This window comes from Bacillus rossius, chromosome 16 (assembly GCF_032445375.1).
Source record: "Bacillus rossius redtenbacheri isolate Brsri chromosome 16, Brsri_v3, whole genome shotgun sequence".
In the NCBI taxonomy this organism is placed as follows: Eukaryota; Metazoa; Arthropoda; class Insecta; order Phasmatodea; family Bacillidae; genus Bacillus; species Bacillus rossius.
The window spans coordinates 27,830,833-27,960,908 of NC_086343.1; the positions used below are offsets into that span (position 1 = coordinate 27,830,833).

The 130,076-nt window shown below is 39.0% G+C and overlaps 3 protein-coding genes across 7 annotated transcripts in view; 1 reads left to right on the top strand and 2 right to left on the bottom strand.

Moving 5' to 3' along the window:
- LOC134540051 (vitellogenin-like) overlaps positions 1-10,993 on the bottom strand; it is a 76,802-nt gene extending 65,809 nt beyond the window's left edge. Inside the window, exon 1 of the mRNA XM_063382503.1 lies at positions 10,865-10,993. Within this exon, the coding sequence (XP_063238573.1) occupies positions 10,865-10,913 (49 nt within the window). The 5' untranslated portion in view covers positions 10,914-10,993. The remainder of the gene's footprint in view (positions 1-10,864) is intronic.
- Positions 10,994-47,305: 36,312 nt separating this feature from the next.
- LOC134539928 (zinc finger protein OZF-like) lies at positions 47,306-52,089 on the top strand. 5 transcript variants are annotated; one of them, XM_063382286.1, is made up of 2 exons: positions 47,306-47,392; positions 49,483-52,089. In XM_063382286.1, the coding sequence occupies exon 2, from the start codon at positions 49,507-49,509 to the stop codon at positions 50,806-50,808; it is 1,302 nt and encodes a 433-aa protein (XP_063238356.1). In that variant the 5' UTR covers positions 47,306-47,392; positions 49,483-49,506; the 3' UTR covers positions 50,809-52,089. The 5 variants fall into 5 exon arrangements, with proteins under 5 accessions (XP_063238356.1, XP_063238360.1, XP_063238358.1 ...); XM_063382290.1 differs by having other exon boundaries at positions 47,332-47,392; positions 49,502-52,089; XM_063382288.1 differs by having other exon boundaries at positions 47,332-47,388.
- Positions 52,090-57,186: 5,097 nt separating this feature from the next.
- On the bottom strand, positions 57,187-120,271 carry LOC134539929 (aldo-keto reductase family 1 member B1-like). The gene is made up of 7 exons (XM_063382292.1): positions 119,972-120,271; positions 97,451-97,618; positions 81,702-81,818; positions 62,257-62,448; positions 61,423-61,629; positions 59,754-59,902; positions 57,187-57,476 (listed from the first exon to the last, which is right to left on the bottom strand). Exons 1-7 carry the CDS (start codon positions 120,161-120,163, stop codon positions 57,434-57,436), a joined length of 1,068 nt encoding a protein of 355 aa, XP_063238362.1. The 5' UTR covers positions 120,164-120,271; the 3' UTR covers positions 57,187-57,433.
- Between the last annotated feature and the right edge of the window lie 9,805 nt (positions 120,272-130,076).

Genomic DNA, 130,076 nt, shown 5'->3' on the forward strand with positions numbered 1-130,076 from the left:
CCTGACAGCTGCGGAGTTACGCGAGCTGCCGACACGTGTTTCGAGAGATTTCTGCCGTCGTGTCGCGCGGAATTACGCGAATGGCCCCGGCCGCGCTCGGGAGTTCTGGAAGGTGTATTGCCTATATATACGTGCCCGGGACGCCGAGCTGGGGTCGAGAGTCAGTCAGAGTTCAGTCGGTAGTTCTCCCGCGGCGGAGTTTCCGGGGCGATAGTGCCGCGGGTGAGGCAGAGTGGCGAAGTCCTTGGACGAAGGTTCCAGGGCAGGGAGTGAGTCAGTTTAGTGGAGTCGGGAGTTCTCCCGCGGCGGAGTTTCCGGGCGATAGAGCGGTGAAGTCCCTGGACGAAGGTCCCAGGGTGAAGAGTTCAGTTCCTGGCGATAGAGTCGCGGGCGCGGCGGAGTTCCGAGCGAAGTTCCAAGCGAGGCGTCGAGTGGGTCCTCGGCGAAGGCAAGTGCGTCGGCGGCGGTGGAGTACGGCGACGGAGTCCCGCGGCGGAGACCCACGAGGGGTGCTGCGGCGAGAGTTGCGCCAGAGGTGCGGCCCAGCGAGGTGTGTGGATTGTGCAGAAACGAGTGACTGGGGAAGCAACATTATTTTCAAGTGCAATTGAATACTTGCCATTTTAGAAGATTATTTGTAAGTGACATAAGTAGTGGCCATTAATAAAATTGTGTAGTGTAATAAAATCTTTAATTGGGCTATCCTTTACGAACCCGCGGTACCTATATCGCAACATTATTTAATTTAACACCATATATATTCACTGTAACTATTTTACACTATTTTTTTATATATGCAATGGATAGATTTTCACGAGAGCTGACGATTGAAACCCAAACGAACGTCGTAGCTTCTCCGAGTCAAAAGTTATACTTAAATGGAAATCTATTAACGCAGCAAAATGACCTCAAAATGGCGGCGCTTACCCCTCCACCGCGCGCGATGCGTCACAGTCCTCACTTAACGTGACGAATTCTTTGATCCTTTAGCTATCCAGTGGTGTAATTAAATTTTTGATGGAAATGATAGATATGTAGCTGCAACATCAAAATGTATCCCCCGATTTTGTTATCATTAGTTTTTTTTAATTGCCTCCCACTATGGAAGCAATTTTAAGGTCGTATTTACGTTTATAAAAACAACAACAGTAGTATAAGTTGGCCGGTCCGGAAACTGGCTTCTGGCTGTGGAGCCGGGAGCCGATCCACATCTCTGTCGTCACGGCGGCCATCTTGGAGGAGCGTAACGGGACACAGCGTAACGGAACAATGTGCGTAACGGGACAAGTAGATCACGGCGGCCATCTTGGATCCGCCATTTTGGATGACGTCATTGTGTTCTCGAAAATTCCGGCATTGTGTTTTCCGCCATTTTGAATGATGACGTCACCGTTGCAATCTCCGTTACGGTCGCCATATTTAAAATCTTTATTTATAATCCGATTTTAATGAATTTTTTTTAAATTATAAAAAAATTCACTTAATAAAATTTTAATAAATTTTTTTATAAAAAATATACTTTTACGACACGGAGTTCGGAGTCATCGGTTCGAACCCGACGAGTGCAAAAAAAATTAAAAATGACGGCCGATCCTTCCCTCACAGTGGACGCAGGCAGACTGACCCCCACCACATGTTTCATAGCATATATATCATCCGGTAGTATGACGTCATGTACCCCATCTTGAAATTTGGACTCCATCTTGAAAATCTTTATTTATTATCCGATTTTAATGAAAAAAATTCCAAAATTCATCAAAAAATTAACTTATTTGAATTCTGTTTGATTATATCGATGTACGTCCTTGGTTAGATTCCCGACGAGAGTAAACGGTCGATCCTTCCTCCATGAAAGCTACCTAGACTGATCTACAAACAACAATACCAAGGTATATATCGTCAACTGGTATGAAGTCATGTCCGACATCTTATCTTCATCCGCTGGAGAATATCATCTTGTTTTCGTCTGCTACAGTGTGCCGATACCATGTTAGTATAATTATCTGGTCACCATACTTTTGTCCTCAACTGTTGACATTGAACATTGACCTTGGCCTTCACCTTGACCTTGAAATTTGACCTTGACCTTGAAATTTGAATTTGACCTTGAAATTTGACTTTGTCCTTGAAATTTGACTTTGTCCTTGTCGACCATCATGGATCCGACATTTTATGTTCAGTACATGCTACCAGGAGCTACCACCTGCTGGAGTACGTCATCTTGTGTGTGTACTTGTACTATAGAGTACATTTCCATCTGGATAATTTTATTCTAACCCGCTAGAGTGCAGTAATCATTTATTAATAAGGTGCCCGCCATCTTGAAATTTGGCCGCCATCTTGAAAATCCGTAATTTTAATGCTAGAGATTCGGGAAAAAGCTCAAAATTCATTAAATAAATTTGTAATCTATATACTGATTGATTAGATCGAATAAGGTCCTTGGTTCGATCCCTGGTCGATACAAATCAACTTTAATTTTAAAAAATACCACAAAAGCGACAGGTTTGAGAAATAAAAACACCGCAAGTTCTTTTAAAAAAATTTATTACATAAATTCAATACACTACTACAAGTACAAAAAAACACTGACAAATTACTAAAGCCTTTTTGGATTCCTCGATTCAAACAGTCTTCTTATTGTACGGACTAAGCCTTTTACATGACTTTAAATGTCTATCCGATCCGTTCATCACCGCAGCCAGAGACGGACTGAAGTTCATATCACTTATATAGTCTCATTAGTCGGTACAACACATGATCAATAACCATGTTCATTATATGTCTCGGAGCATTTTTTATAATGTCGATGTAAGCTATCGAGACGTGAAATTAGTTTATTGCACTTATTGCACTGAAATTGTATTCTTTGAACATTATTAGAACAACCGCTTCTTTCATGTCTGCGAGCATTTGAGGTGATAGTAAATGATGCACCACAGTATTTGCACTGATGCGAAGTACGCTCTTCATTAATTGAAGTATTCAATGCTGATGGAACTTCAGCTGATGGTGGAATAGCACATATCGAAGTCTCCTCCAGTGCTGTCAGAGGCGTTGCCAACGGGATCTGCTCCAACATCGTCGGCGCTGACGTCATGGTTCCCGTAGTCGATGGTACATCCTCCATCGAGTTCGACGTTAAAGTCGGTAAAGATGCCATCGAAGTCTCAAGAACAGGCAATTACACGACTTATGCACCAGAAGAAACAAACTAGGTGATCCGTACTCCGTCGACGGCAGTAACAAACTGAGCGTCCTGCTGTCTAGGACTCGTTTATATACATGCACCGGTTGGAATAATACGCTAGTCAAATCAAGAACAATTTACATGACGTCATACTACCGGATGATATATATGCTATGAAACATGTGGTGGGGGTCAGTCTGCCTGCGTCCACTGTGAGGGAAGGATCGGCCGTCATTTTTAATTTTTTTTGCACTCGTCGGGTTCGAACCGATGACTCCGAACTCCGTGTCGTAAAAGTATATTTTTATAAAAAATTTATTAAAATTTTATTAAGTGAATTTTTTTATAATTTAAAAAAAATTCATTAAAATCGGATTATAAATAAAGATTTTAAAGATGGCGACCGTAACGGAGATTGCAACGGTGACGTCATCATTCAAAATGGCGGAAAACACAATGCCGGAATTTTCGAGAACACAATGACGTCATCCAAAATGGCGGATCCAAGATGGCCGCCGTGATCTACTTGTCCCGTTACGTTATGTCGCGTTACGCTGTGTCCCGTTACGCTCATCCAAGATGGCCGCCGTGACGACAGAGATGGACGTGACGATAGAAATGTGGATCGGCTCCCGGCTCGGCTTCCGGACCGGCCAACCTATACTACTAACAACTGTCAGTGACTTAACTATACATTTAAATTTTAAAAATTTCTTTTTTCAACTTCTATAACGAGCCGTGTTCAACCAGCAAGCAGGAATATGAGTCTGACCTGTTATTATATTATTGCCACCTAGGACTATATATATATATATATATATATATATATATATATAACATTATACAGATAACAAAATCAACTTCATTATGTCCAAAAAAGAATGTCCGAGTTATAAAATTTATTAGTACAACTGTAAGGGTTCTAGTGTGTTGATTCAATGTCCCAGTTTAAGAGTTACTCAAATAGTTTTAGATAAGCGCATGCGCAAATACTGCTTTGTTGTTTTCTCACTTGCAGCGCGAAAAAAAATAGCTCTTTCCCCAATTAGCAGAAGGTGAACCTGTTAACTTTATTTGGCATCAGGATAGAGCCCCTCCCCATTTGAATTCTTTGCACGAGAGTGGTTGAACGTCGAAGTCCCTGACCGTTGGATTGGTAGAGACCGCAAAAATTCGCGGGTTCAATGACCTCCAGGATAGACTCCAATATCCTCTACACATTTGGGCAAATGCCAACTGTTCATTGGCTGCTGACTTGTGAGTCGTCTCGACTGGGTGGTCTGTGATTCGACACTTCTATGAGTGAGGGTCTCTAATTGGCCCTCAGTCCTCCAGGTTAACAGTGAACCAATGACAGAAGCAGCACTAAGGTATAATTATTTGAATTTTAAAATAACACGAAATGAACCCGCGAATTTTTCAGGTCTCTATGGATTGGTCTTAATGGTCGAGACGACAGAGCTTTTTTCGCTGGACTCCGCTTCACCTGACATAACGCCATGCAATTTTTTTTCCTTTGGGGGCTTTTTAAAATATCGTGTCTACGTTCCGACGCTACCTAATGATTTGCCATAGTTGAAGCACAGAATTACTCCGGACTAAAGACCGGAAAAATTCGCGAATTCATTTCGCGATAGGTTGAAATACAAATCGTTATACCTCAGTGCTGCCTCTGTTATTGTTTCACAACTCACCTGGATGACTCTGGGCCAATGAGAAACACCCAACCAAAGCTTTATCGAATCGCAGGCTGCTACGCTGGAACGTCTCACAAGACAGCAGCCAATGAGTGGGTGGCATTTGACCGAGTGTATTGAACCAGCGAATTTTTCCGGTCCCTACTCCGGACGTGTTAACCAAAGTGCGGGAAGAATCGTACTATGCGTTGGATGTGTGCCGTACAACTCAAAGTGCACTCATTTAACATTTGTAAAAAAATACTATGTTAGTTTGCCTACAATTGGTGTATCATTTGTTGTGAATAGTCTAAATTAAACTGTTACATTTTACCACTAGCTAATAACCGAGGCTTCACTCGCACTGTTTATGAGTATTGATAAATAAATAAAATAAAGTGTCAGATGCATAACTTATTTATTTCATAACATAACTGTTTATATATTTTACCTTGATGAAATCACACTTAACTCCTTTCATTTCATGAGATACACAATTAAGAAAAAAAATTCTTAAACACGGACCTAAATTATTTTAACAAAGTTTATGCCATCGTTTACACTTAAAATTTCATTTAATATGGTTAGAGATATTTTTACGACGAATATAGAAAAAATGGTAAAGGAAAAAACTAATATCAAATCATAATTTTTACCTTATTCTGGCTCAATTTTTTACCTTCATCTTAATTAACTTGGATATATTATTTACTACTATAAATCTAACGTGACCCAGTAATAATGGCTTTAGGGTTCAATATCGAGGGAAAAAAAGAGTGAAAGAACTCTACATAATTTTTTATTTACGTTATATATGCTAAATTTCTTACATTCAGACTTATTTGTTATGGAGCTATGACATTTTTATGATAAAACACAGCTGACTCCCTTTTCTCACCCTTAAAAAACGAAATATGGAAACACTGAAAAAATACTATTCGTAACTCTATATGCTTGGTGTTTATTCTTAATATCTAACCCTTAGTTCTAGTAAATTCTGAAATTTGCATTTTTTTTTACTCCTAACCCTTAGGGGATGAATCTTGCAATTAAGTTAAATAATAATTTTTAGTTTATTATTTTTACCATTTAATTTACATAAAAATTAATTGTCTTTAAAAGATTTGTGCAATGGGAGTGCATGACTTGATGTAAGTTTTTGGACATACGCCATTGCTAAGCATTTCTTAGCAATGGCGTATGTCCAAAAACTTACATCAAGTCAAAAATTAATTAGTTTCCAATATAAGATTTTATTAAATAAATGAACACTTACCCCGTTATAAACCCCATGAAATGAATTTTTATAAACGCAAAAAAATAACCAACACACAACTTTAGATAAGTTTTTTTTTTTAAATATAGTTCTAGTTCTAACTAAAATTGAAGTTTTTTTTAAAACACACCTACCTCTTTTACCGAACTTAGAATTTGAATAAAGCAAAATGGTAGAAAGTGGTTGTTAGTTGTCTTATGGATATTAGTGCCCAATTTTTTTTATTGTGTTTGATTAAATTCAAAGTTTAAATCATTTATCTTAAAACCATATTCACCCCTTTTTCACACCTTATGGCTGGAATTTCGCAAAATGGTAAAATTTTAGTTGGTAGTTTTCATATGTTTATTATTGGTAGAAAAAATATTTTACTGTGCTTAACAATTTAATTCGGAGATATTATTATTAATCAAAATAAACTTACCATTTTTTTTTCATTTATTGCGGTTTGAATTTCGCAAAATATAACAATTGTGGTTGGTGGTTGTATGTTTATTATTGTACCCAATATCACTTACTACAATTTATTAAATTTGGAGACATAATTATTAATGTTACAAACATACTCCTTTTTCACACCTTAAGGGTTGAATTTTGCAAAATATATACATTGTGGTTAGTAGTTTTTGTATGTTTATTATTGTACCCAAAATCATTTATTATGCTTAATTAAGTTATGATATATTAATAATAATCTTAAAAACATACTTCTTTTTCATCTCTTAGGGGTTGAAATTCGCAAAATATAACAATTGTGGTGAGTAGTTTTATTTTATGTTAGTTATTGTTACCCATTATTTCTTTCTTAAGCTTGATTAGTTTAAAAGATATAATTAATCATTGTTAAACCATATTTACCCCATTTTCACCCCCTTAAATGTGTCATTCTATATTTTGACATAGCATAGTTCCTAAGTTAGCCATAGAGCTTACCATAAAAAAATTCATCAAAATTCGTTCAGTAGTTTTTGATTGATGCTCGAATAAACAGAAAAACAGACAGACAAGAATTTTAAAAACTTTATTTTTGAGTTCTCTATAATGTAAATAGCCATTTCTAGTATTTTTTTCCTTCAAAGTTTCATCCTGTGTACGGACTTTTTGACTCGAACAGTTTTATTATTAGTAAAGATTGAAGCTGGGATATTTTTTTTGTACACACTGTATTATGGAGAGTAAAGTATTTTCATTCAATTAAAAATATCACGAATCATCATGAAGAATATCAAGAATATCAAGATTCATAAAAAATATTAAATATATGTATATAACTACCAAAGAAAAAAAATGAAATTGAAATAAATATACATTGGCTCTCTTAAAAAAAAATATTTTGACCTGGTTTTCTTTACCTATTTAAAATATTTTATTAAAACCTGATAAAACACGATTAGTCTATATGATCCATTTTCTTGCAACGATTGAAATATAATAAGACAGTTTCTGAAACACCATATAAAACCCTTATAAAATATTACCCATAGTTAAGATACGATTTGTCTTAAATTTTGGGCAAAAACACTATGGAAGCACGTTAAGGGATGCCATCCCCTTAAGGGGCCCGCTTGGTCAGGGGTAGATATGTGCTTGTGAGGCGGGATGGTTAAGTGCTACTCTCTATGGTGCATCTAAGCGCAATTCTCTGGACTGGCGAGTTAGTCTTCCCATCGTGCCATAGGACTACAAACTGTAATATTTAAGCAGTAACCATAACATAAGATGGTAAAGAAACGAAGATAAAGATGTCATGCAAGACACTTGAGTCTAAAAAATATATATATATATTCTGAAAACACGCGTTTTAGCAATTCTCAGTCTTCTAGAAATTCAGTTGAAAAACGATATGCGGGAACAGAACAACATATCCGCCCTCAGCGTATTATTATTATTATTATTTATTTTTGACGTGACAACGTCTAATAAATCGATGAACAACGAAAAAGGATGACTCCTTGTCCCGTTACGCTTTGTCCCGTTACACTTTGTCCCGTTACGCTTTGTCCTGTTACGCTCATTGTACGCTTGCGCCGCATCTATCTCTCTTCCACTCGATTGGAACAACCATCGATTTGACTTTTTCGAGGCACATTCAACTTGAAACACTCCCATTCGTTTCCTATTTTTTCCTATCATCGTCCTATCCTTAACAGAATAACACAGATTGGAAGAAGTTAAATAGCAAACATGTATAAAAGTTATAGTTAAAATAATCTCTTCGTTAAAGTATTAAACATATTTGAATTAATGAGTGCAAATAAAAGTAAATTTATCAATTAAATTGTAGATTTCATTTCATTCCTTCTTTGTATCCATACAAAATAGTGATAATTCAATAAAAATGATTCAATTTTATTCATAAAAGTATGCAATCATATCTTCAATGTTTTGTTATGACGTTGTCACGTTAAACTATCGTCCGTAAACCGACTTTACAGACAACCAATTTTTTTTTGTCGCAAGCAGACACCCCTCTGAAAACCTGAGCAGTTTTTTCAAATCACGTGGTTTCTTCCGAATCTCAAGCACGCTTACTAGCCTCTGATGCTCGCCAACACGCGCAGTTGGCCGATCTAACTGATAGTTGGGAGCTTCCCTCCCCCGCCGACGAAAGGCGCACGTGACTTTCCTCTGGCGTTGCACAACCAACCAGCGCACGCACAGGCCCGTGTGCCGAACCTATCCCACAAGACACGAGCCCCTCCCGTGGTGGGGAAGCCTTCTGTTCACAGACGAGAGACCCAAAACCCCGAAGTTCCCCGAAGTTCATTTTTTTTTTCCGTATCTTTAATGTAGCTATCCTAACCAAATCAACCGTCCACAATGTTTTTAAAGTATTTGTAATGTAGCTAACCTAACCTAATTGACCATTAGCATCCTTTTATCAACGCCGCCATATTTATTTACAATGAACAAAAAAAAAAAAACCGAAGATGCACGATCGGGTGTTTGGCTATCTCGTCTGTGAAAAGAAGGCTTCCCCCCGTGGTGAGTCTTGGTTTAATATATGTCCACTGAGCGAGTCATAGAAACCTCGGTTTCTGGCGTCGCACGCACTAAATGCCTCGGATGGCAGTGTGAAGGGTCGGCGGCGTTTCGAATCTCTGCTGGAAGGCACAAGAGCTATACTCGTGTAACGTCTCAGCTGGAAGGAGCCTCGCGGGAAACCTAACAATAGTTTTCAGTCAACTGGATGGAATTCATTGCTGAGATCATGTCCGTTTCTTTGACGTGGTTTCGTTTAGAAAACCATGGTCCAACCTGCAATGGTTTTATTAATCAAGCAGTTATTTTTCAGTTGACTAAAAATCAAGCTTGAATTTGGGTGCTTCATCATTAAAGTATCAGCCTAATTTTAATAAATATTATAATTGATATACAGCTCAAAGAACACTAGCCTTTACTTGTAAAAAAAAATCGCATCACCACATATAACATAGTATTCGAGTGATTGTATACCATAGTCCACAGAGCATTTTGGCTTACGGTAGGCTTGCATAGTAATACGTAGTTGAATACGACTTGCTTTTTGAACTGGCAAAAAAAAATTGGGCTTGATTCGAGCTTGTTTCAAGCTTAAATTTGACAAATGTAACACAGACGCATTCGCTGGCTTCGCAGTATACCTGGCCGAGGTTAGCCAGGAACGCAAAGTCATGGCAGCTGCTATCCAAGCTTGATTTGAGATTGAATCAAACTTGATGCTTGGAGACCAAAGTAGCCTACGTCTCACTCTTAGATTGCCGTAAAGAGCAAATGGCACCCTCTGTTGCCAGATTTATATGACCCGACTTTGATAGTATTAAAATTCTTATTTCGTATACTAATCTGAAATTATGAGTTTAGCATACAATTAATCCTGCTCAGACCGACCATAAGTGCTACCTTCCGAAGTACACCTTGCTGTACAGCACCAAGATATTCGTACTTTACCTTCGCAGTCGTTTATATACATAAGAGGAACTCTGACAAAGGCAGATGGTATGCATAATGCATCCAACAACAAATATTAACATCAAGTAATGGTATTCTTCACCTAATCGAGCGCATTACATATGGTATTCAATGGCGTCGAGGCAGATAGACCAGATGAGAGATGTAGACATGACATCTGCGACGAAAAAAAAAAAAGCGTTTCGCTGACGCCGAATGAACTGTCTGCTGCAAAGATGGCAGACTAGGGGGGCCCTTGAGGATGAATACAATCTAACTGTTCAAGCTGAAGGAAAATTCGAAGTTTGTATTCCTCTGCCCGTGCTTCTTGGATTCTCTGAAGACTACAAGCATAATGATAACAGGAGAAGCTATTTGTAGCACAATCTGCATCATAAAAAAAATATTTTAAATTTAAAACCAATCACACCGATACTTTACTTAAAAAAAAGAAAGAGGTTGGGTAACAAACTAAAGCCACGGTGGCAGGGGCTAACCAGGAAGGGGGGGGGGGGGGGTTAGTGGTTCAAACATCCCCCCCCCTTAGCACCAAATCATTAATTAATTTCTTATTCATCACTCAAACAAATTTCATATTAAAATTAATAAAATTTTTAACATTACAATATTTAAATTTAAGTACCAAAAACTGCTAAAATAGCACAATTTTACACCTTAAAATCCAAATTTTCCCGGGGGAGAAGCCCCGGACCCCCCGCTTCAATACGGGGGTAACACCCCCCATACACAAATCCTGGCTACGCCACTGCACGGCGGTGACGTGTAACTCACTCGCGGCGACGCAGGCCGAGGCTGCCGCCAGCAGCAGGAACAGCTTCATGTCCGCAGGCTGCGCGTCATGGGGCGAGGCGGGAGTCCGCCCGGATGAGCCTCTTCTCTCGTCGGGTCTCCCTCGCGAGCGACTGTGGTCGCGGCACCCTCCTCTCCCTCTGGCAGGCCTCCCTCTCCCCCCCCCCCCCCCACCAGCACCCCAACCCTTCCTCGGCATCCTGGGTCCTCCCCTTCCACCCCTCATCCACTCCCCGTGGACCCGACGTGCCAAGATAACTGGCGGTCAGAGGTCGTCTATCGGCCGACGTCATCGCCAGCTCCCCCCCCCCCCTCCCTTTGGCCAGGGGACGTGTATGATCAGCATGACGAGAATGATCGGATAACTAACTAATCGATTCACGAAACTTTCGAGCTGAAACTTCTTTAAAGTGCCCCGCACAGTCGGAAGTGGGTTAAGGGCAATTAAATATTAAAACTTTCGGCTGGCGGATTATTTAAATCGGTTTAAATTCAAGCTCTCAATCGCAGGAGGCTAATGTGGATTCCGGATCGTTGCCTGAAGCGGGTATCCTCGAAAAGTCACCGCATTTTGGCTTCTTTTTGTAGTCAGGCTTACAAACGGAGTCGGGGCAAGCGAGGCATGTTGCAATTCAGGCATTTGACCAAAGCCGAGCGCTAGACTAAACGAGCACTAAGTCAGCTGGGCACGAGGTTAGTAGTGCACGTGGCAAGCACGGTACATGCAGGCCGGGCACGTGGTCCAAGTCAAACAAGAAGCAAGCTAAGCACTTGGGGAATGTATGAGCAAACGTGCGTCCTTTTTGATTAATTTGCGTCCAAATGAGCATCCTATTCGTTGAATGTGCGTCCTTTTTTATTAATGTGGTTCAAATGTGCATTTTATTCGTTGGAATGTGCGTCCTTTTCGATGAATATGCATAAAATTGTGCGTCCTTTTCTTTGAATGAGCATCCAAATGTGCGTTCATTTCTTTTAATGTGCCTCCTTCTACGTGAATATGCGTCCAAACAGGGTCGGATTTAGGGGAGGGCAACCGGGGCGAAAGCCCCGGGGCCTCCACAAACGGAGGGCCCCCACAAACGGAGGGCCCCCACAAACGGAGGGGCCCCCACAATAGACACTTCGGGAAAAAAAAAATCTTTCAAATTCCGACAAGTAAACACTAGTAAACATATTTTCCTTTGATATTCTTTTTTCGCTGTTTTACCTTTACCTACAGTACTTTGTACATACATGATTATATTATTGTTAAATATTAACAGAAATATTCATTAACACTAAAATTTAATTTCATATAATTCTTGTCTCCGATTATATTTATGTATGTTTTTTAAATACTAAGAGAATCTACTTGATTTTACAATAAATTATTTATTGGAAAACTCGACTTAAAAAAATTGTTCATTTTATTTGGAAAATAATTTGGGGCCAGGGGGCCTCCACTCCTCTGTTGCCCCGAGGCCTCCAGACCTCTAAATCCGGCCCTGCGTCCAAATGTGCCACTTCTTCTTTTATGTGCGTTCTTTTTGATGAATGAGTGTTCGATTGTGCGTTATTTTCTTTGAATGTGCGTCCTTTTCGTTTAATGAGCGCCCTTTTTGATGCATTTTCGTTTAAATGATCGTTCTTTCCGTTTAATGTGTGTCCTTTATATTGAATGTGCGTCCCAATGTGCATCCAAATGTGTGATCTATATGACGAATATGTCTTTTTTATTGAAAGTGCTTCCAAATGTGTGTCCAAGATGAATGTGCGTAGTCAAGTCTTTAGTCAGGACTGAATATTAAATGGTTCAGAACCTCTTGGTCTTGTAGTAAGCATAAAACATATTTCAGAGATGTTTGGTCCTACAACTATAATAAGCGTAGAATATGATTTGTTAGTTCAACTATATGCACGTAATAGGTAGATGCAGCTAATATTATTCGTAATGCACGTCAGGTTATATCCATACTGTAGGTCTGGCAGTTTGGAGACTCTTGTCTTGTCTGCTTGAAAAACATCATAACTAGAGACCTGCAAAATTCGCGGATTCATTCGGTGATAGGCTAGAATTCAAACTCATATACCTCTTAGATAATTTTGCTATTGGCTTACTGTTCATCTGGACGAATCTCAACCAGTTATAAACCCTCAACCAAAGAAGGATCGAATCACAGACAAACCAGCTGAGACAACTTACAAGTCGGCAGCCAATGAACTTGCATTATTTGCCCGAGTGTACAGGGGTATGTGCAGTCTATTCTGAAGGCCATTGAAATACGAATTTTGCAGGTCTCTAATCATAACGTAAGCGTAAAGCATGTTTAGTAATTGCACAGAAAGGCCTTGTGGTTAGGAGATGCTCAATCTATATGCTTGTCATTAATTTTTACTTGGATACGTCACAAACTTAGTATTGACAAAGAAAAAGAAGACTTCGGGTTCGGTGACGCTTGGCATATATGCCTGACATTGGTCATGACTTGGTTGAAAAGCATGCTAAGTATAGACGAATACCTCGTGGTTCAAGGACACTTGGCCCTATATGCTTGTAGTTGGCACTCTATAGGGAGCGCCAAAATTGCCTCCATTGTAGGCATAGTGATGTTATGTAAAACAATTATTCAGCCAGGCAGGTATATTGTATAGAGTCCTTATTCTTAGTAATGACGATTAATAAATTCGTTGAAAAGTAATTGGAAAATAGAAACTAAGCAATGTTTTTAAGTTTTAATTACTTGTAGCACTCGCAAAGGATTGAATCAAGGACAGGAATCAATCAAATTATTAATATTATAATAGGTATTTTTTTAATATTCAGATTTTTTTCTATTTTTTTATGATAATAATTACAGGTTTTCAAGATGCTGGTTAATATGACATCAGCGGCTTACTGGAGGCTGGTAGATACGGAATGTAAGCCTCTTTGGGGAAATTTCACCATTTATTTAATTAAATAAATATTTTTGAGTATAAATTTATTATTTGCATCGACCAAGAATCGAACCCAGCACAGGAATCGATCGAATAAATCAATGCATTAATAGGTAATATTTTTAATGATTTCGGGAATATTTTCGAATTTTCTGTTGATAATTACAGATTTTCAATATGGCGGCTAGGATTTCCCACAAAATGGCGAACTCTATTATAGCTGACAGTCTGTTGGTTGACACTACTACGCTCTATCGACTAAAAAACTAACCAATTTGGCGGTAGTACATTCAAGAGAAAATGTTAAATGTGTCACTAGTGTTCCTAGTAGCGAGTATTTAAAACAAAGATGGCGGTAGCAGTCTAGCAGAAGACGAGTGCATTATGCAACACTAGTTCTCATAGTAGCAAGTATTTTAAACCAAATATGGTGGTTTGGCCTCCAACAGGTGCTGCTATAAATCCTCCATATTAAAATATTACAAGTCCTTATATGTGTTATTTATATACATAGTAACTTATTTAATTCTTAGTCTGGCGTATGTCTCGATGGCGGTGTGACCAAAGGCGTCAGATTATTCATACCAGAAGACTGGCAGGTCATGGTTCGAATCACCTAGCTTTCGATGTATTTTGTGTAAAAAATAATTATTATTATAAATGGGTCTATAAGGGTCGTAACAATACTGGTAGGTAATGGAACATTTACCTTACATGCATGAGACGCTGGCATACTCTTGCAACAAACAGCAGAAACAAAGATACCGACATCTAGCAGAAAAATAATATACCGGTAGCAGATATTGCGTAAATCCAAGATGGTAACCTCCAGCAGACAAAAGCAATCTGAAGGAAAGTTCTAAAATCCAAGAAGGCATAAAGGTTGATGTCGTACCGACCGGAGGCCATTAAGCCCGGCCTCTACCCGCCAGTATTGGCTCCCACTGGTGGAACGCACCCCTCGCAAACTCAACCCGGGTCAAACGCGGAGTAGATACGCAAGTACTCCCGGTGTATAAATTTTGTCACGGAACTACACCTGATGCATACAACCGATAATAATTCATGGAGTAAGCTGATCAAGCCATCCCCTTAAATAAACACGTGATAAGAAATGTGCGTCGTAGAGCACGAGTGTTAGCCCCCTCCGGGCACAGTGTTTAATAAACGCCCTTAATTCTCATTGTGGCCTAGAGCCTTAATTTAAGTAAGAAACAATGTGCTGAAGCAATATCCAGAACAAACCCACAAACATAAATATAACCAGTGGTTTTTACCAACTAGTCATGAGTCTTTAAGTTGACTCATCTTTTTGAATTATATTAGTTCAATTTTTTAAACTAAAGCTTTAATTAGTATTTCATAATACATAAATATAATGTCAGCATTAATATTCAAACAAGAGTCATGTACAAATAACAAGTAAGTTTTCAATTAAAAACCGAATAACGGTAACTTCTTTTCTTCACTCGTGGTTACGCACACGATGGAACTGCCCCCCCCCCCCCCCCCGCCCCCCTCGAGAAAGCTTCCTCCGGCAGTCCAGATCAGCTCGCGGCCTGGGGTGGATGTGTTCGTGTGTTCGTTCCGTGGGGAATCTTCAATAGTAACTCACCGATTCTTCACTCTGGTAAATATAGTCATGAACCAAATCCTTTGTAACGTCAATTCCCCACGCGACCCCGGGTCAGTTTTTACGGTGCAGGGCTTATCCCGGCCGTCGTAATTCCTGCCTTAAGGCCATGGGCCACAGGGCCTCCTTAGGGTCAGTCACTTTACGGACCTGGCCGACTCCAGACAACCAACGAACTCCCCCCTCTAACGGACTGCCTTAGGGAGAGACAATCATAATGAATCAAGAGTAGTGTCGTGTAATATCGTGTACCCATATATGTCCGTTAATAAATAAGTGTAGGGGAGACCGGGGCACGATGAGTCGCAAAAATTCGAACTATCAAATTTATGTCTAAATATGAAATTATTGGTTCACTATTGTGTACATAAATAAAGAAAGGTATATATTTCAACACACACTTATGTTAGTTAGCCTACTTCGATTAGTATTTCATACAAAAATTTTAATATGGTTTTTTAGAAGTGACCCATAGTGCCCCATACTTGGGGCACTATGGGTCAGTATCTGGGGCACTATGGGTCATTCTTATGAAACAGAGTTTTGGTCTAAAATATGAAGTTGAATTGTTTTTAAAATAGGTTTAATTAAATAAACATGCTTAAAATATTAAATGAACACAAAAAATCAATTAGTTACAGCAAAAATATGAAAACCCACCATAAAAATTACACTTTATCCATAGCAAACGATTTAGAAATAGCCACTTGTTGTCTGTAAGTAGTCTTTTTAGCGCATGTTGAATAAATCAAATGACACAGCAAATTTTAAAAATGATCTTTGGTGATCAGTTTTGTTATACATGTTTCAGGCCTTGGCAAGACAAACAAGATATCGGAGCGTCCCTCTATCGAAATATCATCTTCTTGTGGAAAAATAAACTTATCAAGGGTTTTCTTTGAATTTCTCATAAATTTCACCTCGTATTCTTTTCCTTCATTTGATTCATTTGTAATCGTCAACACTTGTCCAACATAGTGCATTTTACTTTTCTTATCCTGAAACTCCACAAGTACAAAGTCACCTTCATTTGGCTCTGTATTGCGTGAAAGAAATGATTTATGAGTTTGCTGAGTTTGGATTTGGGATTCCATACAGTTATCACAATCACTGTCTGGTGGGCTAATCACCTTGTCTTCACCTTCGGATTCTGAATAATCTTTCTCATTACGGTAACAAAAAGGTGACGTTTCACTACTGCTGATTTTATTTTCTTTGTTTTTTTTTCTTCTTGTTTTTTTTCTTTTCCCCAACAGAATTTCTCTCTGTGGTGTAGCAGTCAAAATATTGCTGCTTCCCAACTGTCTGCGTTTCCTAGTGCCTGTTCGATGTTCTGCTTTTGGGTATCCTCGAAATTCTGTAGGACTTTTGAAATGCCGTGGAGCACTATCACCTATTTCTTCATCATTCATAAAACTTGGCACAATGCATGATGTATCATTACTCGCCACATATTGCACAGATTGTAGGCAAGCTTGTGATGGACCCGGAATGTCTGTTTCCTTTATGTCAAATTTGATGACTGGGACCGTTCCGAAACTGAGCTAGGGAGGAAGTCATCATCACTAAAAACATGTGGATCATGAGGGAAAATTCCAGTATTTTTAAAAGCACTGATGTTATTTGGCGTCATAGCACGTGAGAGGGATGTGCCAACAAATCCACCTACATCGTAAATTGATACTGTTTTTCCTGGGTGAGTCAACATCCAAGAGTCAATAGCAGAACTATAAAACTTCTGAAAGGGACCATACAAACCAACATCCAGGGGCTGCATCCGGTGCGATGAATGTGGAGGAAGTGTCAAAATATGAACACCATTTGCTTTTGCTAATTCGAAGACTTCTAAATTAATGTGGCTCTCATGGTCATCGTATATCAGCAGACTAGGATTATCTTTCGTGCTGTAGGAATATTTTATGAAATGTTTAATTGATCTTACAAAGAGTTCCCCAGTCATCCATCCTGATCAGTGGCGAGGCGTGAGGTTTACATGAGGGGAAGCAACAACTCCGTTCACCCCAAAACACAGGGGGGGGGGGGCAGGTGTCCGGGGGCCCTCCCCCGGGAAAATATGGATTTCAAGGTACAAAAGGATGCTATTTAAGTAGTTTTCTTAACTGAACATTGACTATTCCACAAGTAGAAAAATTGACATTTTTTTTTTAAATTATAAATAAATTTTGAAAAATAATAAATTTTACTTACATTATTCTGATAATAAAATACCTACTCTACATAATTTACATACTAAGTGGAAGTGTAGTATCATAGATATCTGGTACAAAATATAAAACACAGACAACACATGGCAAAGTAAGTACTTAAAATAAAGAGAAGGACCTCATAAAAATGTACTAGAATAGTAAAAATTAAATCTTGGTATTTATCGTACCAACACAAAATAAATTATTTTCATACGTGATCAGAAAGGGAAGCCTACAACTCACATAGCTTCGTTTCCCTGCAAGAATTTCCGAAGATTTCCGAAGTTTTGCGTTTTGGTATTAACGCCAATTCAGCCGCCAAATCAGAAGTTTCCAATGAAAACAAGCATGTTGTGACTGAATTTCAATTTTTGAGAGAAATCCGAAGTTGCACGAACGTGGTAGGGAACCGAAACTACGTGAGTTGTAGGCTACCGGATCAGAAACTCTGTTAACTGGTACGTGTACCAAGAAACTGGCACACCTCGCCACCTGCCGTGCCGAAATGTAGCGGACATAGCCGAAGCAGTCGGCGGAATAATTCCACCGTCTGCTTCGGCCATGTTCGCTTCAGTTCGGCAAGAAAGCGTTACCTTCGTAGCTTCTACCACGTGTTTTTACAGCCAGGTTCGCTTCGAGCCTTGGCCGAGGACGGACGCGTCAAGCGGAGCTGCGAGATTCCAGGAACAGCCTGTTTACTCGCACACAGGCCAGGTGGTATTCCCAGGTTTTTCTAAGAAGTGTAAGCGTACAATACAACCCGGGTTGTAGCTAACCCTACAGCCTAGCCACAACCCGGCTTAATACCGGGTGCGTTGTCAGTGGGTGTTAGTACGTTGTAGGGTGTAACTAGCGACATGACTGAACAGTTAAGCGACGAGCAGGTGATGCAGGAGTGCATCGATGTGCCCCTGCCGAGCGACGACGAAACTGAAATGTCTAGCGACGACGGCTTTACAACAGTCGTCTCAAAAAAACAAAAAACGGGAGGAAAGGACGAAAGACTGCGCCCCCCACTGACGAACCCCGCGATCGCCAGGCAGCAGGCTGAGCGACTTCGCAAGCAGCCCGTCAGAAGGGCAAACAACTCGGCCAGTCAAACGGCCGCCAACACGTCCGCAGGTTCGAGCCCTGCCCCGCCAAACCCTGCCCCTCAGGCAAAGAAAATGCAGGTGAAACCCCTGTACATTCGTAGATTCTGGCCACAGCTACCCGGCCATTAAAACAGTGCTGGATGCAGCACTGCAGGAGCGCTGGTCGTGCGTCAGTCGTGGCCATGACCAGCTCATGATTCACACTGCCACTGTGGAGGAGTACCACAGGGCAGTGCGTGCACTGGAGCAGGCCGGAGTGCAACACTCTGTGCTGCTGCAACGGGACGAGATCCCGAACAAGTTTGTGTTTTGTCGAGTGCATAGCAGCACCGACAAACAATTCATTCAGGCCGAGTTCGCCGCAATGGGTCTTCCAGTGCAGAACTTCTGGTTTCTGTACAACAGGCAGACCAGGCAGCCTATAAATAAGTTAGTCGTAGAGCTCCCGAAGGCCGTAAATACAGAAAGGATTTACGACCTGAAGTCATTCGGAGGCCTCAGCATTCGTGTTGAGGATTATCGACACCCCAAAGGCCCCCTCCAGTGGGCAACTGTCAGAGGTTTGGCCATCCCACAAAAGGCTGCAGAGCCTCCTCTGTGTGCCTATGGTGCAGTCAAGGGCACAAAACCGAGGTTTGCTCCCAGGGAGGTGACAGGACTAAGGCAAAGTGCGCGCGATGTGAAGGCCCGCATTGCACCAATTACAGAGGCTGCATGGCCTACAAGAGGGAGAACTGGCGTCACCTCCCGCAACAGGAGCGGAAAGACAGAGAGCTGCAGTCCAAACGCGCAGTGCGCGAAAACAAGCGAGCCGCAGCCATGGCTCAAGTCCGCCCGCCCCCACAACAAGCCGGCCCCTCAGGCTACTGCCCCCAGCCCCCAAGGCAGCCATGGCGAGCCCCGAGCTACCCCGCCCCCCCACAATGGCAGAGCCCTAACCAATATTCAGTGTTAAGCGATAGGCATGAACTGGAGTATCCTGTCTTGGCAAACCCACCCAGGCCTAGAGGCCAGCCCCTGCCCCAGAGGCCCCCGAAGAAACACCATTCGGGGCACAAAAACGGTAAAGGCCGGGCGCAAGGTCAGGTGACGGATCAGCTAGGTACTAAGGCGCCACCCAACTCCATCCCTCCCCCCAGTAATTCTAAGAAAGTCGCGCCTGGGAAACAACAAGCCAGCCCGTTGCAGACTGACTCACCAACAGTATTGCCAACTGCTTCACCGCAGCAAAAACCCGCGGAGAATCCAGCGATGGGCACGAGTGACTTTCTGAAGCTCGTAGGCCAATCGGATGCCATTGCACAGGATCCTAACCTGGCACACGTCATGGAACCAATGTGCATTTTAATGGCTATTTGGTGTAATCCGTCCAAGTCAATAGAGGACAAAATAAAAGCCACCACGGGCTTCGTGACAGCATTAGCAGCCAGCTTTAATGCCACACACCCTTAATTTAGGTTCTGCCATATATACTACCCCCGTAGACAGTAGATTAAGTACCATCCTTTACTGGAATCAGTGGCGAGGCGTAAGGTTTACATGAGGGGAAGCAACAACTCCGTTCACATCAAAACATATGGATTTCAAGGTACAAAATGGCGCTATTTAAGTAGTTTTCTTAACTGAACATTGACTATTCCACAGGTAGAAAAATTGACATTTTTTTTTAGTAAATTACTTTTAAAAAATAATGTTTGACTTACATTATTCTGATAGTAAAATACCTACTCTACATTACTTATATACTAAGTGGGAGTGTAGTATCATCGATATCTGGTACAAAATATATAAACAGACAACACATGGGAAAGTAAGTACTTAAAATAAAGAGAAGAACCTCATAAAAATGTACTAGAATAGTAAAAATTAAATCTTGGTATTTTTCGTACCAACATAAAAGAAATTATGTTCATACGTGATCAGAAACTCTGTTAACTGGTACGTGTAACAAGAAACTGGCACGTCGATCATTCCTGAAACGCCACGATTTTTTTCCTAGCCTAAATTATTCTAAGTGTGTAAGGGGAGGGTCCAGGTTAGGGGAGGACCTAAGTGTGTCTCAGGCCGAAGCTTATACACTCTACCATGCGGGTTTTTAACCATGCGGGACAAGGGCGCGTGCATCGTGTGCTATTGGGGTTTACTGGCCAGCCATGGCTGCGATTGGCGCCATGACTGACGCCCCATTGGTCGCCTAGCTTAAAAGCTAGCTAATGTGACCCAGGTAAAACCTGCATAGACACAGGGAAAACCCTGGGCCGGGTCATGCGGGGATCAATTAACATGCATTATGCAAGCAGGTAACTACTGGACAAGAGGGAAGATGGGTCCAGGTAAGAAGAGTTGGAGGGGCTGAAAAATCAACCATGCTGGAGTTGGGTGCTTGGGCCTTACGGCCCGCATTTAAATGTTGGGTACTCCTGGGTTATTATTAACCAGGGGCGCATGCGCCCCCAGGGGCGGGCGACTTCACTCGTCAGCCCAGCCCAGCTGCCCAGGCAGCCACAGTTAAACCAGATGTGGGCAGACGAGCCAGTAAACCGGCTCGAACTGCGGGTGTACGGGGCGAAAGGCAGCCTGACATTGCGCCATCTTCATCTTCCTTCTTCCAGTCAACAGCCAACAACCTTTCAAGCCAGGGTGGGGGTAAGTCGTTCAGGCGAATTAAGTATCTTGCGAGTCGGACCAAAATCCCGGGACGGTTGAAGGTCGCGCCGCCCAGGCTACCACTGGCTCCAACAGGGCCCCAACTTAAAGGCGCCGCCATCTCTTCCTTCAGAGTTCCGATGCTGTTTAGTTCCGTTGCGCGCGCGGCAGTTCACAGCTCCGCAATTTCCAGCCCGCAGTTCGTCTACACTTCGCATCCAGGGCACATCGAGCTCCCCTGCGGTGCCTCGCCGACGAAGCTGCTTCCTGCCACGCGCCGAGCTACATTCAGGCTACCTTTCACCCCGATAGCCGTAATAACGACTCCACAGGCCGGCCATTGGTCCGCGGACTGCTATTGGTTATTCACAGTCACCCCAGCGAGATTGCAACTCTCGAGCTGGGATCCCGTATCCGCCACCCGCGGGACGCGTACGCCCACAAATCCCCCACGCACTGCCAGCTAACAGCCCGCGGGAGAGATGCGCGTGCCCTGAGAGACGACCGCCGACTGAAACGCGATCTCGCCACCTGCCCTGCCGAACTGTGGCGGACATAGCCGATGCAGTCAGCGGAAGAATTCCACCGTCTGCTTCGGCCATGTTCGCTTCAATTCGGCAAGAAAGCGCTACCTTCGTAGCTTCTACCACGTGTTTTTATACACCAAACGGCACGAGCCAAAGTAAAATACTATTCTGAATAAAATATTTATTTAAAAAATACAATGTCTGGAAACTGCCTGGGCAAGCACTGCTTGCCTTGCTTGCCCTGACGAGACGCCACTGATCCTGATGGGTTGGCTAGCCCCAGTGTGTTTGGTGGTGCCCCAATCAGTATGTGATCACGAAAATTCACTCGAGGAAATATTAAAATGGGCGGCAGATAATTGCCATCTGCACGGACAATACAACATGTTGTAACCAAAGTGCCTTTTTCCAAACTTTTGACTTTACACACAGCTTTGCAAACTTTCTCAGCAATTACTCTTCCACTATTTTGAACAGCCATTGTTTTGGTTTCATCTAAATTAAAAATTCGTGAAGGGTTTCCAAGCTGTGGTTCTTGCAACAATAATGCCTGGTAATTGTTTAAAAAATGCCTCTACATTATGACGATTAAAAGCAGTAGCGCGAGCAAGACTACAGCCCTCTGGAGACCGAAGTGACAGATCTTTGTGTCTTTTAAAAAATCCTGCTAACCAATCTTCACCTGCCATTTGTTTTGCATGCCATGACTCAGGACATTTTACACCATTAACAACAGCAGTTTCATATGCCAGTTTGCGACAGTCTTTTGTTGTCAGTCTATAGAACATTTTGCAGCACTTTTTTAAATATTCAACAATTAAAAGTTCTTCATCATCACTAAAAACTTTTCGATGGCTGTAGTTTGGTTTAAGTTCAAATTCTACTGGAGTTTGTGAGTTCATTAACTTACTCTTGCATCTTAGAGTCTCTCTTTTGACACCACACTCGTCAGCTGCACTTCGAATGCTCCTTCCATCTGCGCCCAAATTAAGTGCTTTTTGAAGATCATTTTCGCTGAATAAGCCCTTTGTAGTCTTACGTTTGTATGTTCGAACCATGATCTAAAACAAAAAAAATTAATTAGGCCTAACTGTTTTGTATTTGATCCTTTCTAGTATAGCTAACCTAAACATTTAGTGGCGACCCATGGTGCCCCAAGGTTGCCTGACCCATCGTGCCCCAAAGTGCTTGTAACAAATAAAATTGTTGAAACATAACCTAAAATAAATGAATTGAAATTACCTGCAATTTATGTAGATGCGATAAGATACATATACATTTGTTCTGCTCAGTCAGTATTTGTATCTTATAATGCAAACAGATTAATAAAACAATAAAATGGTTAGCAAAATAGTTTATCATCATGTAGATAATAAACACAAAACACACACTAAGAAAATAGAGACTGATCACAGATATATAGATACAATATGTGGGCCACTAAATGGAAAATATTTTATGCAAGTTTCGCCAACCTAAACATTCTGGATTGCTCTAAACAATTGCTGACCCATGGTACCCCATGACTCATGGTGCCCCAGTCTCCCCTACCATACGTTTTCAGTTCCAGTGCGTGTAATGTTGGCTTTGATGCCATAATTTAAGATGGTGGTGTCCAAGATGCTAAAAAATCCTAGAAAAATATCGCAGCTGTGATGTCATAACCTCAGATAGCATAATCCAATATGGCCGCCGGGGTTAAGGATACCTACCCAATTTAGTGGCCATGGTTAAGGTACCTGCTGTGATGTCACAATCCAAGATGGCGGACACCGGCTCCAGCTCCTCGCTCCTACTCCTAGGTCAGTACGTACTATTATATACTATTATATACTACTCAGAGAGTAACGAAAAAGGGAAAGTGCAATGCTCATGAGTGGGGCACTCGATGTTGGAGAGGACAAGGGGTGGGTGGATAAAAATAATTAATTAAGTAGAAAAAATAATCTGTCAACCTCTTTTCAGGGCTTCTGTCACCATTTTATTTCAATTGTGGACCTCATGGGTTGACTTCCATTGTGTACTTTATAGTTTAGTTTGATGGTTCAAGTGAATTATTGAATATATATTGTTTGTGTCGTTTAAAGGTATTAATTAAGTGCTAAGTTTCATTTCAAACGCTCGTGGCAGTCACTCAATAATAATTATTTTTTCCTAGTTTTGGCTTGAATTTTATAAATTATATTATCTATGCTTCTATAAATTCGTGAATTCTGGATTTTGATAAATCATAAATATTAATATCTGTGATTGTTTATTAATAGTTCTTAATAATTTAATCAGAGTATATTTTAATGATTTTGAGGGGGAAAAGCCGATTTAATTTTCAATCCATTTCAGTCCTTCTATGAACAAAGAAAATGTACTTCTATACAGTTTTAAATTAAATATTTGTATGTGACTTTTGTACAAAAACCCTTTAATAGTAAAATACCATTCTTAAATCGGTATAAATTCGAATTTACAAAAATACTAGAAACCTGATGTTTGGGGATATAAGGAACCAATTTTTTTTTTCATGAATGACATCCTGCAAATAAAGAGTTTGAGGACAATTCATCATGTAAAAAAATTATAGGTAATTTTTATTAAAGAGAAAATTTTTTATAGTTTTTCCCTAAAATGAACACATTTCGAACATTTACCATAATCAACAATTTTTTAAAGAATTCTACATTAAATTTGGTGTCCGATTTCGAACTATAAGTTTATTTGCAACATGTAAACACATGAATTTGCTTGTTACTAAGGTTATATGTTAACACGTCACTGGTGACTACTGAAATACTCACTCACGGTAGTATATAACAGTTTCTCCTGCACCAAGCTGCAGGCTGAGGAGCCAGAAGCAGGCTACCATCTTGGATTGTGATTCACGACAGCCATTTTGGATTTTGATGTCACGACAGCTGTCTTGGATGTTCTTGACATTTGACCTTGATCTTGACATTTGACCCTTTAAATTAATTTGAGCTGATGACTTCCGGGATCCACGTTTTGTTCTGCCAATGTGTCATCACATTGTTATGCATACTCTTTAACGATCACCCATGTGTCAAGTGGCTTTTAATGTCTTGTTAGTGTGTGTGTGTTAGGGTATTCGTATTTGTTGGTAGCATGACCATTTGGGGATGGTCACCGTACTTGATTAATAGTTAACTGTAATCGTTCCATCTGCATGTAATCATCAATGCTGAAGAACTTTGAATCAAGGGAGGATGCCAAGGACACCTGCGCACTGCATACCTAGCAGCCAGACGGCCTGCTAATGAATAATAGCCACGTAAATGTAAGTAAATAACCTCACTTCGCATTGCTAAATCAGCGAACGTAAGGATGTGCCGCTTCAGCTTAGGCTCCAGATAGGATAACGGCCATGTCAACCGGCAGCGCTGTCTATGAGCGTTTTGTGTTCAATTAAACTGTATGATCGAATCTCGCATTTATATTTCAACATAGTCTTCAACATACTGCTTTCTTAATCAGAATCCCTGGCAGCTGTAACAGTGAGGGAGTTTCGTGCGCCGATCATTAAGGCGATGCCATATCCCAAGACAGAGTCCCGTGTTCAACTGTATACTATCACACAGCCGAATTGCTAGTTGGCGCCCAATACATTATCATCAGCATCCCCTTCAACATGGCAGAAAGCGACAGGACGACAGTATCTACTTATAAAATATAGTTTCTGTTTAACTGTCATTCTTTTATATGTTTATTTACAGTTACAAAAGTAATTATATCCAAAGATTTTTTAATAACAATATTTTGCTGGTTGTAAAAACAAGAAAATAACTGTGATAGAAATTATATTGAAACCAATTATACATAAAGGACAACAGAATACCTATACGTATTCTAATTGTGTTCGCTGAGGTTATGTTCTATGCTCGTTATTAATGTAGTTGTGTGTTTATACCAGCATGAGACGCTTCAGGACGCGGTTACACGGGAGTCTGAACTACTTCAGGTGAACATATTCAGCTGTTGAGTGCGGTTAACGTCGTCCGACCGAAGGCCACCCTAAAGCCCGACCTGCAACCGCTAGTATTCAACCCCGCTAACGGAACGCGCCCCTAGCCATGGCCCACCCGAGACAGGCGAGCCACCGCCAGACAAGGTAGAATCCGGCCCCATAATAACCAGACCGACACTACAGTCAATCCCTCTGATAAATCACACGCAGAATAAAAACAACATTGCGTATAGGTTAAACGTTCTCTCAATGAAAATGCGACGTAGGAGTGCCCGGGCACTCACGTGTGAAAATGTGTCAGTACGTGTGCGAGTGTCTCCCTGGCGGCCTTCTACCTGTATTAATTAAGTGTTTTAGGTGACATAATTGTCACCTCCCTATGTTGGGTTTTTACTCCCCACCAGAGCGGTCCGGCAAAAGACGAACAGTCTCTGGTGTGACTTACAGTTCAAAAACATAATCCGTAAACATGCTAAATCTAAATCGTAGAAGGGATGTGTAATTTAAATTTAGTTTGAATAATTAATGTAAGAATTTAGCGCTCTTAAAATCTCTTGTTAATTTGTTAATTTGTAAAATAACTTAATGAGGTCAACCCCGGCACGAGAGGACACCGAGCCTCGGCCGGACGCCATGACACCACGGCAGTACAGCGCGACTCGTGGACCGGGGCGGACGCACGTCCCACGGAGAGGCAGCATCCTTTGTCTATACTGAAGTAACTCCTGGTAAATAAAGTCAAGCCACCTTAACTTTTTTTTATTAAGCTCTCCGTGCGTACCTGGTCCAACCTTTCGGTCTAGGACTTAATCCGGCCGCGTAAATTCAAAACTCCCTGCACCACAATTGGTCCACGGCGCAGTTTGCCAGCATACAGCACGGGCCGCCTCCCGAAACCCCGAACTTTTGTTAAAGCTACGCGCCCCGGCGCTGACCTCACCAACGTAGGACTTGGACTAAGTTAGCTGCGGTCCGCACTCCACCACAGTGGGCGCGAACACCGCCTTGAAGCAAAGACATACGGTATTGGCCGCTTCCAATCACACTCAACGCCTTATTCACGTAACATTTTTAGTAATTTTGTGCAACGCCTTATTCACGTAACATATTTAGTAAATTTGTGCAACGTCTTATTCACGTAACATTTTAGAGTGACTCTGTGTAATGTGTAACTTGTGTATTGCGTGACGTCAGCTTCTGTACGACGTGGTGTGTAATCCACTGTATTACGTCAAACCCACAGTCGCACGAATAAACGGCGCACGTCATTTGCCGCATTAATTCAGCGCATAATTAATCAGTCATACAAACCCCCAACCACCACCAAGTAGGGAATCCTTCATATCCCACGCAACACCGCCGACAGTCCTAGTGGGCCACGCAGGGGCAACCGCCCCCACGACCCACCTCTCGACTAGGAACAGAGCTAGTCTGGCGCCCACCCGGAAACATTCCATTGATAACAGCCTTTCCCGCTAGGAACCACACCGGGTCTCGAACCCGAGTCCCTGGACAACGGCACGGTTACACACAGTCTGAAAATGTTTCGTTCGAGGCCATTTCCCATTTAACTTAAACAGGTTGGAAAAGTAGTTCAGATCGACATATCTTCTACATTAGCCTCTGATTGGCTGTTTAGAATATAAACAGTCCTTTGCAGTTTAAAGATGGAAAGTGTTCCTGACACAAGTTCGAGTAATATTTTACCGAATGCAACAAAAAAAATCAACAGGTAATCATATATATATATATATATATATATATAAATTGATCCTGACCTTCATTTTCTTAAAACTGAGATAGGCACTCTCGCTCAAAAAATAATAAAATATAAGTTTATAAAATTTTACTGTGCATGTTGTATGAATTACCGATTTGTAAAAAAATATTGAGTAATATGAGTAGTATAGGAATGTATGTCCGGCGGCTGGCTTCTGGCTGTGGTGCTGTGTGTCCTTTCCGCCATCTTGGATTTTGACGTCACGGTGGCCATCTTGGACGAGCGTAACGGGACACCGCGTAACGGGACATAACGTAACGGGACAAGTAGATCACGGCGGCCATTTTGGATCCGCCATCTTGGATCCGCCATTTTGGATCCGCCATCTTGGATGACGTCATTTTGTTTTCTCGAACTTTCCGCCATTTTGTTTTCCGCCATTTTGGATGATGACGTCACCGTTGCAATTTCCGTTACGTCCGCCATCTTTAACTTTTTTATTTAGTATCCGATTTTAATGAAATTTTTTTAAAAATTTATAAAAAAAATCAATTAATAAAATTTTAATAAAATATTTATAAAAATTGAACTTTTTAGACACGGAGTTCGGAGTCCTCGGTTCGAACCCGACGAGGTCAAAAAAATTAAAAATGGCGACCGATCCTTCCCCCTGTGGTGGCTGCTGGCAGACTGACTGGCCCCCACCACTTTTTTCAAAGCATATATATCGACAGTGAGCATGACGTCATGTCCGCCATCTTGTCTTCGATGTTGGAAACCATCATCATTGTATCGGCGGCGAGAGTGCGCTGACGCCTAGTTAGTTTGATTCTTACCCGCTAGAGTGCAGTAATCATTTATTACTGTGACACCCGCCATCTTGAAAATCCGTAATTTTAATGCTAGAGATTCGGGGAAAAGTTCAAAATCCATGAAATAAATTTGTAATCTATATACTGATTGATTAGATCGACTAAGGTCCTTGGTTTGATCCCTGGCCGATACAAAACAACTTTAATTTAAAAAAATACCACAAAAGTGACAGGATTGAGAAAATAAAAAACACCGCAAGTACTTTTAAAAAATACTTTTATTACATAAATTCAATACACTACTACAAGTACAAAAAATAATACACAGACATAGAACTAAAGTCTTGTGGATTTCTCGATGTCTGCATCTGCCACCCACGAATTAAAGCGAGGTGGAAAGCCCCACCACTTGACGTAGGACAGTCCGTTTCTTCGTTTTATAATCTTCTCCACCAAGTACATATCAGGATACAACGTAGGCTGAATCTCTTCGGCATAGAAGCCGCCACGGATAGGTTTGTGGTCCAAATCTTCGAGGTAGTAGGTCCTAGGCTCTGATTCACGAACATGTGTCACACGGAAAAGTTCGGGACTCCAGTTCGCAGTGAAACCTTTCTCGAAGATACCTTTCTGCTTGGAGATTCGCACAATGTCACCGACGTTAGCTTTACGCTTTCATGGATCTTTCTTCTTCATGTTGGAAAACACTGTTCGAAGCAGGCGATTGTCCCTTACGTCCTTTGGCTTCATTTTCGTGGTAGAATGCACCGCGGAATTATACTCGTTTATTAGTTTCGGCAAGATGTCAAGCCACTTGTAATTTCCGTTAGCCGTGAACTGCCGCCACATCTTGGAACGCAAAGTTCTGTTAAACCTTTCGACAACGGAGGCTTTGACGTTACTAAATGTAGAGTAGTGTTTGATGCCATACTTCTTCATCAAAGCCTTGAAGGTTGCATTGTAGAATTCTTTCCCGAGGTCCGTTTGCAGGTGCGACGGTACACGCCCATCACGCAAAATATTGTTCATGGCCTTGGCTACTTCAGTTGCAGTCTTTGATTTGACAGGTCTAGCCCAAGCGAACTTGCTATAAACATCGATGACTGTCAACATGTACTTGAAACCTTTATTCAATCGGGAATACGGTATCATCTCAACAAGGTCCGCCTGGAATAAATCATCAATTCCACGAACTATGACTTTGCGGCGAAGGTATTTTCGTCTAGCAGGAGCATGAAGTTCGTGAGCGATTCCGGTTCGACTCATTGTATGTAGCCGGCTTCCCTCAGTTCTTCAAGTATGGAGACTATTTCGTTGATGTGCGAATAGTTTCCTACGCTAAGCGAAGCATGTAGAATTCTAAGGCGATCAACTAATTCATTAGGATCGTCCCAATATACATAGTCAAATATCTGACCACTTTCTAGCTTTTTTAAACCTTCGCCATGTATTGTTAGTTCACTGAAGAGATTAGCGAGAATGTCGATTTTTTCATGATCTACGTCTTTATATACTCCACTATCTGGATCGTTATCGCGAAAATGTGCATTGGTTAGCTCTAGCAGTTTTTTGTACTCTTGTAAGTCTTTGTGAGAATATCCTTTAGGCTCCCTGCGAAACAGCAATTCGTACAGACCAGGAGTCCCGCGCGTTTTGAACTCTTCTACGCGAACGATATTTCCTGGTAGAAAGTCTATTTCTTTAGCACCGAGGAACCACTTATTATGTTTTCTGTACACTCCGTAGGTCGTGTCATTATTCCGACTCGTAAACGATATCAGGTATGGTCGGACCATTGCATTCACTTGATGTCCCTTTTTCGGTATTTTTTTCTTGTGCATGGTCTCTGTACTTGTTAAGTCTTCTTCTTCTCGATCTGGTTCATACTTTCTCTTCTTTACAGTTGGCATTTCATCTTCAACTTCTGTCTTCACAATGATAGCTGGTTCTTCCATGTTTTTAAGTTCGTCGAGACGACTAGTGATTGGTTTAAATATCTCCTCATTTTCCATCTCACGTGCAAGTCTGGTTCGTCTAGCAAGTAAATATTTTTCACGAACAGACTGTATAGCTCGATGAAGGTCACTGGCCAGGTCTGACATTGTACTGGCTGAAAACTTATTGCAAGTCCTCTTTATATACTTTTTTATTCATTCGCAGAAACTTCTTTCTTGTGTGTGGCAAAATCTTAATTAGTTGTCAAGTGAGATAGTGATGCTTTCAGACTACTTTGAAAAGTCCTCAAATCGTCACGTCTTTGAGCATTCGATACTTCGATCATGTCGCGAATGCGAGAATCCGAGGCTTCCACACGCAGGTCGATGGCAACGAGATACTCTATTATTTCGTTTTTCACACTTTCTACTTTTTGAGACAGTAGTATAATGTATTTGCGGATATCAGAGTCGGGGCATACAGTATGTCTGCTGCTACGACCGAATTTCGAAATGCTATGACTCATGTTTGACGATAAACTGATCGAAACCTCGTCTGTACCTGCCCTTATATAGAGGCCAGTCCTTTACGATGACTATGAATCCGTGCTCGTCTTTCCAACACAAGGAACACATGTCTTTGAATTCCTGAAACGACATGTCGGTGTTTACGTGGTCGTCGTAGGCGTGACGTAAATTAAGTTCGTCCATGCGAAAAAGCACTATAACATTCGCATTATCTCGTAGGAGATGTTTGGGTATTCTACTGTACGTCTGACACAGGTATACGCAGTCTACCTTGACGTGCCTGCCCATGGAAAAGTACTCTTGTATAATACCCTGCTTCTCGCACATTACATCGTCGAACACAAACACGGAATTAGGCTTTGCTTCGTCGGTAGACACCACATCGGTATTATCGCTAAACGGAAAATACTCCAGTCCTTCCACCGAGCGTAGAACAGTTGCTAGGCGCTGGTACTTTGGCTGTTGCAACGACTTGGAATACAAGTAAACGTTCTCGAACCGAAGACCGTTTGGCTCCTCCAGTAAACTCAGTATAACGCACGTCTTGCCACAGTTTGACGGTCCCGCCATTATGCATCGTACAGCAGAAGGCAACAGTAAGCCATGTCGCGATTCGCGACCGCTAGTTTCATCGTTTTGCGTAATGCGCACGGGCAAACAAACATCTTGCTTGACGACCTGCATTGTACTAAATAAATTGTATAAAATCAAACACATTTATACTTTCTGGTCAGTTGCGCGTAATGACTCGAAGAGGTAAGAACAAAAAACACAGTGGTGCAGGACTCGTGAACTCGCTGATAAACAATCTGCCATTCGAGCTACACATTCCCGGATACAGATTTTGCGGCCCCGGCACTAAACTAGCGAAAAGGTTAGCTCGCGGTGACGTGGGCATTAATTCTCTCGACGATCAGTGCAAGCAGCACGATATCGCATATTCATTAAGCAAGGATCTGGAATCCAGGCACCGGGCCGACGAGATATTGGCACAGGAAGCTGAAGAAATAAGTAAATCGACGCACGCGGGTCTAGGAGAAAAAATCGCGGCCTGGGGCGTATCTAAAATCATGAAGGCAAAGACGAAATTTGGACTGGGTGCTCGTCAAGCCAGCTCTATCAAGTCAAAGACTAACTCACGCAAGACCAAACGCAAGACTGGAGCAGGCATACAAAAAGCCAAGCAAAAATTACAGACTCTCGACAAGAAGATTATAGGAGGATTTCTTCCTTTGCTTTTGCCTGCATTGGGTGCTCTCGGCGGCCTCATCGGTGCAACGAGCGGTATAGTGCGGGCAGTCAACACTTCGAAGAATGAGCGAAAGCAGTTAAAAGAAGCACAGCGACATAATGCAAGCATGGAAGCCATTGCCATGGGTAAAAAAAACGGCGCAGGACTGTACTTACGTCCTCACAAATCAGGTCGAGGCATGAAAAAGAAACGAAAATCCTAAGTTCTCTGCCGAAACGACCGCTCACCAACGTAGATTTAATAAAGTACGCTCGCAAATTGAAAATACCAAATTTCCGCGACGTGTTTATGCGAGACACTTTACCCAGCAAACCAAAAACCAACGAACGCGCCATAATTAATTTAGACACGACTGCAGGTCGCGGCACGCACTGGGTAGCGTATATAAAGTCTGGAAAAAAAGCTACTTCCTACGACAGTTTCGGTAATTTGAGACCTCCGCCTGAACTTAGGCGGTACCTGGGCCGGACCACTACACTGTTCTACAATTACGAAACGGAACAGAGGCCTAATCAAACAAACTGCGGACACTTGTGTCTTCGCTTTTTAACTAAAAAAATAATTTAGCTGACAAATAAAAATTGCTACTTAAAGGTTGTGCAGTGATGATAATTTATTAGTCATGTCGATAACACTTACCTTGACAGGTCACGCATCTGAGCTGCGGGCGGTTCATTTCCCGCCTCTGGATTTAGACGGAGAATGGTGTATCGGACTCGTAGATTTTCAAACGTATAATGCCATACCGAATATCGACGAAGAAAACTGCAAGATCTGCTTCCTGAAAAGTGATGGGACCGCTCATGAAATACAGTTACCTGTTGGATCTTACGAAATTGACGACATTGCAAATTACATCAGGGATATGTTACCACAGGATGTAGACTTTCAACTGCGTGGAAATCCAAACACTCAAAAAAGCATTCTAACATGCAGTGAAATTGTCGACTTTACGAAACCTGAGACCATAGGTTCGATGTTAGGATTCGAATCAAAGGTGTATGATGCAGGAAGAACGTACGAATCTACGCGCACAGTAAACATTTTGCCTGTGAATGTCATAAGAATAAACTGTAATTTGGCAAGTGGAACGTATCTCAACGGAAGACTAAGCAACATGCTGCACGAATTTTCGCCGATGGTCCCGCCAGGATATAAACTGGTCGAAGTACCGCAAAGTATAATTTACGTTCCAGTCGTCGTGAAGTGCGCACACGAAGTCGTCGTCAGAATCGTTGACCAGCGAGGACGATTGGTGAATTTTCAAGACGAAGAAATTACATTACGGTTGCACTTGAAGCGATGGGCATAAAGTTCGTAACACCGAACAGTTATAAAAGAAGTCGTATTGACGTGAATAAGAACAGTTCTCTACCAGACATCGGTGCATTAACACCTGACAACATAAAGTATCTTCTTAGTATTGGTCAAGTGCCGAATAAATATGGAAGACGAAATCCTCAACGTGGAAGATCCGGTCATTTTTGATGACAGCATTACGAAAATGGAATTGCACGAGTACCAGCCTTTCCTGCTCGGACCGTACGCATTTCCATCGGAAGTACGCATTGCTGTACAGCACCAAGATATTTGTACTTTACCTTCACAGTCATTTCTACGTATAAGAGGCATGCTTACAAAGGCGGATGGTACGCATCCGACAACGACGTCAATATCCTGCAATGGTATTCTTCACCTCATCGAGCGCATTACTTATGTACTCAATGGCGTCGAGGTAGACCAGACAAGAGATGTAGGCATAACATCTGCTATGAAAAATTACCTTTCGCTCACGCCAAATGAACTGACTGCTGCAAAGATGGCCGGTTGGGCTCTCGAGGATGAATATAAGCTTCCGGTTTATGCCGAAGGAAAGTTCGAAGTTTGTGTTCCTCTGTCCATGCTTCTCGGATTCGCTGAGGACTACAAGCATATAATCATTAATTCGAAACAAGAGCTCGTACTGCTTCTAGCCAACACGCACATTAATGCAATTGTCGCCGCTGCAGAAAACCCTCAAGATGTCTCGCTAACACTACAGTCTATCGAGTGGATGCTGCCCCACATCCAAGTGAGCACCGTTGAACGAGTCAAGATGTTGAAGAACATAGAAAATGGCAAGAACTTCGATGTGCCATTCCGATCCTGGAGCCTGGAAACTTATCCTGGCTTGCCTCATAGTCAGCGTATCAATTGGATAGTAAAGTCCAGCTTCGCTACGGAAAAACCAAGATACATCATCGTTGGGCTTCAGACCGGAAGACAGCTCAATGCAGGAGTAAGTCGCTCCTTATTCGATTACTGTCAATTACGTAATGTAAAAATATTTTTAAACAGCGAAAGTTATCCGTACGTTGATATGAACATGGACTTTGAAAGTGGAAGATTTCTTCTCGCATATCAAATGTATGCCAAGTTTCAGCAAGCTTACTATGGGCGGAGACAGTCACCGATACTGAGTCCCGACAGTTTCAAGAACAAGGCTCCGTTAATGGTGTTTGACGTTTCCAAACAGGATGATCGATTAAATTCAAACATCATCGACTGTAGGATCGAGATATCGACTAGCGGAAATATTCCACCAAACACCTATGCTTTTTGTCTGATACTTCACGATCGGCTTGCATCATACAATTGTCGAGACAAACTTGTGAAAATTCTGACTTAAATACTGTTTCGTTTGCGATAATAATTCAGTTACGATCGAGCATTGCTAGCGACAAGATGTACTGCAACCTGCAAGGTTTCCAGAGTCAAAACGGCTTTGTACTCAAAGAAATTGCCGTCACCTCCGGAGACAAGACTCGAACCCGCAGCTTCCGACCTCCGTATCCTTGGAAACTACTAGACGAAAAAAGTAAACGTTCGAACGAATGGCTATGCAAATATTATCACGGACTAGAGTGGGACGAAGGAAAAATCCCATACCACCAAGTGAAAAACACACTTCAAGATTTACTAGTTCAAAACGAAACAATATACGTTGCCGGACCTGAACAGAAAAAATGGCTGAGCAAGTTGTGTGACGACGGAGCAGCTGAAATTGTAGACTTACAGACCGACTACGGCTGTCCTTCCCTGCGCAAGCTTAGTGCAATATACGACGTGCAGCCACGTGACAAGTTTGAACGTGTCTGTGCCTGTACAAACTCGCAGTTAATGCAGAAATGGCACACACAGTGTTAGTAGGAGTCTGCATATATAAATGTCGTACCTACGTACGTGTCTTCAGTTGATGTTCGACCTGCAAGAAGATGTTTACGTTTCATCCTGCTAACGTGTACGTGAGCGCAAGACCTAGCTTCAGCAGTGTCGAGTACAGCTACTGGGATTCCGGGTATCTACGTACATATACAGAAACCTGTGATGGAGGTGCTCAGCATTGGCGGTTTGCGCACTTTCCTGTGTCCTACGAACCGACCCAGCAGCTATTAGACTGTTGCGAACCTGGAAACTGTGCCGTCTATCACATGAGACCGCACACAATCCTTCCTGCTAGCATCGATGAGGTAGTCGCCTCGTCTGCACGTGCAACACCAAACATGAGCGTGTTGCAACCTGTTGCTACCTGTGATGCTTCTACGCAGACGTCCAAACGGCGTGCGTCACGTCGTCGAAGTTCAGGCAGTGAATCTGTCCCAACTAGCACTGCAGTAGAGCCAAGGCGCAGACGTGGTCACAGACGCCATCGACCATGTCTCGCTCGAGATGACGACATCGCAGAAGATGACCAGCTGGAAACCTGTGTTCCTGATCCCGTGACCTGCGAACCAGTTGGAACCGGAGTCGAAGAGGCAGTTCGTGCGGCATTAAAGACTTTGCTTGCGAAAATGCTTAATTCCTTAACCTAACATGCATTTGTGTAATTTTTATAAATAAATGTGTAAAACCTGAACTTGTGTTTGTTTTTTATTTCTACAATTTTTAGGTACCCAATAAAAATTAATTTTAAATACAGACAATATTTTGACTAATGTAGTATTCCAGTAGACTGCGGGTATATAAGCGAAGTTCAGACGAGTGGAGCCTCAGTATACCTCTGGCCGCGGTGCAGTACGGACCTGCTCTCTTCAGTAAATTTCGTAGTTACTGCTCCAATGACGACCGGGATAGACTGTTTACCGTCAGCAGCAGGGACCTCGATGACAGCAATGATGATGGAGTCGGAGATTCCGATACCGGATGCAGAGGAGACCACGACAGCGGAGAACTCAATGCCTGCGTTGTCGACAGCTGCGGAGATCTCGATACCGACTGCAGAGGAGACTTCAATTAATGAAGAGCGTACTTCGAATCAGTGCAAATACTGTGTCGCATCATTTACTAGAACTTCAAGTGCTCGCAGACATGAAAGAAGCAGTTGTCCGAATAATTTACTGAAACGAATACAATTTCAGTGCAATAAGTGTAATAAACTAATTTCACGCCTCGACAGCTTACATCGTCATTATATAAAATGCTCCGAGACAGTTAAGTGCAAGTATAATGAACATGGTTATTGTTTTGACTCATGTGTTGTACCAGCTGATGAGAATATATATAAGTGAGACCCTGGTGATATGAACATTTAGTCCGTCTCTGGCTGCGGTGACGAACGCATCGGGTAGTCAGCCTTGAATAATAGACCAGTATCTAGCTGTTCTTGAGACCTCGATGGCGTCTTTACCAGTATCAACACCGACCTGGATCGAAGGTCTACCATCATCAGTGCAGACCACGATGACTACGTCGTCTACAGCTACACCTGCTCACTCCGCACAGCAGGAGATTTCGTCGCGTGCAACATCTTCTGCAGAGCAGATCTCAACGGCTTCAGAAGTTAACATGACAGAAGTGTTACAATGGTTGTCAACAGTTCCAGTGTCATTGATAAAGGAAGGAGCATCCAACAGTGTTCCATCGCCCAACTGTACGTACTGTGACAAGATCAAAAACTTGAAATTACGTGATTATGTAATACACAATTGTAATAATAACTCTGAACGCATTAAATATCAGTGCAACAGGTGTTTAAGCAAGTTTAAACGTTATGGAAGATTAAAACGTCACCTCAGGAATTGTGATAGACTGTCTGTACATTCTTCAGAATCAAGCTGTATATTTTGTAACAAAACATTAGCAAATATTCAAATTGCAAAACGACACGAAATATATCACTGTCCTTTTAATGAAGTCGATAATTCGGTTTTATGTGAAAATTGTGGTGTACCATTATGTCGACCTGATAGACTGAATAGACATTTACGAACATGTAAAGGACTTAGTCCATACAATAAGAAGACTGTTTGAATCGAGAAATCCACAAGACTTTAGTTCTATGTCTGTGTATTATTTTTTGTACTTGTAGTAGTGTATTGAATTTATGTAATAAAAGTATTTTTTAAAAGTACTTGCGGTGTTTTTTATTTTCTCAATCCTGTCACTTTTGTGGTATTTTTTTAAATTAAAGTTGTTTTGTATCGGCCAGGGATCAAACCAAGGACCTTAGTCGATCTAATCAATCAGTATATAGATTACAAATTTATTTCATGGATTTTGAACTTTTCCCCGAATCTCTAGCATTAAAATTACGGATTTTCAAGATGGCGGGTGTCACAGTAATAAATGATTACTGCACTCTAGCGGGTAAGAATCAAACTAACTAGGCGTCAGCGCACTCTCGCCGCCGATACAATGATGATGGTTTCCAACATCGAAGACAAGATGGCGGACATGACGTCATGCTCACTGTCGATATATATGCTTTGAAAAAAGTGGTGGGGGCCAGTCAGTCTGCCAGCAGCCACCACAGGGGGAAGGATCGGTCGCCATTTTTAATTTTTTTGACCTCGTCGGGTTCGAACCGAGGACTCCGAACTCCGTGTCTAAAAAGTTCAATTTTTATAAATATTTTATTAAAATTTTATTAATTGATTTTTTTTATAAATTTTTAAAAAAATTTCATTAAAATCGGATAATAAATAAAAAAGTTAAAGATGGCGGACGTAACGGAAATTGCAACGGTGACGTCATCATCCAAAATGGCGGAAAACAAAATGGCGGAAAGTTCGAGAAAACAAAATGACGTCATCCAAGATGGCGGATCCAAAATGGCGGATCCAAAATGGCCGCCGTGATCTACTTGTCCCGTTACGTTATGTCCCGTTACGCGGTGTCCCGTTACGCTCGTCCAAGATGGCCACCGTGACATAAAAATCCAAGATGGCGGAAAGGACACACAGCACCACAGCCAGAAGCCAGCCGCCGGACATACATTCCTATACTACTAATATGAAAACACATTCCATTTCTGCTGATAATACTTTATAAACAAGTGAGAAAATCCCGCGATTTCTGGATACAAATTAGAGACGATCAATAACACAGTCATTTGTTGACAGTAGACAATCGGTTTTAGAGCTGAACACACTTTTCAGCAACTAAGGGCGCGGTTACACGGGACCCTGAACTACTTCAGGTGAACATGTTTAAGTAAACACGTTTACAAACGCGAAAGTGTACGGTTAGGCTGGGTTCACATTTAAAAAAATTAAGCGAGTGCATAGCAAGCCATGCACACGACCTGTGCACACGACTTCTGCGAACTGCGAAATCGTTTCACAATTGAATTCTTACTGTTAATTTCAGCCAATGAAATTTCGCGTACGATGCAACATCTGTTAGCAGTGTTAGTAAATAAACATTAACTTTCAAAATAACGATAATACTTTTATTATCTCGACATTTTCTTACCACAATATGGTTAATAAATATAAACATATTTCTAGTCCCACCAAAAAAAAAACACCCTGCTCTTCTCTCATTGGCTGTTGTGCCATGCGTACGCGACCGAAATAAAATATATTCATTTCACTCGTATGCGCACGACCTCGCTCCCATGCACACGACCAACTTTCTGCTATTGTGAATCGTTAGGTTAGGAAACATGGCGTTCATATCCTATGCACACGACCTACTGTTACTGTTACTGTTATTTTTTCAATTGTGAACCCAGCCTTCACAATTAAAAAAATTAAGCGAGTGCATAGCAAGCTATGCACACTACCTGTGCACACGACCTGTGCGAACTGCGAAATTGGTTCACAATTGAATTCTTACTGTTCATTTCAGCCAATGAAATTTCGCGAACTATGCGACATCTGTTGGCAGTGTTAGTAAATAAACATATTAACTTTCAAAATAACGATAATACTATTTTTATCTTGACATTTTATTACCACAATATGGTTAATAAATATAAACATATTTCTAGTCCCGCCAAAAAAACACCCTGCTGTTCTCTCATTGGCTGTTGTGCCATGCGTACGCGACCGAAATAAAATATATGCATTTCACTCCTATGCGCACGACCTCGCTCCCATGCACACGACCAACTTTCTGCTATTGTGAATCGTTAGGTTAGGAAACATGGCGTTCATATCCTATGCACACGACCTACTGTTACTGTTACTGTTATTTTTTCAATTGTGAACCCAGCCTTCACAATTAAAAAAATTAAGCGAGTGCATAGCAAGCCATGCACACTACCTGTGCACACGACCTGTGCGAACTGCGAAATTGGTTCACAATTGAATTCTTACTGTTCATTTCAGCCAATGAAATTTCGCGAACTATGCGACATCTGTTAGCAGTGTTAGTAAATAAACATATTAACTTTCAAAATAACGATAATACTATTTTTATCTTGACATTTTATTACCACAATATGGTTAATAAATATAAACATATTTCTAGTCCCGCCAAAAAAACACCCTGCTGTTCTCTCATTGGCTGTTGTGCCATGCGTACGCGACCGAAATAAAATATATTCATTTCACTCCTATGCGCACGACCTCGCTCCCATGCACACGACCAACTTTCTGCTATTGTGAATCGTTAGGTTAGGAAACATGGCGTTCATATCCTATGCACACGACCTACTGTTACTGTTACTGTTATTTTTTCAATTGTGAACCCAGCCTTAGGCTGGGTTCACAATTAAAAAAAATTAAGCGAGTGCATAGCAAGCCATGCACACGACCTGTGCACACGACCTGTGCGAACTGCGAAATCGGTTCACAATTGAATTCTTACTGTTAATTTCAGCCAATGAAATTTCGTGAACTATGCGACATCTGTTAGCAGTGTTAGTAAATAAACATATTAACTTTCAAAATAACGATAAAACTATTATTATCTCGACATTTTCTTACCACAATCTGGTTAATAAATATAAACATAATTCTAGTCCCGCCAAAAAACACCCTGCTCTTCTCTCATTGGCTGTTGTGCCATGCGTACGCGACCGAAATAAAATATATTCATTTCACTCCTATGCGCACGACCTCGCTCCCATGCACACGACCAACTTTCTGCTATTGTGAATCGTTAGGTTACGAAACATGGCGTTTGTTCACAAAACTGAATTGAAACTAATAGTTTAGCTGCATGACGCCCAGCATCGCGGAGAAACGGTAAAAGACTGACGAAACTATTTACAGATGGCACTGCTGAACAAGATGGCCGCCACAGTGGCGCACTCACGATCGATGGCGCCAAATTCAAATATCCAAACCACCACACATTCTAGGACTATGCCCAAACATACCGCCCACCAAAAATAACATTTTTTTATGTTTCACTACACTGGTTCTTAGTTGACTGGCAACCGACACAATTTTATCACTGGCCGCTTCACCACTCGATGCTGCTGTTTGATGGTAGCTACTCTTGACACACCATCCTGACCAGGATGTAGGGTTGCGACGCGGCCGAGTTGCCACTGCAGGGGTGGAAGGTGGTCTTCTTTGATGAGGACAAGGTCACCAACCTGCAGGTCACCTTCGCTTTTGGTCCACTTGCCACGTGGTTGTAGAGTGTGCAAATATTCCTTGTGCCACCGCTGCCAGAAGTGCTGTGATGCACTCTGTACCAGCTGCCATCTGTCTAATCTGTTGGTCTGTATTTCCGTGAGGTCTGCAGCTGGAGGAGATGTCAGAGAAGTGCCAACAAGGAAATGTGCTGGCGTAAGGGCCTCCACGTCATTTGGATCTGATGAAATGGCACAGAGTGGACGTGAATTGAGGACAGCTTCAATTTGAGTGAACAAAGTCGACAGCTCTTCAAACGTGAGTATCTGCTGGCCAACGACTCTCTTGAGATGGTACTTCGCAGACTTGATGCTTGCCTCCCACAGGCCTCCAAAATGTGGCGCAGATGGAGGATTGAGGTTCCACTGAATCCCACGAGTAGCCAGAGTGTCTGCTACACAATGCCAGTTAGAGGTGTTCCTCAGGTACCTTTGAAGGTCATTGAAGTAGCGACGTGCCCCTATGAAGTTGGTTCCACAATCTGAAAAAACAACCTTACAGAGTCCACGCCTAGCCACGAATCTGAAAAAGGCATTTAAGTAGGCAGTGGTACTCAATGATGAAACAACTTCCAAGTGTACTGCCTTAGTTGCTAAGCATATGAATAAACACAGGTAGGCCTTGGATGAACGACTGTTTCGACCATTCGAAAGCCTGACTTGGAAAGGGCCCCCATAGTCAACACCCACATTCAGAAATGGTCTTGTTTGTTGCACTCGACTTGGTGGAAGATTTCCCATGGATGGCTGCACATTGGTGGCTCTGAATCTGTAACATTTTACACAGGCGTGTATCCTAGTCTTGACAGCTCCTCTACCTGCCACTATCCAGTACTCACACCGAATTGCAGCATGTGTGGCACTGGGGCCAGCATGAAGGTGTAAGACATGATAGTAGTCAATAATCATTTCTGTCACAAAACTCCTTTTGGGAAGCAGAACTTGATGTTTCATTTCATAGGCTACATGTGAATTCTGCAGGCGTCCACCTACACGGATGATCCCATCAGCGTCAATGAATGGCTGTAGTCTTTTAATTCCAGAAGAACATTCGCGAGCTGCAGCCAAACAATCAAACTCTAATTTGAAATTCTCTTGCTGAAGCTGCTTCAAACACACCTTCTTGGCAGCGTCAATTTCTGCTACAGTGAGAGGACCTGTGTGTCGCAACTCCCTTGAAACCTTCAAATTTAATGCAAATCTCAACACGTACGCAAGTACTCTTTGCAGTCGTGACCAGGACGAAAACCTACAAAGGATGTTAAGAATGTTCGGTATACACTGACCAACCAATGAGACTAGCGTGATTGCCTTCAACTCCTCTTTACCTTCCTCTGAACTGGTATATCCTTGACTGGGCCATAAATCCACCTCTGCTGTCAACCAACCTGGCCCAGTCCACCAAAGTGGGTGTGTTAGAAGCTCCTTGGGTGAGAGTCCTCTTGATGCACAGTCTGCAGCATTTTCAGCAGAGGAAACATGTCTCCAGTGGACCGGAACCTTGCTCTCCTGAATACGAGAAACTCTGTTCGCCACAAATGTTTTCAGCCGATGTGGCGGAATCTTAATCCAAGCAAGCACTACGGTCGAGTCACACCATGCATAAATGCAACTTATATGGATTCGCTCGGACAGTGTTGTGATCAGTGATTCAATCAATTTGATAAGCAAGAGTGCAGCCTGCAATTCAAGTCGCGGAAGTGTGACGGTCTTCAGTGGTGCAACACGTGACTTGGCGAGAAGCAAATGTGATTTTGTTTCACCGTGGCTAGAAGTCCGCAAATACACAACAGCTGCGTAACCTTCATTGGATGCATCACTAAAACCATGGAGCTGGTATTCAGACTGTGGTGCAGAAACAAGACGAGGTACGGACAGCTTGCTTAGGACATCCAACTGGCCAATGAAAACCTGCCAATCAGCAACTAAGTCTAGTGGTGGGGTGTCGTCCCAAGAAACTCCCAGTAACCAAAGCTTTTGGAGAAAGATTTTGGCTCGAATGATGACTGGAGTAATCCACCCTAGCGGATCATATAACCTAGCAATTTCTGAAAGGATGGTTCTCTTGGTGACTGTTGCACTGGCATGCTGAACATGATATGAGAAAACATCTGCCTTCCAATCCCATTGAAGACCAAGTACCTTAATAACTTCATTGCTACCATGAAAACTAAGTGGACTCTCCCGGTGATCTTCTGGAACTGCATCCAAAACTGCCTTACTATTACTGGACCATTTTCTTAGTTCAAAACCACCTTGTTTCAGGAGATTTATTAATTCTTGCTGTAACGCGAGAGCTTCCGTGACTGATGCTGCACCAGTCACAATGTCATCTACAAACACGTCATCCATCACAACCCTTGCTGCCATCGGATACCGAGGACCCTCTTCCATTGCAAGTTGCTGTAAGGCTCTCATCGCCATAAATGGAGCAGCTGAGACTCCGTAAGTGACAGTGTCAAGTTGGAATTCACGTATTGGTTGGTCAGGGTTCTCCCTCCACAGAATTACCTGGTATGGTGCATCGTCTGGATGCACGAGAACCTGACGATACATTTTGCAGATGTCTGTAGTTAATACCACACGGTGAAGACGGAAGTGAGTGATTATGTCCACAATGTCATTTTGAAGCTTGGGTCCAGTCATCAAAACATCATTGAGTGACTTCCCTGAAGTGGAGCGAGTTGAGGCATCAAACACAACTCGTAACTTTGTTGTTGAGCTGGATTCCTTGCACACATAGTGATGAGGGATGTAGTAACGACGTTCCTGACCAGTTGCATTATCTAGACAATGCATGTGCCCCAGTTGCTCATATTCACGGGGGAACTTGCAATATTCGATATAGGCTTCCGGTTGGTGATGTAGTCTGGATTCCAACTGACGTAACCTCTTAACTGCATGACTACGTGTATCTCCTAAATCTGGGTCTCTCTCCTTAAATGGTAGTCTCAGTACAAATCTTCCTTCGAGGTTTCGTGAGTGAGTCTCAACAAAATGATTCTCACATTTTGTGTCTTCTAGGCTGGAATGCTGGACAGATGGTAACTCCTCGGTCTCCCAGAACTTGCGGATGGTATCTGTTAGGGCTGTATCCGATGACGCATACATTGAGACAACACCACTACTGGAAGTATCTGCAACCTGAGTCACCTTACCCATAATAACCCAACCAAATATACTGTGCAACGCTACGGGAACACCCTTCGAAGGCTGGTACTGCCCACCATCAAACACGTCTGGATATACATCAGCACCAAGAAGGATATCAATTGCTCCTGGAGTATCAAAAGATGGGTCCGCTAGTTCCAGATGTCGATACATGTCTCTCACATGGTGGGGAAGGGGAATGGTGGGTAAATTGGCAGCTATGTTCTTCAACACTTAAGCATCAGTAACAACGCCAGTTCCTACGCCCTTACATGATGTTAGAAAACAAGTAACTGCACCACTGTTAGCAACAACAACAGAGTGAGCCAGACCCACAACAGGAACCTTAGCCCTTCGACACTTTAGCCCCAACCTATGAACACATTCTTCGGTAATAAATGAGCTCTGCGATCCTGAATCGAGTAGTACTCTAACATTTTGCAGCATTCCACTTGCATCCTGGACTCGTACCATAGCAGTACCTAGAACGACAGTGGTTGAAACTGCAGTTGAAGAAGTTAGTGATACCACTGTCGCAGCATCCTCCTTGTGACTTGCTTGTGGCATAGAAATCTCTTGGATGGATTCACCTGCAGGTAGTTTCACTTCTTGATTGGGAACCGCAGTGTGAAGGAGAGAATGGTGTCTCCTGCCGCAGTGATAACAGTTTCTTCTTGACCTACAATCCTTCACTCTGTGACCTTGTAGGCAGTTAAAACACAGCATCTTCCTACGTACAAACTCTATCCTGTCATCGCTTGACTGACCCGTAAAAACAGGGCACTTGTGAAGTCCATGCATGTCTCCACAGGCACTACAGGGCTCTGCTTCTGCTGTCACTAGAAATGAGGATTTAAAATTTGGGTTTTGAGGCAGTGACCTCTTTGGAAAAGGGCGTGCGGCAGGCACTACAGCTGGAGTGTGATTTGACATCATCAGGGCCTTAGACTGCAGCTCCACGAACTCTAACAATTGATTAAATGTGGGCATTTGAACATTTTTGTGTGCTATTTCAAACTGATTTCTTGTATCTGGATCAAGCTTTGGTAACATTAGATTCAGCAACACAAAGCTCCATTCAGTAACAGGCAACTTCAGAACTTTCAAGGCACCCAGATTCTCCTTTAGAACATCTACCATATTTCTCAGTTTGTCAGGCGCAACAATTGACAGTCGAGGAAGTTGCACAATCTTGTCCCAATGCATGTTTGCAATTGTCCGGACATTGTGATACCTATCTACCAAAGTTTGCCATGCCAGAATATAATTTTCCTTAGACAGTGGGAGTGTCTTTATTAGATTAAATGGCTCACCTGATAGTGATGTAAGAAGGTATTGGTGTTTCTCCACATCTGACAGGCCCTCATTATTATGCACCAAGGATGTGAAAAGGTCATAAAATGTGGGCCAGTCAGTCAAGAGACCCTTGAATTCTGGCAACTGCAGCTTCGGCAACTTAACGTTCGAAGATGTCTTGGCAATTTGATTGCGTTGTTTGTTCTGGCCTGTTTCGTTAACAGTGATCTTGTTAAATACTTCCTGTATCCTATAGTAGGCTTCATCAAATTCCTCAAGTTCCCTTTCGCTGGCTTCAGATTCCACTAACGACTCGGTCTCTGTAGCTTGAATAGCAAGTTGCATGTGATTTTCTTCAAAGTCTGTCTTCAATTGGTGTAAATCGGTACACGTGGCCTTGAAAAGTCCCGCGCGACTCGGGTTGCGCTCGACTTCGTCGGCGAGCGTCAGAAGTCTTGTAATGCGGCACTTAACGAGGCGCAAACGCGTTTTGGCTTGATTTGACATTTTAAGTAACGGTCTTGAAAACGTTCGGACGCACCGGCAATACACGAACCAATGCAAGATAGGTAACCTAGGCCTAACCTAAAACCACATGTGTTGCCTATAATTGCTTGCACGCAATCAAAATTACGTAAAATACATTTATGAGCTCAAATAATACAGTGTTTGCGTATACACTGATATTTCCTTGATAGCACAACACTATAGTCCCGGGTAAAGTCACGCACGCGATTCGTAACGGTACTGCACATGTCTATTTTCGAACAAAGAAGACCGATATCTGAATGGCTTTTACGTTGTTTATGCGATCCACCGAATAAACTGGCTCAAACATACAGATATCCGGCCCGGAGGACCAAAATGTTCACAAAACTGAATTGAAACTAATAGTTTAGCTGCATGACGCCCAGCATCGCGGAGAAACGGTAAAAGACTGACGAAACTATTTACAGATGGCACTGCTGAACAAGATGGCCGCCACAGTGGCGCACTCACGATCGATGGCGCCAAATTCAAATATCCAAACCACCACACATTCTAGCACTATGCCCAAACAGCGTTCATATCCTATGCACACGACCTACTGTTACTGTTACTGTTATTTTTTCAATTGTGAACCCAGCCTTACACGGTAGTTGCTGAAAAGTGTGTTTAGCTCTAAAACCGATTGTCTACTGTCAACGAATGACTGTGTTGTTGTTCTCTATTTGTGTAATTTTATCCAGAAAACGCGGGATTTTCTCACTTGTTTATACAGCATTATCAGCAGAAATGGAATGTGTTTTCATATTGCTCAATATTTTTTTTACAAATCGGGAATTCTAACAGCATGCACAGTAAAATTTTTAAACTTATTTTTTATTATTTTTTGAGCGAGAGTACCTATCTCAGTTTTAAGAAAATTAGGATCAATTAATATATATATATATATATATATATATATATATATATATATAAAATTATCTGTTGATTTTTTTTTGTTGCATTCGGTAAAATATTACTCGAACTTGTGCCAGAAACACTTTCCAGCTTGAATTTCTGCAAAAGACTGTTTATATTCTAAACAGCCAATCAGATGCTAATGTAGAAGATATGTCGATCTGAACTACTTTGCCAACCTGTTTAAGTTAAATGGGAAATGGCCTCGAACGAAACATGTTCAGACTGTGTGTAACCGCACTCAACAGCTGAACATGTTCACCTGAAGTAGTTCAGACTCCCGTGTAACCGCGCCCTAAGTACCGTGTAACCGTACACTTTCGCGTTTGTAAACGTGTTTACTTAAACATGTTCACCTGAAGTAGTTCAGGTTCCCGTGTAACCGCGCCCTCAGTGTTTAGTTTTTAAGCAATGAAGATGCCGTTCTATACGCTTTGTAATCTATGATCGTAGGCTTCCTTTAATCTTTGGTTTTGTTATTATTCATCTTTCACAGAAAAACTAGAGTGAATTATTATTTTGTAGGTTTGTACAGAAAATTTCTTTGAAAAAACTTTTATATAAGTTCCTGTATATATCAAATAGAGTTTTAGATTATTTTTAACCATTTATTGTTTCTAACTACTTGAATTATTGCAATGCCATTTTACAGAATAATTACATAGGTATGTTAGGAATTCAAAAATACCACTTTCAGAACTTAATTTAAAATTTTCAGAAGTGTACCTACTCGAGAATTTAGAAGAAATTTCCATACTCGATGGTTCCCAAAAAGTTACTAAAACCATCTATTGTTTGTATTTCTATTCAAGTTTATAAGTGATAAGACAACACAAAAGTTTTATAAAGATATGGTAAATATGTAGTGTAGCGGTATTTGTGGGGAAAAAAATGTTAAAAATCCGAAAATACGTTTATTATATGCTCTTTAACTTCCTCTTTTCATTAAACCCGGCGGAGATAAGAAATTCCAAATACTTTAGGAGATATTGAATTTTTTAATTTTCATAGTTGGGCAATATTTTTTGTTAAAAAAAAAATTTAAATTCCGAAAATTCTTTTATTCTATACTCTTTAACTTCCTCTTTTCATTAAACCCGATGGAGATATGCTTTTGTATTTTTTTTATTTTTTTTAGTAAATGCAAGTAAATGTATACAAAATTTTACTTTTCAATTTAAAGTTATAGAAAAATATATTGTGTTTTTTAAGTCCCAAATATAAGAGACATGGGTAAATATGTAGTTGAGCGGTATTTGCGAAAAAAAATGTTAAAAATCCAAAAATACCTTTATTAGACGCTCTTCAACTTCCTCTTTTCATTAAAAGTGGCGGAGGTAGTAAATTCCAAATACTTTAGGAGATATCGAATTTTTAAATTTCATCATATGTAGTTGAGCGGTATTTGCATAAAAAAATGTTAAAGTCCGAAAATACCTTTATTAGATGCTCTTCAACTTCCTCTTTTCATTAAAAGCGGCGGAGATAAGAAATTCCAAATACTTTAGGAGATATCGCCGTTCTTATTTTGCATACAAGACCTGTGTTTATCATTCGACCGTCGCCATTTTTTTATTTTGCCGTGTGTTTGTGAATGCCTAATTAATGAAAATGGTCGATTAGGTCAGGTCAGTTACATTAAAAATACTTTGAAACTAAGCTTACAAATAATATGAAATTATTTCAATGGTTCTTTAGTTTTAAAGTATTTATAATGTAACTGACCTGACCTAACAAACCGGGACAAAGGAACGACTCACGTAAAATTTTTTTGTTACTTATTACTTGCGCAACAATAAAAAATAAGACTTTAAAATTAGAAACGTTAAAAACTCGCCTAAGTTGGAGGCGGTAATTAAACACCGTTTTAAAACAATAAATGAACTAAATAATCACGTATTGGTTCATTTGAATTCTGGCCTATCACGATCAATCACGTGACATCATTTTCCAATAAAAAAATAGATACTTGTAAACTAGAAACAATGCGGAATGCCACATGAATGAATGTAATTGTGATGAAATTTAAAAATTCGATATATCCTAAAGTAGTTGGAATTTCTTATCTCCGCCGCTTTTAATGAAAAGAGGAAGTTAAAGAGCATCTACTAAAGGTATTTTCGGATTTTTAACATTTTTTTTTCGCAAATACCGCTCAACTACATATGATGAAATTAAAAAATTTGATATCTCCTAAAGTATTTGGAATTTCTTACCTCCGCCGCTTTTAATGAAAAGAGGAAGTTAAAGAGCATAGAATAAAAGTATTTTCGGATTTTTGACATTTTTTTTCGCAAATACCGCCCAACTACATATTTACCGAGACATGTATTTTATATTTGTTAAATAACTTTTATAATTACACTGATACAAATTACTGTAAGGGGGGAAATTTTAATGTTAAAGTTTAGGCTGTTGAATTAAGCTCTTGGATGACCCTAGGTAGTGAGAGTGCTTTATATTTTAACTTATGTTTGATGCTGGAAGGTAATATTAATTTTATAAAATTTTGCCATTGGGTCTTAGTTACAAGTGGACATAAATTCAGACAATAAGTGATGCAAGCCGGTGTGCTGGGACTGTCTGTGAATTTGTCAAAGTGTTGCTGGTTTCAGGATTATTCTTGTGCTGCAGCTGGAATGGACGTCTGTCTGGAAGCGTGGGGCAACCGTTGCAACATTAAACAAGAAGAAGAGTACTTTTCTGGTAAAGAAGAAGAATCTTCGCAATACTGTGACGTCGCAGATCCTCTGACCGTTCAACGTAGTGCTGCTGTGACGTACTTTTTATGTGGTATTTGCGAAACTTTCTTCGTTGATAAAACTGACTTTGTGCAACACGAGTCCGATGGGAAATGTGGTAACGTCCCAGGTGAGAATGAAACCTACACATCAGTTCTTGCTTCGCAGAGGGAGGCTGCTCCAGAGAGCCTGGCCGTTGGTTCGTACCTTTTGTGCGAGATCTGCGAATCTATTTTTGTCAGAGAAGAAGATTTTTCCCGCCACCAAGTCGAAGCACACTGTCCCAGCTCGGAACGTTCGAAATGCGAGGAATTTGAGGTCAAAGCAGAACTTGAGAAATGCAGTGCATCACAAAATTGCAACTGCGAGAGTAGTGAGTTATGTTTGGGGGTCAGTGCAGCAGCCACTGCTGACAGTAACATTTTAAACGTTAGAGAGGAACGTTATTCTGGAAATCTTTCTTCTGAAAGGTTGTCCTTACCAAGTAGTGAGACCATTCTTAGTGAAAGCAGAACAAAGCTTGCACACCGTCTAATCCTGTTTTGGTGCGAAAGTTGTAAAAAGTCATTCCCGGACAGGACCAGCCTCAGCAAGCATCTGTGCAGGATACGCGCGGAAGACCCCGGGTATAAGTGCAACTCGTGCCGCAGGGTGTTTTCAAGTAGAGGCCACCTCGAAGAGCACCGAGTGTCTCACGCCAAGGAAACCAGCTGCAAGTTTTGCGGCAAGTTGTTCTCGCGGCACTACCTCACCATTCACTTGAAAACTCACCGGCGGGAATGTCAGTTCATGTGCGAGTTTTGCGGCAAGTGCTTCCGTTGCAAGGTTTACCTTAAACAGCACTTGGCCACTCACTCGGTCGACCGGTCCTTGGAGTGCAAGTTGTGTGGGAAGAAACACATTTCTAAAAAAGCCCTCAGAGCCCACATGACGTGTCACATGGTCGCCAGGCCGTTCAAGTGTAGCAAATGCGGCAAGTGTTTTTCCCACAGGAACTCGTGGAAATATCACACGAGAACTCACACCGGGGAACGTCCTTTCACGTGCAGAATTTGCCAAAAGTCCTTTGCGCAATCTTTTCAACTTGCAAGTCACATTCTGGCCCACACGGGAGAACGTGAGTTCGAGTGCCATCACTGCAATCAGTTCTTCGCACGTAAAGCGACTCTAGCCCAGCACATAGAATTAAAACACTCGTGATTTCAAAGGTATTGCCTACTTGCTGGTAGGATGATGGCCTTCTGTGGGAAAACCCCATGACAATTTTATGGAAAGTTATGGCTAGAGCAAGATTTTTTAATTTCATTTTTTTTTAAATTAATATTAATTGTAATAGTTTATTTTTATGAATTTTGTGTATTATGTCATTAATAATGTGCATCAGTATGTGCAATTACCAAAATTTCACTTTACATTCCAGGCTATTGGAACTACCAAGCCTTCGTAACTGTATTTCCATTAGGGTTAAAAAATATTTGTTAGCATGGTTTAAAATTTTAATCTTATGTTTTGTCTAGCATAATAAAAATACTACCCAAATTAATCCAAAGTACATTTTTGTCTAGGCTTTTAGCCTATCTTTAAGGTATCCAATATTAATGTATTTAATTTACTTAGCCTTTTTCCCCCCTAATAAAACTAATCCCTTCTGTACTTTTTTAATATATTTAGTTTTTGGTTCTTATGTTTTTGTACATAGACAAAAATTGTGAATTTTTAAATACAAACTTAAATTAAATGATTTCCTAGTCATATTTTACGAAATTAGGTAATTCATTTGAATATTGATGCAATTTTTTACCTTGGAACTCTTGTGTTATGGAGTTTATTGAATTCCATTTCGGAGTTAATTTTGTTTGACTGCTACTCGCCGTATAATCTTGCCTGTACTTATGGCATGATACTTAATTGGCATTATGTTTTGCTAAGCATATACACATTTAATTTTGAACCCTTCAATACATCATGTATAAAATGAAAATTGACATGTAGTTTCCCGCCTGAGGCAGGGTCGGCATGGATGGACTCTCACAGCAGCCGGCTGCCCTACCCGAGGGACAGACATGTCGTTCCGGCCAGCCTGGAGAATGTGTGAGGTGAGTGTAGGTGGAGTGTGGAGCAGCGACGGAATGGATTGGCGGGTGAAACGGAAGCACCCCGAGAAAACCCACATGTCGCTACAACGTCCGCTTCGTTTCCCGCTTGCGACAAATCTGGTTTCGACTCTGCTGGGAATCAAACCCGGTCACGCCTTGGTAGGAGGCGAGTGTTCTTACCACTCAACACATAAAATGCATTATGTAAAAATTTTTCATTTAGTTGATAGGTTGCACAAATGTGTTAAAATTTTCAAGTTTTGAATCAAATGATCTTGATTTGAAAAAAAAAAAAATTTCATGTAAAACCTCAATTGTTGGGTTGTTTGTATAATTTTTGGTGTATTTTTGGATGTTCCAATAAAACTATTGATTTTAACTGCAACAATTGTTAAATTGCTTACATGAACAACTGTTAAAAAGAAAAAGTTTATACATAAGATTGTCATGAGTTTGGCTAAAAAAATGCCAACTATATTGACAAAATTGTACCATAACACTAATTATGACCAATTAATTATTAGGCCTGAGATCATAATTTCTGCAGAAATGATTAATTATGGTGTTGAATAATTCTTTCTAACCTTAAATTGTTATTTCACAAATCAAGTTTTCAAAATCAAACATATAGTAATTTTATTTATATAATTGCATGTTAAAAGTGCATTATTGTTGATTGGTTGCAGAATATGTAATGATTATAAAGTAAGATGTACACATCCTCTTTTGACACTTCCAAATTTTGCATTTGGTTTATTTTATTAGGTATTTTCACAGGTTCAGGTGATCATAACTAAAGATAAGGGTTTTTTAGGTTCTTCTACCACAATTTTACCATAAACTAATTTGAATTGAAAAATTGTTTATATTTTTGTAACTATTAATATTGTATTAATTAGTAATTTCAATAATTAAAATTAAGAAATTATACAAACACAGATTTTTCAGGCATTTGACAGAGCCTGTGAACATCTTAGATTCCAATTGCACAATGTGCTATGTAATGATTTCAAACATGAACGTAATTCACACATGGTATAAAACCCATGTATCACAAGCCACGCAATGACTTGTATTCATCTTTATAAGCTATCTCTGATCATTCTCTCAACTTTAAAAGTTCCCAATAACCATCTAGGAAAAAAAAACCTTTGGGTAACAAGTTTGTAATTTCTTTCATAAAATTGTAGCTGCTAACCCTTAAGGAACTATTTGTATAATGCTCAGCATATTGTATGACACTGTCATGGAGCATTCTCCTTTATGCTGCTGGCAAACGCTGCTATAGTCTATCTTGTGCAAGTTGTCTGAACCCTGAAAGTTCTCTATACACCAATCCCTCACTTAGTACGAATAGTGTCTTCCAAAAAGTGTAGGCAGGGGCGCAACAACTAAATTTCCAAAGGGGGGCATTATACCTTTTTATAAAGAAGCGGGGGGTCTGGGGGTCCTCCCCCGGGAAAATTTGTATTTAAAGGTGGAAAATGGTTTTATTTAAGCAGTTTTATTATCTAAAAATTGATTACACAACACTTTCTTTGCCCCCGTTTGCCCCCACTTCAAGGTTTCAGAGGGGCGGCAAAATACCTTTCCTCCCCCCCTCCCTCCTTCCTGTTGTATCGCCCCTGAGTGTAGGGAAATATTTTTTAGTAATATAAATCCGTAGAATAACACTCAACGATAAATATGCCACACCATTTAACTTTATAAGCCTATCATAGAATATTTTATGACAAATACGACACCGCATAACGGGAGACGGTGGTTATGTACTTTTCTTCAGTCTGATGGTTGGCTTACCCGCCCGGGCGTGACCAACTCACGTCGCGTACTTTCACAAACTTTCCAAACCATCCTTTACTGGCAGTGATACCGATATTACTGTCCAGATATTTTTTTTCTCCAAAAATTAGAATGCCTATTTGCATTTCACTGCTTGGTTCTCACCAATCCTGTCAAGCCCATAATTTTTTTTTTTTTTTTTTTTTTTTTTTTTCATTGCAGCATTCATTTAACAACCTTTTCCATGTGAATCATCTGTTCATTTCGATTCCGGTATCTAATGTCAAATATATTCCTGCTAGTACAACCAACAGCATCAGACTTATAGAAAAGTTTGATGGAGTCCTTATGTTGTATGATTGTGCCCACAGTTGACTTGTTTAAAACTAAAGTGTGACCAACATAAGTATGGCCATCATGACATTCTGCACGCCATAATACTTCTAGTTTTTTCTCAAATACGATGCATTACGCTCTCACTTGGAAGCCATGATTTAAAATATGATTTCACCATGATTCCAACTGCAGGTGCTTGCGCACGTACAGTTGCGACAGACGAATGGACAGACATTGCTTTGTGTTCATGTATGCAAGTTCCTAGCCACTGGCTAGACTGAAGTTCATCACGGCCCAGTCAGGCGCCGACAGTACGGCCCGGCAGCATAAATGGGGACGTAAAAGCATTTGGTCCTTTACACTCCATAACCGCAAATTAATTTGCCATAGCTGATATTTATACAACAGCAGACAGCAAGTCAGATCTGTGTGCGCATCTCTTCCCCCCTCATTTAACTCTATGCCATGATACATCTGTTAATAGAGTTGAATCAGACTTCGTGGCATCACGCCAGACTTCTTGTTTGGCCTTTGGTGATTTCGCGCTAACTGAAATCGTGCAATTAGAAGACGTGCTAATTGAGGGATTGGTGTACCTGTGTTACACATCTCCTCCCCCCTCCCCCCACCTTTACTTGCAAAGCAACACACGAAGCGAGTTCACGAACACAGACCATCGCGTTAAGTTGTCTGCAGATACCACTGATAGAAGTGTGGCAGAAGGATATGTACATATATCAATTATTTTTGATAACTGTCATATTTGAGAATAGCTAAAAGATTACATTGATAAGGTTTGAGAAAAATAATTTGGGCGAAATTATATCCACAGTGCTGGTAGACAGCCAACTGGTGCCATTTTTATAGAAATTAATAATATTTGGAATCAAAAATTTTCAGGATTATCTTAACCTATATTTTTGACATTCCTAGCAAAGCATTATTTTCAAGCAGTAGAAATTCTGGATGTAATGTTGAGTTTTCTCATTGCTATATTCATTCATACCTGCCAACTTTCACGGTATTCCCATAATTTATATGGAAAACAATCTACATTATGGTTGTACGGAAATTCTAAATATCTATGCTTTTCAAGCTTACAATTTGTTTTGAACATTTTTTTTCTTATAGTGGGAATATTTTATTGTCCCAAGTTTTGTTTTTGTTACAATATGGCAGCTCATCTGTACATATTTTGTCATGTAAACAAGAAAAAGTGATAATAAGTGAACAGAACTAAATCGAGCTGACCAACTGGAAAGCAGATATGAACACTTCCCTTTTCTTTTCTCTGCCAGTGAAACAACCGAAAGAGGGAATTTATTCACATGACGTCTAGTTCCGTGGCCCGGAGGAATGTGCTGTTTGGTTGTATTGTCCTGTACATGTTTGGAAGTTTAATGATATTTAGCGAAGTTGTTTATGCCATCATAATGTCCACAAACATTAAAAAAAACTGCATGACCAGGTGTTTAGGTCAACGTATTTAGAACTATTTCCATGATCACTTAAATTCTAAAAGACCAGAACTATGAGTTTTGTAGTGTGTGTTGCGATATAAAATTTGTTATAGCGGGAAGACCAATGTTTCTAATCACGTTAAGCATTTGAAAACACGTAGGTAATGCAAAATCTGCCGAGAAAAACAATAAAGTCAACAGTCTCTTTTCAATGTGCCATACTATTGACACAAATATGATTCAAGTGAAATGCTATTTCACCAGTTTTTTTTTGACAAACTACATTTCATTGAGTGTAGCTAGTAATGCTGGAAAATATTTTCCGGAAAATTTTTCCAACTTCAGACACAGTAAAAAAAGGTAGTTACAGGCGCACAAAAACTGCTGCGATAATAACAGAAATGGTATCTTTGACAAAGCCGACCAAGCGAAGTGAGGTCTTCCTAACTAATAGTGTGTTTGGCATTTGTACATATGTGTGTGTTTTGTGACTATAACTTTTGAACAGTTGATTGTATGACCAATGGAATTTTCAAGTTCATGTATGAGCAAAATCTATCAGATTTATCTAATAAATACACAAATAACTTTCAAAATCAATTGCATTAATTTAATTTCTGACTTTGAATCCAAAGAGGATACTGACCACTTTGCAAGGTCTCTGTTCTGGGCGAACTACTAGTTACGTGTAAATAGCTTAAGTACCCTATACCTGGCACTGCCCAGGATTTACGCATTTCAAAATCTCAGATAGTGATTTTCCTCTTATTTTGGTCCAAGGTTAGCTATTCAATATTTTCCCAAAGAAATTCAAACCACTGGTTGGTACAGAAAAAAAAAGGGTTTTGGCACTAGGGTTGCCAACCGTCCCGTATTGTACGGGATTTCCCGTATTCTGTGACTAAAAGAATTATCCCGTACGTAGGCAGGACGGGACGTGATATTTCCCGTATCGTGTTTAAAGTTCAATTCACACACCCGCATTAAATTGAAAAAGTATTTTCCCGCCTGCGCCGCACCACCTGTTATATGTATTGCGACATTGCGAGGCTCCGTTTACTCCGCAGTTCACTGGCCACCAAATAGTTCATGTTGATGCCGACAGGTGGCAAGTTGTTGCCAAGTTAAGTTTTTTTGTGAAACATTGTTTTTTGTGTCTTGCATGTTGTATATTGTGTACTTTAAATTAAATGTCATCTCGGGTATAAAGTTGGGTTTGTTTGGTGAAATGAAAAATGAGAAAATATATGTTAGGCATACATTTATTAAAATATATTTTTTTTAAGTTGATTGTTATGGTGTCCCTAGGGGTGGTTCTCATCTAAGGGGGGCGGGGGAAGGGCTAAGTGGGTTTAGCAAACCTCCCCTTCCCACACTTTTTTCCTGATCACATTTTGCATTGGAGAGAGTTGAAGTTAGTTTACCAATGTTCAATCACATATGAGATATCTGGAATTTTTATACTTTGTTAACTAAAAATATCTTTATGTATTAAGTTCATCACTCAAAAAAATTATTAGGCCAATACAAACAATTTTAATATTTCAACCAGGTGCATAATTTATTTTCAGATACAAAAACTGCTAAAATAGCACCAATTTGCATCTAGAAATTCAAATTTTTCCGGGGGAGGACCCCCCGCTCTATTAGGTGGAGTTCAGTGTCCCTTATGCTCAGGGTGAAATAGTTGGTAACCCTATATGGCACTAAAACAGAAAATGTTTGGGAAAGGGAGAAGGGTAGTTTTTGAATCTCGTGTGACAGCGACATATCTTTTATTTGGAGGTCAAGTATGCAAAACTTCATCAAGCTCTGAATAAACCTGTAGAATTGAGCATAAAACCCACCGACACAATGTTTTTAAAGTGTGTTGGAAAAAGTGTGTGATAAAACAGATACATCTATTCTTCTCTAAGTAGTTTTTATTGACACTAGAGAACTAATTTGTTTAGTTGATACATCACGTCATATTTTTCCAGCAGTACAAATTAAGTTGTTACAATGGATTGCTGCATACACATGTAAAACACAATTTCAAACATTCTGATAAATGGTGCTGTACTAAAGTAATGAGCATGAACAAAGTTGGTAAACACTAAATGGTGAAAATGTGAAAACAGTCTGTGCACAAATAAGTGGTATTGCAGGTGTTCAATAGTCAATGCTGAACGGGTAGTTCGGGAATCCCACCGCACTGGAAAACAAAACAGAAGAAACAAAAAATTAAAATTATAACTAGTAATGAGCTGTAATGTTTAAAAAAAAAAATTAAACATTCCCAGACTGAACTATTACACTTTTCCACTCATCTTCACGTACTACATTACTTACATTATTTACTACATTCTTAAGGAGATGCTTTTATTACAATGTCTTTATTGCCTTCCTAATATGCAAATTATTTTTTTACTCAATGAAACTGCATAATTTTTCATAAACTGTGTGTTGAAAAATTTTGTTGCGCTGCTTATTCAAAAATACGCTGCATAGCACAGGTTCTATCAAATTCCAAGTTTGGTTAGGTTGCTGTTGCTCAATAAACGACATCTTGCACATGGTTTACGAGTTACGAGTGAGTGAGTGAGTGTGTGTTTTTTAATCTACTCATTTTAAACAATTATGACAGATAGTAATACCATAATGAGATAAGTTATCACATAGTAAACCAAATATTGGAATATCCCACATTTTGCTTTACATCTCATATCGAGGACTACAACTTATAATTTTTTCAAAACAACTCTTCAGCATGAATTCATTTTCTACAAGCACACTACTAATCTTTCAATCAAACACATACCAATTATTAAATTTATTAATAATAAATAAACCGCAGTTTTTCTGCAGATAGTTACTAGTCAAATGAAAAAATAAAGTTGGCAAAATGTGCATGGCAAAGCTAGAAAAAAAATGAAGCCTACAATGAAAAAGGAAGTTCAGGTAAACCACATGCGCACAGTTTTTCTCTCTTATAATTTTGTGGAACTACTTGAAGAGATTTTACAGTTTGCTTGCGGGGTGCTTGAAGATGTATGCATATATACAATCATAAACCCCTGTTTTTCCAGTATCCACCAGTCCGTTTGGGACCGTCTAACGGGAACAGATGCCAGTTCCCGAAACGACGGAACTATTTCGTCTAGGGAAATCTGCTGCGTTCGTTTATGCAGTCAACATTGTGTTGTCCGGAATATAATGTTCAGTTTCATCACTGGGTTCATCCGTGCACTGCTGTGTTAGTCATCATGTTGAACAGTCGGATCTATTTTGTAAGATCATTGGGTTTGTCTGTCACTGTTTTGTCCAAAGTCGTTGTTTGTAATTTCTGTTCTTGTTACAAACGTCTCGTCGTCTACCCACTGTGTACGTCTGGGCCAGAGTTACTTTTTTCTGACCAGTTCCTTCCACAGAATTCTCTGTGCTGTCCGTGCAGTCACAAATTTGTCACTGGCTGATTTTGGCTTGTTTTTCTGAATGCTTGTGTATTGAATTTTCTTGTCCAATCTTGTAAAAATTATTTCAAAGAAATCAATTTAATATTAAAATTAAAATAATTTTACAATTATTTTAAAGAAATATATGACATATAGGAAAAAGCAATGGCATATGTCTTTAGAAATGTCTTAAATTTCAGAACTTATATTAAACAAAACATAATACTTACAATTTTATAAATGGTAAACTAGACAGTTTTTAGAACCAGAAAAATGTACAGTTGTGCTTTCATTTATTAACTGATTAGTTATTATAATAAAAAAATAATTAGCCAGGGTAATTTTAACACATATAATGCATCTTTGCTATCAAATTATTGACTTGGTAAAATTCATATACGAATGAAGTTTTATAAGGAATTTTTAGAAGTGAGTTCATAACAATGACATTTCATAAATAAAAAGAAAAAAAATCACTTGGAAAATGATTTAACTGTACTCCACTGATATTTAAAGGCTTTGCCTTTTATTTAAAAAAAAAAAAAAAACAACGGTGAAACACAAATGTAATCTTGAGACAATCATAAAAATTTTTTTTTTTATTTTAACGTAGTTTAAAGCAACAAATTTTATTATAAAAAATTTAATTTAATTATTATAAAAAATTTAATTTAAATTTTACTTAAATTTTAGTATATGTATTTTATTAACACAATTATATTTATTTATCTTACTGAATATTTTTATAGGAATATTATTTATTTTGTTTTTTAAAGTAACAAGTTAGATTCTGCTATATAAATATATTAACATTTATGGTTTTTTCTTATAAGTTTTATGCGAGTATTTTATAGTAGCATTTAATATGAAGTATTTTATTATTTTTATTTGGATATTCTACATAGTATTAGTATTGTAAATTTTTTTAACAACTTTTTTTTTAACATATATTCTTAATCAATTTTGTTTCGTTGACATTTTATGTCTCACCACATGCTGAAAGTACCTAAATGAAACAACTTGGCAACACTACTCACTCTGCGTAAGGGCAGGTCCGCACTCCCCGGTCCAAAGAGTCCACGTACGCGATGTCTTCGGGAGCAAGCTCAAAGTCAAAAACTTTGATGTTCTCCTGAATGCGACTCTTCGTGACAGACTTCGGAATGGGCACCGTACCAATTTGTATCTGGAATTACAAAGATAAGCATTGTGCTTTCAGCCTTAAATTTAAAAAAAAAAAAAAAAAAAAACACCGGGATCACAACACACTAGAAAACTGATACATGCAATTGCTGTTTCTTAAAACCTTAGCTTCATTAACGACAGCACTGACACACACAAGTCTAACGCTAACAAATAGTTTATGTCTATTACATGTACAAACAGTATACAAATGCAACACAAAAAGTTGATAAATTTAACTTTAAATTATACTGCACATAATATGTGAGCAGCTAATCAAATCACAGACTGGCATTATGTTATTAGGCTTGATGAGTTTATCTTTATAGTAAACAAAAAGAAATTCTACCAACGTAGTTCAAAACTGTATTGTGATAGTGAAGCACTCTAAATAAGTAAAGTGAAAATAGATGAAACTAGGTTTTAATTGTAAAACAGTTCCTTATTAAATTATGTATGATACCAAAGTTCAAAATATGAAAACTTGAATCTAAAAATTTTGGTTTTGGTTCACAAATCCAACTTGAACGAACTACGTATATGCAAAATATGTGTAAACCACTAGTTCTGTGTCAATGTAGTACTGAACCTAACATTTGTGACTGATTTAAGTCTTCAAGATTTTTTATTTCTGCTTTTCAATCTTTGGAGCTTAATATGACATAGGTTGGTTGATTACTGTGTTTTGGAATAGAACTTAATTCTTGTATGTTATGATATGGATACAAGTCATAAAATAAGAGCATATCCAGGCCAAAACTGATAAAGGGAGGGAAGGAAGGGCATCTTTCAAAATTCAACCTGTTTCATGTGTCCCATACAATAATAAACAAAAACAAAAGACATAACATTATTGCTTCCAACAATACTGCAATACTTGTTAACCATACTTTAATATACAATTACAAAAGGAAGAACACAATTAGGAAGGGAATAATGAGTGGAAACTTCCCCTCTCCCTTGCCCCACCCCTTAGATACAGCCATACAGCACATGCCAGTAGCGTAGTTAAAACCCATGGAATGCAAGGGAACTCAGTACAGTGACAATACTGCCTTGCGGAGGACTCTCAAAGAGCTGTTCCGTCAGTCTGCCAGGAAAACTGGGGGAGGAATCGGCCGAGGCCTGTAGCAATCACCTGGAGAGGTTGCTCTCACATTCTGGCGCAAAAATTTATCTTACTTTTCCATGTCTTTCTATGACCAACATTACAAATTTCTCAGACAATTTTTGTAAAATATTTTACCATCCCATAACCAGATCCCTTGCACACACCATTTTATAGTGTGTGAGACTACACACACTAAAACACCATGGGTGATGGCATACCAGAGCATGACTTTTCACCTTCAAATTACTACCACTGAGGAATTTCCATGACTTTTCTACATTTTAAAGTAAATTCACTGACCAATTTCAACTTCCTCAATTTCCACATTTTGTAAACCCCGTGGAGTGACTTTATGGGAAACAAGTGGACCACGACGTCCTTCAGGACGCTAGCAGCAACACGGCGGCACTCACGAGGTATCGCAGGATGACCTGGGCGACGGACTTGCCGTGCTTCTTGGCCAGCTCCACCAGCTTGGCGTCCTTGAGGATGTTGGGGGTGCCCGGGGGCAGGTAGCTGGAGCCGGGGTTCCCCAGCGGGCTGTAGGCCGTGATGATGATGCCGTGCTGCTTGCACAGCTCTCGCAGCTTCTTCTGGTTCAGGTACGGGTGGCACTCCACCTGCGCGCAAGCACACACCCTAGCTGCATATGCACGCCTCACACACCTCCACCAACACTGACTCGGCCACAACCTTCAGTGGTGCCACTCTCGTTTGTGTCGACAAATCGTGAAATCCAAGAAGTTGATAGTTCGAGTAGCCTGGTCAAGACATAAAACAAAGAATGATGACCTAACCTCATTTAGGAATTTATGTAATCATAATAGTCCATGGTCCATATCACCACCTAAAAGCCATGGAATTTGTAAAACCACTGGTGCGATCCAATCCAAAATGATCATGATCATAAGACTTCAGACAAGTTACAACAAACACCGTAAGCAATTGTGTTTAACCAATACTCTTGTATTAAATTGACTAACAAATTGCTCCCTCGCTCTAAGATCACGTGGTATGGCCTACCATTTGTGTATACACAAACCTATCTGTACATTAAAAAAATTTCAGCTGTCAAAAACTACATGGTGAAAACTAAGGTCAGCAATGATCTCCACTATGTCCCTCTGGAATTGGGGTCCTGTCCGCAATTATTATTTTTTTTTAGTAGCAATTTGGCCTTTGATGTTAAATCTGAGGCATCCAGCACAAATCTCAACTTATTTGTGGAACTGAAACCCAGCTCGTACCTGGTTGGTGACGGGCTTGATTGTGGCGGCGGCAACCACGCGCTTAACCTGCTCGCTGTTGAAGTTGGAGATGCCGATGCTTCGGGCCAGCCCCGCTTCCACCAGTTTCTCCATGGCCTTCCAAGTGTCCACGTAGTCGAGGTCTACGATGGCTGCCTTGCCGCCCTCCTGGGGGAACAGGTCTGACCCTTCCTGCGGGACAGAGAAGGCGAGTGTCGTCAGCCCCAGGGCCGGATTTACTGCCTGTGGGCCCCTAGGCTGAGTCTGTGGTGCGGGCCCTCTCTATGGAAAGGGGGGGGGGTATAGTGAGTATCCCCTTCCAGTGAAACAGTGGGTGGCTCTTGCCCGGGTCTGGGTGGGTAGTTTATTTTAATTGACCTACAAAACTCATATTTTTGATCAATTTTCTATTTTGAAAAAAAAAATAGTTTATTATTAAACTAGACAATTTAACCAAACAGTATTTAGAGGTTAAGGAATTAAGTGACACCAAAGCCAATGAAAATAATCGAAAATTATTTATGCAGAAGAGTTCAGTTCGTCGCAAATAATCCACACAAAACAACTGGACACTATGTCGACGCGTATTTTAAGAATATAAGAAGATCCACATCGCAGTATAATTTTTTTTTTTTTTCGTGTCGTGTGGTGCGGGCCCCCATTTGTGGTGCGGGCCCATATGCTACAGCCTAGATAGCCTGCTGCGCGTAAATACGGCCCTGGTCAGCCCGACCACCCCCAGAACACTCCCATGACAACCTGACAGCTGAAAATATATACAGCACAATCTCTATCAATCGCGGTTTCGTATTATCCGAGCCAACCTGAAGTACCATTACAAAGACTGTTGAAACATTTGCTCGAGGACTTGGAAGTGATCTAACCATTGTCGAAACCTTTAAGGCCTGTTCTACAATGACACGCAAACAGAGACAGCTATCCGGGAATATTTCAATTTCGCGTCTGCAGGTTCTACAATTCACGGGAACGTAACGAATTTAAACAAATGAAATTGAATTTCACGGAAGACGGAAAAATAATTGAATTTTAAAAATAAAAAAAAACTGAGCTCCGAGAACATAAGATCAGGATTTACATGTATAGGAAAAATAAACCACAAAGTAATGACGGAACACTAGATATGTTTGTACATGAAAATTTTTTTAACATAGTTAAAATGTAAACCAACATAGCTACCACTGCCAAGCTAAACTGTGCGGGCAGTGTCCGCATGCTAGTCGTTATAGATAATCCATTACGTGAGTTCAGTTGCCGCTTCCGTGTCATTGTAGAACGGGCCTGCGGAAAATTAACCTCAAAATGACATTTGCTTGTTGGGCGAAATATGGATTGATGTGACAGAATATACACTGAAGAAAAACTGGAAGAAACATCACCACGAAAAATGATATAATAGCCACTGGACCAACAGAAAACATAAGACGATTTCCTTATTACATCTGCGTTATCCAAGATCTTGCTTATCCGAGGTTGTGGACCACTTTTAACTCGGTTAATCAGGACTCCACTTCTACTGAGTCATGCATATCACTGGAAAGGGCCATGGGTCACACAAGTATCCCAATGTCCTGTTTTCGGGAACGATGCGAAGTTTGCGCTGCGTGCTCAGTGAACGATGGACTTTGCGAGTGAAGACATAGGACACATCGATGTTGATTTTGTCTTTCATTCTCTTACTTCTGATATCACAGGCCACTGTTAAAACGATATTGTTGTCGACTACTACACATGTGTTACATCGAAACAAAAATCATGTTCCGTTCAGTGTCCAACTTATGTTAAAATAAAATTAAGTATGCAGTCAATGCCTCACTTTCATTTCAATTCAATATGTTAAAAACGACTCTCTGCTGCAGATGCTTCGCAACTCTTTTCTTGTTCGAAAATTTCGTCATCACTGCATTAAAATTACATTCTGCGTCACATTAGTAATTGATTGAAATGGAAAGAAAATTTGGATTTATTAATAAGGTAGTCTAGTGTCGTTGCGTGTGCGTGGACTTAGCATCGTCAGCTCAAAGAGTTCGACGCTCTCCGGACAGGCACCCGTCTCTGCGTGTTTTGTAATTCAGCAGTTTGTTGCTGTCGTCTGAGGAATCGCAGACTTGCAGCGCGCGCGACAGACTAGTGGAGGGGGCAGACGAGCAGATGTCAAGTGTTCAGGAGTGGATGCAGAGAGGGGAAGCCTACGATTCACGCCGGGTATTCGACATGCCCGAACATTACCGAATACTTGCCTTCGGGTGTCTTCGGAATTCTTTTGTTTTGGTGAAAAAACGTCTGTTTTAAATGCCGGACATAAACAAATAAAGGTAGGAAGTTTGATAACAATAATACAAATTAAGCCATTAAAACCAAGACTAATATTTGAGTAAATATACGAACATTCTTATATTTTACATTCGTCTTGCAATGTCATCAAATAAAATGCGATGTTATTAACTTAAGATTTATTTATTGTTTGAATATTGTTGAGCAAGTAATAAGTACAAAAAATTACGTGAGTTTCTACTGTTCATCATTTGTCCCGGTTTATTAGGTCAGGTCAGTTACATTATAAATACTTTCAAACTAAGCGAACATTAAAAATAATATGAATTATTTTTAATGGTTGTTTAGTTTTAAAGTATTTATAATGTAACTGACCTGACCTAATCGACCATTTTAATTAATTAGGCATTCACGAACACACGGCAAAATAAAAATGTGTTTTTTCACCTAAACAAAAGAATTCCTAAGTCACCCGAAGGCATGTATTTGGTAATATTCGGGCATGTCGAATACTCAGCGTGAATCGTAGGCTTCCCCGCAGAGAGCGCTGTTGAGCATAAAACAAGAGCAGTGAGGTTTTTTTTTTTTTTTGTGAGAGTAGAGTAATGCCTGCATCCAGGAATGGTTTGTACAAGAGACATCCTTCAGTGGTAGTGTGTCCGAATATAATGAGTACAGTGGGTTTGCACACCCGATTAGTGAAGACGTACTTCACTTGTGTTCGCGAATGCTGTGGAGTCTCTGGTTCAAAGCTAGATACAGTTACGAGCACCTAGAGACCTGATCTGTAAATTGCAGATCCGTACGAAAAAGGAACAAATCGGGCGATTAATGAAGTGAACCAGCATGGAGTTGTATTCAAATGCACCTCGCGACTTCCCGGAATAAGGCAATCCTCATTGATAAGTGAGAATGTACAGAATCCAGCCCATTACGATCCCCTCCTTCCCCTTACCTAATCAACCCCTCCTTCCCCATCCCTTTCCTTCATGAGTAAACTCTGGTGATGTCGGAAACAAAGGTCATTCCCACTCAGCCAAAACAGATCACATTTACATTACATCTAATCATTGTACCATTTTCAAACGAAAGCACATGGCCTTGTTCGTATCGGCTAATTTTGAAAATCATACGGGCAAACCGCACGCCATTGTCGGCGTTATCCATCTTTAGTATGTGCAATGAACGCTGTGCGTGCTGGTCGTTAAACGATGTGTCTGTGACGTGAATTAAAAAAAAAATCCAGAGCGAAAATCGCCTTTTAAAAGACAAATACAGGATTGGGAGTATCACGCAGTACGTTCGAGTTGTGTCTCATTTTTGGCCTGGTCTTTTCATGAGCAAAGTCTTCAAGGTTGAGTCTCTTGCGCTCTCGTGCTGGTTATTCAATTTTATTGTCATTTCTAATACCTTAGACCAGTGGCGTAGCCAGGATTTGTGTATGGGGGGTGTTAAGAAGCATGCCCCCCCCCCCCCCGTAATAAAGCGGGGGGTCCGGGGGTCCTCCCCCGGGAAAATTTGGATTTTAAGGTGTAAAATAGTGCTATTTTAGCAGTTTTCGGTACTTAAAATTTAAATATTGTAATGGTAAAATTTTTATTAATTTTAATATGAAATTTGTTTGAGTGATGAATAAGAAATTAATTAAAGATTTGGTGCTAAAGGGGAGAGGGGGGTTTGAACCCCTACCCCCCCCCCCTGGCTCCGCCCCTGCCTTAGACTTTTCTTGCAAATTAATCACTACAGCTCTCTTGCGTTTTATGCTTTGTCTCAAATATTCTCAACAGATATTTACTAAGTATTGTCTAATAGCGGCAAAAGATCAAGCAAGTCTTAATAATTTATTATGATCATTTACGTGACATTTTAAAGCTAGAAAAGGAAGTTTAGTAAATATCTGGTAAAAAAAATTAATTATCTTACTTAACCTTGGGGGGGGGGGGGGAGTGTCTATTCGGGGGAGTATCTTAGTGAGATGGGATGATAAGTGCAACACTCGCTGGTGATTTTAGCGTGGTATCGCCCCTAAGCTTTAAGTCTGTGGTCTGGCACGCAGTGCATAGGCCAACTATGAAATCAGAGCGATAACCATTACCTTATATGTGGCGGAGATCGGAGAAATGATGATAAAAAGGTGTAAAACGCAAGTCTCCCTCTGGTGCATTCAAGAATCTGAACTACGGAAACAGAACTATCCATTCGCATTCTTAAATGCTTTTCGTAAACACACCCTACTCGCGATATGTTGAGCAGTTTTCAAATAGAGTGGTTTCTCCTGAAGCTGTGTGCTCGGGTAGCCGTAGATACTTCTCGAGCCTGCACTATCGCTCATATTTCCTTTAAAAATCAACGAATTGTGCGATATTTATCAGCAACCTAATAACTTAAAAGTCGTTAACTTTTCGAAAGAAAATGTTGGCTACCATTATTTTAATTTTATTTTTTATTTTATTTTTTGTCGTTCGTTGCTGAAAATATTATCTACTTTTCAATACGGAACAACCAAAACACTATGCAAATGCTTTATCTTCTGTTTCAAACTTAAAAACTGCATACAACAACAAAGTAAACGTGTTGAAAATCATACACACGGGCACACGTCTTCCCACACTCATGGCAGCCATGATTATTTCATTGTTACCAAGATAATTCAACATTGCCAAAAAAAACAACCCAAAGTATAATAATTTGCAATTATACTCAATACACCACTCCGTTAATAGACCATTCCATAAATTTTGAAATAAATATATCTGTAGGATTACTTTTTATTTATTTAAGTAGTTATGTTTAAGAAATTTTTATGTTTATTTATATTTGAAAATAAATTTTTGGTGTTGGCATTTCACAACTACAAAAATTTTAGTGGCCCTATTCCGTTGCGTCCCACTGATACACTACAGATAATAACTACAAGCGACTGTTACACGATGTGACGCAACGCCAGATAGCCGCAGTTAACGTCAACCCGCCAACCAACAAGTGTTGCGTTGCGTAACATTATCTACAAATACTCTCCAAACTCGAAGTGTTGTTACGTGACGGCGAAGGACTCGAGTTACGAGGACAGCCCAGTCATTTCAACGCCAACTCCGATGTGAGGTTCGCTGGTCTCTTTGAAAGTCGTCACGATCAGTTTACCACTGCTTAAAGCATAATTCACGGAACAGTTGAGGAGCGTGTTTCATTTCAACAGTGTATTCCCTTTCCTACAGCAGTCGTGTGCAGACGTAAACTTTAAGTTTTATTCCGAACCTAATCGAACTGCAATCTACGTGTCAATATTTTATCTGTGCTATTTGAGAAAATTCTTCCAGCCTTAACAAAGGCAAATGTGAAATTAAAAAAATAACTACGTATTCTTATAATCTTCTATTGTTGAATCCATGTTAACATTTTTTTTTATCATTATTCCAGTTATTCTTAATATTTTTTTTTGTTTCAAAACATGGTTTCTAAAACTTCAAAACAGTTTTTTTTTTCCGGTTCGGATCCATAAAGCGAGGCAGTGGCGTACCCACAAGGAGGGGCAGAGATGGACTTTAGGAGCGTGGCAGTCACTCACTGACCAATCACAGTACATGTAACATATCATTTTTAATATCCAACACAGTAATTTATAGCATTCCGTAGCGAAGCACGGGTACATCAGCTAGTTACAAATATGGATAAACTTTTTTTTTTCGTTGCACAACACGATGGCAGAAAGACAGTAAATCACGTACTATTTCCATTTTTATCATAAATGAGATATTTGAGCAACAAAGTTTTCTTCAGCAAATCTCAAGTACTTAGGCTAAAATGCCTTAGCAGGAAATGTAACAATGATTAGATTTATTTTATTTACTTTGAAGAGTATGAGACAAAACATCGCCGACGTGAAGTAAGCTCCGATAAGACTTCAAAACTAAGTGACCCGGCAGAGTTTTTGCACTATTAGTCTGACCGTTCCTTGTCGAAAATCAGTTCCGAAGTCGGGGTTTAGTATTTTTCAAGTCATTTTCGTTTTTTTCCCAGGCGTTTCATTTTCTTGCTCAAAATTTCGCTCTGCGAATAGAATGATTTGATAGTTGACGAGGCTGCTCCGGCAGCGTATTCTAGCGGTGGTTGAGGAAACAGCGCGTGATCCGCGTTCACAAATGTACAATTACACAACTTGTGTATATATTATCAGGCTCGGCATTATTTTTGACGTGACGTCTAACAAATCGATGAACGCCGGCTGCACGCACGAAAAAAAGTGTCCTGTTACGCACATTGTCCCGTTACGTTGTCCCGTTACGCTCATCGTACGCTTGCGCCGCATCTATCTCTTCCACTCGATTGGAACAACCATCGATTTGACTTTTTCGAGGCACATTAAACTCGAAACACTCCCATTCGTTTCCTACTTTCCCAATCACCGTCCTATCCTTAACAGAATAACACAGATTGGAAGAAGTTAAATAGCAAACATGTATAAAAGTTATAGTTAAAATAATCTCTTCGTTTAAGTAATAAACATATTTGTATTAATGAGTGCAAATAAAAGTAAATTTATCAATTAAATTGTAGATTTCATTTCACCCCTTCTTTGTATCCATACAAAATAGTGATAATTCAATAAAAATGATTCAATTTTATTCATAAAAGTATGCAATCATTTCATCGATGTTTTGTTATGACGTTGTCACGTTAAACTATCGTCCGTAAACCGACTTTACAGACAACAAATTTTTTTTAAAAATAATTCTACGTTAAATTTCATGTCCTAGTTTCGTATCATAACTATTTGCAACACACGGGACACGAGAATCTACTCGTCACCGAGTTTAGATTTTCAACATCACCGGCAAGTACTGAATGACTCGCTCAAACTCCCCCCCCCCCTTTTTTTTTTTTCTCCCCAGTTTTGGTGCCTGCAGCGCTGTGATTATGTGCTCACGTCACTGTTTATATATAGACTCGCCACTTCATCGCCTCTATGCGCGTTGCGCCCCAAGTAATTCAACTTTTATCTGTTTCCACGCCTGCGATAACTGAATACTTGCACGTTACGCAACCTGCCGTTTGTTCCACTTCCCGCGTTTACGGTGCGGAATCCTTAGCACAGTGCATTTTTAAATGGGCATTTTTACTCTCTCTTTCCCATGCAAGATTTCTGCCAACTAGCACTCCTTGTTACCGTGAGCTCTGTTGCCAGATATTCATCATAGAGCAAAAACTATTTAGACATCACTTTGTGATATAATGAAATTTTTTAATAATGTATCTGCTGACATGCATTTTGTAAAGGAAAATTTGGAATGAGACTTTTGAAAATACATTTCCTATTGTATTTCATCAAGACCATCGCCTCAGATTATTATTATTATTATTATTATTATTATTTTTGTATTTCTAAGGAGTTGAAAATGAAAGACGCCATTTTAGTTTCAACTGCTTTCGTCAAAAATTGTTTATATGATTTAGTTTTTTTTTGCTCGTTTGAACATAGCACATAATTTAATGGAATGCCTCGTTATTAACAGTGACCGACTGCAAAAAAAAAATAGTTTCCCCTGTGAAATACTATCAATAGACACTAATTTATGGTTCTGAAAAAATTACCACAAATAGTAAAATTGAAAAAAATATATATTTAATGGTTTTAAAAGTCATTCTTGAGCCTTCGCTGCAATGGCCCGGGGTTCTGAACCAACGAAGAACACTCTCAAAGGAATGGGTGGAAAATGAGAGGGATTACATAGGGGAAAGGTAGGAGTAAGGTAGGAGAAAGGTAGGAGAAAAAAATGAGAAAGGTAGGGGAATGGTAGGATAAAGGTAGGATAAAGGTAGGAAAAAGGTAGGAGAAAGGTAGGAGAAAGGTAGGGGAAATGTGGGGGGAAATGTGGGGAAAGGTAAGAGAAAGGTAGGGGAAAGGTAGGGGAAAGGTAGGGGAAAGGTAGGGGAGATCAGGTTCTAATTGGCCAGGATTCTGGATCTCTGAATCTTCGCACTCATCGGTTAAGTATTGCCTTAGTCTGGGGTGTCACAAGCCCCACTCAAGATAATTTTCTTACGTCTGTTCGGTTCCTTAAACACTCTTTAAGAAAAGTGATTACAATAGTCGAAATTGGAGGGGGGGGGGGGAGAGCAATTAATTTACTGGGCGCTTACAAGCTACTTGAAACTCAACGGTCAGTTTTGATTTTCTAAAGTAAAAAAAAAAGAAGGAAATTGGGGAATTCCTCAAAAATTACATTACGGCGACATACGACAGATCCGAAAACAAGACTGCATTCCAATGAAAATTACTCACGAAGTATTGAAAAAATGAAATGAATACTAAAACAGTTTCTTTTTTATTGTTGGGACTTTCAAAACATTGAAAAGCTCGGACTTTTTTAAGTTACACGTGGTGTGCGCTCAGAAATTCTTGAGTGCCGACTAGGTGCTCCTAGGTCTGGAACATGCTGGAGGTGTTTTGTCGAGCACACGACCCTGCCAACGAACAAAAAAAGTCGGTTTACGGACGATAGTTTAACGTGACGTCATAACAAAACATTGATGAAATGATTGCATACTTTTATGAATAAAATTGAATCATTTTTATTGAATTATCACTATTTTGTATGGATACAAAGAAGGAGTGAAACGAAATCTACAATTTAATTGATAAATTTACTTTTATTTGCACACATTAATTCAAATATGTTTATTACTTTAACGAAGAGATTATTTTAATTATAACTTTTATACATGTTTGCTATTTAACTTCTTCCAATCTGTGTTATTCTGTTAAGGATAGGACGATGATAGGAAAAAATAGGAAACGAATGGGAGTGTTTCAAGTTTAATATGCCTCGAAAAAATCAAATCGATGGTTGTTCCAATCGAGTGGAAGAGAGATAGATGAGGCGCAAGCGTACAATCAGCGTAACGGGACACAGCGTAACGGGACAATGTGCGTAACGGGACACTTTTTGGTGCGTGCAGCCGGCGTTCATTGATTTATTAGACGTTGTCACGTCAAAAAGCAGAGTTTACCTTATGACTTATTCCTTACGTCATTCTTTATTCTCTCCGCCCCCATCCAGCCTTCTATTCAAACCCCGTGCCAACCAGCAGTATCCGTTAACCTCCGTTACATTAACTCACTTCCATCACCCTGCAATGACGTCATCGCTCAACTTACCCTGCCGTCTGTAAAGAAGGTTTCCCTTCAAGAAAAACCCGACGGAAAACCTTATTTTATACAATTTTTAAAATTTCAAGTAATATTGTTGTGATGTCTTACAACTTTCGTGTTGCTTGATAAACGAAACTTTTTTTTTTGCGTTAATTACGATTTAGGTTTTTTTTTTGTTTTTATAAATTCGGCTATTGCTCCTATGTATCGGCGGGCGTTGTTTAATATAAATAAAATAGCAATGTTAAATTTCAGCGCATCACCGTTTCATACCGTCGTAACTAAAAAAAAAAAATGGCTCCATTGAAGCCCCAAGGATTCACCTTATTTAATACAGTGCCCTACACGAGTTATCAATCACGAAGTCCACTGTATCACTATTCATATCTTATCTTAATTGTTTGTTAAACCTGATACCGTAGTCAAACAATGATAACGCATACGACAGTCTCGAGCACTCTTATTGAGTATCAATTAAAATTAAACTGAAAAAATTAAAAAAAAACTTGTAGTCCAGGTAAAATTTCAACGAAAATCCAGAATATGCCACAATTGCTGCTTTACGCAATTATATATAACGAAACTCTCATGAATGTGAAGAAGGTCTATCAACATTTCACGCGGGTAATGAATTTCGTATAATTTCATGTCTAAATGTGAGTTAATGCGTACAAGCGCTCTACCACAGGACAATTAAATTAATGCCCTTCTGGGAATAGAAATAGATAAAATCTCTGTAAAAAATTATTACTGAACACTCCCATGAAAATAACATACCCATTCACTCCCGTAGCATTAACAAATTTATTCGCCCTTTGCGCTAATGCCTCAGAAAAAATATTTTTGGTAATATTTAAAAGAATTACAATATTTTTTAACGAGTTCGATGTTATCGCTTCTGTCAAGGAGTAACGAACATTTTGTTCTGTAACCTAATTTGGTTACTCCTTGCAGTACAAAAATTGTTTCAAACTTTTTATATAATATTTGGTAGATTTACATTAACATATAACGGGTTCGAAACTGTGCCCAATAAGATTATTATAAGTTTTTGACGTCACAACGTCAAATAAATCGATGAACGCCGGCTGCACGCCAGAAAAAGTGTCCCGTTACGCATTGTCCCGTGAGGCTGTGTCCCGTTACGATCATTTTACGCTTGCGCCGCATCTATCTCTCTTCCACTCGATTGGAACCACCATCGATTTGACTTTTTCGAGGCACATTAAACTTGAAACAATCCCATTCGTTTCCTACTTTTCCTATCATCGTCCTATCCTGAACAGATTAACACAGATTGGAGGAAGTTAAATAGCAAACATGTATAAAAGTTATAGTTAAAATAATCTTTTCGTTAAAGTAATAAACATATTTGAATTAATGAGTGCAAATAAAAGTGAATTTATCAATTAAATTGTAGATTTCATTTCACTTCTTCTTTGTATCCATACAAAATAGTGATAATTCAATAAAAATGATTTAATTTTATTCATAAAAGTATGCAATCATTTCATCAATGTTTTGTTATGACGTCACGTTTAACTATCGTCCGTAAACCGACTTTACAAACAACCAATTTTTTTTCCGAATATTCCAGAGGAGGGTCGTAAAAGTATATTAGCCCAGGGCCTCTGTTCGAACTGTCCACCGGAATGAAGCCATCAGATCTTTCCGCTGGACTCTACCAGAAGAATCACATGGACAGCTCGAAGAACAGGGCCCCTGATGAGAAACTACGTGGCTACCTGACGGGTCACCTTTGCCCCGGGGAGGCACGGAAGGGGAGGTGGAGGGAGGTCAGCCACGTCAGCGTGTGAACAGCCAAGCGCTGATAGCGCCCTGGGAACCACACACGCCCGTGCACCGCAGGGATGCCAACTGTCGTCTCTCTCTGTCTCTCACGGAGTAAACAAGAGTACACTGGTGCCAGGAAGCCTTCTTTTCACAGACGAGAGAGCCAAACGCCCGATCGTGCATCTTCGGGATTTTTTTTTTTTGGTTCATTGTAAAAGGTTAGGTTAGCTACATTATAAATACTTTAAAACATCGTGGACGGTTGATTTGGTTAGGATAGCAACATTAAAGATACTGTGAAATCATGTAAACGGTTTCCTATCCCTGGATAGCTACATATTAAAAAGTTGTTCGCTAAGCAACCATAAAATGATTTTATAGTATCCACAGTACCAATCGCAATGTTTTAAAGTATTTATAATGTAGCTAACCTATCCTAATCGACCGCAAAATTTAATGCCACACCGGTTTATACAATGAGATAGAACGGAAAAAAAAGAAAAGCGAGCATGAACTTCGGGGAACTTCGGGGAACTTTGGGTGTGGCTCTCTGGCATGTCAAGTGAAGGCTTCCCCACTGGTGCTAGCATACGACAAGGAGTACAAAAGTAAACAGATTTCACTTCCAGTTCAGACATAATTACTTATTTTTTATCCCTCTCAAACAGTTTAAACATACTTATTTTTTTATACCTCTCTCTGAAATCGGTCACTAATGATTCTCTCACTTCCAACCACACAGCACAAAACCAAATATATTTAGTTTTTTCCCAAATGAATAAAAGTTCTGGGTTATTTTAGAAATTTTTCGGGTTCATGATATAGGTCTCTTTAATACATTTATACGTTTTTAATCGTCTAATTTGTATTTTCTTTTCTTGATATTCATGACAATCTTTTTATAAGATTTCGTTTGAGACGGAAGGTGGTGTTCGTTGGTGTTTCACAATACATGACCATCTTTGGCTCGTAAAATCGCGATATTTATTTTACATAAATGCCCATCTAATGGTATACAAAAAAAAACTGGCTTCATCTGAAGTGGCAGGTTCAAACACAGCAAATAGGGAACAACCATTAACTTGTGCCTTCAAGAATCAACTGATACATTAATATATATATATATATAGTCACACAAAAATTAACATAAGTATTGGTATTTAAACAAACTTTTTACCGAGGTCTCCCGAATCCTTTACATCTAGGCGCTACACATTATTTAATAGTTCTGCATCCTATTTATTACTTTAAATTTACGTATTACACAGGCATATACAAAACACAGCTAACTTAATGAGCAAAATTTAGACTCCAACATGAAGTGTATTAATTGTTGATGCACACATTCATTTTAAAACAAAATTGTTGATTCCTCAACAATAAAATGTTGTAAGAGTCAAAATAATTATATTAAGAAAGTAAAATCACAGTTTGTTCACAAGTCACATTATTAAAAATTGTTCATAATTCAGCTCTTGAATGTAAATGACATTCTGATGTTGGTATGGATGGAATCCTTAGTGTACAATGAGCGCATCGTAGGCCATGTCTAGTGACAGCCCCCTGGTATACAGATTCGTCGAGAATGATTGCCGAGATTATAAACTGTTGTCATGGAACAAGTGTTCAAAGAATTTACGTGTGCATCTTTGGAAATGTTCAGAAAAGTTTTTAAATGTTGAACTTAGCATAGTACGCTTAGATATGGCCGCCATTTCAGCAGTACTGGGAACTCCCAGGCAAGCCCATCAGACACACGTAAATCAAAACGCAATAAAAAATACACCTAATACTATATAAATATTACACAGCAAAGACGTAAACCATCCATTACAAGCTTAATAATTGCACAGAACTAAAAGCAAATAAATTTTTTTTAATGTTAACAAGTACCGAGATATTTATTTTTGATACTGCAACCTTTGTATGCTTGGATTCGCGATTATCCTACCGAGTAAATATGTATTTGTAGCACACACAATAATATGAATCAGATCAACCTTCAAATGGTATTTTTATCAAAATTATTTTTGACGTACATGAGTGGCCGAAGCGTGATATGTTTACGTTTGCATAAAATACGCGTACACCATTCCGTAAAGGAAAGCCTGAATCAGGTGGTAATAATTACCGAAAATCCGTAATAATTGGCAGCACTGAGACGGTATTCAAAAATCCTCGACACGCCTTTTAAGGAATCGCGCCCAAAGTTACGGTTGCAATTTTCAATAGGCGCAGCTCTCTTTTGAGGCGCTTGGACGTTCGTTATCTTCTCTACGTTTTATCCCCACAGGAAGAAGTGAAGTTTTTGCGCGACAGTGAGGCGGGGACGTACCACAACGCCGAACGTACAATAACGCCGAAAACCATAATGCCGAAATGCCAAATTGACCACAACGCCGACAGCTAGAAAACTGCTGTGTACCACAACGCCGAAATACATTAACCCCGAAAAATGTCATTGCAGGACTGCTACAAAGGTTTGGTTAGGTTAGGTAAGGTTAGCACACAAATTCATTCAGTTGTTCTTCATTTTGCTCCTGTGGCCCTCCCCGCAGCAACATTTTTCGGCGTTACTGTATTTCGGTGTTGTGGTACACAGCAGTTTTCTAGCTGTCGGCGTTGCGGTCAATTTGGCATTCGGCGTTATGGTATTCGGCGTTGTGGTATTTCGGCGTTGTGGTATTTCGGCGTTGTGGTAACGACCCGGGCTGGGAGACCACCCTGTTCACTCAGCTTTGTCATTGTAAAAATATGTGTAAACTAACTTACGTTCATATTTAGAATGTTTGGTTTGGGTGACAATTTGTTTAATCAAAAGACATAAAGAGATTAATGATTAATTATTAATTATTTAGCTACGATCCCTTTAAAACAAAAGTTAGGCCAACATATTTTGGGGTGAATGCGAGTTTAAGTGTAGGTGGATTACACTAGACGTGTGAACGAGTAATTGTGGGTGTTTTCAACGACGAACATAACTAGGCGTTTCGGAGTGACGCCAACGAGGCAGCAAATTAACGGAACGTTCGCGAACGATAATGCACAATTTCGCGCCGCCTTTGCAGACAGGAACACAACGAGCGCGGCGCTAACAGGCCTGGCTTGAAGGCCGCGCCACACACACAACCGGAGCAGCGCATCCAGACCTGGTGAAGTAAGCCAACCCAGGGAGGTAAGCGTACGTTTCACTGAGCCCCGGTAAGTACCGTGCAACTTCAAGGTGACACGGCCAGGAAAAAAAATTGGTTGTCTGTAAAGTCGGTTTACGGACGATAGTTTAACGTGACGTCATAACAAAACATTGATGAAATGATTGCATACTTTATGAATAAAATTGAATCATTTTTATTTTAATAATAAAAAATAAATACTTGAAATTATACTAGTAATCAGATTTTTAAAATGCAAAAATAATTAACCTTTATTGCCGAAATTGTTGTTGTAATAAGCATTGAAAACCACAGTAACTTTTCACTTCACTTTATAAACAGTCGAGTGGAAGAGAGATACGGCGCAAGCGTACAATGAGCGTAACGGGACACAGCGTTACGGAACAATGTGTGTAACGGGATACAGCGTAACGGAACAATGTGCGTAACGGGACACTTTTTCGTGCGTGCAGCCGGCGTTCATCGATTTATTAGACGTCACGTCAACAAAAATTGGCGAGCTTTCATGCATATTCAAGATTTTTTAAGTTAAACGTAAGTATAATTTCAAGGCCGAATTTTTAATGCAACCTTTTTTTTTTTTCGTGAAAACATTGTCGTAAGAACGTTTCTGACGTTAAAAGGATAGCGAATAGGTCCTTGGCCAAAGATATATAGGCTACCCCTTACGATATACTTACGAGTCAGGGTTTTAATTGCCAAACAAGTTTACACTTCATGCGCTCTTAAGGAAACTATTTTTAATGTGGCTGAACAAACATAATCGACTTTATAAAGTGTTAAGAATTTTTAACGACGATTTGTTTGTCAGCTGCCAAAAATGTAAAAAAGCAAAATCGATTTTTAAAAAAAAATCAAAAACGTTGCATGTGTCGTTACGAAATTTTCCCTACCACATGCAAGCAATTGACTAGTTTTCTCGCTTGCCAATTTACTCCTCGTCAACTCACAAGTTACGCAACGGATATTTATTTTTTTTCCCCTTCTTCTGCGATAGGAAGACGAGAGCTAGCCCAAGGTCGGAGCCCGCTCGAGGTAGACCATGAAATGGAAAGAGACAGATGAAAGTCACGATGACTGTCGCTTCACGGGAAGCCTACGATTCACTCGTTCTTCTGGAAATACCCGAATACTCACGTTGGCAAGCCTTCTTTTCACAGACGAGAGAGCCAAACCCGAAGTTCCCCGAAGTTCATGCTCGCTTTTTTTCGTTCTATCTCATAAAATTTTGCGGTCGATTATGATAGGTTAGCTACATTATAAATACTTTAAAACATTGTGGATGGTTGGTTATATTAGGTAAGTATAGCTACATTAAAAATACTGTAAAATCATTTTATGGTTGCTTAGAAAATAACTTTTTAATATGTAGCTATCCAGGGCTAGGAAACCGTTTACATGATTTCACAGTATCTTTATTGTAGCTATCCTAACCAAATCAATCGTCCACAATGTTTTCAAGTACCTATTTTATAATGTAGCTAACCTAACCTAATTGACCATTAGTTATCATGAGTTACAATGAACAAAAAAAAAAAACCGAAGATGCACGATCGGGAGTTTAGCTCTCTCGTCTGTTGAAAGAAGGCTTGCCAACGTTGAGTATTCGGGTATGTCCAGAAGGACGAGTGAATCGTAGGCTTCCCGTCGCTTCACCCGGAACACAGGCCAGTCGTACAAAAGTCGGGATTTCCTCATCAGACCTCCCCATGTTCCGTCTTGGGCAACGATCACTTCCCCAGGAGGAAGGACATCATCAACACGTGGAGGGAAGTGGGTAGACGAAGTGAATAAATCGTGGGGTTTATTGGGGAAAATAATTTAAGTCAGGTTTTTAAATAACCAAGGCGAAGAAAACTGTCCATTTACCTACTGGAGAAGTCGGGAAATGCAAAGCATGTTTCTCGTGTTTTTTTTTTCTTTTCAATTTTATCACTTTGGCAACAGAAAAACACTTACCAGTTTACCTTAGTAACCAAACTTTCCAGTTATCTCTTGAAAAAAATCGTTACATTCTAAAATTGGGTCTTGTCTCGTAGAAAGAAAAAGAAAAACGCAGGAAAATTATGACTATATCTTGACCTATGGTAAAGAAACATCCCAGCATTCTGTAACCATTGGAAACCGAAATTAACATGGTTGGTGTTGGTACGAAGCCAAGGTCTTAAGTAAAATAAAAGTTACCACTAGCTAAAATGAAATCTTAATCATCGAATGTGCGACAGGATAGCGAGGGGCCTTCGGGTTGTGTGGCTCCGAGAGACACAATTGCGCTTGCAAGGACGGCGACCACCAAGCCGGTAACGACGCGGAACGATAAGCAATTGGAGTCCGCCCCTCCACCAAAAAGTGATGGATCAGCAACATTGAAAACACAATGACTCGGCTGAAAACACGGCAAGGGAAATTGCAAACTCGTCGGCAAACAACCCGTCAGGGCAGGCAAATGTTTGGATATCGACGACGGGTCACACGATCCACAAATAGGGGACATTTAGAGTGGTCGAAGATCGATTACTTTTTTAATACCATTAATGTAACTATTGCGTATATTTGAAAGAAAGATTACCCATTTCCGTTTTCGCTGGGCACGATTACGATCGGCTAGTAACGTCCAACATCCAATATATTTTAAAAACTTATCCTATATGACATATATAGGTATATATAGAAACTCAAGTCATCCAACTTTTCACACAAATATGGCTGCGTTAGTGTCGTTTTCGGTGACGCCATAACATCGAACATTATTTTACCAAATATATTGGACGGTGTTGGAAGCGAAAAGTTTTGACAGTGAGATGGGGCATTAATAGTTACCAAATGTCAAAAAAAAATGTCCAAAACTATGGTTTATGCCTTGTCAAGACAAAGGATGTGCTAAGGAGTTGCTTACTACCTACATTTTTTAAATATTAAAATTCTTACAACAAATTATATCATAATACCCAGTATAGTAAACAGTAAAACGCTGTGTGGTGTGTGGTGAATAAAACAAAAAAAAAATTATAAATAGTATTTACAAAAAGATATGAATACAAACTCCAAGAAGAATTGCCATGAAAAATTACATAAATAAAAAACATGTTTCTAGTAGTTGAGAGAATATGATGGTTCCATAACAGTGTCTGCTAACAACTTATTCCACATTAATGGAGACAAGCACAACTAATTCAAGACAGTATACCTGATTCAGTAGTCACGCTAGTATAACTGGTAGAGTTGGTAGAACATCAGATAAGCAAACATGTCTGATAATAGAGTGGTGGCAGAGAGAAGGCCCAATAAAGGACAAAATATTTTACAATTTTACACGTTACGAACCTAACCATATTTTACAACAAAACTACAATAAAAGTAATTTTAAAAAATGAACGCATGGTTACAGAATTGTCCGAGGTTAAATAAAGTATTAAAAAGTTCAGTCCCGTCACGATAAAAAAGAAACTACTGATCGTGGGTGGCTTTCTTGGGACATCGGATTATACGTAATGTCGGATACACAATACTAATGCAATACACTGGTAAAAAATAAAACGGGGATCAGACAAAACATAATTAGAGGATTAATACCGGATCCTTGCTGTGTTGTTTCATGTTCCGCGTTTTCTCCAGATGAGAAAAATGTTCAAATATCCATGTTCCACACTGAATCGCGACTCGTCGGAGAACAGAACGGGTCCCCACTTCGTGCGCCCCCATCCACTGTGTTCCTCCGCCCAGTTCATACGGGCTGTGCGGTGCTCTCTTGTTGCTGGGGCCTACCTGCATGGAGGCCACCCGCATGAAGACACACTGCGTCCTGTTGCTGTTTGCAAGGCAAGTACTGTGGTTCACACTGCTGCTGAGAACACATTGTCTGATACCCTAATCATTTTCGTAGGATTTCCTAATTATTTGCGTTTGAGCCCCATAATATATTTTCGTTTGAGCCCCTCCTCATTTTTGTATGTTCCCCCTCATCATTTTTGTATGTTCCTCTCATCATTTTTGTATGTTCCTCTCATCATTTTAGTATGTTCCTCTCATCATTTTTGTATGTTCCTATCATTTTCGTATGTTCCCCAATCATTTTTGTATGTTCCCCCTCATCATTTATGTATGTTACCCAATAACTTTTGCATTTTCCCTTATCATTTTTGTATGTTCTCCAATCATTTTTGCATGTTCTCCAATCATTTTTGCATGTTCTCCAATCATTTTTGAATGTTCTCCAATCATTTTTGCATGTTCCCTAATCATTTTTGTATGTTCCCCTCATCATTTTTGTATGTTCCCGCTCATCATTTTTGTATGTTCCCCATATCATTTTTGTATGTTCCCCATATCATTTTTGTATGTTCCCCATATCATTTTTGTATGTTCCCCATATCATTTTTGTATGTTCCCCTCATCATTTTTGTATGTTCCCCTCATCATTTTTGTATGTTCCCCTCATCATTTTTGTATGTTCCCCTCATCATTTATGCATGTTCCCCCTCATCATCTTTCTATGTTCCACCTCATCATTTAATATGTTCCCCAATCCTTTTTGTATGTTCCCCTAATCATTTTTGCATGTTCCCCTCATCATTTTTGTATGTTCCCCTCATCATTTTTGCATGTTCCCCTCATCATTTATGCATGTTCCCCCTCATCATCTTTCTATGTTCCACCTCATCATTTTTGCATGTTCCCCTAATCATTTTTGCATATTTCCCCTAATCATTTTTGTATGTATGTTCCCTAATCATTTTTCTATGTTCCCTAATCATTTTTCTATGTTCCCTAATCATTTTTCTATGTTCCCTAATCATTTTTCTATGTTCCCTAATCATTTTTCTATGTTCCCTAATCATTTTTCTATGTTCCCTAATCATTTTTCTATGTTCCCTAATAATTTTTCTATGTTCCCCCTCATCACTTTTGTGTGTTCCACCTCATCAATTTTATGATCTAATTAATTTTTAAGGTTCTCCTAATTAATTTTACATGATCCCCTAATTCTATTTGTCTGATCCGGTGGAAGCAGTCTCCTCCGGCGGGGGACGGCTCACCTTGAGGGCGAAGGGCCAGTGGATGAGGTAGAGGTCGAGGTAGTCCAGCCCCAGGTCGGACAGCGTCTTCTTGAGCGCCGGCAGCACGGCGCCGGGCCTGTGGTAGGTGTTCCACAGCTGCCGACACACACACAAGGCAATTAGCTCGGGTGTCTTAACACCGCCATCGTTATACATTTACGAATTACTTATATTTGCTCATTTCAACTGCAGAATTTCAATTTACATCATTATTCGACTAGAACAAAAAATAATAATTTTCATATATTACAACATCGTACAAAATGTTTTGCAAATAGTCCGAGATACTCTGCTGTATGTTTTTATAATAAACTTCCACCACATTTTAAATATAAAAAAAAACAAATGTGTGTATTTAAAAAAAAACTGAAAATTTTGCTGTTGGTATTCAGTTTTTATTCTATTAATGATTTTATGGAAGCAAAACTATGTTAACAATGTATTATTATTATATGATGTTCATTATTTGTTTTTTACTATTATTTTTGTTTATGTGTATATGATTGTACTTAAATGTGTATTCATAATGTTTAATATTCTTGGCGAGTCCTATACTTCATGTACAATATAATAGTAAATTTTTGTAGTCGACTTGGACAATAAAACTACTATACTATACTATACTATTCTACTATACAATTACCATTTATAAAACATGGGTATAAATTAAAATAAAACTACATCGATCACTTATATTTATTGTACTAGTATTCCTCGCTCCTAATCACTTAAGACTCTGGTTGAAGTTCAGTTAAGTACTTATACATTTGATTTTCGTATATAACATCAGTGGTCGTAATTTATGAACGCCTATTTCCCTAGTTAAATTATCCAGGTCCAGATCTGAAGCCGTGTTTTTCATGTGGTGACGTGTCAAATGTTATTTTGTGTTTTTTTTTTTGGGGGGGGGGGGGGGGGGAATTACCACTCATCACGTATCACTTTATCTAGCTACCTCTGAAATATTAATTTGTCACCTATGACGATTGGCCTACTCCCTACATGCTTTCATTCCGACACTTCTTACTGGGTAGCGAAGGCGGTTCGTGGTAAAGATATGTGATTCTTTCAGAGTTAAATTTTAGTTGTAGAAATATTCATTATTAATTACAACATATGTTATTTCATGCCTGTCAGAACTGCAGTACATAAATACCTACAAGGAGAACTACCGGTGATGGTTGGAGAACTACCGGTGATGGTTGGAGAACTACCGGTGATGGTTGACGTCACCCATAGGGATAGCATGAAGGCGCTCTAACCCATTTCGACAGACGCGACAGCCATAAATTATACTTACGCCAATATTTGTGTTGCAATAATAAATTACTACACAATAGCTTACTTAGTAAATTTTAATTACATATATAAAAAAATGACGAATTCCAGGGGCATTGAGCAAATAATAACATAGATTTCAAACATCATACATGATAAATAAAAATGAAGGGGTCATCGAGAAAGTCACAAGCTGCAGATCGGCTAAAAAAGCAAACGAAAAAATGCTTCAGCTCTATCCTCATGTATACATACTTACATACATGCATAAAGGTGGGTCTACACTATATAACAAAAACATGTTATATTTGTAACATGTTATACAACAAGTTATACAACTTGTTTCATAACATGTTACATAACAAGTTAAATAATAAGTTATATAACAAGTAATACAACTTGTTTCATAACATGTTACATGTTTTTAAATATGTATACCAGTGTGGACAAACGGCCAACATGTTATACAACAAGTTATTTAACTTCCTTTGATCTTTACCGACACTGCATGGGAAACATATAACTTGTTTTATAACACTTATTTTGTTATAAAACATGGTTTATATAACATTTTTCTTCACGTTTTCATAACAAGTTATATAACTTTGTTGTATAACTTGTAATATAATTTTCATTCTTTTCATTTTGTAACATGTTGTATAACTTTGTAATATAACATTTTATAACTTGTTTTGTTATACAGTGTAGACCCACCTTAATACATTCAAACAACTAAAATTAGAGCAATAAGCTACAATATTTTGTGAAAATATTTTCAGCTACAAATATAAATGGATTGTATAAAAATTTCACATTTTATATAGTTGTACAGAAAACTATAAATTATAATCATATATCAAAAAATACCACTTTAGAACAGAAAGTCACGTAATTAGATGTTCAATCATATAGCTGTGACAAAATGTGTAAAGCAATAAAAATTGAAGCGCAAAACCTTTATCGTACAGAAGATAAACATTTTTTTTTTACGGGAAGGAAAACTGCATTACTGATCAACCTCACTGATTGTAATGGTCTGCTGTGTACGAGAGTTCTTGTGTCATCTCGTGGATTAGCTTATTTAGTATAAGCATGCCAAACTAGTCCAATATGTTATAATAAACTAAAAACTTGATCTTGCGTAACTTGCAGAAGAGGCCAAAACTGAGTGTTTCGCCACCAACCGGCCGCGGTAAAACGTACAATATATTTATCGTATTATGTGAAGTATTCTTTACATTTGTTTACATGTGTATGCACAAATTAATATTTATTATAATTCTGCTGGGTTGCACACGTTTATGTACGGATTTAGAACTGAAATGTACCGAAAGTAAGTAATGTTTATTCTCTTACGCGCTTTGAGGATCGAAAGGTCGAAGAAGTCTGGGGAGAATTGTCAGAGAAAACAGAGCGGAAAAACTTACTACTCTCCGAGGCAGACAGTTGGCAGCCTAAGGCTGGGTTCACAATTAAAAAAATTAAGCGAGTGCATAGCAAGCCATGCACACGACCTGTGCACACGACCTGTGCGAACAGCGAAATCGGTTCACAATTGAATTATTACTGTTAATTTCAGCCAATGAAATTTCGCGAACTATGCGACATCTGTTTGCAGTGTTAGTAAATAAACATATTAACTTTCAAAAAAACGATAATACTATTTTTATCTCGACATTTTATTACCACAATATGGTTAATAAATGTAAACATATTTCTAGTCCCGCCAAAAAAGCACCCTGCTGTTCTCTCATTGGCTGTTGTGCCATGCGTACGCGACCGAAATAAAATATATTCATTTCACTCCTATGCGCACGACCTCGCTCCCATGCACACGACCAACTTTCTGCTATTGTGAATCGCTAGGTTAGGAAACATGGCGTTCATATCCTATGCACACGACCTACTGTTACTGTTACTGTTATTTTTTCAATTGTGAACCCAGCATAACCCCCATCACCCCCTTTCAGGCTCGTTGAAAAACATAACACCCCGCTGGGCGATACAGAATTCTGAGAAAAGCGCCTTCTTTCCTCCTACTCCTACTCCTCCACCACCACCACCACCACCCTCACCTTTCCATAGCTCATCCATACAGCTAGTGCTCTCTATCGAGGATTTTTGGAACTAAGTGTGTTGTATTCTTTCTCTGCGCGCTCGGGAGAAACTCAGGACCGGAAAAGCACAACCATACCATTGCGCATGCACATTTGTCTACATCACGCCTCTTGTCACTTTCACACTATAATCGCCGCGGGCCGACCTCCGCCTTAAAACACCAGCCAAGTACCCAACTGGTAAGGTCCGGTTGCCCTCTGGAGTGCCACGTCATCAAGAATTCCCGGCTTGACACTCGAAGCTCCGAGAACAGTAGCGTTCTAGTTACGCCACCTCACGCAGACTGAGTCTCTGGGAACGTGCCGAATCCTCGAGAGCCGCAGAGAATTATCCGGGCTCAGACGGAAAGCACAGCGGAAGGGGGTAGCGAGGCGCTGCTGCTAATAGGATTATGCGTGTAGCGGTAATGGAGGGATGGGCGTCACCCTCAGGCAGGCGCGCGGGCCACTGGCCAGTAGCGTCGCTAGAGTGCTCGTAACAATACTTACAAACATAAGCAAATTGTAAATGAAGTGAAATGGTGTGTGCCTGTCGAAGAAGTATTAGAACGAGATTAAAAATAAATAAAAATCTGCATACACTGTCATGTTACATTCGTAAACATCATTAATAATAGAAGATTTGCCAGAGAGCTGCGCAAATGACTACGAACGTCGATATTAAAATAAACGCCCTCAGTACTCTTCCTGTACATCATTGTATGGTGTAATTTAGTTTTGTGTTGAAGCGAGGTGTTCTGTAGAAATAGGTATCATTGGAGTGAACTTCATTATGCTCTATTCTGCTACAAACGTACAATATAAAATCAACTGCCTCATCACGCTTCGGTTACGTCATCTTATAGTGTAATTTAGTTGTGTTTAACGAGGTGGTGGTGTGTAGAAATAGGTAGCATTTAAGTGCTTTGTTTTTCTACGAACTTCTTTCTGCTCAATTTAAACACTACGAAAACACGTTCGGCCCCCACTCTGAAATAAGTAACCAATTTAACAATTTAGCTCCAACAGTTGTGGGTTCAAGCTGAAGCTCAAAATTCCTTTAAATCTCGCTGCCTTACAGGAAAAGTTAAGTCTGAAATATGGCGTGTCGAAAGTGAACGCGCCATTGTGTGTTTTGCAAGAACGGTAGTTAACCGCGACGCGCGCGCGTACCATTTATCGCTCGACAGCCAGACAGACAGAACGTAACCGACAAGACAAACGAAATGACATACCTACTTGGTGCAACGTCTTACTGATAACTCAGCACAGTAATATGGCGTAACAACTAGAAAATAAAACGGTTGTGTTTCCCGTTCATTTGGAAAGAGTCTCTTAAGGCAACCAAACAAAGAACTTTCTTCACAAAGATGGCTCAAAGCTGTTTAAAAAAAAAGTACAATAATAGAGTTTTAAGCTTAAGAAATTACTATTTTTAAATATTGTACAATTAGGCTCGTTTGTTAGCTCCCTTATGATAAAAATTGCTGTATATTCAAGTCTAGAGAAATAATATTTCTCTACCTATTATGCCACGTACAGAAGTGTTGGTCGTACCAAATTAAATTGCCACGGCGAACAAAATTTCGGACCCCCCTCCCCCTTTTTTTTTTTAAAAAAAGGGGCTCCTTTAAAGCTTATGCATCACAAACACCTCTACTTTTTTTAAAAAGTTCGGTGATGCGTCGTATAACTACCGACAGTTAAGATTAGTCCCATAAATTAGAATAAATCGGTCTCTTTTACACTATAAAAATATTTCGGAGCTATTGTGTTAGCGAACTTCGGAAGAAAAAAAATGATAGTAATCGCCAGTGATGTGTAAACATCTAACCAATTGGGTAACGAGAAAATTCATGTGTTCTCGTTTTGCAAATTCACTTATAATACAAAACTCGGATACGGAATTTAAAGTAGAATTCTTAAAATAATGCCGAGCATAATAAATATATGCAACTTGTGTTTTCGACTACATTTCTGAACGATAATCACACGGAAGTTTCCGCACCCGCCGCTAAAATTCGCTGCCGAAGCAGCTACGTCGATTATCGAATCATTCCATTTGCAGAGCGAAATTTTAAACTCTGTAATTAAATTGCTCCAATAAATGTGGAAAAGGCTTGAAAAAATATATTAAATACCGGTTTTTGACCTGATTTTCGACAAGAATATTCTTAAAATATTGCCCATATTGGTAAAAAAAAAAAAAAAAAACCCTAAACAGTTAGTAGGTACTAGAGTTTCCCTTTGTATTTGTGAACTCCGCCACAAATAACAGCCATGTGGTTACACATTTCCGTTCCATTCACGAAATTACTCCCACCAAATGCCGCATATCGAGAGCCAAGATGTTACACATCAAGAAAAGTGAAAATTAAGACGAGCAATAGTCTTGAGTCACGTACATACCTTGTCTCTGATTCGACAGTTCTCAAAAACCAGTACGAATGACCCACGTATCTTTCTCCCAACTTTTGTTACGTCAACAATGTTCGAAAAACAAACATGTGATGATTTGCCAGATGACAGTTGCTAAATGGATACCACTGGTAAACTACTTTTTGGGAATTGTCGAATTTGAGCTGGATGAGAAGGTCGACGCTAGCTGGTGCTCATAAGCGCTGTATCGTATCTAAGCCCAAGGTTCTGAACCGGCGCGCAGTCTTCTCGCTGGGCACAAAACAACTATATCTGAGTGGTCACAAGGACAGCGTATGGCGGAGAAATGGAGATAAGGGTGAAATGCTAGTCCCTTTGGTGCTTTCAAACATCTGTACCACACGTGAAAACCGGCGTTCTAGCCCTTTTTTACTCTTCTAAAAAATTATGGTTTTAAAGGAATACCAAAAATTAACAACTCATCCGCCCTCAGCGTGTTCTAAAATGGTTTTTTTCGTAAACAGATCCTACTTGGCATTCTCGAGCAGTTTTTAAACCACGTGTTTTAGACATGACAACGTCTAATAAATTGATGAACGCCGCACAGTGGAGTATTTGTACCAAAATCCTGGCCAAAAAAGAAAAAAAAATATTTCGTTTAGTCACAGCAGAAATGGTATTTTCTTGTTGCCTAATCACATGCGCGTCGAGCAGGGTCTATTTTGGTACCATAAGTCATATCCGGTGACTGCTACTCTTAGTTGAAGAGTTGATGTCTATGTGTGCGGACGTGCTTGTGCTAGAGAGTTCACCGTTCGTGTTCTTCAACATACGTGTTTCTACTAGCTGTTAGGATTGACATATTGTCATGAAATTTCGTACAGCTGTTAAATAAGGTAACTGTTTCATTTCAATGTATATTTTATTGTGATTAATTATTTAAGTGCCGTAATAAAAAATAACAAACTTAGGACAAAATGTGTGTTCGAAAGGTTAGAAAAAATTTATGATTTCAAGAGACTTTTTGAATGTGTGTCGGGCCTTGTCGGGCTGTCGTTTTAACATATTCTTAATACGTTGCCCACTAAGTTTCAATACCAGAAGAGAAATTTCCTGCATGTAGTTGCCATTTTTATTTAACATTAATTTTAAACATTGGTGTGGATGTTTACAATAGTTTTCAGATTAACAAATTTGACTATTGCCTATCAAAGGATACCGGAAAAACTAATTTTACTTTGGTTTATTATAGCTCTTGTATTTGTAATACATTGCCAGCATTATTAAATAAGAAATAATAACATTACAGTCCCTACCAAACGTTTTGCACCGCTAGTAAATTCAAATAAAACTATTACAGAACTAGGTACAAGTTGCTATTCAATATTTGTGCTTAAATTAATATTATGAGCCAGTTGATTCATCAGTGCTGAGATATGCACGTGTTGGAGACTGGGAATTAGAAAATAAATTGAGGAAAATACCCTATGTGATGCTCCTCTCTTAATTTCGGAGTGGACATATTCCCATCAACATTCACTTTCAAAGTTCTGTGCGTTTACTATTTTCTTTGTCCCAATCATGCTTCTTATCCAGATATTAATGTGATAGGAAATGTGGTTTTGTTAACACAGATTTATTAAAAATCTTATACATTTATATTTATCGTGATATAGATAAGATTTAAGATATCGGTTTTTAAGTGATTGCCTACGTTATACTAATATAAACCATAAATAAGATTTAGAGATAACTTTTTAAAATAATATGTAAGTATAAACTTTATTTCATAATTAATTAGTCATAAAGATTAGTTTATTTTGTTTTAGGTTCCGAACATGGAAAAGGAATTTACAAGAATGTCATTATATGAACTACTCCGGGAATCTCCAAACAGGTCCATTGTTGAAAAGCTTCATTTTATGGAACACAGAGTAGCTGACATAACAAAGTGCCCAGAAGATGAGAGAAAGTCATTAAGTCGCTTACTCAGGTATTTTAAAGCTGATTTTAAGAAAAATGGGTCTTTAGCTAATAACAAAGAGGAACGGTTTCTCCAGATCAATGTTACATGGATATCGCATACCATTAAGGTGCCCAACTTTTCATCAACTACCTCAGGTCGCGGTCGTCCTACGAAGGACTTCATTGAGTCAAGTGAGAGGACAAAACGCAGGAAAACAGAAGAACTCCAGACAACAGTTCACCCCTGAAGAACTAACATATGCTGCATCAATGAATCACAGAGTTTCAGGAAATTCTGATGCTGCTGATTTAATGAAAAAAATCACTGAGACTCCAACAAGGGCTAGTAAAATTAAAACAAATATATTGTCAAACAGAAATTCAGTAAAAAAACACAACCCTTCAGAAGCATTGTCTATTTTTGTTCAAGCGGAATTAACAAAACAGCAATATCAAGTAATTTATAGTGCAAACAAAAATGTTTACCCTCGCTATTCACTGCTCACAAAAGCAAAAAAAGAATGTTACCCAAGCGAAGACTCCATTGTCGTTTCTGAAACAAAAGCAGAAGTTAAGTTACAGTCTTTATTGGATCACACCTCTTCAAGGTTATGCAAATACTTAGAAGAAGTGTTACAGGTACTGTCGTCAGAAGAAAAACAAAATTTGGAATTAATCTCAATCTGGGGGTGCGATGGTTCTCAGCAAACACAGTTCAAACAAAAATTTGAAAACATAGCTGATAGTGATGCCAATATTTTTCAAAGCTCATGTGTGCCCATAAAATTAATTGCTAATAACCATACAGAGAAAAAAAATTATATGGCAGAACCCAACACCTTCCTCCACAAGATTATGTAGTAGGCCAATTCGCATCCGTTTTGTACATGAAACTGCAGATGTTACTCTTGATGAAATTAAGTACATTCAGGAACAAATAAAAACATTGAAAGAAACAGAAGTGCCAAGTTTTCATGGAGCTGTGAAAATTCTACACACTTTACTGTTAACAATGGTTGACGGAAAAGTCTGCAATGCTGCAACTGGTACGACATCGACAATGAGGTGTTACATCAGTGGATCTACATAAAAAGATTTTAATAAATTATGTAAGGATTTCACAGAAAACCCCAATACTTTAACGTTTGGACTGTCCCCTTTGCACACACGGATCAGGTTTTTGGAATCAATTTTGCGTTTGTCATACAGAATACCAATTAGCATTTGGCAAGCAAGAAGTAAAGAACAGAAGAGAATTGTTGCGGATACTAAAAAGAACATTCAAAAGATGCTTAAAGACGAACTTGGATTATTGGTTGATGTTCCAAAGCAAGGATTTGGAACTACGAATGATGGGAACACATCAAGATGCTTCTTTGCAGAACCAGTAACTGCATCACGAATTACTGGCGTGAATGTTGAACTTATTAAAAGATTAAAAGTAATATTGGAAGCTATTTCAAGTGGGCACCATATTGATGAGACGAAATTTCATAAGTATGCTTATGAAACAGCCAAGCTATATGTGAGCCTCTATAGTTGGCATCCCATGAGTCCAACAATGCACAAAGTATTGATGCACGGAGCTGCAGTTATTAAAGAAGCTATTCTGCCTATAGGCCAGCTATCAGAAGAAGCTGCTGAGGCTAGGAACAAACATTTCCGGATGTACAGGACGAAGTATTCCCGAAAATTTAACAGAGAAGTGTGCAACAGAGATGTCCTCAATAGGCTGCTGTTAACCAGTGATCCTTTTTTGAGCTGCTCTACACAGAGGCGAAGGAAAACAACTAAGCCATATAGCAGCGAGACTCTGGAGCTTCTTCTGCCAGAGATGGCTGAAATTCGTTCTACCAAAATAAGCGAAGATGGGTGCGATGAAGAAGCTGAATATAATTACGAGGAAGCAGAGGAGAACCGTAGCTGTAGCTCTGAAGACTCGGATTAACACAGTGCGCGTTCATCATAAAGACACAAGAAATTACAATGAAGGCTGAGAATAAACTGAACTCATTTTTGTAAATAACTTATCATCTATAAAGACTGGTATGAATACAGAAGTAAATGTAAAATGAATCAGCAATGTGAATAGCTTTCCACTTAATAGGCTTTGCTTTTATTTTATTGTTGAATTCAGTTGTTCTTTGGTGCACAAGAGCTTCATTTAAGTGTTTTATTGCAAAAATAGTTCACAAAAAGTCGTCTATACTGTTTGACTTCAAATAATCAAAAAAATATTTTTGGCCAGGATTTCGGTACAAATACTCCACTGTGCGCCGGCTGCACGCACGAAAGTGTTCCGTTACGCTCATTGTCCCGTTACGCTCATTGTACGCTTGCGCCGCATCTATCTCTCTTCCACTCGATTGGAACCATCGATTTAACTTTTTCGAAGCACATTAAAGTTGAAACACTCCCATTCATTTCCTAATTTTCCTATCATCGTCCTATCCTTAACAGAATAACACAGATTGGAAGAAGTTAAATAGCAAATATGTGTAAAAGTTATGGTTAAAATAATCTCTTCGTTAAAGGAATAAACATATTTGAATTAATGAGTGCAAATAAAAGTAAATTTATCAATTTAATTGTAGATTTCATTTCACTCCTTCTTTGTATCCATTCAAAATAGTGATAATTCAATAAAAATGATTCAATTTTATTCATAAAAGTATGCAATCATTTAATCAATTTTTTGTTATGACGTCAAGTTTAACTATCGTCCGTAAACCGACTTTACAGACAACCATTTTTTTTATTATATATGTGTATCCTTACCGTGTTATGTTCGCTTATCTAAAAATAAATTTTAAAAAAATTGAAGAAAATTTTTTCATAACGATGAAATTTAATCTCATTGGCAGCCATTTGTAAAGATTCCGTATATTGTTGAAGTCTCGAGACAGACAGTGAAACGTAAAATTTCACGTCATTGGGGAACGAGCCTAAAAAGTTATTATTATTTGCTCAAAATCCCTAGAGCGCTTATGGCGAGACCAGCACGCACATATCAAGACTAGCAGCGAGCCTATAATTTTAAAGTTTTAAGTAGCCTTCTTTAACAAAATTCCATGCACAGGCCTCAGGTGGTTTTGTGGATGTTTAGTTGGTAGGGAGGAGAGAGAGTAGTAGTATTGGTTTCACCCCAGAATTTTAGGCCATTAAAATTATTTACTCGTATAATATTACACATAAAGCACCGACTTAATGTTAAGACACGGCACAACTTAAACCGGCGGGTCGAGAAACGCGAAATTTTGCTTAGAGTTCCTTATGGAACGTAGGTGATCACTAAGAAAAGATTTTTGAAAATTCATCCCCTAAATGTGGTTCAATGGGGACTGAAAGTTTGTATGGAAGTTTTGTCATTTTTGAAGTTAGAACTACGGAAATTGGGTGTTTTGGCTTCTGTTTACAAATGAAAGATGTATCAGTTTTTTTTTTTTTTTTTTTTTTTTTTTGTAATTCATCAAAAAATTAGGATCAAATACTTTCCCAACGCGCACATGGCTAGTAGCATATAACTTAATATAATGCTTGACGTTTACACTGACGTGCAACAACGAATATTTTCCATGCGAATTCATTTACTTTAGTAATAGGAGATGGTGATGTGAAAAACGCGTTTTGTGTTTACTAAAGGCTGGCCAGGTATCTTGCATGGTCTAATGCTATTATTATCCTTGCTGATACGTGTCAACACCACCCAACCCCCTCAAACACGCCAACAGCGCCACTTGGTGGCAGGTAGCTTCAGTAAGGGAAGCCTTCTTTTCACAAACGAGAGAGCCAAACGTCCGATCGTGCATCTTCGGGTTTTTTTTTTTTTCATTGTAAAAGGTTAGGTTAGCTACATTATAAATACTTTAAAACATTGTGGACGGTTGATTTGGTTAGGATAGCAACATTGAAGATACTGTGAAATCATGTACCTAAACGGTTTCCCAGCCCTGGAGAGCTACATATTAAAAAGTTATTTGCTAAGCGACCATAAAATGATTTTACAGTACGAGTATTTTTAATGTAGCTATACTTACCTAATATAACCAACCATCCACAATGTTTTAAAGTGCCTATTTATAATGCAGCTAACCTATCCTAATCGACCGCAGAATTTAATGCCACGCCGGTTTATACAATGAGATAGAACAGGAGAAAAAAAAAAGCGAGCATGAACTTCGGGGAACTTCGGGTGAAATGAAGGCTTCCCGCCGCCACTTGGCGTCGCTCAACCGCCGGGCTTGGGAACCGGAAAAGGCGAGTCACAGTTGACAGTCGGCACATTCCGCGTCGGACCACTTCCGGTGCTGTCTGCGGCGAACCCCCGCCCACTGGTCGCGGCGCACACGGGCTGGCACGGCGCTGGAAAGCCTTCACAAACGAGAGAACCACACCCGAAGTTCATGCTCGCTTTTTTTTTCCTCCCGTTCTATCGCATTGTATAAACCGGTGTGGCATTAAATTCTGCGGTCGATTATGATAGGTTAGGGATCGTCCATTAATCAAGTGAGGCTCGAAAAGGGGGGGGGGGGGAGGGGGGAGGGAAAAATCACGAAATATCACAATGGGGGAGGGGGGGTGTAGAGAGATATCACGTGTATTTATTTTTTCGCCCGATTTATACTAAACCTAAAAGCGACGCGTGACCTTGACTCGCCGTAGCCAGGCAACAATATCCCCGCCCGCCGCAACATGAACCACCCGGCTCGGCTTGCCAGTCGCCAGTAAGACTGTGATTTTGGCGCCGAATACATGCGTATATCACATATAAGCCTTTCCTTTATTATTTTTATGCCAGTGAGAATAAACCTGCAACCTTAATGTGTGTCTGGACATTTTTATCACTATGCTTAATTTTCTAGAATTAAATTAGATTACACCTATATTTAAAGATAATATTCTGAAATTTTTGAAAATATTTTGTACCAAAAAAATACACGTGATTTATTGGGGGGGGGGGGGGGTTAAGTCTAAAACCTCACCACAAATCACTAGGGGGGTGGGGGGGGGTTAAAAATTTGCTAAAAATACATCACGTGATTAATGGACGACCCCTTAGCTACATTAAAAATACTGTAAAATCATTTTATGGTTGCTTAGCAAATAACTTTTTAATATGTAGCTATCCAGTGCTAATAAACCGTTCACATGATTTCACAGTATCTTTAGTGTAGCTATCCTAACCAAATCAACCGTCCAATGTTTTAAAGTATTTATAATGTAGCTAACCTAACCTGTTACAATGAACAAAAAAAAAAAACCGAAGATGCACGATCGGGCGTTTGGCTCTCTCGTCTGTGAAAAGAAGGCTTCCCGACCAGAGGCGAGTGCAAGAAAGGCAATCCGCCCCCTCCTTTTCAACAAGTTGGGTGTTTCAACACTTTGGAGAAAAAAAAAACTAACAGCAAAGTACACACTACGTCCACACTGCGTCATTTGTGATAAGTCTGTAAAGAACTACAAACCTGCAAAGTTAAAAAAAAAAAAAAAAATTGTAGATGGAAATGAAATGAATCATTTATGATTATAGATATTTGTAAATTTTTACAATCACATGAAATAAAACTGTATTGCAGTAATACTGGGTTATGATTCTTGCCCCGGAATGTGTGCATTGTGTTGTCCCAGGACCTATAAATTAGTTCCAGCATTCACTGGGCACATTAATAAGCATAACAAAACAAAATAAAGCCCAAATGTTGTACATTCGATTATCTTTTCCATGGTTTTAAAAAAAAAGTATGTTTGAATAAAATATCAATAAGATTTTAAAAAAACTGCGCACTAATATTCGTAAACGCGACAAAAAAAAGTCAGTATTGTTTGCGAAAACGTTTTTCATATGCGCAAAAATAACCACAGCAATGTGTTAATGTGTTACGAATTATAAAAAAAAAAATTCTTGTAGAATTCAAACTATTTCTTGGAAACAGGTCTCCAAAGTAATCTCTAGTAAAAGTACCAAAAAATTATGTTTGTTGGATTTTTTTGTGGCATCGTGGTAGGCGTTGAATTCCTAACCAATCGCCCCCCCCCCCCCCCCCTCAAAAATCACAATCCATATCCATTTTGACCTGAATACGCCTTCTGCTTCCTTGTCTTTCTGCCACTGTAGTGCATTTGTAAGCAACCTTTTTTGTGGCTGTCAAGTGTTCGTGGACAAACAGCATGTGTTGTTTTGCAAGTGACAGCTGGGAAATGGGGACAGCTTGTACATTTTTTTTTTAAACTGTCAAATTTGAAACACTTCACACGACACAGGCCTCTCCCGTGAGTGCCCCGGGTACACAGTCATGGCCCTTTCACACGGATCAAATATTTATTGGATTCCATCCACTCAATTCAGGACTATTGAACCGGTGAATGCTGTCCGAGGATAGGATTTAGAAACATCTGAAGCGTTTAATGTAATGTATCTAACGCTCTAAAAGTACTTAAACTGTTTTAAGTTACTATGTTACTATATTAGCAAACAATTTTCTTTCAATCTTTTTTTATGGTTTAATTTTTTCTTTGAGAATTTAATTTTTTTTTATCACGCGTTGAATCTTTAAAAGACAACATGAAGCATGAAAGTGATCAGTGTGCTAATTGCAAGAAATATCATTTATTGATAGCAATTTTTGAGACATATTCGTCAATGTGATATGCACACGGACAAAAGGTTAAATACAATAGCTATACTTTCCTTCAATCTCCCATCTTTATAGCGGCTAAATGATACACAGCCATAGAAAAAAAAACTTTAAGGCTGCTACTTCACATGCTAAAGAAAAAAAATACCTAGTTTCCTCATACAGATTTTATACACATTTTGACTATTAACTAAATACCTACATACAGGGATAACATTTAAACATAGTTTATGAATAACACACATCATTTATAAAATCAACTTTTTTTCTGTATATTAAAAACATGAAAAACCGCATTCAAGTTCTTGTAGCACTATTATTACGAGAGAAAAAACGCTGAGATTCAAAAGCATTCAGTGTCCAATTTGTAACAGTACTTTACTCACTATATGCTAGCAGACTTCTGCTCGTGGATGTAACTACTCCCGTCGGGGCTGGATCACCACATGGTTGACTCGTAGGAATGCCCATCCTAAAAAGTACCTACTCCAGTCTACCACATCTCTGGAACCCCTCAGAAGAACAAGAGAGCCAGTGACCTGACGGAAGTACGTCCAGCTTCTACTGGCTTCCCATGTCAGTACCGGAACTCAAGACTTGTTGCTCTGATCGGGCAACACCGCCGCAGGGCGAGCTGCAACTGGGGAAGCCTTCATTTCACACCCGAAGTTCCTGCTCGCTTTTTTTTCCGTGCCACAACAGGTGTGTTTATTTGGGATGTAGCTTACTCATGTCATACGCCGTTCCATCTCATTGTATAAACCGGTGTGGCATTAAATTTTGAGGTCGATTATGATAGGTTAGCTACATTATAAATACTTTAAAACATTGTGGATGGTTGGTTGTATTAGGTAAGTATAGCTACATTAAAAATACTGTAAAATCATTTTATGGTTGCTTAGCAAATAACTTTTTAATATGTAGCTATCCAGCGCTAGGAAACCGTTTACATGACTTCACAGTATCTTTAATGTAGCTATCCTAACCAGATCAACCGTCCACAATGTTTTAAAGTATTTATAATGTAGCTAACCTAACCTGATTGACCATTAGTTATCATGAGTTGTCCAAAATAAACATTCACGGAATATGGGGCGTCCCGAGAATATTTGTGTAAGACATAGAAGACTTCCTAGATTTTATACGGTATGAAAAATATACAAATCCACGAAGTACGTTTCTTCAATTGGGTATTTTCCTCTAAAAACAATTACAAATAAAATACCGTTGCCTTGTTTATGGTCTTTCCTTTTATCAACACCGCCATATTTATTTACAATGAACAAATAAAATCCCGAAGCTGCACGATCGGGCGAACGGCTCTCTCGTGTGTGAGAAGAAGGCCACACCCCCCGGCCAGTGAGTGACCCCCCACCTTGCTGGTGACGAACAGGTCCTCGCGCTTGACGACGCCCTCGGAGATCTTGGCCCGGATGCCGGCGCCCACCTCCTTCTCGTTGCCGTACACGTGCGCGCCGTCGATGTGGCGGTAGCCGGCGTCTATGGCGTCCTTCACGGCCTGCTCCACCTCGCCGGGCTTCGACTGCAACACGCACACACACACGCCGTCAAACACACCGCACCTTGACAACTGCTGCAACAACTGCGAGAGTTGCCACACACATCCAGTTTCCTAACTGCTAGTGCAAAGTAGTTGAAACATCGCAAGTGGACTTGTTACTGTCAAACTTGACCTTTATTTATTTACTAGCTGCAGTACCCAGCGTTGCCCGGGCTGAACACAGGGTGAAGGGGAACTGTTTAAGAGATCAGATGTAGTTAGTAATTGTCTTCTTAATTTGAATGTCAAGTGTGCAAAATAATTTATATCACTTTCAGATCCCGACAGACGTTGTTCTGCCAGTTTATAGTTATTTACCTGGTCTGTATATAATCTAGACTCTATGAAGCAATATAGAAAAAAAAACTGAAAAATAAGGGATTACTAATATTGAAAATATTCCATTATCTAGCTAATGCTCGGCATGCATTGCAATGCCTCATTCAGTTTTGTTTTGTAATATGTTTGAAGTAGTTACACATATACAAATAATCAATCCATGTCTCTAAATATATATTTATCTCTATCTACATCTATACTCCTATATATCTATGTATCTTTCTATCTGTATTTATCTCTATATATCTACATATATACCTCACACTATCTCTATGTATTCTATATGAGGGTACTGATTGCTTTGTTGTTAATATCACACGGGTATTTTTTACTTGTATGAGAAAATTAAGAATGATAAGGCATCTAGTGCGTGGCAACAATGTTAATATGCAATAGGAAATAAACTTCTAGCGCCTGCGGCATTGTCAACACACACTTCGTACGTGTACTGCATGTTGTATCTAACCCCCTCCAACGCATTTGATTCTAAATTGGACTTTTAGTGAGGATCCCTAATGTTATTGATAATATAATATAGCATATAGCCTTCCTCGATAAATGTACTATCCAACACTGAAAGAGTTTTTTCAAATCGGACCAGTGGTTCCTGAGATTAGGGCGTTCAAACAAACAAACAAACAAACAAACTCTTCAGCTTTATAATATTTATTTATTTATTTATTTATCGTCTTTATTGGTTACACTTAACCACTTTTCTGCAATTACATCAAATAGTGGAATATTAAAAATTAAGCATGATATAAGCAGATGTTGACTAAATATTAAGAGAACAAATTAAAATTTTAACTTAATGTTCAAATATTAACTATTACAAAAGGTTCAAATCATAACTAATTTAAAGTATTTAAAAATAAACATAGACATACATAAAAAGGAAAGTGATTAAACATACAGTAAATAGTATCATTAAAATAGGTGCTACTACATTCAAACCAGTCACTCGCACAATCACAGATTCAAGCAGTAGGGTAGCGGCTAAGTGGTCATGGTAAGCAGTTGTTACAAAGATGTTTTTTCAGCCTGTACTAAAAGGAAGCTAGATTTTTTGTTTGCCTTGTGCCTCACGGCCAAAGTTATATATATTTTTTAATTCCGACCACGAAGTGGCACGAGCAAATGGGGAACTTAGCTGGGTATGGGAGGGGGGATATATATCCCTCCCCCCTGAAATCATAAAAAAAAAAAAATGGGGTGTGGCTGTGTCATGGACACGGCCGTGTGTTGTACGTGAACACGTGTACGTAACAGGTAATATGTTCTATTCAAAATATCAATTACGCTATTTTATGTATCAATGTATGTTATAATAATGTTCGAACACTAAGGGCCGGTTTCACCAACAGGGCTAATGCTATTTTATCGAGATAAAGTACAAAAATATCTCGATGTTCTAGTTGTTGTGTTTCATCACACACTTTATCTCGATTTTCTGATATTATCGAGATAGAATACTTAAACCTCGGAATTTGGTGGATAAAGTGAGAATATCTGGATAAAGATGTAAAAATAAACAAACACATCACAGCATGCATAATATTTTTGGAGGAAATATGGCTCGGGCGATGTATAATTTAATTCTTGAGGACAGTGATGATGAAGAACATTTTCGCGAACGTCGGCCACGATGGATTCAGGAAAGAAGCGATTATTTTGAATTGTATGACGAGGATGATTTCAAGATTCACTTTCGTCTTTCTAAACAATCGGCTATGTTTGTACTTGAACATATTGAAAACCAACTAGAGTTCCCTTCTGACAGGTAGGTTTATTTGATTCTAAACATCCATTTAAATTTTCTAATTAAATCTAGATTACTAACAGTATTTATTTTTACTTTTAGGAACATGTCAGTTTCACCCATGAATCAACTTCTTGCAACACTTCGTTTTTATGCAACGGGATGTAACCAGCTGTCTGTTGGGGACTACGTTGGTTGTAGTAAACCCACAGCACACAGAATAATCCACAGGGTTAGTTGCGCAATCGCTGCTCTTCGGCCTCAATTCATAAGATTTCCTGAGACCAGAGAAGAAATTCATTCGGCCCAAATGAAATTTTATCAGATTGCAAAATTTCCCAGGGCTATTGGTGCAATGGATTGCACCCATGTCAGAATACAGTCACCAGGTTTGTTAAGAATATCATTGAGCATAGGTTCAAAGTGAATGATATGTCAAGGCATATTGTTAGTACAGAAAATATTTGTTTTCAGGAGGATAAAATGCAGAGTTGTACAGAAATAGAAAAGGGTACTTTTCTATCAATATTCAAGCCATTTGTGACCCAAATGTGGAATTCAAAGATATTGTTGCCAGATGGCCTGGATCCACACACGATAGTACAGTCTTTAATAACAGTAATAGAAGAGCATTCTTTGAAAGAGGAGCATATGGAGATTCGGTGTTGCTTGTGGATTCAGGCTATGGTTGTAACAAATATCTAATGTCTCCATTGAACAATCCCACAAGTCGTCAGGAACATCTTTACAACGAATCGCAAATACGATCTAGGAATCCAGTAGAACGAATGTTTGGATGCTGGAAACGGCGCTTTCCAGTCTTAGCTTTAGGACTGAAAGTCAGCCTAGAGAATGCTTTCCCAATCATTGTGGCAACTGCAGTGCTGCATAATATTTTGATACGAGCCGGCGAAGAAATTCCACCAGATGATCCTAACATTATTTGTGAAAAACCGTGGACTGAACTGCTGGAGGAAGGTTACATTAGGGATCAAGAAGGAAATGTGGAGAGAAGGGCCAGATATGATGTAGTGAGACGGTCATTAATTGAGAACTATTTCAGAAGGTAAGAACAAATAATATTAAATTTATCCGATTGCATATACAAACTCCTATCATATTTAATAATTTTTGTTGTCTCAGTTTGTTGTAGATGGCCTCGAGAAAAAATCATCAACAAATTCGTGAAGATGTTGCAGCAAGGATCAAGGGACAAAAACTGTAAAATGGTTTTATGTATAATTGTTATTAGTCAAATAATTAGTAATGCTACAAATATCAAAAATATATATAGATAATGATTTTCAATACAACTAGGTTTCATTACAAATATACGAAATCAGACGCTTTGAAATGCTCATTGTAAATAGAGTTAAAAAGAACAATTGTATACAAATTACATAAAACATAAAATTATAAACCATCCAATTCTTTCTTTAGTTTTTTTAATCTGTAGAGTCATAAATTCAGTCTGTAGCTTTTCATGATTCAGCCTTTCTTGTTCTTGTTGCAATCTCACTTGACACAGTTCTTTCATAGCTTCATTTTCTTCTGTTGCATATTTCTTACATAATTCAATTAGTTCAATTTTAGCTTTATGGAGGGCACTTATTTCATTGTTCTTGCTGGACTGCAATTTTGGCCGCCGTCTCTGAGTCCAGGAAGACTTCTCCGCGATGTTTGGCAACTGACACTCAAGGACTGATTTTGCAACATTGTTACTATTATCGGGAATATGGTCTCTTGAAGTACTTTCACAGTTGCCTTGCTCAGTGCTTACCATAACCGTTTCTTTGACACAAGGGAATATCACTGGTGAAACTGATGATGTTGAACTGGCATTATTTTGTGGTACAAGAGCAGGACATATGGGGCCTCTGAGCATTGAGGGAGTGTAGTGGGACCAGTCTCCATTAAGAAGTGTCTGCTGAAAAAAAAAAGAAGACACTGTTATGTGAAAAATGTAAACATTCATCGTACTGTTAAGTTTCTTTGTTATGTTAATGTTATTAACATTTTAAACTGCTTTGTTATGTCTGCTACTTTACACTAGTTTGAGTCTCCAGGGTAGCAATGTCCACCATCGAACCTATTTCCAGCTCTACGACTGCATTTTCTTTTGTGTTGTTTGATTCACCTGGAACAATACTATTCTGGTTAGTTCACATGTGATGTTATAAGCACAACAACTTAACGGTTTAACAAAATAATACATATAGGTCTAACATTTCCAATGTTCGACCAAATATGCGACTTCTTTTATGTAAGAATGAAACTGATCAAAATTATTTTAATCAATCATCTACATCATTTACTACACAGAAAAATGTATTGAAGGAGAAGGCTATGAAAAACCATTAATTTGTAGGAATACTGTACTTACTTATGCATTGTAATGTATTGACCATTACTGCATCTGAGTCTGAGTCAAAGATATTATTGTGTCCTTTAACTACAGGTTTTATTAAAGTATAAACGCGGCCCAAAATAGGGTCATTTGTACACTTTGTGGGGGGTCCTCCACCTGAAAAAAACAATGTATACAATTTAATTTAATTAATTGTCAATGTACATTGCCATTTGTAAAAATATATTAAACCACTTCCTTTCACTTCTGTATAGTAAGTCACAAAATAAAATGTTACATTTTGTAATACAAGTTGAAAATATTTTTATACAAAACATACCTGTCCCAGTTACCATCTGAACTTTTTCGTCTGCATACTGTTTCCGTGTCGTCTTCTTCAGATTTTCCCAAACAGATTTCAGGTTATCTGCAGACCTGTGATGGACTCCTGACACACAGTTGAAACTACTTGCAATAATTTGCCACTGTTTCAATTTGTTCTGTTGTGTTACTGCATCCGTGCGCTTATTTTCAATTATGTTAAAATGTTCTGTCACCAAATCTAACAAAACAATTTTTTCTTCTGGTGATAAATTCTTATTTCGTGGTTTTTTGGCGGAACAAGTGTTTTCTTTAGCTTCCATTATCTTTATTATCGCTACACGACTTGAATAACAACAAACCTACTCGCGATATTTGTTTACTTTTCTTCCGAACATCGAGATTTCAAAAAGAAAATCGGGATTTTATAATGAATATCGAGATATTATTATCTCGATTATCTGGGAAGAGGATAAGTCGTGGTGAAACGGACACAAGATCATCGCGATTAAAATTCAAGTTTAACTTTTTATCTCTATAAAAATATCTCGATTTTCCATTAAGTTTATCTCTGTTGGTGAAACCGGCCCTAAGAGGTCATCATCCTCTTGCATAATCTAACCGCCCCAGCTGCAGATGTACTGGCACCGTCGTTGATCCGCTCGGCCGTATTCATTCTTTTACGTTCCCGGCACTGCTTCAGTCTGTCATATGGTGTTTTATTGGTATCATTGTATTGCCTTGATTGACTTTTTCACGTGTATAGGCCGACATTATATATTTTTTATTATATATATTTTTATTTCAACACCAAATATATTCACTGTAACTATTTTACACTATTGTTTTACATAGGCAATCAATAGATTTTGACGAGAGCTGAAGATTGAAACTCAAACGAACGTCGTAGCTTCCCAGAGTCAAAAGTTACACTAAATGAAAATCTCGAAACGCAGCAAAATGACCTCAAAATGGCGGCGCTTACCTCTCCACCGCGCGCGATGCGTCACAGTCCTCACTTAGCGTAACGAATTCTTTGGTCCTTTTAGCTATCCAGTGGTGTAATTAAATATTGGATGGAGATGATAGATATGTGGCTGCAACACCAAACTGTATCCCCCGATTTTGCTACCATTCGTTTTTCGAATTGCCTCCCACTATGGAAGCAATTTTAAAAACTTATTCACATCAAAAAAAAATCTCGAAGACACACGAAGGCAAGTATTCGGGCGTGTTGAAAAAGCTTTGTGAATCGTAGGAGTCCCTTCGTCGACCTACCGGACAACTCCAATATTCGTGTGCGAAAACATTCGCGTCAACGTCAGTCCGACATATGACAGCCTGTGTACCCGTTAAGGATCAATTTATGTCTACCTTTAATACATCAATGTACCAACATTATTATGACGAAAATAACTTTATTCTTTCAGAAAAAAAAATCATAAGCATTAAACCGATGTATGGGGGAGGGGGTAACGTGTTTCAAATTTATTTAAAAAAAAAGTTTATATGTGACACCAGATAAAAAAATATGTAGCATAACAATTTATTTGTAAAATTTTTATTTGCAGTTTCAGCTTTTACCGCTAAGTTATTTTTCACGCCCTCGCCTTTGTTGCTAGTACCTCCAATGTACTCGGTGTAACCTGGAAACCAGTTTGTCAACAGGAACCCGCTCAATTGGGTCACGAAATGGAAAGGGGGGAAAAGGGGGCGAGGGGAAATGCCAACGTGTCGAGTCAGCAAGCAGAGCAAGCACCAGAATAATGCTGCTTCGTGTGGACGGACGCGGGACGTAGGAAAATGTTTTCCCCAACAAAACCCACCACTGAAACCCGCAAGGCCGCGTCGAAACTCAACTCCTGGCAGCTGCGGCCTTGGGCAGCCGGGGCAACACGCGTGTTCGGTGACCAATCAACAGCCGTCTTTTTTGTCATTCGACCGACACACAAGACGGGACAACCTTGAGTGCAGTGCGAAGAACAGGCAGAGGGAAGACGTTGGCAATAATTCCGCGACAGGTTTACAAGCCAGAGACGGTTTCACACAGGCTGCGATAAAATATTTTTTTACGAAACCTAAGACGTGGCCTTGCATTCCTGTTGCAAAAGTGGCGGTTACGCGTAGAACATAACTGGTGTAGGCCTTACTGATCGTGCGTGCGAGAGACGAGTTAGTAAACAAATTGCTTTATAACACCAATAGTAAATTTCTAAACAAACTTCGTTTGAAGAACAGACACTTTTCTTCGACGCCTGTATTTTCATACTCTCCGAGACAATTGTGTCCTTAATTTTTCGGCCACTTCACACACATATTTTGCTATACCTGTCAAGGCCATATTTCGTACGATTTTACTGTGGCAGTTCGTTGATTTTGTGTTAAACAAACACGTGCTTTCACCGAAATTACTGTATAAAGCCGTAACAGCTTTAGGATTCCAGATATTTTCCGCTTTAATCAAACAATTCAAATAACTTGGAGCGCCACCTACCTGATTGGCTCACAAAACAAACCTTCCACAGAAAATTGCACCGATCCATTGTAAAAAAAAAAAAAAGAACCCTTCCTCCAAAAGGGCCAGCTGTCTGCTATAACCTGCACGGCAGCTAGCAACGCAGTCCAGATATATCCTCACAGCGAAACTTCCATCGTGTGACAGGGCCGTAAGCGTCAACCGAACTCTTATCAGCAACAGAATAATCTTGGATACATTAAGATGTTTCAGAATACATAATAAGGATGCGTCCTCAGCCTATATTTAGTGAGAAACTATTAGTGAAGTCTAAGAAGGAAGCTTAAATTCTTTCGACAACACAACCTTGTATAGAAAAACAATACTAATAAATAAATACATCTTCGGCTGTAATTTATTTTTGTCGCCATCTATTTCCAAGCAAAATTTAATTTGTACGCGTAAAAATTTATTAATTTACAATAAATATGTACAGCAGTTCTGCTGATTCAACAGTTTTGCTAAAGGAAGAACCACAAAACACGCGTCAGAATGCCAGCGACTCTTACTTTCACGACAATAAATTTTCTGATTTTAATCTATGCATTTCCCTCCCCAAAATAACTTACTATAGCCATAATACGTGTAAAAATCAAGACAATGGCTGGTGCTTCTAGCGCGATATGGCCTTCAAGCGCAAGGCTTTGAACTGGCGCGCAGTCTTCTCGTCGTGCATAGCATAATTACGAGATCTGAAGGGCGAAATCAACATTTTATGACGAATAAATCTAGACAATGGTATACTGCGGCGACCATAACATTTTATGACGGAGAAAAGTAGACAAATGTATACTGCTAGTCCCTTGGGTGTTTTCAAGAATCTGTACCGGACGTTTCATGCCTAAAAATTATTCTGAAAACACACTTTTTTTTTTTTGCCATTTTCTCTTCGAAAAATATACGGTTAAGAACACAATACGTAGAGACCTGAAAAATTCGCGGGTTCATTGCGTGCTATGCTAAAATTCAAATAATTATACCTTAGTGCTGCTTCTGCCATTGGTCCACTGTTAATCTGGAGGACTGAGGGCCAATTACAGACCCTCACTCATAGAAGTGTCGAATAACAGGTCACCCAGTCGTGACGACTCACAAGTCAGCAGCCAATGAACAGTTGGCATTTGCCCGAGTGTGTAAATGTGTAAAGGATATTGGAGTCTATCCTAAAGGTCATTGAACCCGCGAATTTTTCCGGTCTCTAACAATACGGAAATATAGCTACTCAACCGCTCTTAGTATATTCTCAAAATGCTTTTCGTAAACAGACGCCACTCGGATATCTTGAGCAGTTTTCAAACCACGAGTTTCTTTTTTCTTTTTCTTTCCGTGTGTGTGCCCAGGTCGGCAGGGCTCTTAAAGTGTAAATTCAAATCACTAATATGAAAAAAAAATGCCACGTGTAACATAATTTCGCAACAAAAAGGGCTGTCTTACTCAGCAAGTAGGTTAAGTTACAAAACAATCTGCCTCGACATTTACTAGTTGCTTTCAATCTGACAGTTCGCCCTTGGGAGATTACAAAAACAAATAAAAGATTTTTTTGTGACATTATGGTATGATATGCAATCGTGTAACAATTGACTTTAAATATAAAATATCTAACGGATGAAAAAAAATTAATTAAACTAATCTAAGACCCATCGCCTACATTCGAAGTTACGTAACTGATGTAATAATGTTATCGATACTTTTTCGATGTACAGCGCGCTTCTGAAAATGCGCTATCTTTTAGTAAAAATGTTTAAGTACGTTGCTTATCCAGCATCTTGTCCACGTCTTTTCATGTTTATCGCTTGCTGCCGAATGATTTAGACTTGAATGCGTAAAAATTTGAAAATTGTCTGAAAGCAAATGACTGCCGAAAAGTTTATTTCTTTGTCGGTACAGCATATTTTGTTTTAGCGTATATAGAATTCGGATATCCTTTCACGGTTAGTTTCCCACTGAATGCAGTTTTGTATTTATAGATTCATTTGGTTCACGCTGCGTCGATTAGACACACGTCCTTTCTGTTTGTAAGCTGCGTGTACATGAAAATAAATCCACTCAGAGTTCAACGTTTGACGTTTTGGCGAGATCATCTGCGGAACGACAATCTGAAGAAGCAGAGAAGAATTGTTCTTCGTGCAAGGCCACGCAGATTCACAGCGAACATGAAGTTGCTTGAAACCGGCTGCTTTATTCATTCACTGTTTAATAATCGAACACCGAACAATCCCATCCGATCGATCGCCAAGCACACGTTGCGTAATCTGCAGCTACATCCGCCAATTAATTATGAACGTCTTTGCAGACGAGAATGTGCGCAATAAGATACAATTTTAACGAACAATTCTTTGCAAACCAATAGATTTTTTTTTGTCAACACTGCAGATAAAAATTAAAAATTTTATTTGTGTGTAAAATTTTTAGTTCCCAGTATACGGCACCCGGCAGAAGTAATTTCGTGAATGCGACGGAAGTTAAGGAACGGAAATGTGTAACAATGGTGCTGCCGTTTGTGGCGAATGGCACGAACCGAAGTTCACAAAGACAAACTTAAACTTTAAAGCATTACATTTTTTAACGAATTTTAACAAAACGGGCAGTATTTCAATATAAAATTCCTTGTTGAAAATCAGCTCCAAAGCCAGGGGTTAGTATTTATTTCAAGTCTTTTTTCGCTTTTATCGGAGACGTTCTATTATCTAGTTTAAAATTTCGCTCTGCTAATCGAATGATTCGATAGTCGACGTAGCTTCTACGGCAGCGAATTCTAGCGGCGGGTGCGGAAACTGCGTGTGATTAGCGTCCAGAAATGTTTTAAAACACCCGTTTTCATATATTTATCACGCTCAAAATGATTTTAAAGAATTCTATGTTAAATTTCGTGACCGAGTTTCGTGTTATTAGTGTATTTTGCAACATGAAAACACATGAATTTGCTTGCTACCGAGGTTAGAAGATAAACATCACCTGCGAGTAGGTACTTAAAACCGCTCATATAAATTTTACTGCCTTTTAACTAATTAATGAATAGTTTCCTAATGTTTTTGCTTTTAGTTTTGAAATCCTTCGTTAATTTAACTTCAATTAATGTAATAACATTATTTGATAGTTTATTAATGATTTTACAAACCTCTAGGCTAAAATATATTTTAATGTTGGGATGAAGTGTAAGCATGAAATCATGTGACATACAATTTTAAAACACCAGTTTTGTGTAGTCTTTTACAGGACACTTTGTTGTTATTTAAGTATACTACTAACAAATCAATAAAATCTAGGTTCTCAAAACACTCAAACACAAACGTTTCTGTTATTTCTCGGGGAAATATAATTTTTTTCTTTTGTAAATGATACCCTAAAAACTAAAAAAAAAAATAAAAAATTAAGACAAAAGCTACATACGAACTGCTTAATTCAAAACTGCAACTCGCAATCACAAGTTCATTGTTTATGTTAATGTTGAAATATAAATCTACTTTAAAGTTTCTAAAAAAAAACATAACTGCGGATTGTATTTATATAAGGTCTATGAACATTTAACCATAGTTAACTGATGAATTCTTTTAAAACCACGAACAAAATAACGAAGTTTAAGAAGCGAAGTAATTTAGGAACGAGATAAACTAAACCGGTGGACTCTTATTCGGGAAGATATGGGTTCGAACCCACTGTATTTCGGCGTTGTGGTACACAGCAGTTTTCTAGCTGTCAGCGTTGCGGTCAATTTGGCATTCGGCGTTATGGTATTCGGCGTTATTGTACGTTCGGCGTTATTGTACGTTCGGCGTTGTGGTATTTCGGTGTTGTAGTAACGACCCGTCTCTAAATACCAAGACAAAACCAGATTGTGCCCCTGCCCACAGCACTTGTTAGTGCAGATCTGGCATTTGGTTTCGAATATTTCACGGCACTGTTAGTTTTTAGTGCTATGAGACATTAAATGGCCATCAACTTGTATTTCAAAACACGTCACGCAACTTTAAAAGTATGACGCGGGATTTTAACGAGGGAAAGGGGCATATTTTTAACATAAGTAAAATATTATGATTATTTAAGGTCTTCTGATGTTTTAATGACTTCAAGTATATTTTATTAAAATTTAATTTAATCTCTTAAGCCACAAAAAGTAAAATTATTATTATTATTTGAAAAATGAACATCATAAATCTTTTGCTCAACCACTGATAAAAGAAACGCAGGCAAAAATGCGTATTTTCGGAACTAAAAGGCGTTTTGAAACACACTCAAGTGAAGGTACAGTGCTGGCAGATATAAAACAAAAGAGTAAATAAATCACGTAACCTAAGTGTTCTCGTGCGAATGGAGTAACGTTGTTTATAAATATTTTGATAGGACAATACACGTCAAATTAGTACTTTAGAATGATATTTAAGAGGCGCACGAACCTTGGTAGTCGAGAAAATGTGAAACTTGTACACGTTACGAAAGAGGGAAACATCACAGCGGACTGCAGCGTGAATGAAAAGAGTCCACGACCTATCTAACTGGCAAGGCACGATGCCGCGACAATAAACACGCCAGAAACGTGAATTAACGCGGTAGAAACATTTTTGTTTTTCTTTTACGACGACTTCGCCAACAGCGTCCTTGGCTGTAGATATATTCTCGACACTCGGCCGAGCATGGCCAACTGAGGCCGTCCAAACACATCACACTGCCATCCGGGGCATTTAGTGTGTGCGAGACCGGGGCCGGGGGTCCTCCCCCGGAAAAATTTGATTTTAAGGTGTAAAATAGTGCTATTTGAGCAGTTTTCGGTAATTAACTTTAAATATTGTAATGGTAAAAATATTATTAATTTTTTTAATAAAAAAATTGTTTGAGTGATGAAGTAAGAAATTAATTGAAGATATTTTAATCAATCCAAGTGCCTTGTCCACGTCCACTCAAAATCATAAATCATGCTCGAAGCTCGACAATACAAAAAAAAAGAATAAAAATGGTTGGGTATCCTCAGAACTGGCCTATTCCTGGAAACTATTAGCTTTAGCTTGAAGAATTACCCATTCACCACCTGCTTATAATTACCGCGCTGGTTAAATACAATAGGTGTAAGATATTTGAAAAATTGGGACCCGTCAAGGCGTCACAACCTTATAGCTTCTGCTCGTGACAGGGGTAGGGGAAGGGAAGGAGAATCTCGGTTGGGCTCGCTTACTCTTCCCCTCCAGTGCAGTGGCCGGTGATAGCAGTAAGACACCCAGGCTTTTAGATAACCTGCTTTCAGGTAACAAAAAAAGGGGCTGAATTGGGATAGAATGAACGGGCGGGGCGCGTGTCTTGTGGGATAGTGGGATAGGTTTGGCACACGGGCCTGTGTGTGCGCTGGCTTGTAGCTTTGAATATATATACTGTATAGAAGTCGCGAGTGGATAGGATTTACTCTACGTTTTTCAGAAGCGTATGATGAGCAGCTTGGGAACTTCACCGCTGCAGTGCGCTGCCGTAACGCCCTGTATCGTCTTAGTTGTTATTTACACGTTAGAGCGCAGCTCTGTCGCCCGCTGTCATTCCCTCACCCCTCATCCATCATTCACTGCAGCCCAACGTCGTTCAACAGGAGGGGGAAGGGGTGTTTGAAGAGTTCGACACTTGTCCGCTAGGGACCACTACAAGTCGATGCCCTAGAGATGGTGGCGATTGCGGCGGTGAATTAACCAACTACCTCAAAACCGTATTAGAAATTTTAACCTGGGCTGGCGACTTCTATACAGTATATATATTCAAAGCTTGTAGTGTGATGCTGGAATTGTCTTCTGCGGTGGAGGGAAGCTCGTGGCCGTCCAAACACAGCCGCAGTCACGTAAGCCAGTCCGGCGGACGGACTCCTCCCTCGTAGCAGCTGGTGTCGACGCGACGACCAATCAGCCACCGGGAGTGACGTCACGGAGGAGTCACGTGGGGGACACAGGTTGAACAAAGGGGTGTCTGGAGGGAGGAGGGATCATGGGTGGAAGATTCAGAGAGTGTGGAGAAGAACGCAAAGAGGAAGGTGAGTATTCCCGGTGAGGACGGGGCGGGAGTGGAAGAGATTGAGGGTAAGATACTGGAAATAAGAAAAGGGAAGAGAACTAAAAGAAGATTCAGAAATTTGGCGAGTAGGGCGGAAGCCCAAGTACAAGTGTATCAATCAATCAGATCAAATAGCCTTAAGGGGGATTAGGCCCCGCCATCTTGGATTTTACCTCCGTTTGCTATAATTCTAAATTTAAAATATTTAATTCCAATTTTTGGCATGTCAAGGCACAAATATTTTCTCCTAAAAATTATATATATATATATATATATATATATATATACATATACATATACATACATATACACACACATGTATTCCGGTTTCGAAGAAAACTTTCTGGTGAATTTCCGGAAAATTTTCCCCGCAAAAACCTATCAAGAAAATTTCTGTTCACAACTGCAAAATTTGTAATAAAGATACATCGCGAAAACGCACAAAAAATTCCACTGTGGATCAATTCGTGTGGTTAAAAATCTAATGTTCACAATAATGTGACTTTTAGTGGTCACGTCGGGTCCTTAGCGCTATTTAGATTTTGATCTCAGCTTTCTAAGTTGGTTCAAAAGAACGTTGGAATGGTCTCGTTATAGAACAACCCGCGAGAAATGCCACTTCGCCAAGTGTTAAGGTCCCCGCCATCCCGGGCACACATACGGTGAGGAAAAACAATGCGATTTCAAAACTATTCAAGATATCCGAGTGGGGTTTGCTTACGAAAAACATTCAAGAGTTCGCTGAGGGCCTAAAAGTACTTTTGATTTCGGATTAAGTTTTTAAACTGTATTTTTTTAAGAGTTAAAACTGCTTAAACGCATGTTTTCAGGGTAATTTTTAGGCGTACAACAACCAGCACAGATTCTTGAAAGCACTTTTAAGGGACTTGCATTACACCTTTATCTTCATTTCTAGTCCACGTAATGTTACGGTCACCGCTCAAATTTCCTGTGACGACGAGTAGACTGCGCGTCAGTTCAGAGTCTTGCGCTTAGAGGCGCTACCGGGATAGAAATACCAGCGAGCGTCTCACTTATCATCCCGCCTCACTACACACACACCCCAGAGGAGGCAGGCCGCTATCTCGTCCGCGCAGCACTCGTGGTCAAGGTAAAGAGATCGAAGTTCTGTTTGATAAGGTGGCCCGATACGGCGCCGGTTCGTCCAAAGTTGACTGAGCCGAGTGTCCCGAGATAAAGCAGTTCCAACAAACATCACCACCTGCCCACAAATACACGTAGTGTCTCACACTACAGTTGCTCGCCACCCACTGCCGCTTCTTCCTCTTAGATGGTAGAATGAGAAAACCTATAGCTAAATATAATGAGTCGTTTGTATTTGGAATTATAGGTAGCTAAACAGAAGTTCGTAAATGCATTTAAATTAACTTTAAGAATAATGCAAGCAGTGCTTAAACGGCGAATGAGTGTATATCCAGCTTAATACGTTAGCTGTTGCCACCACGCTTCCAAGCCGCCATGCTCTAAAGCGAGTGGCAGATTCCGACAGCCTAGTAGCAGTCGGACTCTCCCCTATCGGCGGTCACCGAGCATCGAGGCACCACACGTGACTTAGAATACCGAACACTTCCGATAATCGTCGTTTTACGATCGGGAACTCCTTTCCCGAGTAACTCAGAACAAACCCCCCGGGCGAGAAGACCGCGCGCCAGTCCACAGCCTTGCGCTTAGAGGCGACACCGCGCTAGAAGCACCAGCGAGCGTCGCTCTTATCATCCCATCCCATCGAATCCCATCCCATCCCCACACACACCCACACACCAACACCCACACACACACAACTCCCACATACATTCAACTCCCACATACACATACCCACATATACACACCCACACCCACATACACACCCACATACACACACCTACACCAACACACACACACACACAAACACACACACAAACAAACACACACCCACACTAAACGGTGGCTCGAGCCACACATCAATAAGTGTTGTTACGTAACAGCGGTATAAATTTGTCATGCATGTGTTCATAATGAATACAAATGCAAGAGACCTACCGTGATAAATGTCACAGGTAAACCCCTTGATAAGACAGTAATGGCAAGAATTTCATTATTAAAAAAAACATGGCGTGCAGTAAGGCAAAGATTTAAAGCGTATCGTGGTCCAGAAAAGCCACTAACAGAATTACCTGACATTTCCCAGATCTTCCAGGACTTTTTTTTGTAACTTTCCACTGACCCAAACATGTAATATAAGTTTCTAAATAAAACAGCTAATGCCAATTTGTGTTCTACTTCTCAACACTACTACAGTCAAAACGCAATTACGAGTACTTCCGTGTCATGACTACAACTGTTGACAAGGTATGAACTTATTTACATCACACACCAAAAGTACCATCACAGATGGAAATAAGCCCAGTAGAAGGGCGTATCTGTGTCCGTGAGGCGGGATGATAAGTGGGAGGTTGGCTGGTGCTTCTAGCGCGGTATCGCCTCTAAGAGCAAGGCTCTGAACTGGCGCGCAGTCTTCTCGTCGTCACAGGATAACTGTGAAAATTGAGCGGTGACCGTAACATTATGTGGCGGAGAAATGAAGATAAAGGGGTAATGCAAGTCCCTTAAGTACTTTCAAGAATCTGTACCGGTTGTTTAACGGCCTTAAAATTACTTTTAAAAAATGCGTTTTAGCCATTTTAACTCTTATAAAAATATAGTTTAAAAACTTAATCCAAAATCAAAAGTACTTTTCGGCCCTCAGCGAACTCTTAAATGCTTTTCGTAAGCAGATCCCCACTCAGATATCTTGAGTAGTTATCAAATCGCGTTGTTTTTCCTGAAGCTCTGCGCACCGCATGTGTGCCAGGGTAGGCGGGGCCCTTAAATGGCGCGAAATCTTTTAGTCTTCCATGTATTAGTAACTATGACACCTGAGCGGTAAACATAATATTACCAAGGCGGAAAAATTAAGATAAAGTTGTTAATGAAAGTCCCTTGAGCGTTCTCAAGAATATGGGCCGGGGGGTTTCGTGTCTAAAAATTATTCAGGGTGGCTACCAAACTGTACAGAATAAATTCCCTGACTTTTCCCTGACTTTTCCAGGACAATCATTTTTATTCCCTGACCATGCCTAACAATCTCATCAATTTTTTAAAGAGTAAAACCTTCTTATTTTTACATATTATAACTAACTTATCAGATAACATACACAAATATATGTCAAAACAAAATCAGACAAACAATAATAGCTTTTAGATATTAAAATTTTTTCGATTATAGTGTATGTTAAGTGATGATGAACTTGCTAATATTTAGTGAATTATATATAGGTACTAATGAACATACACATTCTTAAGCAATATTAGCAAACAATCTTAAGAGTTTTTATTAGTTTTTCTATGTCTAATTGTAAGGTAACAAATTAAAAGAGTAATGGGTCTTTTTTCTTAATAATGTACGTAATTTTGTTGCCTGTAAATAATAACGCATTTTTTGTTGATTATTTCTAAAACTTAAAAAAAGAATTAAAATTTGTATATTTATAAAACTGAATTTTATTCACTTAAATAAACACATTTCATAAATAATATTTCTTTAACTAGCTATAAAATAAATCCTTTTATAAATTAAAATTTTTCGATTATATTATATGTTAAGTGAAGATTAAAAACAACTGTTACCTATATACGCCATTTTACCCAATTATGTAAATTATTGTTTTATTTACTCATTTGATGTATAATAACCCAAAAAAGAATAAAAGTCTAGGCGTTCACAACACTGATCATTATAAAAAATAACTACTATAAAACCTCCTCAGTGGGAATGTACACTATACTGTACATTCCAATCTGGTACGCTTTAATGCCAAGAAAGCACTTGTAAAAAATAAATCGTCAGATAGTGGTTTTATGACTAACTAGTAATTTTGGAAGAGGTTCCAGCAAAGAAACCTTAAATATTCTTATTATTATAATAATTATAGCATGTACAGTATATTGTACATTTTCTCAGAGTACAAAATTTTTTTTCTGATAAATTGGTACTGAGGAGGTTCATACAGAGAAGATCGCCTGCAGTAGCGGTAGCAAAGCGAACGAACTATCTGTGATCTGTCTTTGAATTTTAGATGGGAGCGGACGAACTAAAAGAGCGACCTAGTTCGCACGTGTGTGCTTTTTTTTTGTTCCCAGTCGTGTAGTGCTTCTTTATGTTTTACTTTTCAGATGTACTATTTATTTTATTTTGCTGTCCTCTTTGTGTAAACGTTTTTAATAGGAGCGCTTCCGGTCGCGAACTATTATGCGCAAGTCTAATGATTAGCTACTCTTAATATTTACCTTTCACTTTTCTTATCCTGTATTGGAATTCATTAAAAAAATGTTTTACTCCATAAAAGTAATGGGCTGAAAATTTGAATATAACCGAATAAACACTTTAACTCATTAATCACCTTTACTCTTAGCTTTCGGCAACGGCAATATTCTTCCCAAGCCCACACGTTCATATCTGATCCCGCGCACCTTTTTTTCCCCATCATTGTCTACTACTTCTATTCTCTCCTTTTTATCTTCAGTACAAAGCCCGACCAGCTTACTAAATACTGAAAACATGTACACGCCACTATTCAAAACGTTTACACAAAGAGGACAGCAAAATAAAATAAATAGTACATCTGAAAAGTAAAACGTAGAGAAGCACTACACAACACGACTGGCAACAAACAAAAGCACTCACGTTTTCATCCCAAAACGTTCGTGTACTTGTACCACAGTTGCCAATAATACGAGAAACAAAAATAAAACTATCTCGGTCATCTCGGTGTACTATGAGCTATAAAACTAGTAAGCATAGAATAATTTGGTACACGTACCATAACTATGGTGGCAATACAATGCATGCGCGCGCACGCCAGCCAGCTGTTATCAGCAATGCAAACACAGCAGAGTTTTTCATGGACCCGCGACATCAAAAATGGCTTCATTAAAATTTCAAACTTCGTATAAAATATAGTATTCAGAATTTCAGTTAATAATTCGCTACATACAATTAACAAATTAACAAAGACTATAAATAATATTAAGCTGTAAAATGCTGCAGTAGGAACTTTAGACAAGATTTAATTTTTTCCCTGACTATTTGAAAAATTTCCTGACTTTTCCATGACTTTTCCCTGCTGGCAAAATTCACTGACTTTTCCCGGTTTTCCCGGTTGGTCGCCACCCTGATTATTCTGATAACACGCGTTTTCGCCGGTTTTCACTCGTCTGAGAACACAGATTAAAAAATTAAAAAAACTTAATACGTATAGAAAACTACTCATCTGCTCTCAGCGTATTCTTAAAAGCTTTTCCGTAAACAGACCCCAACTCGGTTATCTTCAGCAGTTTCCATATCTCGTGGTTTCTTCTGAAAGCTCTGCACACAAGGCGCGGCTCCAGAAGGGGGGCGGTGGGGGGCGATAGCCCCTGCCGAGACCAATTTTATTGATTAGTGTATATTTATGTTTACTTAAATATTTAATTTCATATGTTAAACTTTTAAATCATCAAAAGTTGCATGGAGCTACTAAGGTTCTGTATTTGAAACCTGTAATTTGTAAATAATATTCCAAGGCCAATATCTGACCACTTTCATTTTTTGCAACTACGACCTTTCTTTGTGCGATAGCCCCTCCCGAAAAGTCATCCTGAAGCCGTCATTGCTGCACACAGTTATGTGCGCCCAGGTAGGCGGGCTCCGTAATCCAGATACACTGAATGAACTACATGCACTGCGTGGATGCAGTTCATTGATAAACCTCGGCAAATGTTTATAAACGCAATTTCGACTGAAGAAAAAAAAGGGGAGGGGGGGGATAAAAACAACTTAATCTGCAGTATGCTTTCAAATTCTATCAATCATTTGTCTGCTGTGTTTCACTGCGTTCATTGTGGCCGATATCTTTGCCACAAACATTAATTTTTTTATTAATTTATAAATTTTTAACAGGGTGTTATAAATGGGTCAAATTCTGCTTTTCATTGTTTTATTGTAATTTTTAAAAGCAGATGGGTAATGTGAAACTTATTTTATTTTTTTACATGGCAGTCTCGATTGTTTTTTGTGATTTATGCATGATTTTTTGCTATTTTATGTTTTCACAATAAGTAATTAATCGAAAGACAAAATGGGCGGTGATTTTTTTTTTTTTTTTTTTTTTGGGTTCAGAATAGGCTGATAGTTGGGCGCTAGTATATGAACTGTCCCTTACTCTTAAAAATGGATCAAAATGGAAGGGAAATTCGTAGAATATTAAGACAAGTTTACGAATGAGTACAAAAGAATTAACAGTACCGATTAGACTTGTTCTTAAAATATTACTGTAACGGTTTATGATTATCGTATACACAGTTATATAAGAACCGGGCAAATCACTAGTCTTAATTCTTAAGCACTACATCGCAAACTAGCCACGCGGTGCCGAAATTGCTTGCAAGTAAGCAACCTTATTGCAATATATCCGATTTTACGCCAAGAAATTAAAAGGAACATTTTTTAGAGAGAAGTTTATGGCATATAATATTTCCCCATAATCTTGTCAAGAATATTTACGAGTATGATAATTACGGAAACCTTTAACAGAGAAAAAATAATTTGGAAAGCTCTGCGGGTTATCACTCGCACATTATTAACGTCGACAACACAGGCTCATGAACATCCATACACGATAAGGCTGCCGCGCTAAGATAAGACAATGTAGTGGCAAGATAACGTATTATCTACGATCCTTGGCATCTAAACTACGCCCGCCGACAGCCTAAAGTGGGTAACTACTCGTGGCAGTATTATCAGGGAGAAAAATGTACCGAAAGATGTAAATGGTTCCAACAGCTATTGGGCCATAAAAATTCTCTCATCGTTTAACATTGAAAATTTTACTTCGTTGAGGCAGATATATACAAAGTAATCAAGAGAATTCTAAGACTTCAACATAGTGTACATTGACAGTATAGTTACAGTTGTAGTCAATCCCACAAATAAATCAAATACTAAGCGCTAATAGCTTCACAGGGTAGACTACTTGTAGTCACTACTAACATAAGGCATTTTCATCAGATTATGTCTTCTCCTTTAAAAGAACCCAAATTTTGGCAAATCAACCTACAGATAATTATGGCCTAAAAACTGTTGAAACCAAGATGATGGCGTTTTCCAATTCCTACCTTTTCCTTAAACCACAGTTTCGGTGTCGTTATTAAGTTTATCATCACTGTTTCACAGATACTGTCTTCACGGTGTGGGGATAATTAACTCTTCCAGCTTCTTCCCCCCCCCCCCCAGGATATACAACCATGGTTGTTAATATTTGTAACTAATGACCTCACTGTAAAAGAGAAGTTAAACAAAACCAAATATAACTTTAAAATAATTCCCCCATGTTTACCATTCGCAGCAATCCATGAACTCTTGTTCCCTCCATCCCCATAAAACGAATGATAAGAGCACTCGCCTCTCAACAAGGAAGCCCGGGTTAAATTCCCGACGGGGAAACGTGGCAGACAAGCATGGTTACCCGGGGTACTCCGTCCCACCTCCTATCATCACTAGATCAGTGTTCCGTCTCTAATTCATTCACACACACTCTCTCTCTCTCTCTGTCTGTCTCTCCCACCCCTGGGTGCCCAAAATACTCTGAATAGAAAACCGGGATTTAAGGCTCGTTTATAAAACGACGCAAAAATAAAACCGCCAGATTCATAGGGCTCCCATCAACGAAGTTTTAATATACCTATTTATAAACTACACGCGAAAACGCAACGCAGCATTTGCCAAGGATAGAGTTTCCGCCCTTCATATTTGGAATGAAGTTGTCTCTGAAACATTTTAAAGGCGCAGAAGTTTTGTGTACAGAGAATCCGGCAGGAGAAATTTGTTTTCTACAGTTTTACAATTTAAAGTTGTAGGTTATGTGAAATCTTGCGACTTTAGTGCTTTATAAACAACAATAATTTTCTTGCGTTGGGTTCGGTTGCATCATTGCGTCCCTTGCTTGGTTTGTAATCACCACAAAAGGTGGTTCAGTGGTGAGGGATTGTAGTCGCTCATTCACATTTCGTTTTATCCAAGGTTTCCAGAAATACTATTTTTTCATAGCCTATGTCACTGGCCTGATTTTTTCCCAATTCTTAATTTTTGTCGTGTATTTTTCCTTTCGCTTGTGACCTTTCTATCGTCGAGATATCTAAACAAATTTTAAACATTAAAATGTGTATGATTTATATATTACACCTGTGTACGCCTTATTCACGTATATCGTTTTCTAAATTTAAATGCGGAAAGACTGCATGTTCAACGTACTTCATTAATGTTTCATAGAAGTATTAGTCTAGGTACTCTAGGTAGTACCTTCATGGTTTATATCATGAACAAAAACGTTTGGACAACGAATTACAAATAAATTATTTCTTCCAAAAAATATTTTTTTTAAAAAAAGTTGTTTTTTTTTACTTGGTTTCTTATTATTCACCACGAAACTTTCTCAATGCTATAAAAAATAAAACCAACCAAAAATAATTAAATAATAAGTTTAAAATTTCGCCTAATTTCCTAGACATACATAAACACGTTCATACTATAAATAGTGAATAAATTCTTATCCCGAAACCATCATAGTTTTAAATTATGCCGTTTTAATTAATCATCTCATCCGAACAGGGCTACATACAAATTTCTTTGCCAGCATCAACACACAACCACGTGTTGCATCTTCCGGCAAGTCATTACACTGTTTCCTGTTTCCGAAAACAAATTTTCTTGAGAGTTGATACTTTTAATTGAGTTATAATTTAATAATTCAAAGGTTTCTTAATTATAAGTAGCCACAGTGAACAATAAAGCAATAAAGAAAACTCAAAAATCGTGTAGCTGAAATAAGTTGGCTGCAGTGTGAATTATGTGTAGCGGTACAATCCATGAAATTTCTTTAACCCTACACAAACATTTAATTAAAAAAGGCAGACGTGCGACGCGGTCGTGTACGAAATAATGTCGCCAGTTGATCTTACCTGCCACGTGCCGAAGCCGAGTTGCGGGATCTTCTTGCCATTGTTCAGAGTAACAGTGGGCGCCGCCATTATGTGAACTGCTCGTACCAACTTGAACGCTTGCCAAGAGCCGAGGAGCGAATGTGCAGGCCGGCAGCGCGACGCCCACATAAAAAAGGTTAACCCCATCGTCCGCGCATGCGCAATGGCCATCTACGAGCGAATCAGCGTTCCTTCCGACACTCGACTGACCTTGAGCGACACGACACGAGTGGGAGGAGTGTTGTAGCTCGCACCAGGGTTGTTAGACATACCGTTTTCATGGTACTTGTACCATAATTGGACCTAGTGTACCATGTACAATGGCGAGGTCGTCATGGTACGTAAATGTACCATAATATGACTATCCATCAGGTTTCTGGCGATTTTTGTTGTATATTATATTCGCCATATCGGCTTCCTTGTAGATAAAATGTGCCCTGTGTATATTCTAATTTCGTAGTGTCGCCTGTTCACACGCCTGCTTACTTATCTGTAATATAATACTCCAACTGGGCTGCCGGGACTGTCAGATCATATGACGGCAGTTCCCGCGTCGCTCAAATCTTAAAGAGAAGGGGGAAGGAAAAGCGGAAAAGCTTATCACACTGAACATGAAACGAATTACAGTACATTGTTGATTGTTTTCAGGAGTTAGTTACCTACCTCACCACGATGGTGGAGTGATATCTGTTCCTTAATAATATTTTATAAAGTCGGAATTATCGGGATTATACATCAAAAGTTTATATTTCATAGCTGCCTTTTTAGTGTTGTTCTTAGAGATTAGAGGTAGTGTGTGCTAACATAATGAGTTCATGCGGAGAAGATAGTGATGATCCTGGAGTACATTCTCCTGTTAAGAAAAAATGTGCTCTCAAAAGTGATTAAAAAAAGTGTTCAGAAATATCGTCGGGAATGGGAAAAATTGGATGACATGAAACTGTGGGTGACTGTTTTAAAGCAAAATTTAAAATTTGTAATGTTGTAAAGAAAGCTGACATATCTATTTTAAAACTGCATGGAAACTCGGGCAAACATTCAAAATCTAGGAAGGATGCGAACATGAAATCAGTAAACTGTATGAGTTTTTCTTAAACCAGAGTAAATCTGTTACACCTCATCAAAACCAGGTAAAAGAAGCAGAAATAAGGATTGCAGCATATTTTGCTGCTAACAATATTCCTTTATTTGCGATGGATCATTTAGTAGAAATTATGAAACTGAATTTCCCTGACTCTACAATAGCCCAAGGCATGGTCATGAAAAGAAATAAGGCTACTGCTGTTGTGAAAAACGTTATTGGTGCTACACATAAACACGAACTTTCATAAAAGTTGAAGCTGGTAAAGTTTTCTATTTTGACAGACGGATCAACTGATATAGGTGCTACAAAAACTACATGTGTTGTGGTGCGTTTTTATGATTCGTTTATTGGGCGAGTGGTAAGCCAGTTTTGGGATCTCGCAGAAGTGTTTCCATCTTGTGATGCAGCCTCTGCTGAGCAAGGAGCAACAGGAGCACATCTGTACGAGATCATAATGAAATCGTTTTCTAATTATTGCATTCCAAATGAAAATCTAATCGGTTTTGGATCAGATTCTGCTTCAACAATGGTTGGCGAACATAATTCGGTGGCAAGTCGTTTGAAAAAATCTTGTCCAGGGATCATTTGCCACTCTCTTGATCGGTGTGTAAGTGAAGCATGTGAATGTCTGCCACGTAGATGTGAATATCTCGCAAGGAATATATACAACTACATGAAATGCAGTCCAAAACGGCAATCTCAAATTTCAGAGTTCCAAAAATTTATGGAAATCAAGGTGCACAAGTTATTATACCCTGCACAAACTAGATGGCTGTCTTTGCTGTAGTGGAGAGGTTAATAGAACAATGGGAGGCAATGCTTTTATTCGTCTCAGATAAGTGGCAAGAAGACCGTACCATTGCTGCTGAAGAAATATTCAATGCTCTCTGGGACCCATTCATGAATTTGTTTTATCTTTTCCTGAAGTGGGTACTTCCAAAGTTTGTTTCAGTGAATAAGTACTTCCAGTCTAAAATAGTACTACTTACTGCTCTAAAAGAGAAGATGGCAAGTTCCTACCGGGAATTACTTTGTGCATATATGGAACAAGACTATGTGGCACACACACCTCTGTGGTCTATCTGTCCGGAGTCTGAACAGCATTTTTTGCAACTTCAAAACATCTATCTTGGTGTAGGTGTGATGACAACTAAATAAGCATAGTGTTCAAGATAGGCCCGATCTGATCGAAAACTTACGGACGAAATGTCTAGACTTCCTCATAAAAGGATGTCAAGGAATAAAACGACGATTTGATTTTGCAGATCCCATGTATGATTCCATTTCTGTATTGCATCCAAAGAAAGCTTTGTCGGAGAAGGAACGCATAAACAACTCCATCTCTTCTGGATCTTGCAAACCAAGTAAAGAGAGCAAAGCCTGTGGAGATGTGCGAAATGCAACAAATTGATGATGAATGGAGGCGCCTAGCGCCTACCATTCGAAACTTTAGCTGATGATATCGCTAAAGAGGAAGAACCTGACAAGTTCTGGGATAAGTTGCTGAAATTCAAGAATGAAGATGAGAATGTTTTGTATACAGCATTGCCTAATTTTGCTCTCACAGTATTATCTCTTCCCCACTCGAATGCTGATTGTGAGCGCATATTTAGTAAGATAAATCTCATCAAGACCAACACCAGGAATCGACTTGTAACAGAAACTGTTAATGGAATTGTGCTAGCATCACAGTGTGTGAAAGAAAAAAACTGGTGCTTGCTGCAGTAATTTCCAGCCATCTGACCAGATGTTGAAGAGGATGACAGCAACACATCTGTATCCCGAATCTGATTCCAAGGAACATCCTACATACGATAACACACCAACTGTCACAGACATATTTTCTTTTAATTCTGATAGTGAATAATCATTGTGCCAGTGTTTCAGTGCCAAACGTTCGTAATTTTGTGTTTTTAAAAGCATGAGCTAATTTATATATATATAACATTTGTAGGTTTTTTATATCATTAGTGTAAAATTCAATCATGTATTGAGCAATGAAAACTCAAACTTTTGAATTTAGACATTTTTATGTACCATATTTTTTTACCAATGTACCATAATTTTGAATGCGCAGTACCATTACTGAAGCACTGTCTATCTAACATCACTGGCTCGCACACCGGCCGGGAACGCATAATAAAGGCAGGAAAAAAAAAAACAAGCACTGATTATCAAACTGGTATGCACATACATCCACGTTTCATCATAGACGTACGCGCGCTAGAAGTGGCTGCGATACCCAAGTTATTGATCACACAGACCGCTCTCCTGGAACAGCGGCGCATCCGAAACAATACATCGATTGTACTCGTGTCGACCCATCGTTATTTCATTTGCCATTCGTTCCCGTCGACTAATAATTCGGAAGATATCATACAACGCAAAAAAATAATTATATGTTTTATTAATGTTTAACGCGTCACGTTTACAGTGAAATTATTAAAATTGAGCATACCTATATCTACCACATTGTTGAGGAATTCAACAAGAAATGTGTTATCGCCTGTGGTAAACAACCATACTAGTGTTTGCACAATACCGCGATGAGAAGCGATCTGGCGACGCGATGTAGCGAAGGCAGCGACTTAAATACCTATATGTCGCCAACTAGTGCACTTCATAATAGCGCGACGCGATCGCCATGCAGCTGGCAAAAAAAAACTGAACCAGCCTGCACTCTGCTGGGGATATTTTACAACATTGTTATAAACAAAAGTTTTTGGCGGTGATATTCATATTGTTATTATATTTGTACACTGACTGGTAGAAGCATTTAATTATGGATAGGAATCGCGAAGCCCATAATATATTTCTAACCAAGAATTATTTTTCTCCGTCTGATTACAATATTTGTTACTAGAAACATCGTACAAACACGGCTTTTACTGAACTTCATCAATCAGACGCTCTTCAAAACTCATTTAAATTGAACAAAATCCACGTGTTGTTTCCTACCATTACTAAGATGCATCAATACATCGTTTCTTACCTCTTGTTTTCAGTTCTTCTTCTTCTTTACCACAATCTTGTTTCTGATTGGCTGTTATTTCTGACGTCATTAGCGACATCGCCGAAGCGACGAAACAGCCTCGTCGCCAAGTGAGCTGTCGCGCATCGCGGGCGATGTAGTTGTGATTGGCTGGTTTGGTATGACGTCACGTCACGTCGCGTCGCGTCGCGTCGCGGTATTGTGAAAAGGGCTTTATAAGTAAATTTTTTACTCATCCCACTGAGGCTGGGCTCGACAGAGGCCCTGTACACTCGTTCTAATACGCAATCATGAAAACCCGAATGACATAAAAATGTATTGGCAAGCACTTCAAAGGAAATGCTAGTTAAAATTTAATTGTTTCTAATATCATTTATTCCAACTTTTCGTGACACCGTCTAATAAATCGATGAACGCCGGCTGCACGCACGAAAAAATTTCCCGTTACGCACATTGTTCCGTTACGCTGTGTCCCGTGACGCTCATTGTTCCATTACGCTGTGTCCGTTACGCTGTCGGCGAGTGCAGTAATAATAGGTTATGTTACAATTGACTAAAAAATTATGGTGATTCATATAATTGATGATAGATATTTGATTACAGTTTATTTATATGAAAACTTGTTCATAATTATATTTAAACTTTATAGCTAAACGCCAGTTTTTTAAAATTAATTACAAGTCATCTACACGTGAACGGTTTGGTCGACTGTTTATAAAGTGAAGTGAAAAGTTAATGTGGTTTTCATTGCTTATTACAACAAAAATTTCGGCAACAAAGGTTAATTATTCTTGCATTTTAAAAATCTGATTACTAGTATCTATAATTTGAAGTATGTATTCTTTTATTATTAAAATAAATATGATTCAATTTTATTCTTAAAAGTATGCAATACTTTATCAATGTTTTGTTATGACGTTGTCACGCTAAACTATCGTCCGTAAACCGACTTTACAGACAACCAATTTTTTTCACAGAAAACGGATGGACAAAGAAAATTGAAGAAAGAAAAATATGCCGAGCGCGGGTTCCTGTTTGGCGCGGAGAGTTGTCCGACTGCCTTGCATTTTAGCCGCTACTGTCCAAATATGATTAACCTATTTTGGTTACAATCGCAAGTCTATGAACTACGTCATAAGATGGAAATACCCGAACGCCTCAACACATTATCCTGATGCGACGATACATTCTCTTTTACTGACCTTGAGTTGAGGAAGTTTTAAACCTGTCCGTTGATAACAGCAATGTGACAGGAGTTGCAACACAGCGCCGTTCCTCGGCTAAGTGTGCGCTGTAAAAAAAAAAACTGTGTAATTTTACAAAAAACGTATGTGGCAGCAGAGCCTCCGCCGATACTAGTGTAATGTTACACATACATGTGTCCGTGTATTCTTACTCTAGTGCTCACATAAAATTACTATCAAAAGTGTACAATTTTAACTGCTATGTTTTGGTAAACATAGCGGTAGTATTTTTACTCCGTGATATATAGGCTAAAATAATATTCTTGCGTATACTTTTCACATTTGTCAGACATTTAAACTTCATCAATGAGTGAATTTAAGTTAACATTACAAAACATGTTAATTAGTACTTTAGAGCGTCGTACTACTTCCAAAAAACATACATTTGTGTACTTCAAAACTAATTTTTTTTATCACCTACCGCTTATGTGTTAGTTATGCGTCTGAACCTTCCAACCATTGTACACTCTAACAAATTATTCAGTAACGAGCAAGGGCGTAAGCAGTGGATATCGCCTCCCCCCCCCCCCCCCCCCCAAAAAAAAACCCGTAAAACTTATTTGACAGAAAAAATATATCTTTCCCCTCAACATAAAGGAAGAATTTTAAAGAAAACAACAGGTTAAGAGGTTTTAGTAAATGTATTTCGTACTTTTACAATGACCTCTGATTAATTTCTAACTCGTTGTATGCATGATTTCATCGTTACATCCAAATGTGTTATTTAGCACGGTAGTTATTTTAATAACAGATGTACAATTTTTGTAGTTTTACCGAAACCTGGAAATTGTTTGGTTTTATATTAATATTCGTGTTAAATTACGCCAACTGTACTAGTCTTTTTAAAACTACACAACCAAAAAAAAAAAAAAAATCCCTTTTGACGAAGTTTACAAGGCGTATGTAAAATTCGAAGTACATATTTATTCTGGAAATATTTTTGGAAACTTCTTTAAACTTCTGAAAAATTTAAGAACATAATATACATAACAAATGTATGGTCTCCGATATTACAAAACGACATTAAATATTTGCCCATTTTCCATGCAGCGAAAATATTACGAATATTATTAACTCAATGTATCCAGCATTCAGTAGTTTACAACGCATTATTGAATAGCTTAGCACAAATTTGATATTATATGCCAACTAAGGTAATTATTTAATTTTTTGACCTTCAAACACTATTTTTCATCGCTTGCACTTATAACGTGGTCGTATATAAATTTCCTTTCTACCAATGTAGTTTAAAATAAATTCAAACAAAATTGATACTAAGAAAGTTTTGATTTTTTTAAAATTTCATTTTCAACCAATGTTTTTAAGGTAATAATTAGTTTCATCCATAACTGTTTCATCCATAGTTTAGATGAAGTTTAGGATTCATACAATAAATTATAACGGAAATGATAGGATATCTATTTTTAAAAAGTAATGATTTTTTTTTTTTACTTTCAAACTTAGTTATTTCCACCCCTTGCAGTAATGGACAAAAGTTTTAGATAAAAATTATAAGATTTACAAATAATCTAAACAGGTTCAATTGTATCCTTACTAAGGGAGTTATAATTTTTTTTAACTTCCAACCCTTTTTTTATTCATCCCTTTCAGTTATGGTTGGTCGTATGGAAAAATATTTCAGCAGAAAGTTTTAGATAATATATACGTTTTACAAACAATTCAAACAGATTTAATAGTGTGAATACAAAGGGTGTTCGGAATTTTTTTATCTTCAACCCCTGTTATTTTCCACTTCTTGCAGTAATATAAAAAATAATTTCGGACGAAAATGGTAGATAATATTTTTAGGTTTTACAATAAAAAGTAATGGATTTTATAGTGAAAAGACAGAATTTTATGATTTTTTTTATTTCCACCCCTTTTTTAAAGCATTTACTTGAATGGAATTGGTAGCATACATACAAGGGAGTTATGTATTTTTTTTTAATTCTACCACTTATTTTTTTAACCCCTTGCAGTAATGGTTAGTCTAATAAAAAATTGTTTCAGACAAAAGTTTTAGCTAAAAATTATAAGATTAATGCAAACTTTTCGCGAATAAGATGTTCCTATGAAGGGAGTTATGATTTTTTTATAGATGACAAAATTAGCATAAAAATTGGTTGTCTGTAAAGACTCTTTACGGACGATAGTTTTACGTGACAACGACATAACAAAACATTGATGAAATGGTTGCATACTTTTATGAATAAAATTGAATCATTTTTATTGAATTATCACTATTTTGTATGGATACAAAGAAGGAGTGAAATGAAATCTACAATTTAATTGATAAATTTACTTTTATTTACACTCATTAATTCAAATATGTTTATTACTTTAACGAAGAGATTATTTTAACTATAACTTTTATACATGTTTGCTATTTAACTTCTTCCAATCTGTGTTATTCTGTTAAGGATAGGACGATGATAGGAAAAGTTGGAAACGAATGGGAGTGTTTCAAGTTTAATGTGCCTCGTAAAAGTCAAATCGATGGTTGTTCCAATCGAGTGGAAGAGAGATAGATGCGGCGCAAGCGTACAATAAGCGTAACGGGACACAGCGTAACGGGACAATGTGCGTAACGGGACACTTTTTCGTGCGTGCAGCCGGCGTTCATCGATTTATTAGACGTTGTCACGTCAAAAAATAGAATTTTACATCGCGAGACGTCCGCATATATTGCCTTAAAACAAGAGTTACGACTTGGGAATGAAATGCAAATAATGCAGCCAGGCTCGTGAAGCGGTTCGCCGATGATGATCTCATGAGCACATGAGCAAGCCAGAGATACAGATGGAGTATTAGCCGTGAGACATGAAGCCAATTCCCCACATTTTTTAATGATTTTCTCATACCAATATGGCGGAAGTTCGTTTATAGTTGTATCAGATGTTCTAGCCTGCTTTCATTAACGACTGTAGTTAAGCTGTTCGGAAGAAAATTAGATCTAAATATTACTGGTCAATATGTATATGTGTGTGTGTATATATATATATCTATAGAGTTGACATTTTTTCTCCAATTTAACCTATAGTACAAATACAGCTGATACATTTGTAAATAAACGGCCACCATATTGGTACATGTAGTACACTGAAATTCCCCTCCCCTTTTGGCTTCACAACACCCCCCCCCCCCCCAACATCACGCAAAAACAAGAATCGGACATTATGCACCAAATGCACCATCTGTGTGTTTGCCTAATCTGTGGAGCGTGCCAGTGTTGATCTGAGTGGCTGTGTCGCTTCAAGCGGTGTGTCTGTACCAGTGCTTAATTTCTAAAGTTTTAGGTGTGGGAACTCTAAAGCGGGATGCTCAGACCGGGGGGTCTGGAATACCCCCCAGGAAGGAGGAGGGTCCGGGGGCCCTCCCCCGGGAAAAAGTTTTGAAAATTATAACTGTAAACCCGCGTTTTTAGGCCATCCAGACATAATACTACAATTATTTTTATAAAAAATTGATATTTTAATGGCGGTTACTTTTTAAAGTGCTTGATTATGATGTAAGAAAATAAAAACATGAATTTAAATTAAGTTCACCCTTTGCTCCATTAACATCTTGTTGACTACTTTCACTGACCATTTTGTTTGAAGCAATGAAGCTTACCAATATTACTTTTTTAATGAATGGTAAAATAAAAACAAATAAAGCCTTATTTACAAGTGCGTTCCCTTGCGTTCCGGCACTCTTGGGAGGTAAGGGAACGCCGTTCCCTTGCGTTCCCACTGAAATTAACCCCTGGTCTGTACTTGATTGGCACGCTACACACAAACAGATTTGTCTGTTAAAAAAAAACTTTTAATAAAAATATAAAAAAAAATATGCATTTCAACATCAACCAAACTACACCTGGACGAAGCGTTCGTTGCTGTTTATTATTTAATTTTTTTTTCCCTGAAGTATGTACATTTTTGGAATTTAATTAGATAGCAGTTAATTTTATTGAAATTAAATATAAACCCAATCAATTTTTCAAACCGGATTGCTCAAACTATCATTTAATATTCCGCCATTTGCTGATGGTTAACAATCGGACGCGTAGAATTGCTTGAAATGTATCACAATACAGAAAGAGTAGCACATCTTTATCGATTTAAAAATAATGAACGACTTCTAAAAACTCAACGGATATGTTTGTGTCACACGTATGGACCACCCATATCTATATTTACACCTGCATGCCTGCATGGTATGGATTACTAAATGTAACTCTACCATGGCTCAGGGTCGTCTTGAACTGACAATATGGTGGTAGAGTTTTCCTTCGTCAGGTGTTTGGTAAACATACCAACTCCTTCGTCACCTGTTTGGTAAACATACATAACTTCAATATTACGTTGTTCACTGCGATTCGTTTCCTGTTCGGCTGTCTCGCAGACTTGTATCTGCGGATACACTACCAATGTATGTCTGACTCTACGTGGCTGTGGTTATTTCATTGTTAGCGGCGATATGCGCTCTGTTTCCACATCTTTAGTTCAGCCGGTTGTGGCTAGAGTTCCCGGACATAAATTCCAGGTAGTGGACGGATGTGAGCAGTGTTTTGTATGTGAACAATTCAATTCAATTCAATTCAATTCAATAGGTTTTTATCACACTTTTTACACTTTACAGATCTTGTTATTGCAACATGGCATTCCAGCACTCAGTGCTAGTGAACTTGGTCCCAGACCAACATGTTGTAAAGCCGAGGGAATAAGAAAACCATTTATATATATATATATATATATACACACACACAGGGGTGCAACAACAGGG

What these genes read in the sequence shown, in the direction of transcription:
- LOC134539928 (XM_063382286.1), top strand. Translation starts at nt 49,507, where the DNA reads ATGGACGTCTGTCTGGAAGCGTGGGGCAACCGTTGCAACATTAAACAA.
- LOC134539929 (XM_063382292.1), bottom strand. Translation starts at nt 120,163, where the DNA reads ATGGCCATTGCGCATGCGCGGACGATGGGGTTAACCTTTTTTATGTGG. An exon ending in TCGGCTTCGGCACGTGGCAG is followed by an intron (nt 97,619 to 119,971) that starts GTAAGATCAACT and finishes TGCGTGTTGCAG; the next exon opens with TCGAAGCCCGGCGAGGTGGA. An exon ending in AGGTCATCCTGCGATACCTC is followed by an intron (nt 59,903 to 61,422) that starts GTGAGTGCCGCC and finishes TTGTAATTCCAG; the next exon opens with ATACAAATTGGTACGGTGCC.